This window comes from Taudactylus pleione, unplaced genomic scaffold (genome assembly GCF_031769625.1).
Source record: "Taudactylus pleione unplaced genomic scaffold, aTauple2 ptg000113l, whole genome shotgun sequence".
Taxonomy (NCBI): Eukaryota; Metazoa; Chordata; class Amphibia; order Anura; family Myobatrachidae; genus Taudactylus; species Taudactylus pleione.
Window position 1 is genome coordinate 15824422 of NW_028284515.1, and position 133079 is coordinate 15957500.

General features: G+C 44.2%; 2 protein-coding genes across 4 annotated transcripts in view; one reads left to right on the forward strand and one right to left on the reverse strand.

Moving 5' to 3' along the window:
- Window positions 1-16060: 16060 nt before the first annotated feature.
- RBM25 (RNA binding motif protein 25) lies at window positions 16061-60456 on the reverse strand. Of its 2 annotated transcripts, none has more exons than XM_088471273.1 (18): window positions 60271-60456; window positions 51487-51601; window positions 51065-51114; window positions 49743-49910; window positions 48991-49048; window positions 48309-48469; window positions 41608-41796; window positions 39909-39995; window positions 36164-36423; window positions 32630-32816; window positions 32273-32362; window positions 32114-32187; window positions 30811-30961; window positions 28604-28931; window positions 28082-28356; window positions 20196-20294; window positions 19777-19824; window positions 16061-17796 (listed from the first exon to the last, which is right to left on the reverse strand). In XM_088471273.1, the coding sequence occupies exons 2-18, from the start codon at window positions 51584-51586 to the stop codon at window positions 17704-17706; spliced, it is 2418 nt and encodes an 805-aa protein (XP_088327399.1). In that variant the 5' UTR covers window positions 51587-51601; window positions 60271-60456; the 3' UTR covers window positions 16061-17703. The 2 variants fall into 2 exon arrangements, with proteins under 2 accessions (XP_088327399.1, XP_088327398.1); XM_088471272.1 differs by having other exon boundaries at window positions 48982-49048.
- A 42795-nt stretch (window positions 60457-103251) lies between these two features.
- ZFYVE1 (zinc finger FYVE-type containing 1) overlaps window positions 103252-133079 on the forward strand; it is a 41394-nt gene continuing 11566 nt past the window's right edge. Inside the window, exons 1-5 of one of the 2 annotated variants that reach the window (XM_088471275.1) lie at window positions 103252-103521; window positions 104103-105538; window positions 116437-116941; window positions 125974-126188; window positions 132168-132274. In XM_088471275.1, coding sequence (XP_088327401.1) covers window positions 105047-105538; window positions 116437-116941; window positions 125974-126188; window positions 132168-132274 — 1319 coding nt within the window. In that variant the 5' untranslated portion in view covers window positions 103252-103521; window positions 104103-105046. Of the gene's footprint in view, window positions 105539-116436; window positions 116942-125973; window positions 126189-132167; window positions 132275-133079 lie in introns of both variants that reach the window. The other variant, XM_088471276.1, reaches the window with a different exon arrangement.

Genomic DNA, 133079 nt, shown 5'->3' on the forward strand with positions numbered 1-133079 from the left:
TAATGCAGTGGTTCCCAAACTGTGCGCCGCGGTACCCTGGGGTGCCTCAGGACACTTGCAGGGGTGCCTCAAGTTGGTGGTCCAATACCAAATCAAATTATTTATGGTCAATGTAATGTAAATATGTGCACAATCAGAAGAATAAACCTGTCCACAGTTTGGTGACGAACAATACCTTTTACAGCATGATGGAGCACCTTGTCATAAGGCAAAAGTGATAACTAAGTGGCTCGGGGAACAAAACATTGGCATTTTGAGTCCATGGCCAGGAAACTCCCCAAACCTTAATCCCATTGAGAACTTGTGGTCAATCCTCAAGAGGCGGGCAGACAGACAAGACATGACAAATTCTGACAAACTCCAAGCATTGATTAGGCAAGAATGGGCAGCCATCAGTCAGTATGTGGCCCAGAAGTTGATTGAGAGCATGCCAGGGCGAATTGCAGGGGTCTTCAAAAAGAAGGGTCAACACTGCAAATATTGACTCTGCATTAACTTAATGTAGTTTGACACTATCTGAAATATTTCTAATATGTTTATGAATGTTTTATCCTATTAAGGTTATTTTTTTTTATCGATTTTAGTCCTGTTAAGATATACCCATCAGGATGTTTTGTTTGTTTAAAGATGTCGAAGTATATTCTGGAATTATAAAGTCTCTCACTTCCTGTTTGCATTCCAGTGGTGGAACGCAGAAGTGGATCTAATCTTAATGTTTACTCCAATGTGCACGTTATATCTTTACGCACAGACACTAGATACGCGCATGTGATTAATGATCAGATCCGTCATCTCCGCTGGAAGGCGATGCGTTCCAGCAGTGGAATGCATCGCAGTAATCTAGACTGCTCTTGGGATTTCCACAAGGTACGCTGTGAGATTTACTGTTATAGGATGTAGCAATTGGACTTTTTATGTATGTGCATGTGTCTATTTATATTTTAATACCGTTTATGGAATTTTACATGTGTTAATTGATTGGACTCCACCCCTCCCAATGGGTGTAGAGGTGAGGGTATTTAAGCTGGATCCGAGACTCACTAATGTTATGCGTTGATAAAGACCTGCGGGTAGAAACATGTCGGCATGAGGACTATGTGCTTTTATGGATTCACCCCCTAGACTGCACTGTCCATTCTAGGGACTGATTATTTGACTCTGACACCTCCGAAGTTGTCATATAGAGTCATTTGTTTACATCTGTGACTGTCCCTGATTTAGTATGGCGTTGTACAGGATGTTGATTGTTTTCCTTTTTATTTCTGAATAAATTCCCTGTCACTTAAGGATTTTGTGGAAATTTGTGTCTCAAATCAGCTTAGATACAATTATATATAGAACATCTGATGTCACATGTGAGTATAGTATGCTCACACACAAAAAAAATCGCTTTAAGATTGTATATGTTCCAGTAAGCACCTATTTGTATCCACTTCTTTGAATATGGTGATAGTGCCATAAAAGATATCTTTACATGCAACCTACTTGCTTTCCATGTGAGTAGGGTGCGTCGAGTTACTTCCTGCATCTCAATTTATTGTTAAACATTTTTTGTGTGTAAAAGGACCGACACATTGTCCTTTTTTCCATTTATCTATATGGTTCTGAACAACCGATGAGGGAGGGGAAAAAAAAAAAAAAAGGACTTGTTTTACAGATCTGTACACCCCATCTTCAATGTTTACCAACATTGTTATATTTCTTTATTAATGTATGGTTTGATATAATTGTGTTTCATTTAGTCATTTTAGCACCTATATCTGAGGACTTCCATTTTTCTGTTTATGTTTTATTTAGTGTATGGTGACAATTGAAGTTTTTGTAGACTTGGGCAGCTCAGGTTGCGCTTTGGTGTGGATCCATTTACTCTTTCAACATCAATGTTGCAGCTGGGGCTTCTCTTTGCCCCATCTTTGTCTCCTCCTGGGTGAATAAAGCGTGGAAAAATGGGCAGATTTGCGGTTTTGGTTTCAGGTCTCTAGCCCACATTCTGACTTGATTCTTCTGGTTGAGCATATCCAGGAATATGCCTCTTATCTGGGCGAGGCAGATATGGATGCAGGTTTGGTCTGTTCCAGGGACTCTAAGGAGTTGCAGCTCACTGAGCTCTTTCGCTGCGGTCCTGGCAGGCCTGCACAGAATATCAGGAAGCCTTGCCCCCTTCCAATGATGTCCTACTTGGACCAAATTGGACAAATAATCACCCTGTCCATTGGGGAATGGGGCTAAGTTCTTTTGTCCCTTCCTCAGCTCCCCAAGGCAATGAGTCAGTCAGTGCCCTCCTTTCAGCCTTGCGGTTTTACAGGGTCAGTCATCGGGCAAGTGCAGCAGGTCTAGGGGCTGCCAAACCTGGTATGGCCACCGACCGAATGCCCGATCTTCAGCGAAGCCTTCTGCATGATGATTTACATACACTTATAGGAAATCCTATGGTGTGAGCCAGTCTGCTTTATCAGGACGCTTGCTTTCGAACATCTGTTGATGTCTGTCTGTGAGATATCTTCTTAGTAGATTGCAGGATAGACCTGTTGAGCCTTCCTCCTTAAAGGCTCTCCTCCAAAGGTGTTCCTGTGTCTCATCAAGAGAGTCTGGCTGTGCGGAATTTTCTCTTTTTAAATGTTGTGATTCCATTTCAAGCAAATGAAAAGCAGGACTTCTATTCAAATCTGTTTGTTGTTCCCAAGCTGGATGGTTCCGTGAGACACATTCTTAATCTGAAGTCACTGAATATTAATTTATGCTTTTGGAAGTCACTCCTAAGCTCTTGGCCTGGAAAAGGGGGAGTGTCCATGAAAATCTCTTCTGCTGTTTGCGATATGGTATGCTCATTACCAATTCAGGGACCTATCCCTTTGACATCTCAACCATCCCTCTGGTCTTCATAAAGGTGATGGCACATCTCCACTCGCTAGGTGTTACTATTGTCCTCAAGGCCCCTTCCTCAAAGATACTTCAGTCCCTTGTTCGTCTGACACATATGTTGAGCTCTCACGGTTTGATTTTCAATTTTTAAAAAGTAGAGCCTTGTCCCATTGCAGAGGGTTATTTTCATGGGTATGTGGGTCACCTCCTCCCTGAAAAGGGTCTTTCTGCCCTGTTAATATTGTGGTCATCCAGGCCTTGGGTTCGGATGGTCCTGCAGAAAAGGGCGATTTCAATCGATCTCTGCATGCTTCTGTTGGAGAAACCTGTGTCCTTTGCGGTGGTTCAGTTCAGACAGTTCCAGTCCCGGGACCTTCAGTTGGATTTGTTGTCCAAGTGGCATGGGTTACAGCTCCACCTGTCCCAGGTCTTCGTCTCTCCCCTCTGTTCCTCCTCTGCTTGCTGGTTTCCAGACACAAATATCACCCCATCATTTGGGACTGGATTCAGGGGACTATGGACAACAGTCTCCAGGGCTGGGGGGCAGTTGCTTCAGTTCAAGTGTTTTTTCGTTCCCGTCCATAAATGTGCTGGAACCCCAGGCTATTTTCGAAGCTTTGAAGGAGATTTAGCTTCATCTGTAGGGATATCTGATGAATGTCCATTCGGACAATGCTATGGCTGTGGAATGTCTCAATCATCAGTGGGACACAAAGTGGTGTTTGGCAATTCTAGAGATTCGTGACATCAGTTGGTGGGCACAGCATCACGTCAGTGATATTGGCAGTGTTCATTCCCTGGGTCAAAAATTGGGAGGCCGACTACCTATAAAACCATAAAGAGGTCTAGCCCGGCATGCGGTACCTCCATTCAAAAGATTTTTGGGTCCTAGTGGACTGATGGGTTTTGCCGGATGTTGATCTGATGACGCCTCCTAAGAACCACAAGATTCTAATTTATTGCTCCAGGTTGTGGGATCCTGCAGTCTTCACGGTCAATGCAATGTCTATTCTGTGGGTTCTAAAACGCAGCAACCAGGAACAAGCGACAAGTCATTCTGGTTGATCCAGACTGGCCTCAGCAGTCTTGGTACTCAGACCTTCAAGGTCTGCTAGTGGCGTCATTCAGATCTTTACAAGGCCCCTTTGTCAAACCCACATTACTTTGGATGCATTTAACATTGCTGTTGAGATCGCCATCTTGAGGGCCAAGGGGAGTCTGGAAGCGATTATCCCAAAGATGCCGAAGGCACTGGAAGCCAGTTTCAGCTCAGCATTATCACCTGACTTTGCGGTCTTGTGTCGTTTGGGGAGAGAAGAGATTCCATTCTTCCTCCTTTTGGCTTTCCTGTATCCTGTTGTTACTTCAGGAGGGCTTGGATGCAGAGTTGCATTTGGGATCCCTGAAGGTGCAGGTGTTGACCTTGTCTCTATTTTTACAGCATCGCCTTGTCTTGCTCCCTGAAATTCAGAAGTTCATGCAGGGAGTCTCTCATGTACAACCTTTGTTTCCTTCCTTCCACGGCTCCTTGGGACTTTAATTTGGTCCTCTCTTTCTTGCAGTCGGATCTCTTTGAGCCTCTGGCTTCAGTTGATCTTAAGTGGAAGAATGTCTTCGTGCCTCAGCTAAGAGGGTTTCAGAGGTCAGTGCTGCCTTGTCATATTCCTTTTCTAGTATTTCACGACAACAGGACAGTGCATTGTACAAAGAATTCCTCCTTATCGAAGGTGGTTTCTCAGTTCCACATCAATAAACAGATTGTGGTCCAGTTTATTCTATGGATGTGGTCCATGCCATTCTGACATGTTTGTGGCACCTCTGAAACTCAACAGATGGACTTCTTTATCCTCTATGATTCTTGCAAGAGGGGTTGGCTGACTTCAAAGCGTACAGTTTCTTTGTGCGGTTAGTCAACAGACATTGCTAGAGGCCAGCCACTTAATTTCAGGATTATTCATCATTCTACTCGATCGGTGGATACCTTTTTCGGCTGTGCACCATGGCGCCTCTGCGGACCAACTGTGGCGTGTGTACATATGGTCTTTTATATTTTTGCCAAATTCTATTGTTTTGATACCTTTCCATCTAAGGGATGCAAACTTTGGAAGCAAGGTGTTCCTGTCCCTGCTTTGGCACATCCTCAGAGTCCCAGTGGAAGTAGGAGAAAACAGGATTTTTGTACTTACCAGTAAAATCCCTTTCTCTGATTCCATGGGGGACACTGGGCACCCTCTCAGCACTGTTTTGTTGTGTATTCTAGTTCACCTGTTGGGAGTTACCTGATATGACCTTATATTGCTCCTTTTGTGATGCCTTTGTTGACTTGTTGGTTAGGAGTTCCTTTTTTTCTGTCTTCTCTTAGTTAAAGTTAACAAAACCCGAGTCAGGTGGGGTATAGAGGGGGAAGAGCCCAGTCAAAATTAAGTATTAAAGTGCCAGGCTCCACTCACCACCATCTATACCTAGAGTCACAGAGTACCCCTGGGAATCAGAGAAAGGGATTTTACTGGAATGTACAAAAAAAATCCTTTTTATTTCTCTGACAAATAGATATTTGATAAGTCATTAAGTCCAGTGCTGGCATACCCTATGAAACCCTTCATGACAAAGTTAAATTAGACTCAGGGTCTTTGCCACAATTTAGGACCCCAAGATGTGGCCTCTTCTGGGTTTTACTAGTGGTTGAAAGGTTAAGTATACTCTACTTCAAAGTAATCCTTGCACTGACTTAAAAACCCCTGGGTCCATGAGGTTTGTTTACAGTCAGTAGAACTGCGGTTCTAGTTCTTGAACTATTGGGGGAACTACTGTTACCATTATGTGGTCTACAAATGGAGCAGAAGAGGAATTTCATTAGTCGGGTCCCTTCTTGCAATTAACTTTCAGGTTAGCTCTACTAAAGCTTGCATTAGGGTACCAGCCCTTGCTGGCTCCATAATGCTGGAGGTACTGACAGGCAAGAACAGAAGGCAGGCCTCCAACACCCACAAAGTGCAATTTTTGGTCAATTCAGGCACACTGAAATATAACCATATACAATACCATTCAAAAGTTTGGGGTCACTTAGAAATGTCCTTATTTTTGAAAGAAAAGCACTGTTTTTTTTCAAAGAAGATAACCTTAAATTAATCAGAAATACACTCTATACATTGTTAGTGTGGCAAATGACTAGACTAGCTGCAAACATCTGGTTTTTAAAGGAATATCTACTTAGGTGAACAGAGGCCCATTTCCAGCAACCATCACTCCAGTGTTCTAATGGTACATTGTGTTTGCTAAGCACGTTAGAAGACTAATGGATGATTTGAAAACCCTTGTGCAATTATGTTAGCACAGCTGAAAACGGGTTTGCTCATTAGAGAAGCTATAAAACTGGCCTTCCTTTGAGCTAGTTGAGTATCTGGAGCATCACATTTGTGGGTTCAATTATACTCTCCAAATGGCCAGAAAAAGAGAACTTCTGTGAAACTCGACAGTCTATTCTTGTTCTTAGAAATGAAGGCTATTCCATGCGAGAAATTGCCAAGAAACTGAACACTTCCTACAACGGTGTGTACTACTCCCTTCAGAGAACAGCACAGGCAGGCTCTAACCAGAGTAGAAAGAAGTGGAAGGCCCTGGTACACAACTGTGCAAGAAAAGTACATTAGAGTCTCTAGTTTGAGAAAGACGCCTCACAAGTCCTCAACTGGCAGCTACGCTACATTAAATGGCACCCGCAAAACGCCAGTATCAATGTCTACAGTGAAGAGGTGACTCCGGGATGCTAGCCTTCTAGGCAGAGTGGCAAAGAAAAAGCCATATCTGAGACTGGCCAATAAAAGGAAAAGATTAATATGGGCAAAAGAACACAGACATTGGACAGAGGAAGACTGGAAAAAAAAGTGTTATGGACAGACGAATCGAAATTTGAGGTGTTCGGATCACACAGAACATTTATGAGACACAGAACAAGTGAAAAGATGCTGGAGGAGTGCCTGATGCCATCTGTCAAGCATGGTGGAGGTAATGTGATGGTCTGGGGCTGCTTTGGTGCTGGTAAAGTGAGTGATTTGTACAAGGTAAAAGGGATTTTGAATAAGGAAGACTATAACTCATTTTGCAACGCCATGCCATACTCTATGGACAGTGCTTGATTGGAGCCAATTTCCACCTCCAAATTATGCAAGAACTAGCTAGGGAAGAACCAGGCAGCTGGTATTCTGTCTGTAATGGAGTGGGCCAGTGCAGTCACCAGATCTCAACCCCATTGAGCTGTGGGAGCAGCTTGACCGTATGGTACGCAAGAAGTGCCCGTCAAGCCAATACAAGTTGTGGGAGGTGCTTCAGGAAGCATGGTGTGAAATTTCTTCAGATTACCTCAACAAATTAACAGCTAGAATGCCAAAGGTCTGCAATGCTGTAATTTCTGCAAAAGGAGCATTCTTTGATGAAAGCAAAGTTTGAAGGACAAATTATTTGAAATAAAAATCATTATTTCTTACCTTGCCAATGTCTTCACTATATATGTTCTATTCATTTTGCAACTCAACGGTAATATATATCCCAGTTTCCTTTCCCTTGATAGACTGTGCAGGGAAATGATAGATTTTGGGTTTATTTATTTATTTTTTTTAACTTAAACTGATGACAACTGCTGATTCAACCAGTGACCTGCAGACACCCTAAGGCTTTGTATTGGCTTCAACTCAGACACAGCAGAGAAGAAAATGTAGACAAAATTCTATCCCCAATAGTTTGTGCCAAAAAAACCCAAACTATTTGGGCTATAGAGAATGAGGAAAACGGATGAATCCAGTGTTTGGAGATGGCAAACAATTTAGCTATCCCGTTAGGATGTAGCTGCAGGGTCTTAAGATGACTACCAGTGTCTGAGGAGTACTTTTTTTGGCTGGCATTCCTCATAGGGAGTCACGCCAGGAGGGATCAGGGATTTTTTCTTTTTTTCACTTCCACCTAGGGCCAGCTAAGATGGGATAACCATCAGCATTCGTTAGGGTCCCTGAAGCTCCCTTCTAGCTTTGTGGGGATAAGCTAATGATTGAGCTCCCCACTGCCCTCATTGCTAAATCCTCAGGAATCTGCTAAATAATGTAATAAAAGCACTGCTCTTCCATTGTAAGATTGGATGTACCATTTTGTTTGCTAGGTTTTTCAATCCTCTGTACCTACAATAATTGTATAAGATGTTTATTACAGTAGAACACATGTAGGAAACATTCCCATTGGAGACTAAAGGGAATACAAAAAAAAAGGAGATATGGTAAATTACCTTTGTTATCTCTTTCTTCAAAGGCCATAGGGTCCACAGGATACCTTGGGGATATAAGATGATGGGAGTCATCCGGGCACCACACAGTTAATTTCTTTTCTTCCCAGGATGCACCGGGTCTCTCTCCTATATCCCGCCCCCCCAGCTAAGGCACCCGAGTTATGTAATAAGCCATAGGCCGGAGGAGGAGAAAGAAGTCTGGAACACACGAGAATCATAATCTCACAAAAAAGGAGACTGAAAACCGGTGACCAGAGCAAAGCCCATCTGAAGCAGAGGTGCGACAGGGTGGGTGTCCTGTGGACCCTATGGACTTCATAGAAAGGTAGAAAAGAAGACAGATGGTAAGAACTTTTATCTATCCGGGTCCATAGGGTTCCACAACATACCTTGGGGACGTCCCTAAGCAGGCCCTTTAAGGGTGGGGGACACTCCTGTGCAGAAAGGATAATCTGCCGCCCAAAGAAAGCATCCTGAGAGGTAAAGGTATCAAAAGCATAATAGCTCACAAAAGGTATGGACAGAAGACCATGTGGCCATCTTGCAAAGCTGAACAGGCAAGGCGAGCTGCCCACGAAGGAACCACATCTCGAGTAGAATGAGCAGTAACAGAGGGCGGTACTGGAAGGCCCTCATTAGTGTAAGCCTCAGAGATAGTCATGCAAATCCACCTAGCCAAAGTTTGTTTATTGACTGGCCATCCCTTCTTGTGGAAGCCATAAAAGTACAAACAAGGAGTCTGACTTTCGAAGGGAACTGGTACAGTCCACACAAATCCTGAGAGCACGTACCACATCCAATGAGGCCTCACCTGCCAAGAGGTCTGGAGAATTAAAGGCCGGTACAATAATTTCCTCATTAATGTGCAAACTAGAAACCACCTTAGGAAGAAACCCAGGGCGAGTCCGAAGCAACGCCCTGTCCGGGAGAAAAAACAGAAATGAGGAACGACAAGAGAGCCCCCAAGTCTGACACTCTTCTGGCAGAAGCAATAGCCAGAAGAAAAACAGTCTTAGCAGTAAGCCACTTGAGATCCACTGAGCCCAGTGGCTCAAATGGAGGACCCTGCAAGGCCCTAAGTACAATAGCCAAATCCCAAGGCGCCACAGGAGGGACAAAGGGAGGCTGAATGCGAAGGACCCCCTGTAGGAAAGTGCGGATATCAGGAAGAGGAGCAATCCTACGCTGGAACCACACCGAGAGCAGAGACATGCACCTTCAGTGAAGCAAGACGGAGACCAAGATCTAAACCCGCCTGCAGGAAAGCCAAATTCTAGATATCCGAAACACTTGGGGATCATAACCTCTGGTATGACACCAAAGTAAGTATGCCACACTTTGTGGTAAATCCGGGCAGAGGCTGGCCTCCACGCTCTGAGCATGGTGTTAACCACAGAGCTGGAAAAACCCCTAGACCTTAGTAGGGATGTTGCAAGAGCCACGCCGTCAAAGACAGACGACCCAGGTCCGGGTAAAGGCAAGGATCCAGAGACAACAGGTCCGGACATTGAGGCAACAGCAATGGAGTGTTGATGGAGATACTCCGAAGATCTGAGTACCAATGCCGTCTGGGCCAAGCTGGAGCCACCAGCAGGACAGTGCCTCCTTCTTGCTTGAACTTCCGAAGCTCTCAAGGAAGTAGGGAGCTTGGAGGAAACAGATACACAAACTGGAAGGTCCACTTGACTGACTGAGCGTCTACCAGAAGAGCCCCTGCATCTCTTGTTCTGTACCCATACACTGGCACCTTGTGGTTGTTTTGGGAGGCCATCAGATCCACTTCCGGAAGGCCCCACTTGTCCACGAGGAGTTGAAACAGGTCCTGGTGAAGAGACCATTCCCCCGGATGCACGTCGTAACGGCTGAGGAAGTCCGCTTCCCAGTTGAGCACTCTTGGTATGAACACCGCCAATATAGCTGGGAGATTGCCTTGCGCCCATGTCAGAATGTGTGACACCTATGTCATTGCCGCCTGACTTCCGAGTTCCTCCCTGATGATTTATGTAAGCCACCGTCGTGGCGTTGTCTGACTGAACCTGCACGGGCTTTCCGTGAAGTAGTTGTCTGGCCTGTTGCAAGGCCCTGAAGACCATCCGAAGTTCCAATATGTTGATTGGTAGGGCAGACTTCTCTGCTGTCCACCAACTCTGAAACGAGTGTGGACCGGTCACTGCGTCCCAACAACAGAGACTGGCGTCAGTCATCGAGAATCCAGTCCAGAATATAAAAGGGGCGTCCCCTTGGTGAGGTGACCTGTCTGTAACCACCAATTCAGAGACAGACGCACCTCCAGAGAGAGCACCATTGTTTGTGTCCTTATCTGATGAGGAGATCCATCCCACCTGGCTAGGATCAATTTCTGCAGAGGCCGGGAATGAAACTGGGCATATTCCACCATGTCAAAGGTCGACACCATGGACCCCAGTAATCTCATTGCTGAGTGAATGGACACTCGGCGCCAATGAAGGCATCTGCGTACTCGCGTCTACAAAGTGGAGCTCTTCTCTCTGGTTAAAAAGATCCTTTGCTGGTGAGAATCCAACAGAGCTCCCAGGTGAAGCATCCTCTGGGAAGGAATCAAGGAGGACTTCCAAATTATCAACCATCCGTGAGTCTGCAGCAACGATATAGTCACCTGTAGATCCTGTTGAAATACCTCTGGCAACCCTGCTAGTAGCAACAGGTCGTCCAGGTAAGGTAACAGATGAACCCCTTGCAACCGCAGATGGGCTGCCATCACCACCATAAGTTTTGTAAATACCAGAGGGGCAGTAGAAAGGTTGAACGGCAAAGCCTGTAACTGGAAATGCTGGTGTTACACAGCAAACCAGAGAAAATGTTGGTGAGATGAAGCAATTGGAATATGCAGGTATGCATCCTGGATATCCAGTGACACCATAAAATCCCCAGGTTCCATAGCGAGTATAATGGAGGGTAGGGTTTCCATCCTGAACCGAGGTACCCTGAGGAATTTGTTCAGAGACTTGAGATGGAGGATAGGTCTGAAATATCCATTCGGTTTCTGAACTAGAAATAGACTGGAATAGTAACCCCTCCCCACTTTGGGTTAATGGGACCGGTACAATGACCCCGCTTCAAGCAAGGATTGTATTGCCGTCTGAATTTGTAAGGCCTTGTCCTTGTTTGACTGAAGGCCTGTGTAGAAACACTGATGGGGAGGTCTTCAGCAGAAGGAGAGGGCGCACCCGTGAGACTCCTTCCCTTACCCAGTGTGGTGGTCTGGTACCAGAACTGGGCGAACTGAAGAAGTCGGCTTCCCACCCTGGGGTCCCCCAAGGGGAGGCCCGTCCAGTCAGGCTGAGGATTTGTCATCAGACTTAGCACCCGGATATCTAGCACTGCAAACCTGTTTCTTGGGCTTGGGGGATTTCTTGTTGGTGGACTATCTAGGAAAGGACTGAGCTTTAGGCCTCCCCTATGGCCGATAGGACTGAAAGGACGAGGATCTGGCCCCCAAGGGGGCAGGAGCAGAAGGCAGACAAGCAGATTTAACTGCTGTCAACGTGTCCACAATCTTGCCCGTCTGGTCCAAACAGGACTTGACCATTATAAAGGTAAACCCTCCAAACCTTTCTTGGAATCCGCATCAGCTCTCCAAGAGCGCAACCACAGAGAGCGCCGAGCAGAAATGGCTGCAGCCGAAACCCTTGAGGTGTTGAGACAGACATCCAAAGCTGCTTCATTTATGTATGTAGCCGAATCTCAGAGATTACCCACCAGAATCACTTGTTTCTTGGTAGCATCCGAGGCAAACAACTCCTCCAAAGAGTCCGCCCAGCGTTCCATAGTTCTGGCCACTCAGCAGATAGCCATGGCTGGTCTAGTAGCTGCCCCTGACAGGGAATATATGGACTTCAAACAAATCTCCACCTTCCTGTCCGTAGTATGTTTCAGAGAAGACATGGATGGCATAGGCAGGGTCGCACTCTTGACTAAGCATGTAACATGAGTGTCCACCTGTGGGGTTGTTCCCATTTGGAGAAATAATCCTCAGCAAAGGGATAGGCATAAGATAGGTGCCTTTTGGGGCTGGAACAGTTTACCAGGAGATTTCCACACCTCCTCCACGTTCCATTAGTTGGTCTGACACGGGAAAAATGGCCGCCGAAGCCTTTACCTCCTTGAAGTAAGCATAGTTGCCTTTGGACACTGGAGGCTCCTCGTCTTCTATAACCATGGCCAAACGGACCACCCGTATCAGGCCTGGAACATAGATTTTTTACCTACATTGTGAGGAGGGCTCAGAGTCCAACAGTTCATCCAGAATTTCTCCATCATCTGTCATCATCATAATGAGTAGATTGAGAAGACAACAGTCTCTTAGCCGGTCTATGTGAGGATTCTCCTTGTAAAATCTCCATCAAATTTTTCACCGTAGAAGAATTTACCCACATCGGCTCAAAACTCCCCTGAGCCGGCTGCTGCGGAAGGCTCTGTGTCACCATTAACTGCCCAGGGAAACCTTGCTGGGGAGACCGCGTGACCGCCCGCTGTGCGAACTCTATCTATGGAAACACGGGGAGCTGCCAAACGGTCTACAATTGAAGTCAGAACCTGCGCACAGAAAGCCCAAGGAGGTTCTTGAGCTGCACCAGAAGTAATAGAGGTTCCAGACAGGATATAGTATGCCCCACATAAGCTCTCCTGGACCAACTTCTCCCTGCCCTATTCCTGCCTTACATTTTATGTATGAAAGTAGGACAGGGGCAGGATTTTGCACATCCTAAATATCAGACATTGTAGAAATAGAGGGGATAGAGCACACTGTATGTGACCCACCACACAGTAAAAGTAACGGTTGTGCTGTCAGGGTGGAATATTGCTCGTGTACTTGAAGGGGCTATGAACTAGAAAGGAACAGGGAAAGTAAAATGGCTGACAGAAGAAAGTAAAGATACAGGAAGACAGTGCTAGTATACAGTCACATACAACGCAGAATTACTCTAGCACAGATGGCACTACCAATCAACTACACAGACTGTGGTAGGGAACAGTATTACATACGCTGGCCCTTGGGGGGGGGGAGAGGTATGCAGGGGGACCCAGACTCCGCATTTCCCTGCGACAAAGCCCAGAGAAAATGGCTGCCAGAGACCTTGGAGGGGGTGGGACCGGAAGAGGAAAGCTGCAACAACCAGCCAGACCGCAGTGGAAGGTGCACTGTGCAGCGGGGAGGAGCTTCCTAACAGGGAAACCAGCTTCCCCTGGCTAGTGTTTAACCTCCGTGACGCTGGAGCTCCTACAGTGCCCTGCACCTGCCAGCTTGTGTCTCCGGTGGGCCTGTGGAAGCGCAGGTCTCAGTGCCTGGCTCCACCGCTGTCATCCCCAGGGAGCCCCCCCCAGCCATGAGCGAATAGGACTGTGTTCGGCAGATCATCGCCGCGGTAACGCGCCGCTTGCCTTGCTCCCCGTTGCGCCTGGCCACAGTCCAGGGAACCTCCGGGGTCCTTGCTAGGTCCCGAGACCCCCAGATCTGTACCGGCGTCTCAGCGCCGGCAGGGTGACGGAGCGTCAGCACTGGCACCCTGCTGGACTGCCCGCGCTATCCACTCTGCAAGAATCTTCAAAAAAAAAACACAAACTTCAGGGGCTGAAACAGACCCCCGTGTATTCAGTGACCCGACTCCGGCCGGGCACCCAACGAAACTGAGGTGCCTTGGCCGGGGTATAGGAGGGACCCGATGCATCCTGGGAAGAAACAAATTAACTGCGTGGTGCCTGGATGACTCCCAACATCACCTATACCCCCAAGGTATCCTGTGGATCCCTATGGACCCCGATGTAGAAACCCCTGATTCCCTTCTCCAAATAGCAGTGAAAGCCCACAACTTTGTATGCGGCTCTCTGATCCCTAAAGGGACAGGGAACCTTTCACCTGCGATACCTTTGCCTCTGGTACACAGTCTGGGGCCTTTGGTGCCTGATGGCTGCTATGGACTTGTGACTCCAGGCATCTGTGACTGTAATGGCCAAGTCCTCCAAGAGGTGCCCCACGGAGGAGACAGGATCTGTGCCTAGAAAGTTATTGCACCCGTCTAAATGACACAATATCTATTCCTTATATACTGTATAGGTCACACAGATTTAATCTACTAATATCTTAACTTTGCTCTACTTATTAGTTTAACAATCTGAGGTGAATGGGATCATCTCTAAACCCTTTTATATTTCTAATAGGACAAGGCAGGGATGTCCCCTTATTTTTGTCCTTTCCATGGAATCCCTGGCTATGGCAATTCGGGGAAACCCTGATATCTTAGGCTTCATGATTGGAGAGTCATAACACAAATTAGCACTACTTGCTGATTTATTAGCCATAGTTTTGAACTCTAGTCTCCTTTCCAAACTTAACCAGGAAATACCACAGGTGTCCTCTCCAGTTTTAAGATTAATTTTTCAAAGTCCACTGCACGACTGCACCCGCTCATATAATATCCAATCTTTGACAATCCTTCCCCCTACTCCTGGCACCCTTCATAATATTAAATATATCTGCATTATTATCCCTAGGTGAACAGAGGATTTTCTAAAATGGACCTTTCTTCCTATCCTTCAGATGGTTAAGCAGGACTTTCAGAAGTGGAAGGCATTGAATGTGTCCTGGTTGGGATGGATCATATTAAAATTAATACCCTACAGAGTACTGTATCTACAATAATCCGAAGCATATTCCCTTAAGTTTCTTTAAGGATCTAAATGACACCCTTCGGGAGTTTGTGTGTGGCAGCGGTCAGAGACCGAATGGACTTCAGTTACCAGACTTTCTCCAATATTATGGACTCATATGACCTGTATTACAACCTGGTCTAACCTGTCCTCTACCAATGGGTTCAATTTGAGGGTGCGTCCCTTCATGTCCCTGCAGAAATTCTGCCGCGGGACCCTGGTCCTCCCACACACCACTCATCCTAGTCGGCCACACCTTGGCTTGCTGGAGGAAACAGACTATTGCCTTCTAGTTTTTCATTAATCTCCCCCCTCAACTCGCTGATGTACAACCCCCAGTTTCCCTCTGTCCCTTTGAAAGAGTTATTTTTTGGAATGAGGGTCCTTTGCTGGTTTGTCAGCTGGTGGTTCAAAGTTCAGTGCATCCCTTTGCTGTCTTTATAGGCATGTCTAAACTGGCCTAGCACAGTGTTTTGGTCTTATGCCCAAATTAGACAAATCAATTCAATACCCAGGTACTCTCTTTTACGACACTCTTTGACCCAATTTTACTTGGGATGCTCCTCGAACTCCTGTACGCCACTTAGGGGTATATTTACTAAAGTGAGAGTTTTTAAGAAGTGGAGATTTTGCTCATAGCAACCAGATTCTAGCTATTTTCTAGAAGGTGGTAGTTAAATGTTAAGTAGAGTCTGATTGGTTGCTATGGGCAACATCTCCATTTCTAAAAACCTCACCCTTTAGTAAATATACCCCTAGGTGTCCCAGGTCTACCAGTTACTCGATCTGGCACTACATCCCCATATGCCAGACTTTGCCATCAATGGGAAATACTGTTCAAATTTACACGTTACCTTTCAGAATAGGTCTTATTGAGAACTACTATAAAATTCCTCTCCAGGTGGCACTGCAGCCCCAATGTGCTAAATGCTATATACCTTCCTGTTTCTGATCTCTGTTGGCGCTGTAGATCCTGGTTCTCTAGGTGGCTGGGATCATCGCCTTTTGGCAGCAAGTTTTTCCATTTCCAGAACTCTCTGTGGTTCAGATATTCACACGAATCACAATTAAATGGAAATTGGACACGGATTCTGCATTTTATAATAGGTTTCGTATTAAGACAATTTTATATAAATTTATAGAATTTTCACGCGAAAAGTACAAAAAAAAAAAAAAAAAGTACTTTTGTTGACTTTCAAAACACTACTGAATTTGAAACCTTTTAACAGTAAGCCCACGTATCAAATATATACACTTTAATGTTTGAAATATGTACACAGTGAGCCTTCAATGGCTTAACACAGTTTTTAAATGCAAGGTATCTGGCAATCATAGATCACAGCTTCCACATTTCAGACAAACCAATGTTTTAAATACATAAACTGATATTGCAGCAGTTTTTACAAAAAACAGCAGGTCAATTGTTTATCAGTCCCAATAGAAAATAAATATTGGTCAGCTGTACATGAACCCTACATATAAATATACCAAGGTTAGCCAATCATTCCCATTCATGTGAATCGGAATTATTGCGTTTAACCCTAGCACATGCCGATAAAAAGTAATGCAGGTGATCACCTGCAAAATTAACATTCTCCAACAAACTATATACTGTCCCTCATGGAAATCACTGGTCTTTACATCCAATAATTGGTGGGTTATTTTAGAGCCAAGATTGCTATTGTAGGCTGCATTAAATAGCCAATTTTGAACCAGTTCTTTTTCAGACTACCCACCCGTTTATGGAGTCATCTACATCAGTCTCCTTTCAATGGCAGGTTATATGTAAATAAAAGATGTGCTTATTGATTCAGCAATTATTGCCGAAATACACACATGACCATCTAACATAGGGATGTAGGAGATGAAGTACTATCATTACATGTTTTACTTTAACGTATAAAAAAAAAAAAAAGAAAAAAAATATTTTGGGACGTAAGAATTTGTTCACTGCAGACAATTTGTTTGGTTGGTTGTTTTAAACAAATACACATTAAAAAAAAATTGGGAGTAAAAATTTAGCACAGGGAAATATTAACGCAAGACAATATGTTGCAGCCCCTTGCCACTGTTTTTAACAGGTTTACAACCAAAAGAGGAGTCAACCACTAGTTTTACAATTGGGAAATATGGCTTAGTAAACACAAATAGACGAGAAGAATACTTCACACAAGATGGAATTTGTGCATTGAGATGTATAACCGCCTCACTATTACAAAACGGGAGCTAAAGAAAGCAAGACAATATGTTAACAAAGACCAATAAGGAACAAACATTCTTAAAGCCTCAGTGTTGGCAGGTTGTAACCAGCATCTTTCCCATGCTATACAGAAAACGTTTGCTCAATTAATCCACAGTCCGACTTTCAGATCCCGGTCTGCAGTGCACAGCTGATATACAGTATGAAGCAGTGAAGCAAAGTTAATGTTATTGAGAGAAACACTGGATTTGTTTGTTAAAACTACAATCACAAGTGAATTAGAGTTTGTTGATTTACAACAGGCATGGGTGCAAACAGTTTGCCAAAATTTTATCTTTTAATTATGTACAAGAGCACAGAATTGCAAAACACTTATCACATAGTCCATTGCACAGTAGCTGCAGTGTTTAAACCGTACCAGTTTTTACTCTGTGCACAGACCCAGTGATCATGGAGGTCTTTAGTAAGGGATTTATCTGAAAAAGGTACTTCAGGGGGAGAAGGGAACTTTTTACATAAAAATACAGATCTTACATTTGTCTGATGACTTTGGAATTATGAACGACTTTGCTGGAATCTGGGACTGCAACATATTGTTTATCAATGTTTTAGTGGCCCTATGGACAGCAAAGTTTTAATGGTGTCAAACGGATTTTTTGCAATGAAGGCAGTGTCCTAAATTTTATTTCACAAGACCGATTTTCTTTGCTTCAGTTTCATATATTAGCAACCTCCACATTTTCACTATGAATACTTCTGCTTCTTCATCAAGTACCTGCAGGAAAGAGAAGATGTGTTTCAGTGGATGTAGAGTTGTAAAAGGTTTATTACCGTGAAACATTGGCCTGTAGTAATTATTTTCCATACAAATCTGGACCATGTGGTTCCAGAATTAGGTCTCATGTCTAGGGGAGTGTTGGGTTACCTAATGCTTCCCAACCATATCTTGCCCTGAAGATGACACTGCCGGATGGGGTTCTCTGCAAGACATTCGTAGGCTCTGACTATACTCTTACAACAATGGATGCATATTTAAGCATCACCTGATGTCTCTTCAATGGACCAATTAAACACACGGTAACTGAATCCTTAAAAATTCCATACAATATAGTGTTAAGAGATACTGCACATTTATAGAAATAATGCTGCTCAACAAGCTACTAGATGACCCATTCCCTTTCTAGCTAACATGTGAAGGAAACATTGCACAATGTTGATTTTGTTTACAGCTGCTTTCATTGCTGTAAGGTAGGGGTGGGCAATAAGCTGGCCCCCAGCTGTTGTAGAACCACACATCCCAGCATGCCCTGCCACAGTTTTGCTATTTAGCCATGCTAAAACTGTTGCAAGGCATGCTGGGATGTGCATTTCAACAGCTGGATGGCTGCTTATTGTCCACCCCTGCTATAATAGGACAGAGGAAATGATTTCTGTTCCACACCTAGGAGGAAGTAAAGTGGCAAAACAATTCCTCTAGCCTGTACCTCCAGCCTGAAGGTTGCCTCTACCCCTCAGGCGTGGTCAAAGAAAACCAGGGAGGTACAAGAACTGGAGCTCCTGGGTCATGAAGGAACATCAGTAAACCACATCAAGACAGTGGAGGTACTGATTACTTAATGTTTCAAGGATGGGGCAGAAGGATGACCACCTTTTATTAGTTGATGTAGACTGCAGAAGACAATACCACAAAAGCATTTACTGGATTGTTGTCAGCCTCCCTATCAACAGGTGGTTCATCCACCATCTAGGTGAAACTGCAGATGGGACCGAAAAGGATCTGAAGAGACCAGCACCATACGCCCACTAGTAAGCTTGCGCACATAGGGACTTTCATCCAAGGTGTAGACCATGGCATCTACTACTTTCAAGCAGCATCTGATGGTGGTAATGTAGTGTCAGGAGAAGAAAGAAAAGCACTGGTAAGAGCATCTTGTGCTGTGGAAGGAAAACACTTTCACTACCTTGCAAAGGAGACACAGGAATAACAGGGCATCTAATGGAAACAGAGATCGCGTGGGCCTCTTCACAAGCCAACCATAGCTTTCCAAGCTCTTTACTGTGGACCTGTTCATCTCCTGAACTAGGACTATAATTTATTGTTCAGGTACAATAAAACAATGAGCTGACAAAACTAAAACAGGAGCTCACAACATTAGCAAATACTCTGAGCACTGTATAATGCAAAACAAAAGAATCGCTGATGGTCCCCCTGGACGGAGCCTTAATATCCAACGATGCTGAGAGTTTCCCTTTCTTTATGGCCTGAATCAAGTGAAAAGAGACACTCCCGCTCACATCACTCATGTGGAAGGAATTTGGGAGCTTTAGGTTCTGATTCAGAGCCGTGCAATAATAATGTTCACAGTTTAACTTTCTTTTGCAGAGAAAAAAAAATCTAAAAAAAATCCACTAAAAAAAAAAAACAGTTTGGCGCATGCGTTATACAATGTCCACACAAAGGAACTATTGCGATTGAGACGGACGGCATCAGAAAATGGTGTGGAAAAGTGATGGGTGTTCCTGGGCGGTGGCTAGAAGAGCCCTAAAACAGTCAAAGCATGAAAACATGGTACTTTTGTTTTCTAAAAACAGAACAAGTAGGCTAGTCCTTAATCTTCAGAAGTCATGTGCAGGCACTAGAGAAAAATCTGGGGAAGAGCAGGTGAGCAGAGTTTTACAGGGTTTAGCATCAGTGATTTTTTCCTTGAAAATGTAAAACTCCTATAATATTGATTGAAATAAATCTTGAACTCACCATAGCAACATCATCCAGTATGCTTTGAGGTGAACTGTGAGCCATTACCTAGTGTACAAGGAGAGAATAACATGTTCAGAACACAAAAAATTTAACAAATTGGCTGCTGATGCTAAATATATGTACCGGTTATATTTAATCAGGACCATTTTCACGAACTGTTAATAACTCACTTACTATGGCATTGCTTACTGTACAGCAGTTTTAAAAAATAAATTATATAGTGTGTGTGTGTGTGTGTGTGTATATATATATATATATATATATATATATATATATATATATATAAAAAATAGTACTTTGTGTGCCTAATCTGCTCTACAGGGCTAAAGCATAAGGATACAAAAGTGTATGGATTGCTATTTCTCTTAATAAGTCTGATATTTACATACAAATGCTCACAATTTTAATATACTTACCTTCGAACACACAAAATCAACTAATGTGGCTTCTTCTTCACCAATATATTCTATAATCTTCTTATTGATCCATGGTCTAATTCTTCTCTCCATTAATGTCTGAAGGGGGGAGAGACAAAAAGGAGATGATTAGCAAACACCAGTATTCTATATAGAAATTACTTCTGCCCTTCACATATGTGCATTAACTGCCCAAAACACAGTTTAAAAGAAACACCTTTTACATTCCATTGTGGCACTGAAAGGATCACCTACATAGTACTACCTCGCCCCATAACTTACCCTCTTGCTCACACTGTTCTCTCACCCTGATGGGACGCCATGCTGCCTTCCTTCACTCAGCTTGTGCCAGTGTTCTTTATATTCATGTTTATAGTCAGTGTGTGTTTATTTATTCTCATTCTAAAGGTGCAAACACACGTAACGATTTTGTAACCAACGATTATCTGTCAGATTTTCTCTTGAAAAGTGAACGATTTTTTGATGTGTAATGAACAATTTTTACAACTATGAACGAAAAATGTTCCTTCCCTTAATGAAAATTGTTATGTTGGTTAGTCTGAAATGAACTACAAATTACAAACGGGAGCGCGCATGAACGATTTTCTTTCTGTGTTATAACTCAGGAAATGAACGATTTTTTGAACGATTGAACGATGACGTAGTTATAGTTAGTTTAAAAAATTGTTATATGTGTATGCACCTTTAGTCATTCTTTATTTTTTTCTCTACACATTACGACTATGGGGCGAATTCAATTAGCCGCGAAAAGATTGACTATTTCGCCTCATTCGCCTGTTTTGACGCGATGTTTTTCGCCATGCGTGTACCCCGCTTATCCCTGTATTTAATGCCAAAACAGGCGAAAACGCAGATAGGCAAATTTATTTAATAACAAAACTAGCTAAAACGACAGCATATTTTGAGAAATTAGTCTGTACCCCAAAAAGAGCCTCACTGACCCTGGAAAACAATATTGAAGAGTATTACTAGCCCTAATAAAAGTATTTAGTGATCTCAAAATGAGTCAAATGGCTATTATACAGTCAGGTGCATAAATATTGGGACATTGACAGAATTTTCATATTTTGGCCTCTATTCACCACCACAATGGCTTTGAAATGAAACAAACAAGATGTGCTTTAACTGCAGACTTTCAGATTTAATTTGAGGGTAATTACATACAAATCAGGTGAATGGTGTAGGAATTACAATGGTTTCTATATGTGCCTCCCACTTTTTAAGGGGCCAAAAGTAATAGAACTATCAACTCAAAAGCTATTTCATGGCTAGGTGTGAGCTATTCCGTCGTTATTTCATTATCAATTAAGCAGGTAAAAGGTCTGGAGTTGATCCTAGGTGTGACATTTGCATTTGTAATCAGTTGCTGTCGACTCTCAATATGAAATCCAAAGAGCTGTCACTATCAGTGAAGCAAGCCATCATTAGGCTGAAAAATCAAAACAAAGCCATCAGAGAGATAGCAAAAACATTAGGTGTGGCCAAATCAACTGTTTGGAACATTCTTAAAAAGAAAGAACGCACCGGAGAGCACAGCAACACCAATAGACCCAGAAGACCATGGAAAACAACTGTGGATGACAGAAGAATTCTTTCCCTGGTGAAGAAAAACCCCTTCACAACAGTTGGCCAAATCAAGAACACTCTGCAGGAGGTAGGTGTGTATGTGTCAAAGTCAACAATCAAGAGAAGAGTGAATATAGAGGGTTCACCACAAGATGTAAACCATTGGTGAGCCTCAAAAACAGGAAGACCAGATTACAGTTTGCCAAACAATATCTATAAAAGCCATTACAGTTCTGGAACAACATCCTATGGACAGATGAGATAAAGATCAACTTGTACCAGAGTAATGGGAAGAGAAGAGTATGGAGAAGGAAAGGAACTGCTCATGATCCAAACATACCACCTCATCAGTGAAGCATGGTGGTGGTAGTGTCATGGCGTGGGCATGTATGGCTGCCAATGGAACTGGTTCCCTTGTATTTATTGATGATGTGACGGCTGACAAAAGCAGCAGAATGAATTCTGAAGTGTTTCGGGCAATATTATATGCTCATATTCAGTCAAATGCTTCAGAACTCATTGGACGGCGCTTCACAATGCAGATGGACAATGACCCGAAGCATACTGTAAAAGCAACCACAGAGTTTATTTAAGGCTAAAGGGTGGAATGTTATGCAATGGCCAAGTCAATCCCCTGACCTGAATCCGATTGAGCATGCATTTCACTTGATAAAGACAAAACTGAAGGGAAAATGCCCCAAGAACAAGCAGGAACTGAAGACATTTGCAGTAGAGGCCTGGCAGAGCATCACCAGGGATGAAACCCAGCGTCTGGTGATGTCTATGCGTTCCAGACTTCAGGCTGTAATTGCCTGCAAAGGATTTGCAACAAAGTATTAAAAAGTGAAAGTTAGATTAAGGATTGTTTAGTTTGTCCCATTACTTTTGGCCCCTTAAAAAGTGGGAGGCAAATATAGAAACCGTTGTAATTCCTACACCGTTCACCTGATTTGGATGTAATTACCCTGAAATTAAATCTGAAAGTCTGCAGTTAAAGCACATCTTGTTTGTTTAATTTCCAAGCCATTGTGGTGGTGAATAGAGGCCAAAATATGAAAATTCTGCCAATGTCCCAATATTTAAGCACCTGACTATCATGTTTCCACACTTATGAAAAACATGCATATAATGCAATGTTTTTTGAGAAAAATAAGTACCGCAGTTAAAATTGGGGTACATGTAAATGGGTGCTAGTATATTTTGGTGTCTCTAAAGTGAAGATTTAAAAAACACATCTGCTGCAGCTTTCTGCAATCTTAAAAACACCTGTCTCTACCTTATAGGCCCCCAAAATACCTAGCCCCCTCCTTTTTACCCATTTTCCCATACTTTTAAAATTTTTGCCCCAAAAATTATATATTTTTGGGCGTGAAGATACATTTTTTTTTTTGCCTAATTAGTCCAAAGGGTTCTGAGCCAAGTCCCCACATTTGTACCCCAAAGTATGGATTTTGCACTCCTTTTCTCCTGCCTTTTGCTAGAGACACTATTTCGTCTGTTTTTGCCTATGGGAAAACTCCCGGAAATTGAATACGGAGATACTTTGAAAACAGGCGAAAAGCGCAAATCGGTGAAAACTTTTTACAGATCGTAGCTCATTGCCTCTATTTGGAGGATTTTTGGTACTTAGCTTTAAATCCATGTCCCTGAAGCCATCTAGAGGACATCAATACCTTGGGGTGTAGAGAGCGCTGTCCTGGAGTTGGCACTTTTGAAAACTAAACTTGTTTGCTGCTGACTTCTTGCATAGGAATAGTAACTAGCAAAGTATGCACTAGCCAACTGTAGAATGGCATAATCCACAATTACAAAAGGGGTAAAAGTAATCCCCTAAGAGGGACCTTAGGCGGTACCAGAATCAATACAAAACATGGACTGCCGTGGACTCCCTCTATTCGACAAACCAAACTGGCACAGGCTAAGGAAATGACTTGTGGAGTGGTGACCCTTGCCCAGAGTACGGCCTGTGTGACCGAACTAGAGAGCTTGTGGTCGCAATTTTGGAAACCGGCACCAACTAGTATTGACATATTGAGGACCCTCTTTCACTAGAATTCAACTAGTGAGGACGTACTACTCTATGGAGCCAGTCCACACTGGAGAGAAAGCTACGGAGCAGTAGCCAGTCCCTGGCTTCGGCTTCCATAGAAACAGACTCTAGCACTGCAGTTATTGCATGCTGCAAAGAAGCATAGTAAATGTAAAAAATCACTCAGATTCCTTAGGCACTGGTAGAGAGGGGAAAAGTTTCAGTCTTTGATTAGTTAACCCTCGGTGCTCAGCTAGAGTACCAGCTCTAACCCCATGGTAGCAGATGTCCACTAGGTTGTTAGGTGGAAAAAAAAAAAAAGGTTGCAATGTTCAGCAATATGTCAGAAACTAGGTGGCACTGTTCCACTGGCTTCTGTGATAACTGAACTGCAGATGTGCAGAGAAGGGTTTTCTGTAAAAGATAACTGAGGACTGTGTTTAAAGGGGTAATCCACTTTTGAACCACATGTCTATTTGCTGTCCCCTTAAGCAGCAATAAAGTTGGAACCCCTTCCCTAAGACCACTACGGTTATCTGAATATATTAAGGACCATTTATGACATGACAGCCGCTGCTGTCCAATCATCAGTTTAGGAAGTAAACACTGAATCTGCCATGGTAAACGTGATCCTGTTGTAAAAACAGCAATTACTTTCTTACCATAAACAAAATAGTCTAGCTTCTTGCTTTTGAAGATTGTGGTTGTCTTCTGCATGGAAGTAACCACTTACACCGGCTCCCACTGGACTGCTAAATGAAATACAGAATCGAATGGGTGTTGAAGCGAGTTGGGGTTGGACAAACCCCAGCAGGGTGAGATACCTAGGGGATTATTTAATTAGGTACGAGAATAGCAAAAATCCAATCAGTTTAGTCATTACTCACCTTCCGCGGCGCTGCCTGAGCCTCCTTTGGTTCTTCTCTCCAGCGTCGCAGAATGCTTCCGGCCAAGCGCGACAGGTATGTACTACCCCTTCACCACCCTCCCCCTGCTACCCTGCGCTTGCCTCCCCGCACACACTACACATACCTACTCTAGCCAGCTTAATTCTTCTGTAGGGAAGCACATGAGCTGGTCGAAGGATGCAGCATCCATCCTCAGATAGCAGCAGACGTCCGGAGCAGGCAAGTGTTTTCTGTTTTCACACACAGTGTGGTTTTCAAAGTTGAAAACCGTGCTTGCTTTGTTTATTGGATACTGCGGGCATTGGGAGCGCACATACCCGCGGTAATCCAAAATTGGTGTCAAGGTCCGGGTGATTTTTTGCGGCCACTTGGATATGCCACCTAAAGTTCTGGGTCACCAAAAACCATGTTTGTAAATAGTGTAAATTCTCTTCATCAGTCACACCTCAAGCAAAAGGTATATAATTCTTGTTTAAGAGCCTGATCTGCGGCTTTGAACAGTATCAAGCTTCATCCTATAATGCTAATCATGTGATCAACATGGTCTGTTAAAGAATGGTTGCAGATAAATCCACTTCAGTAGATGTACCCCAACGTCATTCGTTACTATTCACGTGAACAGAGTGGGAATAGTAACCTGTGGCAAGCAAAGCGAGCCCACAAGGGTACAAACTTCTAATATTGGTGGGCAGACACTACAGTTAAGACAAAATAACAGCGCTGTCAGGGCATGCAAAATGCAGTTCCATTCCCTGACCGCACTCTTATTTCTTCTTCAGGGTCCATAGGGCTCCACAGGGACAAAATAAGGTGTAGTTGGTGGATAGGAGGACCGGACACCAAACAGTTAAGCGTTTGCTATCCTAGGATGCTTCGGTCCTTCCCCCCTATGCCCCGCCCACAGTCTGAGGCAATCAGTTTGTCTTGGTGTCCGGTAGGAACTGGATCATCGTCAGAACAGTGGGTTTATAAATAGTTTTATTCTATCTTAATTTCTTTCAACTTCAAGACAGAGCAAGCAGCACTAGACAGTTTTTTGGGACGTCTGTGCTGCTGCTCCATGACCCCTCTGCAGTGCCGCACCTCCAGCACTCGGCTTAGTACTTTTTGGCGGGGCACCGGGGGGCCTTGCTAGCGGGCTCCTCGGGCAGACCCCAGACTGCAGCTGGAACACAGGGGGACAGGTAAGGCGGGTTCCTGCTCGCGGGAAGCAGAGTCTAGCGCAGTCATACCTCCGGTCTCTGGAGACAGACCGGATGTGCTGGCTAATGTGGACACCGGTCCGTCCGGGACTCCACTAGCCCACCAGGGCTAACGTTACTGGCGCAAAAGCCCAGGGAACCGGTGGTTAATGTCAGCTTAGGGGAGGTCAGCTCTCTTTATCTGCGGCTACCTCCCCCAGCTCAGAGCACCATTCCACTGCGGTCTTGCCGTCTCTAAGCTGTTCCTCCTTCTCCCTACGCCCCCTCAGATCTCCGGCGGAAAATTTTCTAAACAGCAACATTTCCAAAATCAGGCTACTCCAATACTTGGAGGACCTCTGGAGAGCGTGCTAATAGCAAGAGGTCATCCATCTTCAGGTAACCATTGCCTTTCTACAGAGGCACGGCTGGTTGGTCAACTGGAAAGTCTTCGCTGACCCCTTTACAAAGGATGGTACATGGATTCTCAGGCTCAGGGAATTTTCCTGACAGCAGATAAGTGCGCAGGTTATTCCACAGTCACAGAGTGTCAATTCACTCAGCAATGCAGAACTTGGGGTCCATGGTATCCACCTTGAACATGGTGGAGTTCACTCAGTTCCACTGCAGGCCCCTACAACACCTAATCCTTTCCAGGTGGAACGGTCTCTGCCCCATCTGATCAGATCCTAGACAATGGGCCTCTCTCCGGCAGTTCGCCTGTCCCTCTCCTGGTGATTACAGACATCCAACTTAAACAAAGATCGCCCCTTTTGGATCCTGGAATGGGTACTCCTCACCTCGGACGCAAGCCTCCGCGGGTGTGGCGCAGTGACCGGCCAGCACTTCTTCCAAGGTAGCTGACACCAGCCGAGGCGATCTTACCAATCAAAGTCCTAGAACTCTGAGCCATCTACAGAGCCCTCTCTCTGGCTCAGAATATTCTTCAGGGCAGGCCAGTGCAAGTACAGTTCGACAACGCCACGGCGGTGGCCTACCTCAATCACCAGGGAGGCACTCGAAGTCAATCAGCAATGACAGAAGTGTCACGCATTCTCACATCGGCCAAATGCCACCTCCCAGCCATCTCCGCAGTGTTCATACCGGGTATTCTCAATTGGGAAGCGGATTTCCTCAGCCGTCACGACGTGCACGCCGGGGAGTGGTCGCTGCACCCAGAAGTCTTTCAGCTCCTGGTGGACAAATGGGGTCTACCGGACGTGGACCTCATGGCCTCACGACACAACCACAAGCTTCCAATGTACGGATCCAGGACAAGGGTATGCAGTCGGGAAGCCGGTGGAAGTAATCCCGATAGCCGGCTTCCCGACTGCTTTATCCCGGCGGAGGTTAAAAAACAGGCGTCTAAATCTAGACGCCTGTCATTTTACCAACGCCGGGAGACCGGCATCCCGATTGAAGTGATGCCAGGCGCCGCTGCGGACAGCCGCGGGGGGAGGGTTAGGTACCCCCCCGGGGAGGTTTGGGTTAGGCTAGGGGAAGGGAGGGTTAGGCACCCCTGGGGGGAGGTTAGGATTAGGCACCCCCCCCCCTCCCGAGGGACTTGGGTTTAGGCACCCCTAAGGAGGGTTAGGGTTAGGGGGGGGGGGGGGGGGGGGAGGGAGGTTAGGTTAGTTAATACTTACCTTGGGACGATCAGGATTTTCAGCCATATCGGCCAGCCACTGTCGGGATTAATTCATACAGATTCCAGGACAAGGGACTCCAAAGCAGGTCAGCAATGGCAGAAGTGTCACACATTCAACTATAGTATCTGGCCACCAATAGTTTGTACCCTCGTTCCTCACTCACTCCACGTCACATCCAGTACATTCACTGAAGAAGATCTATACACAACCGTTAAAGGAGTCGTCCCTTTTTGATTACCCAATAGCATATTCGCCACCTTTTAGTGTCCTCAGCCTCATTTTGTTTGCAAAACATAGATCAGGACAAAGAATTTAGTTTAAAAGACAATGAAATATGAGCAAAAACTATGAATGATCTTTTGTTTGAGCACAATTAATTATAAGTGACGTGTTAGGGTGGTGAATGGGTAACAATTTCTATAAGACATCAATACTTCTGTCGCTCAAAATTTGTGTCCTCAAGTTTTTGTACACAGGTTTGGTGATAAAGATTTCTAGTTCAAGCAACCAAAAAGCAGTAAAGCACACTCACAGTGTCTACAATGGACCAGTCCAAAGGATAAGCAAAGAGCTCCGGTTTAGCTGTGGGTATTTTCTCAATAAGACTCTTGATATGTTTGCGTTTCTCTTCTGTGTTCACATTATTTTTGGCTGCAGCTTTGTCATCATCACCATAATCCAGTGGCACCAGCTTTCTTTTTCGAGGCACCTCATCGCTATCTTCATCCTCAAATTTATTAAAAACACTATCTACTGGAAGCTTCTTCCTCTTCGCAGCATTTGTTTGGCTTGGACTACTGGAGGCTCCTAAGTACAAGAATTATAAAGAGGATTGTAAACATTAGTGTAAATATGCGCAACTCCCCTACACACAAACCACAATATAGAGCCCTTTGTTTTATTACATTCACATGTGTTTGATCTGCTAGTTGAAAACGTTGCATTATTCATTAACTAGACAATTGAAACTACGTAATGCACTGAACAGAAAAAAGGTTTTAAAAAATTGCAACAGCTAATCCAACGAAAAAAAACAAAAACACCCCAGACTAACCTAATTTTAGACTAAGACCTATTTTTGGCCGGAACTCCTCCTGTGGTTGTTGTTCTGGTGAATTCTCATGCGGAATGATAATACCACACGGGGACTCATCTCCAGGAGAATTAGGGGTGGCATGGCCACTACCAGACGAGACAGATGGGGCAGAGCTAATAGGCCGCATGGTAGGCTTAAGGCAGGGCTTTGGTTCAGGCTCCTCTTCCTCCTCCATTGGCATTTCAATTTTCTCCTCTTTCATGGGTTTCTCCTCCTCCTCTTCCTCCGATTCAGGCTGTGGTTTAATCTGTGGGGGCTGTCGACGCCTCTCTGCCTCTTGTTCGATCTGTATTTAGACACAATACACCCGAAAATAAATGGTTTTCCGATTGCACACTACATACGATACAAAACTGTGACCATGTGAAATATTATATGAAGTTTAAGTTTCAATGACTAAAGCTCTGCACAGAAAACTCAGATAAAAGGTTATCAAACAGCATAAAGAGAACTCTTTATCGTCACCCTACCTAATATTGATGGCATAGTCTGCCATTCTAATTTACTACATAATCCTTTGAAGAGTCCGTGTCAACCCTATCTTTGAGCGGATCTCTTATACACACTGCTCGGAACATATATTTTATTTGTATATAACTAGATATACACCACATGCATACTTATACACAGACAATAATTTCATAGTCCTACACATATAAACCCAGACATTTCCATGTTCTCCAGAACCTTGCTGCTTCCAACATTGGTTAGATTTTACCTAATATTGCTGTATCGCCTGGCTGTGATTCTATCAGCAGGAGAGCGGCAAACATGTCCCTCCTGGACCCAAAATGTCCCTCATGGGCCTCTCCCCAACAGGTTTGTCATGACTTCTCTCAGGTGTTTTTGGGTTAACTAAATCTGCTCTTAAAGGTTCTTGGAACTTCAAAATTAAAACGTAATTCTTTTACGCTATTGAAAATATTTCTAATACCCAAAAAGACCAAATCAATGACTTATGAATCCAATATTAAAATTAGAGGTCACTAAGAAACAAACTGATCTTGCCTAGGATCTAGGAGGCATCGATCTCCAATTTACTTTTCCTTCATTGCAAATTGTTTATTGTGGTTTGCGACGTGTCAATTATCTTGCACATCTTTACATTAGTTTATAGCAAAAGCTACAACATTTTGTGCTGCCAATTGTATACTAATTATTTAAAGACTAATGTGTGTAAAATAGTCAATAATAAGCGTTGTCCAATTTCTACATATACAATGCATATGGATACCTTCATGAATGAGTAACAATTTATCACAAAATCTATTATATAAAGAGATATTAACGTTATGGTTGAGGATTTAATGTTTCCCCAGCAATACCCAATTTAAGTTTCTTTGTGTAATAATTAAGAACACAGGTTCAGCAGCTGTTGGATCACAACCGTGCGGGCGAGGTCCTGGGTGTGTGGCATCCTTCCATAATATTTTAGAAAGCAAACTGGAAAGAATTGCAACATGGGGCACCAGTGAGAAGCCCATCACAGATCTGGGACATGCCCAACCAATACGAAAGCAGACAGGGAACATCTACACATTACATATCCCAAGGACAGAGGAAGAAACCATTATACAAATCCGTTCTTTGTGCACAGTAAGTGGCCTAAAACAGACCAGAGGCTATGGTGTGACCTTTATCTGGATAATCGATATAATAAGCACATGGGTAGATTAGCGCTGTTGCTATCCCTAACATGAACACCAAAATACAGGTTTGTCAAATAGGACAATGTATGGTAACACACAGCTGGCATCACTGATGAACCACCACAACTACCAAGTAGCCCGCCAGCTTGTCCAGCCTGAATCCAAACACATGACAATGTTGAAAAATGCCTGGTAAAAAAACCCTGTCAGTCAGTCATGATTTCTCAAGCTAATCAGACACACAGAACAGGAAAGTATCTAGGCCCTCATTGACCAACCATGCAATATGAGCTACTGAAAACAAAACTTCTTGATTTTTTCGTGAAAACTTTGAAAGCCTGTCCCAAATATGTATGTAATCACTTGCTTAGAATATCAGTGTCTCCATAGGCGCCAAGTTTCTTAGTTTTTCTAGTATGATACAATTTCAGTATGTAAAATGCATCAAGCAATAAGGGACAAACACTGAAGTATAAGCTACTCAGTACAAGACATTGTGAGAGTTTCAATACAGACCCTCTGAAGCTCAGCATCTGGGTCTGGATGACCTTCTGCCAGCAACCGCTGTCTGATTTCCTCCAACTCTTCTTTCTCTCGCTTCCGGTCCCGTTCATCTGTTTCCATCTCTTTTTCACGGTCCCTTAGCCTTTTCTGAAGTGCACTGCCTCTGCAGTAAGAAATATTGGATATTTGTGAACATATTGCATTAAACCAGGTTCTCACCACTATTTATTGGCAGTGACCTTGTATATTCAGGTCACCTCCAACCATGTGTGCTGTTGTAATGGTTTTAATCTAGGACTGGCACTGGCGGGTAAATATGAGTAAATGAAAGGTCTGCGGCATTGCATCAATGTGTTAATTACCACCAGTAGCTGCTACTTGAAACACAGGGGTAAGCATGAGAAGGCAACGGCAGTATTCAGGCAGCAGCAGCCAAATTCCATAGGTGAGGAATGTAGAAGAACTGTGTTCCGACACTTTATTTCAGAGACGGCAGGATTCCTATGAATCCTACTGGTGTATTGCCTACTCTTTGCCAACTCAGCAGAGCTGAGCTCTAAAGTTCTGACTAGGGCAGCACAAGGCCTTGAGGACTGGTTTCCATCCCCCCATATTTGGCTTGTGAGGGGAACTAGGTCACAGGGAACCATTGCCTGGAAGATCGTTGGGTGGGAGATTAGAAGATCCGATCTACCAAGTCAAGACTTTGAGGAGGCAGGGTAGAAGCCAGCCATCTTCCCAACTAGCAGTGCATGGATGGGGTTGGGTTTACACTAGTTAAAGGGAAGGGGGCTGGCTTGCCCCATGCCAATGTGTGTAAAAACGTGTTTAGGTGGGTTTTATTTCTAACAGCTCTTAAGTGATAATGAAAGTCAATAAATATACTTTTCATGGATCAGTAAAAGGCATAAACAGGCTACATTCCTCTGACATGCAGATACCGTAACACCCAACTCACCTGACTGTCCTCTGTTTAACTGTGTACAGTCTAAACTGCTAGACCAAATTACACAAGCAGGAGCAACAAAGTACAGCTAGTAGCAAAGAGTTGTTGCAGCAGGTGTACACAACACCCAGAAACAAGTGGTTCCAGGTGCTGGCAGCAATTCTCTTATAACTGGAGGCAACAGTGGCTGTCGAGCAGTTGACACAGGTGGTGAGAAGATTAGAGTTCAGCAAAGGCAGGTTACTGGCAGTTTGAGGAGTTTCAAAACCAATCTAGCAATCAACCCACTGACCTACGAGCAGACTAAACACGTCCTGTCAAAGTTGGCTATGCTCAACAAGTACTTCATGCAACAGATTTAAAAACTACCTGTAATACTTTGGGTCATCTCTGTCATCATCATAATCTTCCAAAAATTCTTTCAATCTTTTAGCTTCTTTTGACTGTTAAGAGCAATAATGAGGTTAGTTTATTTTGTTATGTAAATAAAAATAAGACACTGCATCATGCTTCATGAGAAAAAAATACCATATCCCTGCGTTTTTCTTCCTCCCGCTCGGCTTCCTTTTCATAATCCCTGGCTTTTTTCCTCTCTCTGATCTCCCAGTTCTTAAGGCGCTAGAAACAAGAACAAAGGCGTTACATTTGGTGGTGATAACGGGATAGGTGTCACAGGCTAAGACCTGCTTGCAGCCTATGGAGGTGCGAGTACTACCAGCCTACAGGAATGTCCTGATACAGGAGAGCAAATGAATCGACCTCGTACAGGGAAGGCATGTCGGAAAGCCCCAAAAGTTAATATGACTACTACTTCCTGTATGTGGATGTTTATTTCATGTGAATGGTCACATAAGTGTCCAAGGCACTCTATTCACACACATTTACCTCTTGATATGCAGCTTCCTTTTCACGCAGTTTTCTTTCAAGCTTTCGTCGCTCATAAGCTTCCTCTTCATCTTCCTCTCTATCTCTCTTCTTATCTTTCTCACGGTCTCTTTCTCTGTCTCGTTCACGCTCTCTCTCACGTTCTCGCTCACGTTCCCGCTCTCTATCTCTGTCTCTGCTTTTTTCCCTGCAAGGAAATTGGTTCTTACAATTATCTGGACAATCAGCAGAATTTCCACATAGAGCGGTGACAAATTGAGCCTACTCTAATGATAGAGTTAGTGACAACCTTCACTCTGAACAGGAAGAATGAATACACTTCTCCAATTTGACACTTCTGTGACAATGATACTGACCTTAGGCTCTGTAGTTGCTATTAAATGGCTAAAACTCCTAAGTCCTGGCATCTGCTACTGGAACAATCCAGGCCAAATCATCACAAAAAAAAAGTAACTTTTGAGCCAGTCTCAGATTTGCAAGAAATTTGGTAGGATGATAGACGACATAAAGCAACTTTCATATGTAAAATTTCAGGGCCTCAGTGATACACAGTGTTCATGCAACAGGAGTGCAAACATGACAAAAAATTTCAAATTTAAGCTTGCAAGGTCAACTAAAACCAATCATAACTTTGCTTCTAATTGTGGTAGAACTTTCATGATGGTCTTGTTTTGAAGCTAAGGGTCCATAGTTTTCATAAAAAATAGTTTAATATTTAAATATTGACTTTTACATTTCAAGGTCACATGATGTGAACTTTGACCATGAACATCTAAAAAAAAAAGTGTATGTTTAATTTTTTTGTACATGAAGTATGTTATACCAAAGAGAGATTGTATTTAAGTGTATAAGTTTCATTTTCGGATGTCTTTGAGAACAAAAAATATGAAGTACTGCAGTTGAACCCTTCTTGCACTAACCATGCAACTGGCATGACTTGTCTTGTCTCTCTCTCTGTATTCTAGGGATGGCCATCGGTGGTTTTCCATTGATGGTCACCATCGATGGCACCATCAGTGATAACCATTGATGGTACAATAATAATCTACCACTGTTGGTTGTTTTGCAAGCCGCCGGCTAAGCAAAAAACAAGGGACGGGGCTTAGACAGCCAGGGGGCGGAGCTAAGTTGTGTCATGAGCAGAAAAAAACTCATCAGGTTCTATTTCGCCATCGATGGAGGAAAATAATTGGCTCTCTGCCATTGATGGCAAAATAATCGACCATCGGTAGTAAACAATCAATGTTTGGAAATTATTGATGGCCATCCCTACTGTGTTCTTCTCAGTCTGGCTGCAGCTTCTACATTGAGATCTAGTGATAGAAGGGACTAAGGGCCTGATTCAGAGCCGGACGCTCTGACCAGAGCGCTCGCTCTGAATCAGGGCCCTCCTCCATGAAAATGGAGCGGCCTCCTGTCCGCTCGCATAGCTGTGGGTGACCACCCACAGTATATGCGAGCGGCCAAAAAGATGGTCGCGATGGTCTTGACCATCGCACTTGCGACGTAGACCCTGCGGTAGGGTCTCCCTGCCACAAGCCCTAGAGTGATTTTGGCTCTATCAGAGCCAAAATCACTCCCACTGACATCACTAGTGATGTCAGTGGGGCCGGCTTCAGACGGTAGGCGTTCCCATGGGAACGCCTCAGTCTGGCCGCCACGCCCCCGGCACGCCCACCAAAGGGGGCCTGCTGTCAATCAACATCGACAGCACGCCCCCTTTGGTGCGAGACCCGGAGCGATGGAAAGCCTGTCGCTCCCCGGGTCTCGCGCATGCGCACGACGGAGCTCACTCCGTCGTGCGCATGCGCAGTGGGGAACATCGACCCACTTGCGAGCGTACTGCCGCTCGCGAGTGGGTCTGAATGACCCCCTAAGACAGTTTACCTAATACAGAGATATATGGTAACCTGATGGTTTACCTGATTCAGAGATGTATGCTAACCTGATGGTTAGCGCACATCTCCAATGGTGGGAGTACTGCGCATCTGCAGCTCTCGGTCTGCGAGTTCGCTTGCAGAGCCTCCCAGCCGCAGCTTGATTGACAGGCTGAGGCATTGTGGGGGCATTCCTGGGCAGTGTTCCCGAAGATGTGGGCGTGTCGCCCTCGGTCTCTGGGAGGGACGAGGCCAGGGTCTGCGTTGGTGGATGCAGACTTCCTGGCCTCACAAGCTACCAGGACCCGGTCAGGCTGCGGTAAAATTCAGCAGCCACAGCCTGGCCGAATTTTTACAGGTTTCCTTTTGCAATAGGTTTCTTTTTTCATTCTTTTCCGCTCCCACACTGCTTAAACTTTCATTTAATGACTGCAAAGCTGATTCAGTCCTGTATGTTGCCACTTCTGTGTCACTTTCCTCATCAACTGATTTGCTTGGTCCTTCCTCAGCAGTTAAAGAATCCCTTTTAATTTTTCCTAAAGTTATCACAAATCATTTGATCACTATTGACATGTGGCTGTATTTTAATCATCCATGGTCGCACCTTCCTCAATTGTTTTCTACTGCTATGTCCTTTAATATCAAATGGGTTGCAGCACTAAGTCCTAATGTACTTCTCCATTTGTCACGCTCTTGATAAAACTACAAATGGATGGGAGCCTCCAGAAAATCGTGTGGCGTTCCCGGCCCGCGGAAAGCAGGCAAGGAATTGCTGGTAATCTCTGCACTGTGTAGCGGTGGCGGGACTAAAAATATGTGATCGCGTGCTCATGCCACTCACTCCGATCCGAATGCCGGGTAATATTCCTAGCCACAGACCCTATGCGCCGCCACGCCCCCCAACTATGCCATCCTGGCTGCCCCCTCCCAGAGGCAAGCATGTCTTGTATCACTAGTTCTCAATGCAGAAGCTACAGACAGAGGTGCAAACCATCGATTGTTCACCATCACCGATGGTGCCACAGATGGTGTCTATCGATGGAAACCCACCAATGGCCATCCCTATAACAGACACTACAAGACAAGTCTGAAATTGCCAGTTGCATGGTTAGTGCAAGAAGGGTTCAACTGCAGTACTTCATATTTTTTTTTTAACTCCTGTTCCCAATGGCATCCCAAAATGAAAGTTATACCAAAGAGAGATTGTATTTAAGTGTATAAGGTCAAAGTTCACATGTGACCTTGAAATGTAAAAGTCAATATTTAAATATGAAACTATTGTTAATGAAAACTATGGCCCCTTAGCGTCAAAACAAGACCAACATGCAAGTTCTACCACAATTAGAAGCAAAGTTATGATTCATTTTAGTTGACCTTGCAAGCAAACATTTGATATTTTGTCATGTTTGCATTCCTGTTGCATGAGCACTGTGTATCACTGATGGCTAAAATTTTACATATGAAAGTTTCTTTATGTCGTCTATTATCCCACCAAATTTCATGAAAATCTGAGACGGTCGGGTTGGACGCTATTGTTATTTGGCATGGAATGACCCTACTATTTATTAGACAGCAAACACTTGCTGCAATCCAAATACATATTTGAATATTGGAGATAATCAGAGGTAGGCTTGACCCATTAGTAAATAAGTTATACCTTGATCGACTCCGGTCTTTACTATGGTCTCTTGCACGCTCTCGATCCTTATCACGATCTCGCTCTCTATCACGATCCCTGTCTCGGTCCTTGTTCCTTTCACGGTCACGCATCTCCCTCTCTTTCTCCTTCTCACGCTCTTTGTCTCGTTCACGCTCCCGTTCTCTTCTCTCTCGCTCCCGTTCCCTCTCTCTTTCCCTCCTTTCCTTCTCAATTTCTTGCCTCTCTTTTTCCTTTTTGCCCTTCTCTTCTTCCAGTTTCTACAAAAACAGATAAAAAGTATTAAAACAAAATGTATACAATGAAGTACTCAAAACAAAAAAAAGATTAAAAAAAAAAGAATCAAAATGCATCAAAAAGAAAAAAGGCACAAGACTAGATTCCGTGCAAGAAGTAAATAGCTACAAGGACCAGCAATCTCCAACCATGATTTCTAAGGGACTCAAGGCTCAAGTATAAAGCAGCACTTCATATCTGTGTGAAAAACTAAAATAACCAAAACTAAAAGCTATAGCTGTACAGCCACAACCACAAAAGTAGTTTGTATATACATTAAAATTGTTAAAAATAAGCAATCAAGTTGTTTCAGAATTTAATCTCACATGACACAAACGAGCAAAGCATCATGGGAGACATAACCAAGATGGGTGTTGGCCATCCTTATAATACGTTAAAAATTATATATCTATCTATAAGAATCTTTATATGAATATCTATCTACATATCCAACTATATCTCTATATATAAAACTATAAAAAATTAAAATTGGACATTTGAAGAAACCAAATGCTCCAGTAGTTTAGGTTTTAACATTCACTTCCCCATAAACTAGTATAAAAACAGGGGTTTAATCCAAAGACACGCTATAAGTGCTCTTAACACAATAGCACACGGAGATATGTGGAACGCTATAAACTATTGTCTCCTGCTTCCATTCCGGAGAACTGACCAATGTCAGAACCCTGGGGGCTCACAAATGGCTCACGTTGTTGTTTGGAATGCTTTTCCTAGAGCTTAGCGGATTTTAAAACTGGTGACATAACATGATTACAGAAATAGCAATCAAAAGGAACTAAAAAGTAAATATGAAATGCTGCTTTTGAGCGTAAAAAAAAAAAAAAAAAAAAAGAAAATGGCATGTGTACTAGCAGACAAATTTACTCAGTACACAGCATGGGGCCAAGTTCTACTGGGAAAAATTGGTGGACACATTAAATGCAATGGCAACATTTACCTACAGCAAGACTAGAAAGGTCAAACTTACAAACGTTGGTTTAGCTCTTCACAGAATGACGCTAAACTTAGATACTGTCAGGAAGATTGGAAATCTCTTGCAACATGGAATCTACAGGGGAGTATCCATTCGTTCCATAGCAATGGCCAAGAAACATACCAATTTTAAATGTGGGGGGAAAAAGTGTGTCTATGCACAGAGTACCTTGAACACATTAGAAATAAGACATCCACAGATCATATATTCATCCTTGTTAGCAATTGTTTTGAATTAACTTACAGATGATGAGCTAGGACATGGCTCTCCAACACGGGATTAACTTTGCCTACAAGCTATGATTCTGGGAGGAAGAGCAAGTACATTTTCAAAGACAGACAAGACCATTCTAGGTGCACAAATGACTAAAGCAGCATAGTTTACACTTTGTCATTTACCAATAAAAAAAACTTTACATATCCCCTAAATGTCATGATTAAAAACTATCACTGAAATGAAGATTCACTGTCAACTACAGCAACATAATCACTTTCTTTTACAGCAAAACGCAATAAAGCAAAACTTTTAAAGACATCTTACCTTCACACACAGCGGACTTTGGATCCAAGGGAGGAGAGGTGTTACAAGTAAGAAAGGATAGAGGTGGGAAGGCATTCAGAGCAAATGCATAGGGCCACAACACAAAAGGGACTGACGTAGTGTGTCTTAGTGATTAGCAAAGGCTACAAAACAGGCACGAAATGCAGAGGAGAGGAAGAAAGAGGATGTTTAAAAACAAAGGGCCTCACACAAAAGGAAACATACATTCGTGTTAAATAATCTATTGAAAAAATTATCCTTTTGGGTACTTTATCTATAAAAACTTACCTCTTTCAGACATTAGAAATGAAATGTTTATCTGCACCATAATAAATACTTACATTATTCCCCATAGATGATCCAAGTTTGATGCGTTGATCCAAAACTTAGAATAAAAAGGATTTTAAGAATCCAAGGGAATAGGGACAAGTTTGTAGTATAGATAAAATCTAGCTCTTTCCTCTGCCAAGCAGGGAGCTCTATCGACCCAGCATAATGGAGTCATTACTTGATTTTCAATGGTACACGCTAAATATATATCTGCACTTTGTAACAGGTATATTTGGGGGGAAAAAAAAAAAAAAACTATGGAAAAAGAAAACATGGAACAGATAGAAAAAGATAGAGAGTTAAGAAAAAAAAAAATCATCGTACCTTATGGTCTTCAGATTCATCAGTGCTGTAAATGGACACCCCCTACATTACTGATACTCTGTCAGCCGTAAGGAGGCTGCAGTGTTACTTTACAAGTCCCTAGCAAAAACATGCAAAGGTTCACTGTGCTCTGCTGTCCTGCTCTGCATATATCACAGCAGAGCCTCTACCCTAAGACTACCAGCACCCCAGCTACAACTGAAATGCCGTTAACAGAAAAAGGTCTACGGGACAGCTGGGTTGTCAAGCATATATATATATATATATTGGACTTGAATACATTTCACCAATCAGTGTAGTGCAATACGAGACCCATTTACATATAACTTATGCTTTGGCTAACAGGAAACACAATAAAGCATAACTTCAAAATACATTTATCCATTTAATTTACAAAGTAGGTTATCACAGTAACGGATAACAGAGCCAAGCCTGCAAAGTCCGTCACCGTCCAAAGCAGGTACATTAATGGTAGTGCAGGAAAAAGAGCGGATTGTTGGCTATGGATCAAAACGACATACATTGGCAGCAGTCTTAAAATTAAGGAATAAGAAGTGCAAGGTCACCAGCCCTTGCAAGAGTCATGTTCAGGCACTTCAGGGTTCAGTAATACAATATTAATTCACAATAATGTTCAACAGCCAAGCCAGTTGCTGCCTTGCACATTTTTCAGAGGGGGTATCCGAAAAATATAGTAAAAAAACAGGAGCTCATACTTACATTCTTATTCCATGTAACTTTCCAAGCTGTGAGATTCATCTTGCATTAGTCACCATATGATCTCTATCATAATGGTGGGGGTCAATGAATAGATTAGCTTTAAAGGGAATTTACAATTCTTCCATGCATCTTAACTGTGGCACATGTGGAAACCCACATCTATTTTATGTCACTAAGTGTGTAGAAAGCCTTTTACTTAATTAGCTCTTGCAAACAGTGAGGTGTGAAGGTGGTAAGAATGTGACTATGTATGGTTGTGATCTGGTTTTACACAAAGTCCTTCAATGCTGTGTAACTGGAAGATAGCCATGTAGGATCGCTTAGGTCATTGTTTTTTTTAATGGCAAAGAACAATAAGTTGCTAATTTAATTGACAACTAAAATGTATTACATTGGTTCATACCGAACACTGATAATGAATCGTATACCGTTGTATCTCAATGCTTGCAATCATCTTCTCTGATATATGGGGATGATGCTTGTTTTACAACTAAGTGGCTTTTGAATCTGCAAAAAGTACCAATTTCTTTTCAGCAGGAAAGGAAACAAAATGAAGATTACCTTGTGTGTATCTCTGAATTTACTGATCTCGCGGGATATTAGGTCTCTCTTATCTTCCTCCATTTCTATTGCATTTATATCCTCCTGCTGTAAAAAAAAATGATAATATGAACATGTATTTTTCTGTTATCAACAGTGCAAGGCTAAAAGGAAGAAACGGAACTCAAGGGGAAAAAACCCCAGATATCTATCACAAATTAAAAATATATATACATATATATATATACACAAGAGTGGAAGATCTTTATACGTTTCGTCATGACGGATAAGGAAGTCGTGTGAGATTATGTCAGAGATATGTGATTGAATTTTGTGTTACTCTTGGAAAAAGCAAAAATGTTTCCATACACTGGACTGTTAGGATTCCAGATCATAATAACAAATACACGATCCGTCTCACATCACAACTGATGTCAGGAAATCTAGTATCCTCTCCGACATTCGAATGGTGTTCTCGCACGATTCAACTCGTCGCCGCATCTGCTCTTCTGCAAGATTTCTGGGTACTCCCCTGGCACACACGCAATGCATTCTCAGTTTCTTTGTCACAATATGCTGAACCCGTTTGAATGAGATGACAAGTGAAGTCGAAAGTTTGTGCAAAGTTCACCTGTCATTTTGCAACATCTCCGCAGCTTTGGCAATGTTGACATCTGTAACTGCGGTGGATGGTCTCCCAGAACGCGTATAGTCAGTCACTCGCGTATTACTCTCTTTGAAATGCTTCCACCTCCGAAATACTGCAGTACGGCCAATTGTTTCTCCACAGTGTGCTTGCCGTAACATTTCCCGAGTTACAATTCCTCTTTTTCTAAGTTTAACACAATTCAATCTAACATCTCTGATGTGATCTCAGACACGTCTTCCTTGTCCGCCATGACGAAACATACGAAGATCTTTCACTCGCTGTGACCAAACAAAGACGACTACGGCAGTCCAACAACAGGTTCACACACATCGATGTTTGAGCTTCACAATAACCAGCATAGCGTTGCCATGTCAGAAAAACCGAGGCAGTCTCATTACTTTTCGATCAGCCCTTGTATATTTGTATGCATGCGTGTGTGTGTGTGTGTGTGTGTGTCTATATATATATATATATACATACACACACATATATATATATATATATATATAAAAACTATGCACTTATTTTCTAACAGGCTAAAAAAAGAAATTCATAGATGCAAATATAAAAAAAAATAAAAGAACTGAGCACCTATTGGTGGATGGGTATTGAATTGAGGAGCTATAGCATCAACAAGTTTGTAGCTTTACATTTAGGGGCAGACTTCTTGGCGCGTTTACCACCCTAGTGTCTAATACAGCAGAGTCTATACCCGAAGTTTACCAGCGGCCAACACCCCCCAAACAGCACCTATTTTGCTCAGCAGTACCCAATTCTCCTTATTCATAGATCTTCCCAGTGGACAGAGTAGTTTGGGCAAATTAGTCACTTCAATAACATGTCAATGTGCTGAACGATTAATATGCCTACAGACCTACTTTAACCATAGCATTCATACTTTCAAGGTGCATGACTAAAATATTAGGCAATGAAAGGAAACCAAAACATGCATCAGAAAGTTTAATTTTAGAAATGGACATTTTTTTTTCAGCACGCAATCATAAATAGCTGTCAGTCAGGTCAGAGTTAGAAAAGGCACCTTTGCACACAAAGTAAAGGACCTCTACTTACCGACAATTCTTCCTTCTTATCTTTTCTTTTCTTTTTGGGATGCGAGTCAGAATCCAGAGATGGAGCATTGAGCTCACCAGAATACTCTTTTATTAGGACATCAATAGCACTTCTAATGATTCCATCCCTTCTCTTGGTCTCCTCATCAAGGTCATCTTCATCATCTGCTGTTGATTCAGGTTGGGTAGTCTAGAACACAAAAGCAGGCTTGTTTCTTCATTCTGCTTTATATGCACTATTATCTTAAGACCGTTTGGCCTCTCTCATTTATAGAGCAAAATTAGCCATAGATTCAAATATGTTCCACCAGGTTATAAAAAAAAAAAAAAAAATTGGGATTACCGTAAAATCCTTTTCTCAAATTCCTTGGGGTGCACTGGACACCCTCCCATTGCAGTAATTAGGCCATCATTAATGACCACTTTGCCTATGTAGTTTGAAGATTCATAGGTGTGGTTACATTCACTGAAGGCAAAAACCCAGCAAACTACAGAAAATTTGTAATTTCAGATCTGGACGACTCAACAGCAGAGAAGAGTTACAGGTTACCACATGCTGTATTTGCTTTTAAAAAGAAAGTTATATGGAGCCTTGGGGGCTTCAGACAGGATGTCAGCGGTCAGAAGACAGGCAGAGCATCCCGATGTGCAAAAACCCGACAGGGCCCGTTAAGTACACTAACCCTCCCCCTCTACCCCCCTAACCCTCCCCCGGTGGTGCCTGACCCTAAACTTCCCTGGTGGTGACCAACTCTAAACCTAACCCTCCCGAGGTGGCGCCTAACCCTAACCTCCCCCAGATGGTCCTTAACCCCCTCTCCCCGTAGCCTAACCCTCCCTGATCGGTGCCTAACCCGCATACTTACCTTCAGGATGCCGGCGGCTGGGATGCAGACGTTGGTATCTTGATCTCTTCGAGATAGCGGCATCTGCATTCTGAAGGGTGTCGGTATATTGACGTCCGGTATACCGTCCGCTGGCATCCTGGCTGCATCCCCTTCAGACTCTTGAATGTGGAGGACCTGCTTACCTGTTCAGCCCAAAGCTACAACACCTTGAACATTAACAGAATCCTCATCTATCAGAGAAGATAGCCGGTAGAATCCTCCCAAATGTCATCCTCACCCTGAGAAATTAGATCTGATTTTAGTATTCCAGGCAACTGCCATTTTTTACACAAAGGTGCAGAAGCTGGATTTAGCATCTTCTCCAAAAGGAGGAAGAAAAATTATCCAGACCAAACCAATTCCTAGACCCCATATGGACCAAACATCTACCTCAAGAGGTGGAGCTTGCCTACTCAGGTAGCTCAACAGAGGAGCAGAATCCATAGGATCCTCACAATGTTCATAATAGCTGCCAACTGTTTAGGACGCTACATCATAGCCTCATATAGGGTACTTCCCCAAGCTGGCGTTTCCACTGTAAGAGAGGCTGTCACTTGTGAGCGAGGCCTTCAGTCCCCCGTCTCAAATGAAGTGCAGAGAGCATCCTGGTCTAACCGTGCATACATTTTCGGCATTGTTGCACTCTTCTGCGTGTTGCCCCCGCGGAACTCTCCCATTAACTGTTCCCTAAACATAGAAGAATTTTAATAGGTGTTTAAGAAGCTCAAACATGTCTGCTCCAGCACCTGACGAGAAAACAGCCAACTGTGTTCGAAAAAAACTGGCGGGCTTGACAAACAAGGGAAGCATGCCTGAGGGGAATACAGAGATAGCCACACCTCATGATGGGTTAAAACTTATGCTGGCCATACACTAGCGCGATATCGGTACGATTGCCCGATTTTAGACGCGTCGTACGATGAACTGTGTCGAAATCGTGTTGCATTTAGGTAGGATACGATCCGATGTACGCTCCTAAAATGTATCGTATGATCAGATGTGCAGCCCATATTATCGTAATCATATGCAGATCGTGTGTTAAAAAAAACACACGATGTTGCGGAGAATCTGAATCATTGAGATCGGAGGGAAAATGGAATTCAGAGGGAAGTTTCAAGGATCCACCAGGGAACCTACCAGGAGAGCTTCTGGATCCCTGGTGCAGGAGCAGTATCTCGGCAGCTGATGATTGTGACTAGACGCTATAATGTCTATTGCGGCAGACGCCAACGGCAGACTAGTAGTTGGAATACATCTGGATGCAGTGCCTACTCGCCTGCATGAACATAATGATGGCTTAGTAAGTCCGCTTCCCAATTCTGAACTCCCGGGTTGAAGACAGCGGACAGTGCTGGAAGGTGATGCTCCGCCCATCTAAGAATTCGACTGACTTCTTGCATAGCTCCTTGACTGGAGTGCCGCCCTGGTGGTTTATATAAACCACCGCGGTCGCATTGTCCGACTGTACCTTTAACGAACTTCCGTGAAGAAGGTGCTGTGCCTGACACAGAGCTCTGTAAACGGCACGAAGTTCCAGGATGTTGATGGAAAGCTGGCTCTCCTGACGCATCCAATGACTTGCATCGGTGGTGAGTAGGACCCAGTCCTGCATCCAAAATGGGAGGCCCTTGTCCAGATGTGGGGAAGAAAGAGTACGTGCCTTGAGGTTCAGGCGAGACTTGATCCATCGTTATACTAACTCTTTGAAGAGGCCTGTAGTTGAACTGACCATACTCCACCATGTCTAACGTTGAGACCAATGAGCCCAGAATCTGCATGCACAAGTGTATATGGACACCCGATGCTGGCTGAGAAAGGCGCGTATTCTGTAAGGTCAAGATCTTGTCCAGAGGGAGGAAGACTCTGAGCTCTGGATTCCAATAAGGTGTAGCATCTCTTGGAACGAAGCTAGCGTGGATTTCCACCAACTGGTTTCCATCAGTGTAGATCACATCCAAAAGACAGTGGAGCTCACTGTCAGTTGGATGTGGTCCATGAGAACTGTCGGACACTAAGCCAGAAGAAACAAGTCGTCCAGGTAAGGTAATATTCTGACGGCGGCGAAATGTGCTGCGATTACCGCCATGACCTTAGTGAACACACAAAGGGTCGTGGACAGACCAAAGGGTAATGCCTGAAACTGATAATGGCTGGTTTGTACTGCAAACCTGAGGAAGTGTTGATAATTGGCTTGTATAGGGATATGCAAATAAGCATCCTGGATATCCAACGATGCCATAAAGTCCCTGGTTCCACGGCTAAAATGATGGACCAAAGGAACTCCATGCGGAAGTTGGGAATCCGTAGTAATTTGTACAGGTGTTTTAAATTGAGGATAGGTCGAAAAGAGCTATCCGGCTTCTGTACCAGAAACAGACTGGCGTAAAAGCTCAACCCTCTCTGGGACGGGGAACAGGACCCCTGAGGACATGAGTGAGTGAATAGACTCAGAGAGCTTTAGCCTGTTCTGGCTGTGTGGGAATGGCGGTCGAAAACAACTGAGAAGGAGGACGCTGCCATAACGTGAGCGCGTAGACCTGAGACACGACGTCTCGTACCCAAACGCCCGTCGCCTGCATCCACACTCCCGAAAAGCCGCCTCCCACTCCAAGGTCCCCTGGGAGGAGGCATTCCCCATCATGCGGCAGGCTTTTCAGCCAAACGTCTAGTGGACCAGGGTTGCTTAACTCTGGGTCTGGAGCTTTTTCAGACCGAACCCTTGCTCCTGGGAAATGGCTAACCTCTGGTTTTGCCCTGCAGATGAAAGTTACAAGAAGCTGTAGTTCTAGGTCTGGGAGTGGCAACTGACTGTAAGAAAGCGGACTTAGACGGTCCTAAGAGAGATAAGAAGCTGCCTCTTTAACATGCGCAACCAAGGACACAAGGTCACCTCTGTGGGTGCCTGATGTAAGTCCATCCTCCAAAGCGTCTCCCCAGCAGTCGACTGCTTTAGCCACTCAAGCCAATGCAAGGGGCTGGACGAGCCAGAGCACCCGCATTGACATAAATTGACTTTAAGAAGTTTTCTAGCTTCCTATCTGTAGGATCTTTAAGCAATGCAGTATTAGGAAGGATTACCTAATTAGATGAGTAATATGGGCATCCACAGGGGGAGGAGATTCCCACTTAGCCCTAGCCACTGCTGGGAGAGGGTAAAAGGTAGCAATGTGCTTGGAAATTTGAAAGCGCCTACTAGGGTGTGTCCACTCCTCTGCTAGGTCTTCCAGTTGAGCTGAAGACGTAAATTCTGTTATCAGTTTCTTCTGCCTTTTAAGTAGAGGTGCTTTGGATATGGGAGGTTGCTTTATGTCCTCCACTAGGACACTAGGAGAATGGACTTTACTGCTCTGATAAGAGCCTCTACTTCTACTAGGAACATAGCCGCCTCTGAGACATAGCCGCCTCTGAGACAGAAAACGTATCAACGTCGGAGGTAACGGAAGCACTGGCCTCCCTGCATGTGGGAGCCCTATAGGACGCCTTACACTGCCCACTCAATGTAAAAAGTAAAATAAAAATAAATCAACATGAGGGGGACCACCTAAAGCAGCCCCCCTATAAACTGGTGCCCAACTCCTGCAGGCACCAAACTCAAATTGTGGTCCAGTGGCTGGGGGCGGGGTATAGAGGAGAGGAGCCTGGACTTGTGGATAATTTTAATTAACTATTTGGTGCCCAGACTCTCCTCTCCAGGCTATTCCCAGTGTCATTTCTGTGCCCCCTAGTGGAGGAAAAAAGTGTTTTGAGACCCAGGTTTCACCTTGTAGAATAATAATCTATATAATAAGCGAGAAAGCAAGTCAGTCTGTCTGTCCTTTATTTTCGGCCAGTTTTGGACCTAGCTCTACCAAATTTGGGGTGGTGGTATAGTTTGACAAGGATTAGGTCTTTGCCTAGGCTTGGCCCTAACTTCGTCACGGCCACACACAGTCATACAATTTCTAAATATTGTGACACTTAAATTACAGAGGTTCCGGAGGTGGCTCCAGTGGAAATTAGCAGCCTGCCAAAAACCTGTGTGAAAGCTACAAAATTATCTTTTTAACCTCACAGTATGAGCAAGTGTCAAACTTTATGCAAGTTCATATTAAATCCAGAGTTCGACCTTTTTATAGTTACCATATATAGTAGTCAGCCCTCTGTGCTTGCATGCAATGGCGTAACTAGAACTTTGTGGGCCACATTGCAAGATCTTGAAAAACACATACATTTGCCCCCTAACAAATCCCATTCATGTTATGCCACACAGAGCCCATTCAGGTTATGCTACACATCAATAGCCCTTATACACATTATGCCACATAGAGGTAGTGCCCCATATTAACATTATTCCACACAATAGTAGTGCCCCTTACACATTATGCCACACAGTAATGCCCCTTTGCACATTATGCACCTGTGTGCCATCAGCAACCAGCAGATGTGGATTTGGTGCTGCGCTTCTAGCCAATTACAGCAGGCGCAGCAGCAGACATGGACAGTTAGCGCAATATTCGAGCCAATCGAAGCTTGCGGACAGGCAGCCAATCAGGAGCCATCACTACTGATTGGCTGCCGGTCCGCTAGCTCCGATTGCCTCGTGGCCGGCCGCAATTCCCTCCATGTCTGGCTGCCGATGCACCAGCTGGTGGACCGGTACCAAATCAACACCGCTGACACCCGGGCCCCCGTCAGCAGCCCCGATTGGACCGGCCCACCTTGTGTGCGTGAGTGGGTGCAGGGGGAGTGGCGGGTATCCAGGCATAATAATATAATAATAATACCTACACCAGAACAATTAAATTAAGCTCCGACAATACAAGCAAATTGGATGCAGTGTAATGGGTATCTACCCCTCTCAAAAACATAAATGTGTACTAAAAGTTTTAAACATTTAAAAACACATAAAAATACCGTTACTATCAGCCTCTTAGATATATAAATAGGGAGGAAGCCAAACTATATTTAGTCACAGCGCCTTTTGTCCTCCTGAAGCCTGTGTCCACTACGCCACAGCTGCAGCTGGCTGCTCTCTCAAGTGCTGATATGTGTGTGAGGAGAAAACTTTCGGCAGGATTTCTCAGCCTAAGAAAGCGCACTGAGGCGGTGGCTGAGTCAAGGATTAACCCCTCCACTCCTGCGCACAAGCGGGGAACCTGCCGTTAGTAGCAATCTCCCTAGAGTACCCCATCGCTTGAATATGGGCAGTCATGGCTAGCCGACATAAACCCTGCCCTCCTCCCTGGTGTAATGGAGAAGGGTAACCGCGGCTTGCATAATGATGCTTCCCACCTTCCTTTATCCTGGCACGCGGGCAAACTCACCCCCTGGTGGTTTTCTGAGGCTGCCTAGGAATACGGATACAAGCATGAGACCACTGTGATCGGTCTTCTCCTCCCGTCCGAGTCACCTCCCACGACAAACAGCAGGTAGTGTGGTACAGTGTTCTCAGCCTGTCCCATTGGAAAAATAAAGAAATTCTGACAGGCGCTAAGAGCCTGAAGAAATACACCCAGCTCAGGGATATAGAAGGGGGAGGGGCCACCATTCAAACACGTTAGGTTGAAGTGCCAAGCTCCTCAGACCCACTCCTATGCACGGTGTTCCAGTGTCCCCCAAACCAGAGAAGGAAGACAAATTTGACCAGGTCCACGTCAATTATACTTACACCGTTTAACCTTTAGTAAGCACTACTGATCTTTTAACAATACATTTCCAGAGACCTCAAAAGATAACATATCATGCCTTTGCATTATTGTCTATTGCAGCGGTTATTAAATAAAATAAATAAAAACATCGAAATTCAGTTTGGAACAATGACAGACTGAATACCCACTCCATTCGAGGCACGTCTGTTCGCCTTCCACTCATCCAGCTGGGCTTTAGTCTTCGCATCAACTTTGACTAGCAGCTTCTTTTCCGCAATTGGCAGATCATGGAGTAACCGTAGTGCTCGCAGGGTAGATTCCGGCTCTTTATATTCACAAAATCCAAAAGCTGAACAAGAGGAAAACAGAGCAATAACTCTCAATTCTAATAACACAGAGTTGTGTAATAAAGTTCAGAGTTTAAAGAACCAGCGTATCTTAAGAAAGATGGCTGCTATATTTAAATTGGCAATTAGTTATAAGGCTGGTCTGACCTTATAAGTAATTGCCACTTTAAATTAAGCCAACACATCGAAAGCGCACTGGTACCTTAAACACAAAACCTATTACATAACCTCCCAAGGAGAACTAGAATAGGAATAATGAATTATAGCCACAACCGCTAAGTGTAAAGGAAGCAATACGATTCATTAACCAGAAACAGTGCCCATCCCAAACACGGACTGCCATGTCCGCTGCCACATGCTTGTAATGTATACAAGTTTACATGCAACCAAACCTCCCAAACATAGAAATTTAGATAAACCGGCATTTAACAAATACTGTTAGTTTTACAGATTGTGCAAAAACTACAACTACTGAAATCAGTGAGAAAGAATAATAAATGAAAGGTTTACATACCACACTTACCTTGAAGCTTCCCAGATGCCCCCTGTACTCGTTTCCAGCTTAAGACCAAGCCACACTTCTATAAAACAAGAGGTGGTGAAGAAAAAAAAAAATAACCCACCATGGGCTTTATCACCTTTAATAAATGGAGCCTTACTATGTGGTATGTATGTATACATATAGTCATTAGAAATTCAACCGTATAGCATTGCCCTGCACTGCGCCTATTGTCAGATGAATGCAGTTTAAATTATCAAAATCAGTTGTTCTCCCCAGGATCAATTTCACGGGCACTCCAACCGGGTTCTTTTTACATGCCGCCTGGCACTATCCTAGTGCTCCGGTCTGCTGAGCCACGCTGACCATGCCATTGAAACCTGCAAACACAAATCAGAGAGCTCCCAGAGAGCGGGCTCTCGGCAGAGCGTAACCAGCATTGCAGTCATGTGACAGATATAGCACTCAGCCAATAGTGCCCCATGGCAAGCCTCAGTGCCCTGAAAGAGCAGCCACAGTGCCATGAAAGCTTGCTGTAATTTCCTATAGATAACATTGGAGGTTGGGGGAGCATTGAATAAACAATTTCAGAAGTGTCTCATGCTCACAAAGTACCAAAATGCCTCAAAAACAAGGTAGTTACGTAAGCAACAGTGGAAATATAATAACATTTTATTACCTATTTCAATTTATGATCTAATATAAAGAAAAAGATCTAATCACAAATACCTATACGTCATACATTTAACATTTTGAAAATATTAAAACATACTTACCGCCAACAACTGCCTAATAAGCATGTCTGAGGCTTTTTCAGAAATATTTCCTACAAAAACCGTGGTTGTTGGGCCACTGTTCTCATCATTTTCTTTATTTTTAAGACCCATTAAGTCTTTTCGAGGTCCCATGTGTTTTCCAACCATAGGTACTGTTGGTAATAAAACCTGGAATATGAAAAAAATCTCTGAATGACGCCCTATGTTTCTATTGGTCAAGTATAACAGTAGGAAAATTAACAATTTACACAAGATATTTCCTGCTGTCAAAAGGTAACTACATCTTCCCTGTAATACTTGTGTATGGGAGGAGTATACCTAGACTCAAACTTGCTCACGACGGGGTTGGGACGCATCGTAACGTGGTTTCGCACTATGCATGCTCCGGAGCTGACTGTACACAACTTAGTGTGCAACAGACAGGAGTATGGGCTAAACTGGAAAACTGTTACATTAAGGTAGATGCGATTCTGTTTGTAAAACATGCTCAGATGGAAAAGAAAACTATTACAGAAAGGTGGCCATATCTTTTAAACATTTGGAGCTAAAGATAATGGGCAAAATTTACAAAGCGGCGGTTTGACGGCAGTTTCTATTCTATTCTAAACCCCGGCGGTTTGGTGGCAGTTTCTATTCTATTCCAAGCCCCGGGGGTTTGGTGGTGGTTTCTATTCAATTCTAAACCCCGGGGGTTTGGTTTTGCAGATTGTGGTTTGGCGGCGGTTTTGCTATCTGCAGATGCTGCTCCCTACCTCTGGAATTATCTCTACTAAACTTCAAAAGGGCCCTCAAAACTTACATCTGCATCAAAGCCATCCAGCTCTCATCCAAATCCGCTGCTCCTTGCTCCATCCTCACGGTCTTCCTTATCCGTGTCACACCTGTCTGCCCCTCCCCTTTAGATTGTACGCTCTCATAAGCAGGGCTCTCCTCCCTCATGTGCTTCTCCTTTCCCTTACTTACACTATCTTATACTCCCTACAATGGCACATAACCTTTGGTTACTGCCTCCTGCTGATTATTTCAGTGTTATGATAGCGGATCCAACAATGTTTATGAACCATGTCCTTGTCCTGCATTGTTTTGTGCTTTAAGTCACTGTCGTTTTGCTCACTGGTAAGGCACTGCGGAACACTCGTGGTTCCATAAAAATTAAATCTAATAATAACAATAATAAAAATAGGTGTAATATATACACACACAAGCGTTAGACAAAATTAAGCAGAGACATTTTGCATATTAAATTAAATAGTTGAAACAACTGTAGCCCAAAATTTTAAGACCAAATACTGAATAAACTGCTGTGTGAAAATTGCACTTACAGTTGGCCCGGGAGCCATTAAACTCATTGGTACAGGAATCATTGGAGTCCCTAGAAAAAGTAAATGCATAAAATTATAAATTTTTCTACATTTTTGGAACTTCATATACACTTAAAAATATTTCCTTAACGCCACAAAAACCAACTATTACTGCTATGTATATAAGCTGCAGTTTATAGTTTGATAAAAGTGTACTGTATTGAATACAAATAGGTTGGGTATGTGTCTAGTTACCAAGTACCATCTATTTGTACAAGTTATTTGTTTAGATGATGCACCAAAAATATTACTGTTGGATAATGTGAAGAAATACATAACTGTATACTTTTGGTAAGTGTGTGGCTTTGTTATAAATACTTTCCAATCCTTGCATATAATACCACCCTAGAGAAAGCAGACTTCGCAAGACGGAATCCACTTACCAGGAGGCGGGGGGAAACCTGGAAACTGTGGAGGTGGAATGCCAGGAGGAAGAGTTGGGATCCCCATGGGGGGCCGGTTCAGATGTGGTGGGTAAGACATATTCACAGTAGCAACCTGGTAAGCAGTGCAGAATAAAGAATGAGAAAAAACGGATAGTGTGTCAATAAGTAATAACAATCGTGCTGTTAAGTCATAGTATTGTTTCTTTAAACATCCAAATCAGACTATACTACATGCATCCATTCATCAGGCTTCAGTCCCACTAACCCACTTTTATGGGGTGCATTATAGAAATGCAACAGGATATTTAAGTGTGTTTCACTATTTTCTTTTAAGAATCGTATCAGGGCATATATTTGGGTTATTAAAGCTATTGGGAGTTTTTTTATTACCTGTACCTTTTCTCTGTGTATGTGTGGGGGTCAGGATTATTTTAAAGTGTATCTTTTCAAATCAGTGGTAAAGCCACAATTTAGGAGGGTACCATATATGACAAGTATACGAGCACCTCCAAATGACAACAAATAACACCCGCAAATCTTGTTTAACTGAACTGACAATGTATAGTTCTCATTACTGTAGCATTTATTTTTATTATGTACAGGGAAATTCTCCAATTATTTTGGCCCATTCTTTATTACAGAACCGCTTAAATTAATTTGTCGCCAAATTATTGGAATGAATAACCACTAAAACAGAAGTTGCCTTGCATAAAAGAGCTAATAACATTCACATTTATCAAAATGCAAGTTTCAAGAGCTTAGCTAAATTGAAGAAATCAAAAAGTTCATGTAAATCCCACACAACCCGTTTTATCCAGTAAGGGACTCTTGTCCGTGAAAGTCAGCATTAACACTGATTGGTTGAATGATGTAGATACTAAATGAGGTTGGGGAGGTCAAAAGGTGGGTACACACTATACCAGGGGTTCCAAACAACGCCATTACAGTCCAGGTTATAAGAATATCCATAGTCGAATCCAGATGGTTATGTCAAATTGACTGACTTATTTCTTAGCAGGGCGCTATGCCCTGCCCAATTTCAAAACGGCAAAATGAGCCCAGCCCTTATGGCGGTGCCCAGCTTAAACAGTCTGGCGGGTGCAGTACACACTCGCGGGCCAAAATGTCTCACGTGTGAGAAAAGTTGCCATGCATCGGTCCCCGCCAGTGAATAGATGCAGTGCGCATGTGCACGACATCTGTTCACAGTGAGTGGAGAGCTTGGGGGCAACCCAGCAGGTCCATAACGCTACCGGACAAATCATTCCCCAAATTTATTTTTAGACCAGAATGCTTAGATATCAAATATGTTTTACACCGTGACAATGCTTTACCCATTGACATTAGTAGGGGAACAAAAGCAAGTGAAGTTAAAGACAAGTCCAGTAACCTAAACTGGCCACCATAAACCAATGAGTCTACACAATATGGTTTGACAATACAGTCTGTTGTTGATGACACAAACCTGAGCAGTTTGGTTCTATGCATATCTGAACATCTGGCCTCTGGTATGATGCATTGCCTGTTGCCTACCGCTAAATAATTAATATTTCAACTAAGTATGGTAAGAACCAGACAGGTAAAAATTCATAACTTTAGAATATCATTTCATCTTTAATTTGTACTTGCAGTCTACACATGTACAACCAGGTTAAGAACTACAGAATTAAGACAAAAACAAAGACGCGTTAGTCTCCTGTAGCACAAAGATATTGTTTTTAATAAACTCTATGTGTACCAGCAGGAAAAACAAACACATGGGAGTTTATTTAATGAGGCGCAATTTTACAAAATTGCCGAATACATTTTTCCAATACAACATGCTGGTTTTTGCCTTTATACACAAGAAAAGGAATTGCAGATGCACTATGCGGTCATTATTCAAATTTAAATGTATATTGTAATTATATATCATATCAGAGGTAGTTATAGCATACCGTTGGCCATGATACGGGCCTGCCCACCAACGTCAAGGTCACCTTGTCGAGCAGGTCCATAACACTCTGGGGTTCTGGATGTAAACCCCCGAGTGTTGGGGACCTGTTCGACGAGGTGACCTTGACGTTGGTGGGCAGGCCCATATCATTGGCCAACGATATGCTAACTACCAATATCCATTTAAATTTGTATATTACTTTAACATCTCAGCATGATAGCACCTTTCATTATTATGGTGTGCATTCTAGAGCCCCTCCCCATACTGGTTTTTGCCTTTAAACACTTTCCTGCCGTGATAGCATCAGATGTACCCACCCAAGCAAATGGAAACTGTGGCTCCCCTTCTCTCCCCTGGCCAGTCACTGAAAATCTGCATATTTGTTAACAAAATTATGCTGAACAGAGTTTAAATAGCTATTGTTTACAAAATTTGATTTAAAAAAAAAATCAATCTACAGTTTTGGGGACATTTTTGAAAAACATAGCCAGTAAAATGGTTAAAAAAGGTTGCACCTCAACCCCCATTAGATTTTTTTTTCTTTTCTCTCATAGTACTATTGTTTTGCACTGAGCATGCAATTGCATCGCAGGTGGAGTGCGCATGCCGCTGCAATCGAAACTGTGATCGCAGTGGCTGCTCAGAGAGGGAGTCAGGAAGTCCTGTTTGTGGGTGAAAACTGGGGGGGATGGGTGTCGGTCAAACGCAGGCCTGCCAGTGCGTTTCAACGGCGTTGCAGGGGCGTGCATAGATTAGCCACTGCAATACCAAACGCAGCCTGAGGCCTCATGGCGTGCACTGAAGTTAGCAATTCCTGAGAGGTCTGACCTGCCTTACCTGTGCGTATGGGTCCGAGGTTACCGATTATTTCGCTATGTTGCCAAAGTATACGGATGTAAGGGGAAGTGGGCGTCCTTATGTTAGGCTGCGATCGCAATGCGAATGCAATTATTTGCATATCACCGCTATTAGCAACTGCTTTGCATGAGTATTAGCAGAATAGCGATCCTTGCTGAATCAGGCCCATAGCTCTCTGCCTTCTTAGCACAATGTAAGAGTTTCTCAGGACCAGCAAAATATATAGTTAATACTGGCCAGGACAAAACTAGGTAGTTAATGCACCCAAAACAATTGATGCTAGAAGATTAGTAGTCAATTCTATTGACATCAAAGGATACACATCTTCTCCATCCTCTGTAAGGATCACACTGAGCTCATAATTATGTGGATACCAGATATATAGGGGTATTCAATATGGAGCGAAAACGCCGTTTCTGCGAGGTTTTCGCTCGGATGATGTCATTTTCGCCGGCTTTACTTTTACACCGTATTCAATTTGAAAACTTTTCGCCGGTGCGAAAAGTATATTGGATTCGACCCTGCGAAACAGTATCACCAAGGAATGGGTGGCAAAAAAAAGTGCAGAATTGGGATTTTGGGGTGCAACGTTTCGGAAACCACCCAGCAACCTTCAGATAGTTCCCCAAAGGTAAACTCTGTCAAAAAAAATGTAAAAAATACCTCAGAGGACCCCAAAAACAGCACTTTCATTTTGGGGGCGGAAACATTTTTTTGGGGGTACAAAGTTAAAAACTAGCGAACTACAATCTAGGGGGGTCCCCAAGTATGCCCCAGGTGTTTTTTTCATTGCAGGTGTTTGCGGCAGGTGGATTTTTCCCGTTTTTTAAAACTTCACTTTATCAACTTTTAAATATGCTCACCCCCATTTTCAAGTACCCCAAATTTGCTGGGACTACTTATTTTCAGCAAAAAACCCTTCTAAATACTATTCTTCACCACCTTCCCAAATCCACAAAATAGCAGTTATGGAGCTTGTTTAAAGACCCCAAAAACCTTCAGCAGGGCTAATCGGGGGTATCCAGAGTGATCCCCCATGTCATAGCATCTTTTTGGGGGTGTTAGGGTGATTTTCCCAAAAATCAGTGAAGTTTTAGCGGATTTCATATTCGCAGGGTGTCGTTTTCGCCGATCTCATATTGAATACAGGTATAATCGGGGGCACACACGATACTTTTTCGCCGGCAAAAGCTCCGATGTGCGGCGAAAACTTCGACACGGATAGACGGCAAAGTTTTCGTTTCATATTGAATACCCCTAATAGATTCATACAAACAAAATATAGAAAAAAATGGGTTCTCAACAGAAGTATAGAAAAAGTCCAAATGCCAGAGTGATTTTGTATAGTCCAAAGGAAATAGGAAATGCAATAAACAAATGTTTATTTAGCAATAGCAACGTTTTGGATTTTGTAAGAGTCTTTCTCAAGGCGTGATCCAAAATGTTGCTACTGCATGAATAAATGTATGTTTTTGCATTGTCTTTTCTTAGACCTCCCCATATGGACTTCAGTAAACACGCCCTTTAAATGCTCATCAGAACAATCCACATGCCCCTTAAATGCCCATCAGATCTTCCCACATGCCATTTAAATGACCAATCTTCCACATGCCCACATACAAATCAGAATCCCCATGTCCCTTATAAAGCTCATCAGAACCCCTCACATGCATATTATATGGTATCAAAAGTTCTGCCCTTAAGCATTTAGTTACTCCAGAGTCAGCACTGGATCCTGTACAGCACAGGGGTAAAATTACTAAGATGGGAGTTCTATTAAGTGATGTTGCCCATAGCAACCAATCAGATTCTAGGTATTATCTTCTAGAAGGTGCTAGATAAATGAGAAGTAGAATCTGATTGGTTGCTATGGGCAACATCACTTCTTAAATAGAACTCCCATCTTAACAAATTTACCCCTAAGGGCGGTTGAGCACACTTTCCAGAGTTTGCTCCTTTACGCCAGTGGTTCTCGAACTCTGTCCTCAGGACCTTACACAGTTCATGTTTTCCAGGTCATCTAGCAGGTGCACAGGCGTGTTCATTACTCGACACATTTAAAAAAAAAAAAAAAAATCACCGGTGGAGCTAATTATTTCACTTGTTATTCTGTAAGGAGACCTGGAAAACATGTACTGTTTGGGGTCCTGAGGACTGAGTCTGAGAACCTGTGCTCTACGCTAATTCAATGACCAGTGCTGAGAGCCTGTGTTAGAAGCATCAGATTGGCAGGTGAGTAAAGAGCCACTCATTGGCCAGAGCACATCATGAGGGACCCAACATATATATATATATATATATATATATATATATATATATATATATATATATTTCCTATGGTTTAAAGATGCATTATAATGTTTAAGTGCAAAAACAGGCCCCTGTCTCCTTATTAGTCACCGCTTCTGAAATACGATTTGATCAGATAATACCAAATAACATGTTCATAAAGACATGAGAATTGTTCCATGTTATATGTTGTAGAAGTCGGTGAATAATACTTGCTTATTTTTCATTAAATGTTAAAAGTATGTTACAAATTAGTCTATTTCACTATTCAATACATGTGAAGTATTTTCTGTATCACAGAATTTTCTTTTCACAATACTGCCAACATGGCTAGAACAGACATCAACTTATCACTTATTTCAATTGTTATCTTACAGATGTATCACTTTAAAGTAATTCAGTTGGGGGAATTCATATCACCCATTATGCGAGTGAAAACTTGAGATGCCGGAAAGTTCAATGTGCCATTCCCGAACGGCACATCGTGGCCATCGCTTATAATTGAATCTTTTCCAATGACTTTTTAGTTTCAGGTTTTCAGTCTAATCACATTTCAGTTTGAAATTTTTTTTTTTTTTTTAAATTAGATGTTTCAAAACAAGTATGAAAGGACTTTAGCAAATGTCTATTCTTGTAGTATTATTCTATGTCACTATACAATCTGATTTAATGGCAACTTCCGATTATCGGGCTACTGTTGACCTACGAATAAAAACTTGGTTGATGTATTTCAATTTCTGCCTGAAAACGACAGATTCAATTAGCTGCAAAAACCTTACGCCAGAGTTTTGCACAATTTGCGTGTCTTGGTGTGATATTTTTGAGTCTTGTCTATTCACGCTCCCGTTTTTCGCACTATCCTATTACAAAAGATGCGAATGGTGCATGGTGAAACCAGCGAAAAGTACAGCACATTTTGGGGAAATCAACTTGTACTCCATAAAAAACCTGACATTTTTTGGAGAAAATTGCTGCAGTTAAATTTGGGGTACATTAAAATGGGTGCAAGTATATTTTTGTGTCTTAAAAGTGCACTTTTAAAAATTTTTTAAAATACATCTGGTGCAGTCACCTGCAATGTTTAAAACACCTGTCACATCCATACCTCACCCAGTACTTTAAAACCCATTTTCAAACACACTTTACATTTTGACAGCAAAAATAATATCTCATTATTAGGGAGAATTAATTTAAATAAAAATTATTTGTTGCCTATTTAGTTATTAGGGGGGTGTTCAAAGGGTTCTGAGCCAAATCCCCACAATTTTCTGCCAAAAACAAGGATTTTGAACAACTTTTCACCTGCTCTGAGATGGTGAAAACATTTGGCTGTTTTTTTGTCTATAGTTTTCACACATGCGAAATATTCAGCAATAGGATTGCACGATACGCAGTTTTTTGCGAAAAGTTTGCACCTGCGAACACTTAACAAAACGCGGCTTTTCATAGCTAATTGAATCAGGCTCTTAATGCGGTTGAAATATGAAACTACCACCTATAATCGCAAAATCAAAAAAAAATATTTTCACCTACAATTACCGATCTTCAGGTGCCAGGACAGAACTTCTTAAGAAACCCTGTCTTGTCAAAGAGTGGGAAGCAAAGTGATAGCTACCGCTACAGGTTGAGTGGTCTATTTACTAAGCTGTGTTAGGAGATAAAGTAAACGGTGATAAGGTACCAGCCAATCATCTCCTAAATGCCATGTTACCAGGCTGTTTTTGAAAAATGACAGTTAGGAGCTGATTGTATGGTACCTTATCACTTTATCACCTAACACAGCTTAGTAAATAGACCCCTGAGTCTCCAATATCCAAATACAGAATTTCTGTTGCATGAAATAGTGAAACATTTGCTTTTTGATGGTTCAATGTACACACTTTATTTAAAAGCACAATATTATTAAAAATATTGTATACAATTAACTTCAGGCTTTATGTAGAAGGAGTATATGAAACAAATGAATTTCATGTATGTAAACAAACTTTGTTTGAGCCACAAAATTATTGAAAATATTTTTTAAAATGACCCGCAGGCTGGGTGTATATCATACATAAGTGCATTCTGAGTTTAGATTTGGGTCCCATTCCCAAGATATATCATTATGGTATGCATATATTCTAGAATTACGGAATCTTCCGATATCCAAAAAAGGTTGCTGCTATTTCCTAGGTGGAGAAAGGACCTCTGTGACGTATCCACCACGTGACCGCTGTAGGAGGCTGGACCGCTCCTGCGTTACCATCCACTAGGGCATAGAGGGGGAATAAATAATTGTGGCGAGCGCAGCGAGCCACCGTGCCCGAAGCGTGGCGAGCGCAGCGAGCCCGCGAGGGGACACTTTTGGTCCCCCGTTAGCATCCCCGCGCCTCCCCCTTTCAGGCCGGGTCACGTGGGTGTGACGTCACAGGTCCATCTGCGCTGTATAGTCTAGTCCTAACCATCCAAAATACCCCTGGTCCCAAGAATTTTGAATATAGGATAATGGGAGACAACTTGTATCACTTTGCTTTTGAGTTTGGAAACGGCGAGCCACATGCGCATCTGTAGGGCTACACATAGGTCAGTTCAGGCCAATGGGGTGGGATCTTAAGGATCCTTTTCCGAAATGTGCTACTCTAGCACGTTAGTTATTATGGCGCTATAGTCCTCCGATTATGGAGTTAGGTACTAGGGACAAATTACAAGTCACCTTAGAAAGCTACAGGGGGCTGCTTTAGCAATTGAAAATGGGGGATCACAGCAGATATCACCTGCTACATACATCCTGGGGATACTGAGTAGTGAGGGTATACATCCTGGGGATACTGAGTAGTGAGGGTATACATCCTGGGGATACTGAGTAGTGAGGGTATACATCCTGGGGATACTGAGTAGTGAGGGTATACATCCTGGGGATACTGAGTAGTGAGGGTATACATCCTGGGGATATTGAGTAGTGAGGGTATACATCCTGGGGATACTGAGTAGTGAGGGTATACATCCTGGGGATACTGAGTAGTGAGGGTATACATCCTGGGGATACTGAGTAGTGAGGGTATACATCCTGGGGATACTGAGTAGTGAGGGTATACATCCTGGGGTACTGAGTAGTGAGGGTATACATCCTGGGGATACTGAGTAGTGAGGGTATACATCCTGGGGATACTGAGTAGTGAGGGTATACATCCTGGGGATACTGAGTAGTGAGGGTATACATCCTGGGGATACTGAGTAGTGAGGGTATACATCCTGGGGATACTGAGTAGTGAGGGTATACATCCTGGGGATAGCCCACACATTTGTCTAGATAAAAAATGCCCCTTACAGTGGTAGAAGTGATAATATAGAGAAACAAAGGTCACACAGAGCCCTAGGGATGGGAACACTGCTAATACAGGGATCTGGCCATAGGGCCACTGTCTCACACCCAAGCACTTAGACATCCATGCAGATGGACGATGTGGACACCGGGGATAAAGCAGCCACATTGGGGGGGGGATTGGGGGATTCCCGCCCGGACTGACGGAGCTGCTCCCGGGCCGAGGTGGACGGCTTTGCTCGTTACAGACCCATTGTACACCGTGATGACGGAACAGGAACGTACAGCTGCCGCCATGTTATCCCGTACAGGGAGGGATGGGCTGCCCCGGTCACCCCGGCTAAGGCGCCTTGAGGTACAGCCCGTGTGCGGGAGTCCCGGCGTGCGCCCTACTCACCCACTCCTGCCAGGCAGCGGCCACTTCCTCACTCCTCTGATTGCCGGGGGAAATCAGCGCAGAACTGGGGGCTCTCTCCTGTCAGGACACGGTCAGTATCTCCGCACGCGATGCAGCTGGAGTCAGGACTCTGCTAGGCCTCACTCACGCCGCAGCGCCGCTCGCCAGTCCCAGCATGCAGCGCGGTACCAGGGGGCGGTGAGTATGTGGCATGTGCGCGCTCCCTCAGTCGGAGCTCATGGCGCCATCTTGTTAGAGGGAACTGAGGGCAGCGGATGACAAGTTGGTTTGGGGGGTAGAGGAGCTCTGGGACCGTTTGACAGGGAGACTCCCTGTAATAGCATCAATCTCCCTGACTCCGTTAAAGGTCTAGCAATCTCCCTGATATTGCACCTTACCCATATTATTTAGCTGTTATATACTTGGGGAAAAAAAAAAAATCTATCTATCTATAGGGCTGGACTGATCATCAGGCACTTCTGGCAAATGCCAGAAGGGCCGACACCCCCCAGCTCTGGATTCACTATGAGCTCAGAGAGACGGAAGGGGTGGCGGCAGCAGGGCCGGCTCTTGGGGCGTTCGACCTGTGCGGTCGAACAGGGGCGACACTCCAGAGAGGGCGCACCCCTCCCAACTGTCCCGCTGTTCCACCCGTGGGCCGAAGTGTCCCGCGGGTGGTCTGGTGGGGAGGTTGGGCACCCCCGCAGCGGTGCCGGACCCAGGAGTAGCTGAATGGATGCTGCGCACATGCGCGCGCCATGCATTCAGTGCCGGGAGAGGGCTGGAGGAAGCCCAGCTAGTGACTGAGTGCTGGGCTCGCCCCAGCCTGAAGTTACACGGGAGGCATGCCATGTGGGCACACTCCCAAATAATATCACTTATAGGGCGTGGCCTATAGGCCACAGTCACTTTTGGCCGCGGGCTATAGGGCGCATTTTACCCATTCGGCACAGCGCGCGGCTGGCCCTGGGCAGCAGTGATGGTCCGGTGCGCTGTGCCCGGCCGGGAAGAGACGGGGGCGTGCCGCGAGGCCAGCTTTCATTACTCACAGCACGCCCCCTTGAAACAACCACGCCCCCTTTGCGAGCGCACACTAAGGCGCACGCACAGGGTGGACTGCCAGGGCTGATCTACAGCCCCAGTCCGTCCCTATATATATATATATATACACACACAACGAATAATGGCAGCACTCCACGACTGGTGTTCAAAGAACCATAAGCATTTTAATTCAGAAATCCAACGTTTCGGGCATCAGCCCTTCGTCTGGGATACCAGGCGAAGGGCTGATGCCCGAAACGTTGGATTTCTGAATTAAAATGCTTATGGTTCTTTGAACACCAGTCGTGGAGTGCCGCCATTATTCGTTGTGTATATCGGACCTGGTGGTCCATGGAGGGCAACCACGCGATTTCACGCATTTTACTCAGCGAGTGCCGGAATTGAGTTACTTTATATATATATATATATATATATATATATAAACACGCAAGAATGGCGGCACTCTGCAAGCTTTATGAAGAAATTAAAAGTCCTTTTAAATTCTTCATAAAGCCAGGAAGGCACCACAGCATTACTAATTATATTCTGGAGTAGCGGGCATCACAGCTTACTTTTATATATAGTAACACAAAGAAAAAAAAACAACCGCACAAGGTATAGATTATATCTCGTTATCTATATGGCCCCTAATGCCTTCTTATTGGAAATAAATATATATATATATGTGTGGCTAGGGGGTGCTACCACTTCACAAAAAATTCAAATATAGAAAATGGAAAGACAAAGAATTGTATATTGTGGTGCACAAAAAGTCAATCTAAATAAAATATAGCTTGTATTATTTATATATTAAAATATCATCTAAGAAAGACTGCAAAATAATAATAAAAAATAAATTATGTGAAATAAAGAAATAGTGATTTAAAAAAATGCTGTGTGCAGGGATGCCGCTGTCTGTCTCAATAATTATATTTTGTATCCAAGATAATAAAGCACTTTTCTAATAGGGATGACGTATGTTACAGAGGACATAGTAAATATCCTCTGTAACTTACGTCATCACTATTAATATAATATATAAAACTATGATGTAATGTCCTGGACCAAAACGTATTTTCCATAATATGAGTTTTATGTTAAATTCCCTTCTGAGTGCCTTCTTTTCTATTTCTAAATACTATATATATATGTATATATAATATATATAAGCATAAATAAATATATTTTTTTATATAGGTCCACCCCCAGTACCTCCACTCACAGTTCCTAAACCTATTTTTCCAGTATATATTATATATATATACAGTCAGGTGCATAAATATTGGGACATTGACAGAATTTTCATATTTTGGCCTCTATTCACCACCACAATGGCTTTGAAATGAAACAAACAAGATGTGCTTTAACTGCAGACTTTCACATTTAATTTGAGGGTAATTACATCCAAATCAGGTGAACGGTGTAGGAATTACAACGGTTTCTATATGTGCCTCCCACTTTTTAAGGGGCCAAAAGTAATGGGACAAACTAAACAATCCTAAACTAAATCTAACTTTCACTTTTTAATACTTTGTTGCAAATCCTTTGCTGGCAATTACAGCCTGAAGTCTGAAACGCTTAGACATCACCAGACGCTGGGTTTCATCCCTGGTGATGCTCTGCCAGGCCTCTACTGCAAATGTCATCAGTTCCTGCTTGTTCTTGGAGCATTTTCCCTTCAGTTTTGTCTTCATTAAGTGAAGTGCATGCTCAATCGGATTCAGGTCAGAGGATTGACTTGGCCATTGCATAACATTCCACTTTGTAGCCTTAAAAAACTCTTTGGTTGCTTTTGCAGTATGCTTCGGGTCATTGTCCATCTGCACTGTGAAGCGCCGTCCAATGAGTTCTGAAGCATTTGACTGAATATGAGCATATAATATTGCCCAAAACACTTTAGAATTCATTCTGCTGCTTTTGTCAGCAGTCACATCATCAATAAATACAAGGGAACCAGTTCCATTGGCAGCCATACATGCCCACGCCATGACACTACCACCACCATGCTTCACTGATGAGGTGGTATGTTTTGGATCATGAGCAGTTCCTTTCCTTCTCCATACTCTTCTCTTCCCATCACTCTGGTACAAGTTGATCTTTGTCTCATCTGTCCATAGGATGTTGTTCCAGAACAGTAATGGCTTTTTTTAGATGTTGTTTGGCAAAGTCTAATCTGGTCTTCTTGTTTTTGAGGCTCACCAATGGTTTACATCTTGTGGTGAACCCTCTGTATTCACTCTGGTGAAGTCTTCTCTTGATTGTTGACTTTGACACATATACACCTACCTCCTGGAGAGTGTTCTTGATTTGGCCAACTCTTTTTGGCCTATGTGTTCTTAAAAACCCCATGAGAAGTCTGTTTTGTAAACAGACCAGAGTATTGGCTTTTGGATAAGCTGGTTTGGGTCCTGGGGGTGTGGATGTGAAGAGAGGGAGGGCTCCATCCACAGGCCACTCCAGGTTTTGGGCCTTTCAGCCTGGTAGCAGGCTCATTAAGGCTTACACCTGGAACTGGCTGATTTAAGCCGTGTTCAGTTGTAGCTGAGTGTCTCATACCTGGGAGAGCAGGCCGCAGGTTAGCTTGTTCTGAGACACTGTTGGCTATAAACCAGAAGGTACTGTGGATGGGGATTTTGTTTAGTGTTCTGTTAGATAGGGAACTTGCTGTCTAGTTAGTGCCCAGCCAGGCTAGGGTTTATTTTATGTTTTGTTTATTTGATTGTTGAAATTGCACAATAAAAACTGGCACCATCCAGCTTGCACGAAGATCCACGACTGGAGTGCTGTTTCCTGGCTGCTGTGTGAAAGGTGGTGTCCATCTACCCCAGGAGAGGGACCCGCTACTCGACTGTGTCACATTTGGTGGAGAATGCGGGCAATCACACACAGAAATTGCAGCAAGAAAAAAAATTTCCTTTAAAATTTAAAGGGACAGACACGAAGTTGTGGAATCTATGAGGGTGGCATCAGCAGATGCTCAGAGAGGCCAGGTTCTGCTTTCAGCCTACCCCTAAAGACAATATGGAGGACGTTGTAAAGGCCTTGCTCCAAGCTGCGGCAGCTCAGCAGGAAACAAACAAAATTCAGCAAGAAGCTACCAGGGCTCAGTAGGAAGCTACCAGAGCTCAGCAGGAATCCACCCAGGTGCAACTATTGGCCTTGGAGGCAGCCCAGAGGCAACAACAAGTCACCATCGAGGAAGCCCGCCAGGCTATAGCGGAAAACAGCCAGGCCATAAAAGAGGTGGTACAACAGCTGGAGATGCTTCCCCTGCTCTTCTAACTAACACTCAAACCATACGGGCCTGTAACTTTCTGCAAAAGAACCGCAGAAAGAGAGAAGTGGCCTAAAGAGCAGTGGGCAAGTGTTATGGCACCCTTCCTGTCTGGAGAACCACAAAAGGCCTACTATGATTTATGCCTGGATGATGCCGAGGACTATGCAAAGTTAAAATGGGAGATCCTAACCCGCTTGGGAGTCACCTCATTTGTTTCGGGCCCAATGAGTCCACCGCTGGGAGTTCCAAATAGAAAAGCCACCAAGCTCACAGATACATGACCTCGTCCATCTAACCACAAAATGGCTTCAGCCCAAGACGTTGACAGAACCACAGATTGTGGAAAGAGTCGTGATGGACCGGTATCTGCGATCGCTACCTGCGTCTCTGCGCAAGTGGGTGAGCTGTCCAGACCCTAAGTCCGCAGACCAGCTAGTCGAACTGGTGGAGAGGTACATGGCGGCTGAAGAGCTGATGAGTGTACCCCACCGAGCCCCGATGGCGCATCGACGAACTCCCAATGGCACTGGTAAGACTGTTCCAGTGGAGAAGGGTGCTGGGTGATGGAATGTACCTAAGACTGAGGGTGAGGAACCTGGAGACAGGCCAGCCAGGCCAGGAAGGTTCCGTCCCCGTAAAAGACTAATTATAACTTGATTCAGTGTTTCCGATGGCCATATTGCAGCTAATTGTCCACTTACCTCTGAACCTATGCAATGTGATACTGTTCATGTATACCGCAGGGCGTCTTTCTTTGAACAGCCAGCCTGCTCTGCCGACCGGCAGGCTGAGACTGATAAGCACATTTGTGTACTTACTGTAGAAGGCAAACGTGTAGAGGCTCTGTTAGATTCTGGTAGCCTGGTGACAATTGTGAAAGTGGAGCTGGTGAGCCCCTTGAAGCGTAAGGGGAAAATTGTTGGTGTGACCTGCATACATGCATACATGGGGACACTCGCTATTACAGTATGTTACTGCAGAAGTGAATATCGAGACATCATGTGGTTCCGCGATAGTCTCTGTGGGTTTGGTACATGGCTTAATGTATGATGCAATATTGGGGAGAGACTTTGCTCACTTCTGGAAGTTGTGGGAAAGCCGATTTTGCGCAGAGGTAAATCGCCCTGACTCGTTTGAGAGGGTTACTGGCGTAGTAGCAGAGTCAGAGATGTTCCCTTTTTTTTGTATGATTGGCGAACTAGAGAATGCGGAGCGCGATGGTGGCTCGCCAAGTGATGTGCCTCCCACTGGGGTGGGTAGTGTTGTTGAGCCAGTTGATCGTCTGCCTGATTTAGAGGTCAGAAGAGAGGTCTTTGCCTTGGAGCAGTTAAATGACTCTACTCTGGTAAAAGCCAGGGAGAATGTCAAGGTGATCAATGGTAGACCCATAGACCCCCGATAGTCATTTGTCATATCCTCACATGGCAGTATGTCAGAATTTGTTGTATCAGGTGACTAAGGAGGGGGAAGATATTGTGGAACAATTAATAGTACCCAAAGCATACAGAAGAACAGTGTTAGATCTGGCCCATGGTCATATAATGGCAGGCCACCCAGGGATAGAGAAAACCACTGAGTGAATTGTGCAGAGGTTTTTTTGGCCCGGGGACCATAAAGAGGTATCTGACTATTGTGCATCCTGCCCTGAATGTCAGTATCATGCTCCAAGGCCACATTTCAAAAGTCCTCTGGTTCTGTTACCCATTATTGAGGTTCCGTTTGAAAGAATAGCTATGGATTTGGTTGGTCCATTAATGAAATCTGCCCAGGTTCCATCAATATATTCTGGTGATAATGGATTATGGTACCAGGTACCCTGAAGCGATACCATTATGCAATACGTCAACCAAGACCATTGCTAGAGAATTAGTCCATGTCTTTAGCAGGTTGGGTATACCTAAGGAGATCCTGACTGACCAAGGTACCCCATTTATATAAAAAAATCATGAAGGAGTTATGCCGCCTGTTTAAAATTGACCAGTTAAGAACCTCTGTGTACCATCCCCAGACCGATGGGTTAGTGGAGAGATTTAATAAAACTTTAAAACACATGCTAAGGAAAGTAGTGGACAAAGATGGTAGAGATTGGGATTACTTGTTACCTTTATTAGCTGTTGGCCATAAGAGAGGTTCTCCAATCCTCCACAGGGTTTTCCCCTTTTGACTTATTGTACAGAAGACATCCAAGGGGATTACTTGATATTGCCAAAGAGACATGGGAGGGGCAGTCCAGACCGTATAAAACAGTTATTGAGCATGTTTCTCAAATGCAAGAAAGAATTGCTGCTGTGGTGCCGATAGTAAAAGAGCACTTGGAACAGGCCCAACAGGCACAGCAGAGGTTATACAACTGCAATGCTCACTTACACAACTTTGCTCCTGGGGACAGAGTGTTGGTGTTGGTTCCCACAGTAGACAGTAAACTTTTGGCTAAATGGCAAGGACCCTTTGAAATCTTAGAAAAAGTGGGGCAGGTCAATTATAAAGTTTACCAGCCGGGGAAAAGAAAGCCAGAACAGATATACCATGTAAATCTTATAAAACACTGGATAGAGCAGCATGGTCATCCGTCCGAGCCCCTCCAGTAAACCCTGGGACCATGGTACCCGAAGTGACAGTGGCAAAAACCCTGTCAGCCACTCAACAGCAGGAAGTTAAGAAATTTCTGATCAGAAATAGGGTGCTGTTTTCTGACCTACCAGGGAAAACCACGGTCATTAAACATGACACAATCACTGACCCATGGGTTAAGGTTAACCTAAAGCCCTATAGGTTACCAGAAGCCCAAAGAGAGTCAGTGTCTAAGGAAATTAAAAAAAATGTAGAGTTGGGCGTAATTGAAGAATCGCATAGTGAGTGTTCAAGTCCCATTGTGCTCATTCCAAAACCCGACGGGAGTGTGCGATTCTGCAATGACTTCCGGAAATTGAACAGTGTGTTAAAGTTCTATGCCTAGGGTGGATGAACTAATTGAAAGGCTGGGGACAGCCAGATATTTAACTACTCTTGACTTAACCAAAGAGTATTGGCAAGTGCCATTAACTGAGAACACCAAAGAAAAGACAGCTTTTTCTGCACCAGAGGGGATGTTTCAGTAAAAGATGTTGCCCTTTGGGCTACATGGGGTACCTGCTACCTTTCAAAGAATGATGAATAGGATTCTAAGGCCCCATAGACAGTATGCTGCTGCTTATCTGGATGATGTGGTCATTCATAGTCCTGATTGGCAGTCTCACTTGCCCAGAGTATGAGCAGTGTTGGACTCCATCTATAAGGCAGGTTTGACAGCCAACCCAAAAAAGGGTTGTCTGGGGATGGAAGAAGTAAAGTATCTTGGGTACACCATTGGCAGAGGTTTGATAAAGCCACAGCTCAATAAGATCGAGGCAATACAAAACTGGCCACGACCCCTGAATAAGAAGCAGGTGAGAGCCTTCTTAGGGATCACTGGGTATTATAGGAGGTTTATACCCAATTTTGCCACCTTTGCAGTCCCACTGACCTTACCAAAGGCAAACAGAAAGTCATAGTGGAATGGGGTCCTGAAGCAGACAAGGCTTTCCAGGAGTTAAAAATAGCATTATGTACCCAACCAGTTCTGATGACCCCTGATTTTGACAGAGAGTTTGTTGTACAAACCAATGTGTCAGATGTAGGCATCGGAGCAGTCCTGTCCCAAAGCAAAGAGGGTGAAGAACACCCGATTTTCTTCTTAAGCCGGAAATGAAATGTACATGAAAGAAACTATGCTATGGTCGAGAAAGAAGCATTGGCCATAAAGTGGGTGTTAGAGACTCTCAGGTACTACTTGGTGGGAAGGAAGTTCAGATTGATCACTGACCATGCCCCTTTGAAGTGGATAACAGAAAGCAAGGACAGTAATGCGAGAATAATGAGATGGTTCTTGGCATTACAAACCTTTAAATTTACGGTAGAACACAGGCCAGGAAGCCAGCTGGCCAATGCAGATGCTTTGTCACGTGTCCATTGTTTGGGGGCTGCAGCTGTTCCGCCCCACAGGGCGAAACAAAGGGGGGGGATATGTGATAGAAGCATTGGTGAAGTGGTCAATGGCAGGTACATTTGTCCTAGGTTTTTGGCCTATGTGTTCTAAAAAAACCCAGGAGAAGTCTGTTTTGTAAACAGACCAGAGTATCGGCTTTTGGAAAAGCCGTTTTGGGTCATGGCGGTGTGTATGTGAGGAGAGGGAGGGCTCCATCCACAGGCCACTCCAGGTTTTGGGCCTTTCAGCCTGGTAGCAAGCTCATTAAGGCTTACACTTGGAACTGGCTGATTTAAGCTGTGTTCAGTTGTAGCTGAGTGTCTCATACCTGGGAGAGCAGGCCACAAGTTAGCTCGCTCTGAGACACTGTTACCTGTAAACCAGAAGGTACTGTGGACGGGAATTTTGTTTAGTGTTCTGTTAGATAGGGAACTTGCTGTCTAGTTAGTGCCCAACCGGGCTAGGGTTTATTTTATGTTTTGTTTATTTGATTTTTGAAATTGCACATTAAAAACTGGCACCGTCCAGCTTGCATGAAAATCCACGACTGGAGTGCTGTTTCCTGGCTGCTGTGTGAAAGGTGGTGTCCATCTACCCCAGGAGAGGCGCCCGCTACCCCGACTGTGACCCAATATATATATATATATATATATATATATATCTATATATATATAATATTTTTGTCTTCAAATGGAATCATCAGTGAATTGGTTAAGGCACATTGATGTAGCAATGTGTTTTCATCAACATGTAGATGTTACTAACTGCTTTAGGGCTCATTTACATTTGGATGTAAGTCAACTTTATGGTACGCCTATCAGATGTAGCAGTACATGTCCATTTTACCGCCTCCCTCATAGGCGTTGCTTTTACAATATTCCTGAAATACTTTTTCAAAAGTAGGCAAGTATGGTGTATATAGGTGCAGACTGTGTGCACACGGGACCCTGGACACACACAATACTTGCCTAATCCCCCGAAACATTCACTAGACTACTAACTCTCAGGGGGCCTCGCCCGGACGCCTTTGAGCGAATCTCCCAGAGCCCCTTGCGGCCACCCATTTCCCAATTGAAGTAGGCAGTCCAAACAGCTTGATGAACTGAACCACGTCATCATGGCCCCTCTTCTGCTTTACAACACTGGTAATCAGGTAATTGTATAGTGTGGAATGGGGCCACACGATTGTACCATCACATTTTCTATACCAAAATGGCAGGACTTTGCCGGTAATCAGTATTGAAAACCATGGCCAAAAAGTAAGTGGAAGTAGAACTGTATTTTAAAACATTGGGGTCAATTCAATTAGCTTACCCTCCAACACAACCCGTTCCACAAAATGCTCTACTCCTGGACTTCCCACCTACTTTATGACTGCAGTCACCTGTGTTGAACTAGGTAATTAATGAGTAAGGTGTTTCAACACAGGTGGCTGCAATTAGAAATTAGGTAGTAAGTCCAGGAGCAGAGCATTTTGTACCTGGTGGAACGGGTCATGTCTGAATGAGGAGTGATGTATGAAGGATGCCAGCACAGTGCCGTTGTAACGGCATTTGAACATCAACAACTGCACCCTACATTACCTATACATCGACCCCACACTGTGCATTTTAGTTCGCAGCCCAATAGGGGTGCGCATTAACAGACCCTCCAACATGACCCCTTCCATCAGGTACAAAATGCTCTGCTGACTTCCCTCCATTGTCATTCTTCCCTGCCATCTGATACATGATCTTATTAGAAATGAGGAAGTTAAGTTCAGAGAACCGTAGCTAAGTGGATATTTCACGCCAGTGAAGTGATTGTTAGCCATTGCGCATGCGCCTGAGCTGCAATGCACACGCGCAATGATTAATTAGTGATCACGCACAGATAGAGGAATCCATCATAAAGTGAGTTACAGTAAGTCAGCATTTGGGGAAGGTAATGGGGGGGAGGGAGGAAGTCAAATGCAGGCGTGTTGGGAACATTTAAATGCTGTTTAAAGGCGTGCATAAATTAGCCATTGTGCTCTCCTTTGCAGCTAGAGAGCTCTCAGCGTGTCAGGGAAGTGTTTGAGGCAGGTCGGACTTGACTCTGAAGATGCGTGGCTGCCTGATCTGCATCAATGTAACCGATGTTTACACTGTTGCACATTGTCAAATGGATATGAGAAGGCAGCAGTATGCGTCCCTATTCTCGGGGAGGCTTTGGAGACATTATTATATTTCTGCTATTGCGATCCGTGGGAGCTAGCAGCTGCGATAGCATTTGCATGTGGATCTGAATCAGGCTCAATGCTGGGCCGGATTTACCGCCATGCAACCTAGGCGACCACCTAGGGCCCGGCGGGTCCCCCGAAATCCGGCCCTGATCATCTGGCAGACTCAGCGGCGGACATATCGCCGGTGCCGGTGCATTGCACCGCTGCCCGCCGTTCCCATGGCAAAGAAGGGGCCCACACAGCAGCATTGACAGCAGTTTCTAACAGCACTGCATCGGCCTCAACAAAGAAGGAGAAGGTGTCCGGCCCGCCTCCTCTCCACCCCTATTGTCTCATCTCCCCTGACCTCATCCTCTGAGACTGTCACTAGGGGTCTGACGTCACAATGTATTGACCGGCCCCGGCGTAGAGGAGAGCTACAGCTAGGAGTTAGATAAGAGGTCAGGCAGGTCCAAATCCCCTCCGTCACTCTCCAGGCTCCTGCTGCTGTATTGCAGAGAACTGCGTGAAAGGAGATCTGTACACAATTACAAATATCTCTCTCTCGCTCTCTCTCTTTCTCTATCCCAATCTCCCACTGCCCTTCACCCTCTGCCTCTCTTTGACACCCTGTCCCTTTCATTCACTCTCCCTGTCACCCACTGCTTCTCAATATCACCCTCTGCTTGTCACCCTTTCCCTGTCACTCTCTGTTACCCTCTCCCCATCCCCCTCTCCCCATCACCTTCTGCCTCTCCCGGTCACCCACTGCCTTCCCCATCACCCTCTGCCTCCACCTGTCACCCACCACCATGGGGTATATTACGGGAAAAAAAATTAAAAATAAATATATATATATATATATATAAGTCTTCATTTATATGGCGCCACAAGGTTTCCGCAGAGCCTAACAAAGTGCATGAATTGTTTGAGGGAGACTGGGCCCCAAACCTGTGCCTTGCCTAGGGCCCCATGATGCCTAAATCCAGCACTGCCTCAATGTTCAGATAAAAACACATATTATATACTGATTGATATCCATTATATGATGTTTATAAGCTTTTTTTTATTTGCTTATATGGCGATTTCTTTTCTTTGTACTGTGCATGTACACAAATAATTCTTATACTTCCACATGTATGTAGATTGGGCTGGGTATGAAATCCCGGCTGTCGGGATGCCGCTGAATAGAATACCAAAAGCGGCATCCCGTCAGCCAGAATCCAGACACCCATAGGAAGTAATGGTAAGTATTTTTCTAACCCCTACCCTAACCCACCCTCCCCTGTGCCTAACCCTAACCTCCCCCGCTAGTACCTAAACTTAACACCCCCTCCCCGGTGCCTAAACCTAACCTCCCCCCCTAGTGCCTAAAGCCAACCTCTCCCTTCCCACACCCTAATCCTGACACTCCCTACCCGGTGCCTAACCCTAACCTCGCTACCCAATCTTTACCTCCCCCTAACACCCTGATACTTACCTTCGGGATGTTGGCACCGGGATCCCGACCTGTCGGGATTTTGGCGTCGTTATCCCGCACACCAGGATGCTGACTAAATCCCTGTAGATTCAGTCACATTTTGTGCCTATAACTCTTTTGGTTTAGAGAAGTGGGAGGGGGTGTGCAAATGAATCTGAAAAACAGTAATATTTATAAGGACATACACAGTCAATTAACAATGAGATTATACCTCCTAAAATTCAGAAGGTGGGGAGTGGGATTCCTTCCTAAAAGGGAAAGTGGCTTTGCGGTATGGAGGCATGTCTGCGCATCACAACCGTTTTTTCATGACACTGGGGTCATACCCAGCACTTCCAAAGTTGCAGGGCAGCCCCCAGTCCTTCTCTGTGGTGTTTAGTTCCTGCCCGCAGTCCATTTACCGATTCAGTAGATTGGAGGGTGCCCTCCCGACCCCCACCCCCCTTCCACAGTGGGACACTGCAGACTGCAGGTAGGATGGCTGGACAGTGCCTGAACAGTGGGACTGTCCTGCCAAATTTGGGACTTTTGTGAGGAGTGATGGGATGGTGTCATGAGTAATTGATATCTTAAGATGTGTTGTATAATTGTCCATTTATAAGTTTTGGATATTTTGCAGGAACTGTTTGTTGGACGACATCATTAATTTTGTTTAACAGCAGCACTCGGTACAACAAAGCACTTATCCCAAGTGACAAACAATTAGGGTACCCTGCAGATGGTTCGTCATTATCAGACTTAGGTGCAGTTTTAATGTAGATGTGATAAATATATTTCACCCAAATTCGTAATGTGAAAATTTATATTTTTTTAACTCGAAATTACTAAAATGTGTTTGCCAGGAGATGGGATCTGGCGAAGAGCTGGGATCTGGCGAAGAGCTGGAAGCAGTGTGATAGCGTAACGCTATCATACTGCTTCCTGGCGTGGGTCGATGGCAGCCAATGGCCGAAAATGTGTCACTGGGAGCGACAGAGAGGGAAATATTGCGAGTTAGTAGCCCATAGGTTACTATAGGGTAACACCATCTGGAGATGGCGTTATCCTATTGGTGCCAAGCTCCAGAATGCTTCATATTTTGGAACTTGGTAAATCCGGCAGCATAGCAGTCCCCAAAGAAATCTATGGGGGTGCATTTGCGGACAAAAATGGAGGGACTGCAGCAGATAATCGAGGTATCTGCTGCGGTACCTCGATAGTACATCTGGGAGATACTTAATATTTGTGGGTACTCCCCCAAAACAGCTATTTTCAGGGAATATCCTGCAAATATTTAATGATAAATAAGCCCCTTCAAGTGGATACAATTGTGTATACAAAATACTTTTGTTAAGATTGGAAAACATTAATAACACGACAATTTTATTTTAAAATTAATTCACTCACTAGATAGTGCAAACCTGAAAAAAAAATGAATGAAACAAATACATTAAGTGTACTCCTCAAAATAAAACAACCAGTGCACCTACAACCTACCCTTTTTCTCTCCTCTTCCGATATCCCATGTAATCTGAAGATGTGTTGGACAAAAAGTGGAGCCAAGGCCTTACCTGAAGGAAGTTTGGATAGTGGAATAAAATTAGCCATTTTATTAAAAATCAATTACCATTCCAATACAATTCTAGCCTTTAGATAATGGTAATCAGTAATAAGGTTGATTAAGATGTACACTGAAGTGCCAAAAGTCATGGGATAGATCTAGCATCATGACTCCTTCTAGCCCTGCGAACTGTAGCAACTGTAAGTGAATGGAAGACCTCTGGAGAGATTGTGACCCATGCCATTTGGATAGCTTCCCACAGCTCCCTGATATTTGTAGGTACAGTTTTTGATTTGGCTCACGTTGGGCGAAACTCTTCAGAATGCTCCTCAAACCAATTCTGGACAACTTGGGACTGATTACTCATCTTTGTGGGGGTACAAGAAGTCCATGAAGGGCTGCAAATGGTCATCAAGCAAAGCAACATAACGGTTACGAGTCAATGACATGTTCAGGTAATGAATTGATATAAAAAAGAAGTCTTTGTGATATTGAATGCCCTGGCAGTTTATTACATGTATCTCCTGTACAGCATGTCTCACTGATTTAGGCACACACTATCATGATACTAGGAGGGTTGGTGGTATTAAGGTCAGGACCCCTTGGGCTAGCTGAGCGTACTGGTGTATTGGATAAGCTGGATGGCCTAATGACGCTGTTCTTCATACGGAATGCATTCTATTCTAAGACTGCAGATCTTATCAGGACCAATAGAGGGTGAGGAGTTGAGCTGCTGCAGTAAAGAGGATACTGTGGCCGAATTGCAGGTAGCAGGAGCAGGGTAGTTGAGCAGGAAAGGTTAGCCAAGGTGTTGGCACTGGAGCAGAATGCAGATTTTCAGGATATACTGAGAGTCAGTGTGCAGGTACAGTCCCACGGGATTACCTGAATGCTGGAACATAAGGGCAGGTTAAGGGTTTTGGGATTGCCCGAATGTGGAACACAAGGGTAAGTGCAGGATTGCGGTATTGTCCATATGCTGGAACACAAAGTCAGGTGCAGAGTTGCGGGATTGCTCGTATGCTGGAACACAAGGGCAGGTGCAGAGTCTCTGGATTAGCCGTGTGCTGGAACTCGAGGGCAAGTCCAGGTTTTTAGGATGTCCCATGTGGGAACACTGGAACAGGTTTTCAGGATGTTCAATGTAGAAACACTGGAGCAGGTTTTCAAAATGTCCAATGGAGAAACACAGGAATACAGGAACTGGTATGCAGAACAAGAACTTGCAGCCACGGTACTAGCCTCTAGAAGAGTTGTACTGGCAATCCTTTGTCTGCACTTCCTGATTTAAATAGGGTGCCATAGCTGGTGATTGGTTCACTGATTGGCTGGACGTCTGGGTGATACCAAACCAATAATTGCTAATTATTTCAAACCTGATTTAATTTGGGTAACATGTTCTGAAACTTCCTATGGATCACAGACCTCTAGTATAAAGCCTCTTACTAACTGTGTCTCAGTGTCTATGCAACATTACTTTCAGGTCTTTTCTTGGACACCTGCCAGATCCCTGCTGTGCCTGTGGGTTGCTTTGGACTTTACTATATCTCTGCTCATGTTTCAGCTAAACTTCTGATGCCAGTTACTAGCCGCACTACAGAGCTCAGCATAGCCATTGCCTAAGTATTGCTTTCTGCTCCATTGCTATGGTCTCACCTTTTGATGCATTATTTACTTTGCCTATTTGCCTCTCACTCCTGTGGACATCGTATCCATCTTCGTTACAGTTGTCAACTGCACCATTACAGTTTTCATCACCGCTTCGCGGGGCTCAACCCCGTTCCGGATTCTAGTTGCACCACAGGGCTCAACCCTGTTCCGGAAACCACACCGCTTCACAGGGCTCAACCCTACTTCAACTTTCATTGCATCACGGGGCTCAACCCCATTCTGGAATCTCAACGCTTCACATTGCTCAACCCTGCTTCAATCTCATCGCATCACAGGGCTCAACCCTGCTCTGATCTCACCGCATCACAGGGCTCAACCCTGCCCCGATCTCACCGCATCACAGGGCTCAACCCTGCTCCGATCTCACCGCATCACAGGGCTCTACCCTGCTCCATCCTCACCGCTTCACAGGGCTCAACCCTGCTCCGACCTCATCGCATCACATGGCTCAACCCTGCTTCAACCTCACAGCATCACAGGGCTCAACCCTACTCCGACCTCACAGCATCACAGGGCTCAGCCCTGCTCCATCTTTCACCGCATCACAGGGCTCACTCTGCTCCGGATCTCCATCACTACAGGGTTCCACCCAGGTGAAGCTCCTCTATACCATTCTGAGGTGTTAGCCTCATACTGGACTCGGGGTCCCCTGCTATATTACTTTTCTGTGTTAAGGACTATATGGGGGGGTTTTCTCCTATACTCATTATTGCTTATGTGAACCTCAGTGTTGTTGAGACTTTATGTGAGACGTTGCTATTATATTTCTCCTGTGAATAAATTCTATTTACTTTTACTCCGTGCTATCGAGATTTCATGTAAAGGTCATTCCTAAAGCCACCCCAGTTTATTGTGCCTAGTAGGTCTGCCTCCTCCCAGGAGTCTCAAGTGTCGGCAGCCGTGACATAACATCATGGAAAGCCGACTGGCCAGTTCCTCTTTCACGTTGTGAGGCATTTACATGGAGAAGGAGAAAGTTTTAGGAAAGCTATAAAGTGATTGTGGTGAGGATTTTTGAAAGATGTCTTGTTTCTTTTTCTGTAAAATGTCAATTCAAGGTGTTTTTTACTAATAGTCTTCCTAATAAACCTCCATAGCCCAATTAGATGATATTCATGTCAAGTCAGTCTTGCCTGTCAAAATCATTTAATGTATCTGCTGTATCAGCAATAATGCCCGTCTGAACCTAGTAATTTTTTCATTTACTAAATCTAAAGTGTGATTTATTTGCGGTTTTGTGGAGGTTTGGCCTTATTAAAGCAGTGGGTTGCAAAACCAAACCCAACGCCTAGTAAATTTAGCCCATTGGGGTCAATTTTGGCAGTGAAGTAGGTGAAAACGTAGAGGGCTGTAATGAAGGAGCTGTGGGGAGGTGGATGGGCAGGGGAGGGAGTTGAAGTTGGTAAAGGTGTGCTGTAGGTTGGATGACTGGGTTTACATAGTAGACTCTTGGCCTGATGCAGGGTTGAACGCAAGTTGGGCGCAATTGCTTCCGCATTGTATGTACAGAACTAAATGTGTTTTTTCAGCTGTTTGCAGAGTTGTGTGCTTATCTGTAGGCAGTGCGCCCCATCCGTAAGCTTGGTTTGATACCAGTCGTCTTTATCAGTGTGCACTTACACCAGCGTAAATCCTAGTGCAAAAGATCCGTCTGACAACAGGCGTAGTAACGAGTACACACAACACATCCAGACTGAACTTAGCCTACCTGTGGTTTAAAATATGGGATGTACTAATTTGTTCGATGATAACAAAGTCCACCACAATGTCAACAGTTTTGATGTTGACATTGTGAAAAGAAATGTTGACAGGCAACATGTCAGAATGTCGACATTAGTGTTTGGCTGCGGGACAGGAGGGTTATAGATAGGCACTAAAGGGAGATTAGGATACGGGGGGTTACGGTTAGTCACTAGAGGAAGGGAAAGGGTGGGAGGTGGATGGGCAGGGGAGGAAGTTGAAGTTGGTAAAGGTGTGCTGTAGGTTGGATGACTGGGTTTACATAGTAGACTCTTGGCCTGATGCAGGGTTGAACGCAAGTTGGGCGCAATTGCTTCCGCATTGTATGTACAGAACTAAATGTGTTTTTTCAGCTGTTTGCAGAGTTGTGTGCTTATCTGTAGGCAGTGCGCCCCATCCGTAAGCTTGGTTTGATACCAGTCGTCTTTATCAGTGTGCACTTACACCAGCGTAAATCCTAGTGCAAAAGATCCGTCTGACAACAGGCGTAGTAACGAGTACACACAACACATCCAGACTGAACTTAGCCTACCTGTGGTTTAAAATATGGGATGTACTAATTTGTTCGATGATAACAAAGTCCACCACAATGTCAACAGTTTTGATGTTGACATTGTGAAAAGAAATGTTGACAGGCAACATGTCAGAATGTCGACATTAGTGTTTGGCTGCGGGACAGGAGGGTTATAGATAGGCACTAAAGGGAGATTAGGATACGGGGGGTTACGGTTAGTCACTAGAGGAAGGGAAAGGGGAAAAGATTAGGGATAGGGGTACTGTACTTAGCGGAACACTGGTGCATCAGATGACTCCGACCAAAACTACTCATTCCGTGACCATTGGTCATCCGGGGACGATATATCGACATTCTATTATGTTGACATTTCATGGTTGTCTACATGATTAATGTTGACATAATGAATGTCAACATTATGACCTAGTTGACATAGTCGTGTCGTCTATATGACTGCCAACATATCATACCTAACCCATAAAATACAGTACACACTGATGATGACATTCGTCAGCCGCTTCTGATTGGCTGAATGCATCTTAATATCTCCCAGTGATACTATTATAATCACATCATTATTTATTTGATATTTGCAATATGTAGCATGAAAGCAGAATACCATTTAATTTTGTATTTTATTGAATTTAATTTTAACTTTTTACTAGCTGTTTCTCTTTTTCTCGTTCTCTCTTTCCCTTTCTCTATATCTCTCTTTCTCTCTCTCTCTTTGAAATAAATGATTTAATGCACCAAAAGAAACAGAGAGATGATTATACAAGAACATTAAGAGGGGTATTCAATATGAAACGTTAACTTCACTGCCGAAGTTAACGTTTCATATCGGAGTTTTTACCTGCGTTAAAGTATCGGGCGCACTACCGCTAATCCCCGTATTCAATATAAAATTAACGAAGACGGGAACCTCCGAAGTTGGATTTGCGTAAAGTTACAAATTTTTCTTTAAAAAAATTGTAAGACCCCACTAAAGTTGTAAAAACATGTGGGATCACTATGGGTACCCCCGTTTTAGCCTTTAAATGAAAGTCGGGGATTTAAATAGCCGCAGCAGGTGTTTTTTCCCGACATTGAAGAAGTGTTGCAGAAGAGCACTTAGGTTATTTTTTTTGTTTTTTTAAGTGGTCCCATCAATTTTGGTGTACATGAAAATGGGTACTAGCATATAGTCCCTAAAGTAAGTTTTTAAAAATTCTGCAATTGTGCAACTGCCGCTATAAATCTATTCTAGAATACACCTGCCGCATACTTGCAGAATAGCCCTGAACCTATTTCCCTATTGTTAATCATTTTTTTGCCATTTTTTTTTTCACCCCAATTTTTACATTAATTTTTTGGGGTGTCTCTATTTTTTTTTAAACGTTTTTTGACACAGTTCTTTTTTAAATGTCATTCCCAGGGGTGCAGGCTATTTTTTTAAAGCCTGCACCCCTAAACCCCAATTCTGCACTGTTTTTCGACACCTATTCAATGGTGAAAAGTTATCCCTGTTTTTTATCACAGACTTTTCAAAACTGCGATAAGTCTCTGAAATTGAATACGGTGTAAAAGTAAAACCTACGATAATAACGTCATACCTCCGATATTAACGCAAAAATGGACTTATCGCACCATATTGAATACCCGTTAAAGCGTAAACAGCTCACATTCCAATAAACAATGTGAATGGCAAACAAAGTCACTAGTGCATTTTTCCTATAAAAATTGAGGGGAGGGGGACAGTCAGGAAGGGAAGAAGAGAGGGGAGAGGGAAGAAGAGTAGGTATAGGAAAGGGGTGAGATTTCCACATAAAGAGAAATTGGTAGGCAGGAGTGCTGGATGTCAATGAAAGAATTGTTACCGAGAGGTACCAGTAAGGGCAAACAAATTCAAGATCAAGGGGGGCTTGATTATGCCATGAGGCTAAGGGAGACCTCTTAGCATAAGGAGGCGGAGAACCTTCTCAGGATGCTCGTGATGTACTCCATGTGATATACATATCAGATCCTGTTACAGACTGAGGTAATAGTGGGGGGCAGTGGGTGCTTCCAGGATGCAGTAATTTGGAAAGTCACAGCTCTCATGATATGATATAGCAATTTGAAGAAAACATTAGAAAAGAAACATTTTAAAAACTTTTTTGGATAAATCTGACTCTACTGATCTACCAGATGAGAACCTGGAGAGTGCTATCATTAAATTATAGCAAGTACTAATCAGAGAAGGAAATGTCTGGTGGGAATTAATTGCATTAAAAATTGTATTATTGCTAAAATAACGAAAAATGAAAAATAATTTATTGCATAAGAAGAAAAACAAATATAATAGGGATGTTCAGGAGTATCAAGAGGTTAAACAACATCTAATCACCAAAAAACTTTTTTAAACACACTGAAATTGTTCCCCCAAGGAATAGTGTTGTATTTAAAGATTACAAAGAACACAAAGGTCCCCTACAGGAAACTAGTAAGGAATCCACTGGCAAGGCCCTCAGAAATGGATTTGTACCCAAAACATAAAACATTTAAGAATTATGAGTATGATAAGTCAAGAAAATTCAGAATCAGTGGTTTTTACAACCCCCAAAAATAAACAGTATCGAGATAGGTCTATAAGAAAGGGAGTTATTTAGCGAATCAAGGAGTTATAAGAAATCAACATTCCACATCTGAAATACATAATTCCTCTATTAGGACCGAATTCAATTAGCCGCGATAAAAAATGTAACATGCATATCGCCCGGTAACTTCACTTAACGCGTGTATGCGCACTCCCGTTTAACACTCAATTCAATTAGAAAATTCTTTTTCTGGTTTTAATTATTGAAATACGTTAACTGTGGGTGAAAATGGGGAAATCAGCCTGTACTCCCCAAAATATGCAAACTAATATTGGATAACGTTCTAGAAGTCTGTAAGTGACCAGAAGCAAAGTATTTAGGGTTTTTAAAATGTGTCAAGTGGTTGTTATATTAATTTTTCAAAAACAGTGAAAAAATAATAGAAAGCAAGTGTTTTTCTGCAAAGTAAATGCTCTAGATAAGTTTAGGGTGCACAAAAAGTCTGTAAGTAGATATTTGTGTAATTTGAAGCCACTTTTAAACATGTTAAAAAAACACCTGTAACTCCCACCTGCAAGCTTAAAAACGTATGTCCCATTATATCTGTCCAACATCTTATACCTGTCCAACATCTTGTAATCCATTATTCTGCGTTTTGCAGAATTTCACTCCAAAAATGTCATTTCATTATTGGCCAAATTAAACTAATTAAAAACTTCTTAGTGCCTTATTATTTATTAAGGGAGGTGTACCAGTGGTTCTCCTCATTTGTACCTTAAAATAGAGATTTTTAAGAGATCCAGAAGGTGATAGTTTTTTAGACCAGTAGTAAATTCTATTTTTTTTTAAAAAATCAGAAGGGGAAAACAGGGAGGAGCTACAAAGAATAAGAGGAAAAAATACAGACAGAATAAAATAAGAATGATAATAATCCAGTTGGGAAAACAGCTCTGTTGGAGTTTTCTGAGCAGAATGAGAAAGAAATAAAAAGATCCTATTAAACATACCACATATTTAATTTAAGTAGCAACAGAACATGAAGAAAAGGTCCTAAAAAAAATCTGTGTCAGGCCTAATGCCGCTTATCCACTTCGCGATTAAAATGAGTGATTGAATCATAACGACATCATTCAATCGCTCATTAATTATTCACAAATTGGGTATTAAAATGTCAAAAATGACCATCGATGCGCGCTCCCGCTGGTCATTTTCTACATCAATCATCGCCTGAACATGCCGGTCAATCTGCCGATAACGACAGATTGGGCATGCTCGGGGATGAGGGAGGGTGCCTGCACTGAACTACATATCGTTCAGTGTAGGCACTGCAGGGGATTGGGAACGACGGTACGATTGCAATGTCGTAATCATACTGTCGTTCCATTATCTGCTAGTGAAGACGCACCATAGAGTTTCTATACAGATGTGTCCACATACATCTAGCCTCCTTGCGTGTTAAACAGCTCTTCCAGTTGCGCCATGCTGTGGCATGACTCGGTAGAGCTGAGCGTCTTTTCCTGCGACTTTGTACTCAAATGTGTCTTATTCGCTAATAGTTAGCACAAGCCACTTCTGCTGATTAAAATGATATGCAGCATGCCTCTATTCTGTGAGCTACTGTGGGTGTAACTGCATGTGAAACGCTACATTACAGTGTCACTCATACTTGCCTATCCTCCCGTTTCGGCTGAGAGCCTCCCAAAAATCGGGTGCGGCTCCCGGCCCCCCAGAGAAGTAGGCCCCCCCTATGATAACAAGAGAAACCAGTGATGTGATTCACGCTGAATTGCATCATCGACCCCGTCCCCTGCTTTACAATGCCAGTAATATTGGCATTGTGTAGCAGGGAGGGGCCAAAATTATTTGGCCTGGCCCCTTATACTGGCCATGCCCCCTGCTATGCCAATATGGCTGCTCCCTCCCGGAAAGGGCAGCCAGAATGTCAGCAACCCTGGCATCAGCGTTTGTAAAAATGGGCCTGATTCAGCAAGGAACGCAAGTGTGCACACGCACGCCCTTGGCAGCTGCGTGTATATGCTAATCAATGCATACGCATGACAACCGCAGCATAAGATGCAGATGCCCAGCACCACACAATGCCGCCCATTTCCCTTTACTCAAAGCCTGAGTAGTCCGCAAGACAGTGGTAACATCGAGAACATTCGGAACCATACGCACAATAGAGGTTGACCTAATGTTGTGCAGGATTTTGCCCACTTCCTGCATGCATTGAGTTGTCTGGCTGTGTATGCCGCCACACTGCCATAATTGTGTATGCCCCTATAACGGCATTCCAATGCACAGGAACATACTGCGTTTGCCCGACTACCCCCTGTCACCACCCACAAATGGAACTTCCTGTTAATCAATATTGGAAGGGTCTGCGTACACACTGCATGTAGTCTGCGTACCCTTACCTGCTCTCACTGGCTAGCTCACGCACGCACAGTGCAAGAAATTTGGCTGAGTGCATTCTCTCACTTGCGTTCCTTGCTGAATCAGGCCCACTGTAACATATGCTATGCGAATAAGACGCATTTGAAGGTAAAAAGTTGCACAAACAGACACACGGCGCTACTAAGTCACATGGAGCTCCTGCGTTATGTGTGATGCGACTTGTAGCGCACGGAGAATAGATGTGGACAAATCTGTAGGTGCGGCACATGTACTATATGATGTGTAAATACTGTAAAAGAAGAGTAAAATTAACTATTACATCTAACATACAATAATAAAGAAGATAAGATAAGATACAGCAGTTTATAAAGACAAATTGTCGAAACGCGTTGTTGGAAAGGAGTGATACACATCCCTTTGCCGGACACGGACTGAGCTACATCTGGAAGGACTGTGATTAATGTGGGAAGACCGGGATTTCCAGGATTATTTTATTGCTGGAGATCCTCCCCATGTGTGGCCATTGTTAATTTCCTCCTTAGTTGGTTTTGTATATAAATAAAAAGTATCTTCCTGGAAGATATCTACTTCAGTCATATTATTTCCAAGGTGATATACATTAAGGAACACTGTCAAGGAGAAAGATATCTGCATTAAAACCACATATAGTCCTAGAACGGGTGAATGGATTTGGCATCTGTCTCACATATTGAGTATATCACATTATAATTTGTTTTTTTACATGTAACCATCTTTTCAAAGAGTTATGTAAGTTGGAATTTTATTACTATATATGTTGTTGGAGGCATTTTTGCATGCCCATCACTGATACTGAGATTTGGTTCCTTGTATGTTGGAGTATTGCATGAAGCTACACTGTGTATGGTACACGGGGATAATTCATGATCCCATGAATATCTAATATTAATCCAACATTCTCCTTTTCTTTTTTCCCATTTTTTTCATTTATGAGTGCAACTGTATTGAATTTCTATATTATTTTTTTTCTTTTTTAAACACATTTTTATTATTGTTTCTGAAGCATACCCAAATAGACAATACAATAATAAAGACAACAAATAACAGTAACAGGAGTACAAAAGTACAGATTATAGCCACAATCCAGATTCAAGTTTTAGCAAACATGAGTTAACTGGTAAGACAATATAAATGAGGCTACACAATAAAATAAATAAAGATCAAAAAACTATGTAAAATGCAAGAGAGTGCCACGAGAACCTTAAAGAAATCCCTCTAAGGGATAGGGGGGTCATTATCTATTAGTCTCATTAAATACCACAAGATAGAAGAAAAACATTGGGTAAGCAATAGTCACTTTTGTGTAGGAAGTACTAATAAAAATAAGATTGAGCGCTATGATAAAATAATAAAAACATAACGATCACATAATTTGATATTTAAAGTCTATTTAGACTAATTTGAGGAATGATGTAAGGCAGCAAAGTCCTGCTGGTAATCCGCAACTATCAATAGTCCGTGATGTCAGCCCCTTATCTAACTGTCCCCATACTATCTGGTGTTGGATCTCTTACATCCAATTTGTCGAAATATGTTGACTTCTTCTTACAGCCATTAGTATCACAACAAAAGAGTTATTTAAAGGATACTATGCATATTCTTCAAATCCTTGAGAGAACAGAATGGAAAGTCATATACACTCTGTACAAGTGACATTAAGTCACTATATACAGTTATAAACCATCAAAAGGGATGTGATGCAACTCGCCATTACCTTTCTTCAATGACTACAGTTTCAAATAGCCAAATAAATTTTATTATGGATTCTATAGATTTCATCTTGAGAAAAAATTATTTTTGGTACGAGGGAGACTTCTTTCTGCAAATTAAAGGAACGGCCATGGGAACATCTTGTGCCCCCTGCTATGCTAATTTATTCGTGGCATGGTGGGAAGATAACTTTATTTGGAAAGATAATCCATTTCTATCAAATATTATTGTATGGCAAAGATACATAGATGACCTTTTTTTCATATGGAACAGTACAGATGAGGAATTACTACACTTTCTGGCATATATGAATGACAACAAACTAAATCTGGAATTTATTTCAAATCAAAGTAAAGAAATGGTGACTATTTTTAGATCTGGAAATCTTTATAAAAGATAACCAGATACATACACAGAATCATATAAAAGATGTAAGCAGGAACAATATCTTGCCAGCTCATAGTAATCACCATAAGAAATGGATAAAGAATATTCCAGGAGGTCAGCTCAGACGGATTAAAAGAAATTGTACTGAGGAAACAACTTTTCGTAGTCAAGCGAAAGAGATGAAATCCAATTTTATGAAGGGCTATAAAGAAGAGTTATTCTAAAATGAAATCGATCAGGTTTCTCAATTAGAAAGAAAAGAACTTATTCAAAACAAAACAAAAGGAGAAGAAGATCCTAGGGCAGTTGCATTTATCACACAATTTAATGGAAACTATAAAAAAATAGAAGAGATTTTGGAAAAATATTGGAATGTATTATTACTGGATGAAGAAGTTAAAAAAGTTTTACCGGTAAAACCGTGTATAATTTATAAAAAGGCAAAAAATCTAAAACAACAATTGACGAAAAGTTTCCTTCCAATAAAAAGTGTTGATGAAAATGTGAGTAAAGCATCAAAAGGGTTTCATTTTTGTAAAAAATGCATGGGCTGTAGAAATCAAATAGCGAATACTTCTAAAATTCTCTTCAAGAAAAACTGGAAAAAGTTATAAAATAAGAGTTTATATCCTGTGAGACCGAAGGGGTAATATATTTGTTAGAATGCCCATGCGGAATTCAATACATGGGGCAAACAAAAAGAAAAGTAAAAATAAGAGTAGCGGAACACATATACAACATAAAAAGAGGTCTTACTACGCATAGTCTCTCAGCCCATTTTGTGAGTCATCATAATAAGAACCCAAAAGGTCTGAAATTCCTGGGAATTCAAAAAATCAATCCAAATTGGAGAGAAGACTTGGTGAATTTACTCAAAAGAAATGAAACAAAATGGATTTTTTTATTACAAACATTAGAACCACATGGTCTCAATATAGAAATTGAATTAAAGGCTTTTTTATAATAATTTTATATAGTTTTTATTACATATATTTTATAGGTACATACATACATTTAACAGGTATAACAATCACTAAAAAACAATATGGAGTATATGGGAACATGTGCTTGACGCCAAAATGCCCATCCACTTCCGGTATAGAATATCCGTTTTTTTAATCTGTTTTCAATAAAGTTTAACTATAAAGAGAATTGAACAATCCCATCCTTGAGAAAGGACCAACAGGTCTGAAACGCGTAGGTGATTGAAAGAGGACAGCAGCAATACCCTACCGCCAAGTCCGAGTGAGCCACCCGGCGTCTGATGTCACTACCCAGCGCTGCGAGAGCCGGGCTGAGAAGAGGAATCCCCCGGAGTAAGCGGTAATCCAGCGGCTTACTCCGGCGATTGAAGGTCCCATCTAGCGCCGCAGCCGCCACGCGCTGTTGGAGCCTCACGGGAAAGGAGAAGTCCCTGGAGGGAGAAGGAATCCATCACTGGTTGTAAGGTACGGACAGTTAGATAAGGGGCTGGCATCACGGACTATTGATAGTTGCGGATTACCAGCAGGACTTTGCTGCCTTACATCATTCCTCAAATTAGTCTAAATAGACTATAAACATCAAATTATGTGATTGTTATGTCTTTATTATTTTATCATAGCGCTCAATCTTAATTTTATTAGTGATTCTTTTATTTCTAATTGAGCTGCTGACATTACAAGCGCAAAGCACATCCCCCAATTCTTTTGTGTAGGAAGTGTAGATACAGAGCTCTCCCAAACTTCAAAAAAATAAGCAACTCTGGACTCCTTGACCAAAGAGACTTCCAGCCAATCCATCCTGAATAAATAGAACAAATTTTCCTTAAAGAGGGAAACGGGGTACCTGTAGTATGGAATTTTTTTGCAGCAGTGCTCAGGGCTCATAAGAGTTTGCAACAACCCCCTGATATTCTTTGACCTCGTGGTGGTATTCCCATTAAAGCCCAGGCTGAATTAAAAGGCAGGAAATTAACTAAGTGATCCAAAGCAAATCTTCGGAGCCAAAACCAAAAGGCTCTAACCATAGGGCACGACCACAATGATATAAATCAGCATTATCATCCTGACAGCAAAGACATTTATGAGAGGGAGAGGTGCCCTTTAATAAATCACGATGTGGACAAATATATGTTCTATGATATACATTTAAAAACAATGGTAAGAGCTAGCAGGAATAATACAAGAGTCAAATACGTTTTTAAGCAGTACGTCCACTGTTAGATCTGGGAAGCATTGCAGCCATTGGGGTAGGCCTGTCTATAGTGTGTTATAGTCTAAGACGCCATGTAGGAAAATATAGTGATGAGAGATCGCCTTAGTTGTTGGTGTTGGAAATGACAATACTGTATCTAAAGAATTATCCCACTCTTGATCAGATAATTGCCGAATAGTCTGGGCCACATAACGCTGAGCTTGACAGTAAGCAAATGGATAAGGAGCCATAATTTGTACTTTTCAACTGCTTGATGAAATGTGATGGGCCTCCTAAGTGTCTTGTCAACTAAACAACTGATGGAGCCTATGCTCTGTGTCGACCACATAAAGAAAGGATTAGCGGCACAGCCATTTTGGAATTCTGGATTCCATACCAATGAGACAAAAAGGGACTTGTGTGTGTTTAAACTAACTTTATGGCGCAATATGTGCCATAATTTGCGGGTATTGCAAAGAAGGAGATTCTCTTAGTTCTGGAGGTATTTCCTCATGACCCTGTAAGTGAAGGAAAGAGACTAAGTTATAGTCAGACAAAAAAATCCCCTTTAAAATAGGATCAGTATAGATACAGGAGCCTTGCAACCAATCTCACAAATGCCGTAAAAGTGTGGCCTGATTATAATATGTGAGGTTAAGAAAATTAATCCCACCATTAGTTTTAGATTGTTGCAGTCGAATCAGAGCTATTCTGTGGCTTTTATGATTCCAGTTAAATTTAACAAAGACTGAATAAAATGTCTTGGTGTCTTCCAAAGTCAGCAGTAGGGGGAGAGACAAACATATATATCAATATTGGGATCATAATAATTTTTAATAGACTAGCCCTGCCCATATAGGAGAACCAGAGTCGACACCACCTATCCAGATCTTTAAGCAAAATCTCCTATATTAATTTTTAATTTGGTGTGTTTTGCGCATTCAGGGAGAGGGAGGAGTATGTACTTCAGGCCCTGAGGGATTTGTAGATTAAGAAACTGGTAAATTAGTTCCTTCCAAAAGGGTTGAAGCTTGGGGCAGCTCCACCAGATGTGCAGAAAAAAACCTTGCTAACTGCAATTCCTCAAACAGGTGTGTGAGACACCTGGATGTAACAACCCTGTAACAATTGCAAGGGTATTCACAGCATTCTCCCACTGGGAGTGACAGGGTGTGATTGAACCCTATTCTTCACCTTCTGGATCTTCAGAGTGGGCCTCTTCATAACGTTTATTTATTTTACCACACAGCAGAGAGGCAGCGTTTCCACCCATGCACAGTAAATGACACAGGAAGGAAGGGGTCAACAATATTTTTATTCCAGTTAGTATGAAATTGAGACGTCACCCTTAAATTTGTCACTTTGGCCAAAAGGTCAAAGATAGCAATTAACTCTTCCAAGATACACAGTTATAGTACCATATAACAAGATAAAACACATACAACTTAACATCTACCAAGTGACATTTATCGGTGTACATGAATATCAGTTAACCAGTTTACCATATACAGTACTCGCTAATTATTAAAGCCTATACTTTATCATTTCAGATAACAAATCTATATAACTATGTGGTTTAAATCTAGCCCAGGAATTTAACTATTAATGTGACAGCTGAGGTTGGTGCACGTAATGGATTGAAGAATAGCATACTCCAAGGGGTACTGATGCCAGTCACATGGAAATGGTACAGCAATTGGGGTGAGTGGTTAATGGTTAATAAAAGGGAGTACTCAATATCCTTGGTGAAGTCTCAATAAAACAGTAAAAGGGATTTTGTATCCTAATGGTTTCATGAAGGGATGATGGCTCTATGCTTGGCTCACTATATACAACTTCAATCGATGAGGCGAGGAATCTGTAACTGTATGGTATTTTACTCTCTTAACCTCTCTCATGGATCTTTTGAGTACCGTGTGGTTTTTTTCAGTAACCGCTGGGTATTAATTTAATTAGTATTTGCACTGGCTCAGTGTAATTTTTCATAAAGAAATAGGTTTTAAACTGCTGCAAGATTTCCCTGTCATTAAAGAACAGTACAACAATTGCTGATAAAGCTGGGGAGGGGATCCTGAATATGTCTGAAGGAATTCCTGTGTAGAAGCTCTGCAGGCGTAAGGTGATTCTCAGTCATGTTACTGACCTTCTCTCCTGCTGTTCCAGTTCAGCACTAGACAGTATTTCAGTGATCTGGGCAGTCCTAACTCAGCATCACCTTGTCTCTTGAATGGGTGTTCCCACACTCCAGGGTCAGGCAAAAAATGGGCATGGTCAATAGTAGCTTCCCCCCGACAGACATGCACTGTGTCAAATGTAATACGCTGTCAAATGTAATACCTCGCACAGCGGGGTATTACATACTTCCCCGCTGAAAATATGCGTGTCCTCAAGCAAATTGTAATATTTTGAGGGGAGTTGTTTATATAGAAGTCTCTCTGATATTTATTAACAAAGGAATATTATTTACATTTAGTATTTACGTGCACAGGAAATACTGTAACATTAATTCACAGGTTATTGCCTGTATGGTACAGATAAAACACCTTTGGGGCTTCTCTCTGACCTTCTTAGAGTTAGTTCTAATTTGCTAACTTCATTTTGTGCCTGATGCAACAGGCCCACACATAAACATTAAAAGATCCATAGGGTTATTAAGGGGAATTATGGAGGGCTTCTCCAACCTCTACCATGGGTGAGTCGGGTGCCCTCTCTGTATCTTCTTTATGTTCAACGGTATGCAGAATTGGTTGTTTGCAAGGGACCTTATCATCATCACTATCATCCACTTTGGTTTGTTTATAAGGTACTGACTCTTGAAGGGTAAGTAATTTGTCTGCCTCCTGCAGGAGCGGACACATTACTCCATGCTTAATCTCTGGGTTAACTACCATTTCCTTGACTGCAACTGGTTCTACATCTAGGTTAACACCATGTTTTCTACTGTAGCCTGCTCGATATCTGGTCCAACTGCATTGTCTAGCACCTTTACTTGATTACGTTTGACAGGACTGAAAATGCTGGGAAACTATGGTTGGTGTCTAGGTGACTTCCTCCATTGGTATGAGGTATTGTAGTGTCTCCTGTATTCCCACTGTTGGTAATATCCTCTATGGGTTGGATAACACCAATGTTGATGGCAATTAGCTGCATATCTGCTGCCTTGTACTTGAATGCCTCCAGGACCAGTCATATTAGAGGCTTTGACACCCTTCTTTCCATTTAACACATCAAATTAAACAGCCTCTCCACCTACCAGGCTTCTAAAATATTTTCTGGAATTGTTCTTCTGAATAGCACTGTAATGGACAAACACATCTTGCTTGGTATCAGTTCGGTTTATGAAGCCATAACCGAATTGCACACTGAACCACACAACTTTACCCAAAACTTTTTTTTTGCGTTGGCTGGCATAACATCGTCTGCAGGTGGTGTGCCAACAACTTTTATTTGGTTTTGTAATATTAGGCCTTGACTCACATCTGTCTTGTCTTTTTTCCAAGAGTGGACCTATTCTGTTATTCCTGGGGGCTGATCCTTGGCCTCAAGACTTCTATGTTTGAAAGAATCTGGTTGCCAACAAAAACGCTCCATGTGACCACTTTTATGGCATTGTCTACAAATAGCTCTCGCCTGAACATCAAACTGGTTGGTGGATTGTCTTCTGGTATTCTGAGGGGAGTTCCAGACAGTTCTCAACTGGTGCCTTCTTTCAGGATGCCATTCGTCCCTTTCTTGTTGTAGAGTTTGTCCTCTTTTTAGACTTTTGCAACTCCTGGCACAACTCTGTTACACCTTGAGTCAACTCAGAAAGATGGTCTTTCAAAGCCTTGATGGAATCAGCCATTGAAGTCAAATGAGCATGCTGCACAACAGCTTCCTTGGGTAGGAGTACATCTTGTTCTCCTCTGGGCACAGTATCAAAAGGGTATCTCACATCTGGATAATCCAACAGTTGGGAGGAGGAAACTCTTTGACTCCTATTTGCTCCCAGGAAACTGATAGGAGTCTCTTTGAATTCTAGGGGGTAAATTGACTAAGCTGAGAGTTTGGGCATTTTTGCCCACTCTAAAATTTACAAATGTCAAACTCAGGAGAGAGATCTCCTTTACTACGGGAAAATACTGGAGTTAGCAAACTCTCTTCAATTCACCATCGGCAAAACTCGAGAACCTTTTCACTAGTGAAGATAGGATTCTGGAATTTATCAGAGAGTTTCTAAACTCTCATGAGATGAGAAAACTCTCCTGTAAAAACATGTGAAATAAATACATCTGTTTGTGATCTGCGAGTTAGGCAAAAACATACACAGATTACTGTGATCAATGTGTTTCTCCCTGTAAATGGGAAATAGGTTAAAAGTTTTAAAAAAATGACATAGGGTCCCCCACAAAAGCTTAACCAGCCCGACTTGCCAGCCAGTCCTGGTTCTTAACATTACAGGGAAAAAAATGTGTAGGGTCCCACTGTAATTTAACAACCAGCACCAGGGACAGAGCTGTTTTTAAATATAGGGAGAAAAAAATTGACGTGAGGTTACCCCTATATTTAAAACCAGCTCCAGACCCTTTCCAGCGGGGGACTGATGCCACAGCCAGGGGTGCCCTTTCACCGAGACCCCCAGCCGCAGCATCAGCCCTGACCGCTAGTCAGCCCAGGGATCCCTGGGGAGCTGGGGACCCCCACAATAAAGGGGTCCCCCTCTCTACGGCACCCCTGGCCTAGGCTGATAGCCTGGGGCTATCCCCGACACCCTAGGGCGGTGGGTGCCGGGTTGATAGTGTTAGTGTGTAGTGTAAAATAAATGGTTAAATAGTCTTAAGTTGTGGAACTACACGTACCAGCAAGCCTCCCCCGCATGCTGGTATTTGGAGAACCACAAATACCAGCATGCGGGGCATTACGGGTCTGCTGGTACTTGTAGTTCCACAACCAAAACAATCCAAAAAAAACACGACATACACCATGAAAGTAAAATGTTATTATAACATACATGCACACTCACTATCTCACAGTCACCTAGTATCTGAAGTAATCCATAGGGTTACCTATAAAAAAATCCATACTCACCTCACCTATGCGTAGTTCACGTCCTATTCTCCAAGTAGGCACCTCGTTTCATGGCACCTGTGGAACCTCCAGAAGAGCCCATGCAGGTTGGGAAATCTTGTCTTCCGGTCACGGAGAGAGAAAGGAGGTTTAAAAACAGACTTTGCTTATACTGTGGTGAACCAGGTCATCTTCTCTGCGGCTGTCCAAAATGTCCGGGCAACAGGAAAACCTAATTGATCGAGGGGTGGTCAGATTAGGTACAGTTCTGCATAGATGTGACCCTGGTCCTGGGGAGGTCCTCTGAAGTCGTTAGGGCCTTTCTGGACTCAGGTGCTGATGGCAACTTCATTACGGCTAAGAAAGTTCAAGAGCTAGGAATTCCGATTATGCTACTTCAAACTCCTCTCAGAGTCATTAGATGGGAATAGACTTCCTACAGCGACCATCCACTCTTGGATGTCTGAGATTAAGATGCAAGTAGGGGCCCTCCATCTGCAATCGATAGCATTCTATATACTTTCATCAGCCGAGAGTCCAGTTATCCTCAGTCTTCCGTGGCTCCGCAAGCATTCTCCTGTGCTAGATTGGGAGGAACAAATTCTGTCATAGGGCTCTCGATGCCATGGTTCCTGTTTGTCATCCGTCAAACCTCCTCAGCGAGCCATTCGGAGTTCAGTCGTTTCTCCAGAAGTACAGCTTCCAGCTTCATACCGGTCCTTCCAAGACGTCTTTAGTAAGACAGCAGCCGAGACTCTTCCTGCTCATAGGGACTGGGATTGTGCTATTGACTTATTACCTGGGAAAGAGCCGCCTCATGGGAGAATCTTCCTTCTTTCACTTCCTGAGTCCCAATCAGTGTGTGAGTATATTCAGGAGAATCTGGAGCGCGGGTTCATCAGGGAATCCAAATCACCCGCGGGTGCCGGTCTATTCTTTGTCAAGAAGCAGGATGGAGGTCTGAGACCATGCATAGATTAACGGGGCTTGAATGCTATTACCATCAAAGACCGGTTTCCATTACCTCTGATATCTGAACTTTTTGACCGAATTAAGGAAGCCAAGATTTTTTTCCAAACTGGATCTTCGCGGGGCCTATAATTTAATCAGGATTCGAGCTGGAGATGAGTGGAAGACAGCCTTCAATACTCGTGATGGTCACTTCGAGTACCTAGTCATGCCTTTTGGGTTAAGCAACGCTCCAGCTGTCTTTCAAAAATATATGAATCACATCTTCAGGGATTTGCTCTACAAATACGTTGTGGTATATCTAGATGACATCCTGATATTCTCAGAGGACGTAACAAGTCATCGCCTGCATGTATGTGAAGAACTGACACGACTCCGGGCCAACCAGTTGTTTTGCAAGCTTGAAAAATGTTCCTTTGAGCAAAAGGAGCTAATGTTTTTGGGATACATTATTTCTGGTTCCTGCCTTCAGATGGATCTGGCAAAACTAGCTGCCATTACTAACTGGCCTCGTCCTGTCGGGTTAAAGGCAATACAACGTTTCCTGGGATTCTGCAATTTTTATCGCCAGTTCATCAAAGACTACTCGACCATAGCAGCTCCAATCACTGCGCTTACCAAAAAAGGACAAGATACCCGGAGATGGTCTTCTGTAGCTGAAGAGGCCTTTGTCCTTTTAAAGCAGTGCTTTATGTCAGCTCCTATTCTAAGACAACCTGACTGCGATCTGCTTTTCTGCTTGGAGGCAGACGCTTCCACGGTTGGAGTTGGGGCTACTGTCACAGAAGGATGAGTGGGGCAAGTGGTACTCTTGTGGGTTCTTTTCCCGTAAGTTTTCTGCTCCAGAGAAGAATTATGCAGTTGGAGATAAGGAGTTGTTAGCTATTAAGCTGAATTTTCAATCCTGGATGCTTTGCCGCAGTTTCTAAAGTCAAGGTCCCACCAGGGAAAACATTGTTAACACTCGAACTCCGGTCTAAGTTACTCCAATGGGCTCATTCTTCATGTTTTTCAGGTCATACAGGAGTGGGGAAACTTTTAAATTGATCCTTAGGAGTTATTGGTGGCCGACTGTATGTCATGATGTCAAAGACTTTGTGGCAGCTTGTACCATCTGTGCTCAGTATAAAGTGCCCTCTCAACTCCCTTCAGGGTCTTTATGTCCACTTTCAGTACCTGTCCCATATATCCATGGACTTTATAACAGATCTTCCCTCCTGCCAGGGGTTCAATACTATCTGTGTAGTGGTGGATAGGTTCTCCAAGGTCGCCCACTTCGTTTATTAAAAGGGTTACCGTCGGCTCCAAAGTTGGCTGAAACATTTATTAAGGAGATCTTCAAGCTACATGGGTTTCCCAAAGACATTGTATCAGACCGTGGGGTACAATTTACTTCTAGGTTCTGGAGAGCGTTATGTAAATGCTTTCATATCAACTTTAGTTTCTCACCCTCAGATCAATGGTCAAACGGAGCGCGTAAATCAAGATTTAGAGAAATTCATTCGGATATATGTCTCAGCTAATCAAGGCGATTGAGTTTCCTTGTTGCTGTTATGTTCTGGGTTGTTTGTGGACCCGGGGTGGTAACAGGAGCGATCACAGAAGCAGATTTGAAAATAAAACTAGGATTTTTAATAAGTGCTTGAGTAGACATATAATGTGGCAGTAAATAAAAGTCCAGGAATATATAAATGTGCACAAGAGTTCTGTGGTGGGAGTAAAAGGGTTAATGTCCAAGTAGAAACAATTAGAGCTGTCCAGGTGTGCAGATAGTGAAACTGAAAATAATCAAGCCAGGTATGCAGGTGGTGAACTGAAGCGCAGGATGTCAGCAGGCTCAGGCACTCAGGTATGGGCAAGGGTGATGGAGGAAGCGGGGTAGTCCAGTGGGAGCTAGGAGCTGACAGGCAGACAGTGAATTCACAGGAACAGGATAAGCACAGAGAACTCCCTCTCAGCTAGGCTGAGATACACGTTGCACTGGCAAAGAAGGAAGGCACTGACCCTTCCTAAATACCTCATGCCGTGCTGTTACTGGCCGGAGGGAACATGTGACTCACCAGGATTGGCCAGCCGCATCACATGGCCAGAAGGCAAAATGGCAGCGCCCATGCCCAACGGAATGGAGATGCCGCCAGGCCTTACCAGCGCAGAGTGACAACAGGCCCGCACAACAATGCGCGCAGCCAAAGCCCCCCGCCAGACACCAGCTCCGCCACCAGACAGCCCGCGCCACAATGACCTCACAGGTAACACTCGCCTAGCGCCATGCTGAAATACCCTGGCCGTGACAGTACCCCCCCCTTTTGGGGTGGCCTCAGGACACTCACCAGGCTTCTCCGGATGGGCAGAATGGAATCTCCTGATGAGCATGGACATCACGAGCATCGGTCCAGCAACGTTCCTCTGGACCGTAACCTTTCCAATCCAGCAAATACTGTAGATGACCTCTGCGTAGACGAGACTCCAAGATCTGGGCGACCTCAAACTCAACTCCTCTCTCCATCTGGACTCGAGGAGAATCAGGTAGAGCATTATGGAACTTATTCAGGACGAGGGGCTTTAATAAGGAAATATGGAAGGAATTAGGGATCTTTAGGTATGGGAGTAACTGTAGACGATAGGCCACTGGATTAATGACTTCTGTTATGGAGAAGGGACCAATGAAGCGTGGCGCAAATTTCATAGAAGGAACCCTCAGACGAAGATTCCGGGTGGACAACCAGACCTGGCTTCCAACTTGCATGCGTGGAACTATACGGTGGAGCCGTTGCTTTGCGGATGGTAGGCCGTGGAAAAGTTTAACTTCACTTGAAGAACAGAACACAAAGCCCTCCAGAATTTTGCAGTAAACTGCACACCACGGTTAGAGACAATTTCAGCAGGAAGGCCATGTAGATGAAATATGTGTTGGACAAACAACTGTGCCAGGTCAGGGGCAGAAGGTAACTTCTTCAACGGTATATAGTGGACCATCTTAGAGAATCGGTCTATTACAACCCAGATAGTGTTGAAGCCTTGAGAGACTGGCAGGTCTGTGACGAAATCCATGGACGTGATGGAGTAGGTAATGGAAGCAATTCCCCAGCTGGAGCTTGTCGTGATGATTTATGCTGGGCACAGGAGGAGCAGGAAGAGATGAACTCCATTATATCTGCCTTCATAGAAGGCCACCAATAGTGTCTTTTCAGGAACTCCAAGGTCTTCCGAGTGCCTGAGTGCCCTGCGAAGCGTGAGGAATGTGCCCAAGTGAGAAGCTGCTTCCTTAATTCCGGGGCCACAAATGATTTTCCCGTAGGAGGCTGAACTTGTAATGCGGCGAAAACTCTTGATTCCAAGACAGGGGTATTGCTTTGATTTTCAGATTGATCATCACAGAGGAGAGATCTCGATAGGGCATCAGCCTTCTGATTAAGTGCTCCAGACCGGAAGGTCAGGGTGAACTGAAACCTGGCAAAGAATATTGCCCAGCGGGCCAAACGAGGACTCACACATTGGAGGTTTTTGAGAAATAGGAGATTTCTATGGTCCGTAAATACAGTAAATGGAAACTTAGCGCCTTCTAGCAAATATCTCCATTCCTTTAACGCCAAATTTACAGCTAGTAGTTCTTGCTCACCTATGGCGTAGTTCCTTTCGGCAGGTGAGAATTTTTTAGAAAAGAACCCACACGGATGGACTCGGTTGTCCTCATAACGTTGAGACAAGACTGCTCCCACAGCTTCAGATGATGCGTCTACTTCCAACAAAAAAGGCCTGTCCAAATCTGGTTGTCGAAGAACTGGTGCTGAGATAAAGGCCTGTTTTAGAAGATGAAAGGCAGACTCTGCCTCAGGTGATCATTGGGCAGGATTAGCACCTTTGTGGGTCATGGCTGTAATGGGAGCCAGCAGTGTAGAAAATCCCTTAATGAAGCGTCTATAATAATTGGCGAAGCCCAACAATCTCTGGATGGTCTTCAGTGTCTGAGGTCGGGTCCAATCCAGAATTGCTTGTACCTTCTTGGGGTCCATTTCTAAACCGGAGCCAGATATTACATAGCCGAGAAAAGGTACACTGGGCACTCCAAAGACGCACTTCTCCAGTTTGCAGTAAAGGTGGTTTTCTCTCAAACGGGTCAGAACTTCTTTAACATGTTCTTGATGTTTAGCCACAGAGGGTGAAAAAATCAGTATGTCATCCAGATAGACAACAACCAAAAAATATAACAGATCCCGGAAAATCTCATTAACGAAACTTTGAAAGACAGCAGGGGCATTACACAATCCAAAAGGCATTACTAAATATTCGAAATGTCCATCTCTGGTATTAAAAGCGGTCTTCCATTCATCGCCAGCTCAGATACGAATAAGGTTGTAAGCCCCTCTCAGATCTAATTTAGAAAAAATGACAGAGCCCTTGACCCTATCAAACAACTCAGTAATCAGGGGAAGAGGGTATCGATTCTTTACAGTAATGTCATTAAGGCCTCGATTATCGATACATGGTCTTAGACCACCGTCCTTCTTGCCAACGAAGAAAAACCCAGCTCCGGCAGGTGAAGTAGAGGGGCGAATGAACCCCTTTGCCAGGTTGTCCCGGATGTACTCGGTCATGGCTTGAGTCTCAGGCAAGGACAGCAGATAGGTACGACCATGAGGTGGTATCTTATCAGGTATCAATTCAATTGGACAGTCCCATTCCCTATGAGGGGGTAAGATATTTGCTTGTTGCTCAGAGAACACGTCGGCGAACATCTGATATTCCTTGGGAATGGCAGAAGAAACTAATGGAACTTTCTCACAGGTCGAATTTTTGGAAGACAGGATTTCTGACAGTCCATACCCCATGACAGAATCTGCATAGAACTCCAATCAATCCTGGGATTATGTTGACGTAACCAGGGTAGACCAAGAACAATTTCTTGAGAGGCCTCTGATATCACCAGGAAATTTAAGGACTCAGAATGAAGTGCCCTAATTCGGACCAATACTGGTTGAGTCTCTTTGGTGACTATCCCGTTAGTTAGAGGGCGTCCGTCTATAGAGGTCAGAGAGATGGCATGGTTGAGAGACAAACAAGGAATCTGAAATTTATCTATGATACTAGACGTTATGAAATTTCCGGCTGCTCACGAGTCAAGTACAGCAGTAGCAAAGACAGGTTTGGGTTTAAGATCCAAAGCTAGGGTAATCGTGAAATCTTTAATTTTTGGAGATGGGCTCATAACTCCTAACTTGATGTCTCCAGGGTCAGTTAGGATTTGGCATTTCCCGGTTTACGGGGGCAGATCAGCAGGTGACCGGACTCTCCGCAGTACAGAGGTTCTTTTGCATTCTTCTCTGACGTTCTTCTTTGGAGAGGTTTGTATGATTCACCTGCATAGGCTCCTCTTCAGTAGGAGAAGGAGTGGGATGGGTAGAAATGGAGGGGGTAAATGACCTTTGCCGGTCAGTACTGTGTTTTTCAGCCTGACGTTCCCTGAAGCGTAGGTCAACTTTGATACACAACGAAATCATGTCGTTCAGATTAGTAGGAAGCTCTCGAGTGACTAGATCATCCTTTAGTCGGTCTGACAACCCATGCCAGAAGGCCGAGGTGAGAGCTTCCTCATTCCATTTGAGCTCTGATGCTAAAATTTGAAATTGCACGGCATATTGACTGACAGGACAGACCCCTTGTCTCAGTGTCATGATGTTTGATGATGCTGATACAGTACGCCCAGGTTCATCGAAAATCCTCCTGAAGGATGACACAAAGCCTGCGTAATTATCCAGCAGCGGATCTGAGCGCTCCCAGAGTGGGGAAGCCCATTCCAAGGCCTGGCCGGATAACAGAGAGACTATATAAGCCACTTTAGTTCTTGCAGTTAGAAAGTTGTCAGGCTGCAGGGTAAAATGTATGTCACACTGATTTAGGAATCCTCGGCAGAGTTTAGGGTTGCCGTCAAATTTACTTGGTAAAGGAAGATGTAAGCGGGGAGATGATCTGCCTCCTGTATTCCCAGACGCTAAAGCGAATGTAGATGCTGGTACTCCAGGGGTAGAAAAGGAAGTTTGCAAACTATCCTGTCGCTTGGACATCTCTTGCAGAAATTGAGCCATCTGATGCTGCATGTTTTCCAGATTCTCTAAACGACCAGAAATGCACCGGAACAAATCCACTCCTGATCCGTGGCCGGCTCCATGTGGCCAGTGCAAACTGTTATGTTCTGGGTTGTTGTGGGGTGGTAACAGGAGCGATCACAGAAGCAGATTTGAAAATAAAACTAGGATTTTTAATAAGTGCTTGAGTAGACATATAATGTGGCAGTAAATAAAAGTCCAGGAATATATAAATGTGCTCAAGAGTTCTGTGGTGGGAGTAAAAGGGTTAATGTCCAAGTAGAAACAATTAGAGCTGTCCAGGTGTGCAGGTAGTGAAACTTAAAATACTCAAGCCAGGTATGCATCACATGGCCAGAAGGCAAGATGGCGGCGCCCATGCCCAACGGAATGGAGACGCCGCCAGGCCTTACCAGCGCAGAGTGACAACAGGCCCGCACAACAACGTGCGCAGCCAAAGCCCCCCGCCAGACACCAGCTCCGCCACCAGACAGCCCGCGCCACAATGACCTCACAGGTAACACTCGCCTAGCGCCATGCTGAAATACCCTGGCCGTGACAGTTGCCATGGGCTGAATTTGCTCACAATAACTTGTACCATGAGTCATCAGGGTATTCTCCAGTCTTCATTCAGTATGGGCTACATCCCCTGATACCAGAAGTACCTGCGCTTCAGTCAGGATATCTCTCCCAGCTGTAGGGGGCACAGCGAGTCGGTTCTTCAGGAATTGGAAGGTGAAAAGGAATTTGTGTAAAGCCTCTTCCAGGTATTAACGGGTGGCAGACAAGAGGAGAAGAGGGAGTCCTGTACTGAACCCTGGTGATAAGGTCTGATTATCCACTAAGCACTTACGATTAAAGGTTCCCACCATGAAGTTTGTTCCCAGGTTCATTGGTCCTTTCCAGATCCTTCAAGTCATCAATCCAGTGGCGGTTCGTTTAAAACTTCCTGGTACTCTCAGGGTTCCCAACGTATTCAATACCTCTCTTCTGAAACCATTGGTGCTTAATCGATATTCGAGACAGTGCAACCCTCCCACTGCAATTCCAGTGGATCACCAAAAGGAGTATGAAGTCAAACAAATTTTAGATTCCAGAATGTCCCGAGGTGCAGTTGGAAGGGATATGGGCCGGAAGAACGCTGTTGGATTAAGGCTTCAGATATTCCTGCACCTCAACTATTTCGAAAGTTCCCTAACAAGCCATTTGTGGGGTGTTTGGTGCCCACCCCTAGAGGGGGGGTAATGTCAGAGTGTGCCGGACACCGGTTATCACTTACCGGGTCCAGCAGCACTGGTTCCCTGTCGGCCAGCAGGCGGGGAGATCCCGGCGCCCGCTGCTGATTACGTCCTCCCGGGCTGCCTGTCTCGTGCTTCAACGAGCGGCAAGCAGGGAGATCCGGCGCCTGCTGCTGCGGGCTTCCCTTTTCAAGTTGTGCAGACAGCCACGGCTCCCCTAGGGGCAAGCGTGCCCATACTGCAAGTAGATTAAAGAGGCAGTTACGGTTAGGAAGTCACTGATTGCGTCTGGCTTGAACCCTGAACTATATAAGGAAGTTCCTGGGAGTACCTCAGTGCCAGAGTATAGGCTCCATTACCATACTCCAGCGTTCCTGTGTATATCCTGACTATTGGTTCTGACCTTCGCTTGTTCGTGACTCTGATTCTGCCTGACCTGAATCCGTGTTTGATATCTGGTTCTAACCTTGGCTATTCCCTGTGACCCATTTACGTCTGCTCCCTGGTACCGTCTCATCTGTTTTGTTCTGACCCGGCTAGTTGACTACGCTAAGTCTTCTGCATTCCTACCAAGTCTCCCAGCACCTGTATAGAGAAACCTAATCTGAGGGCTGCGACGTGTGTGTTGGACACAGCCAAGTCCATACCTTCTTGCGAGGGTCCCTAGTGAATACCGCCGGCACATTAGACTCCGCACCTCAGGAATAGGTCTAGCCAATTCCCTGAATATGGGTTGCATCCACATTCCGTCCGAGAGTTCATGACAGTAGTGCAATTCACCGTGTCAAATGTAATACCGTCAAATGTAATACCGTCAAATGTAATACCTCGCACAGCGGGGTATTACATGGGTAGATATCAAGAAGCTGGGTGGGAACAAAGTACTAATGAAAAAGCAGTTTATCAGCATTTTCTTTAATGGAGACGTTAATAGATGATTAGAAGAATTTTCGAAGATGTCAGCCCTTTCCTATTTGTCGAGCTGCTCTCCCAACTCAGATTCCCATCGGATTTGGAATGGGTCTCTCTAACCACCAGAGACGAGTAGAGATTAGACCTTTGGGGAGTGACTACGCAGACAGAGTTGCTCAAATTCAGAGAGGTCTACAGCCAAGGCTTGACTCCATGGAGAGAAAGAAGTGTCTTATCCGCAGATACTGGTGGAACTGCTCTCTAGTTAAACCAGGAATTTTCATGAGGTCGCTGTATGGAGTAAATTTTCCCACAGATGGGATGGAGTTTAGAAGGAGAAACACAGGCTTAGACCAGACCAATGACATGAGGGGAAAGATCAGTGGGAAAGCGCGGTTAACCTACAGTTGAATAATTGGGGATGGTTGTTGGAAGAAGTACGCTCTTGCGCTGCCTCCCTCCTGCAATGTACAGGTAGGACAAAAACGTCAGTCGCTAGGATCCGGCAGGGCTCAGCTAAGAGAGGTCCCGGAAGAGGCAGCCAGATTGTCGGTAGCCCTGCAATAAGTGGTGATAAGAAATTATAATTAACGCGCTAGGATTCTATTGCTGATTAAAACCAGGTAAAATGGAGAGGAAGTCAGCCAGTCACAGAATCTCTGTAATTCATATGTGTCCCGAATTAAACGGATGAGCTGGCAACCCTAGCGCCATGCGTGGGATCGCCATCCTGCGCATACACGAAAGATTAAGAAAGCCATCCGGCATTTAGGCAGTGGCGGAACTCCCGGAGACAATGTAGTCATTTGCCGCCGGGCGCCAACCCTGAAGGGGTCATCTGGCTCCATTGTCACTAGGCCGTTCCGGGTACTGCTGAGGAGCGCCGCTGATCGGCGCTCCACCTCCATGACCTGCTGCTGCCCGAGTGCTTTATGGTCGAAGACGTCACGTAGCATGTGACCGCCACGACCCGCCTGAGCACCCGATGTGTTCGCTGGGGGGGGGGTTCTGAGAAAACAGAAACCCCCCTGCCCACCGATCAGTAACAAACACATCGCCGGCAGCGATGTGTTTGTTTTAGCAGCCAATGACAGTCAGATAGACTCTCATTAGCTGCTTTATCCACTGAGGGAGCCGGGCGGAGCTCACTTATGAGCTCCGATTCCGGCTCCCGCAGTGATGATGGGAGAGACGTCATGACGTTTCTCTCATAGTGCCAAGCGGGAGGACAGAGGGGTGGATGTGGCGGGCGCAGGAACGGGGATTCAGGTAAGTAATCTGTGTGTGTTATATCTGTAAGGGGCACTGCATAGGGGGGGACCCACTACTGGGAGCACTGCATAGGGGAGGACCCACTACTGGGGGCACTACATAACGGGACACAGCATAGGGGGTGACCCACTACTGGGGGCACTGCATAGGGGGGGCCAACTACTGGGGGCATTACATAACTGGGCACTGCATAGGAAGGTCCACTACTGAGAGCACTGCATAGGGGGACCACTACTGGGGGCACTGCTGGAGCTACTACATAGGGGTACCACTACTGAGGGCACTGTATAAAGGGCACTACTGGGGGCACTGCATAGGGGGGCCATTACTGGAGGCACTGCATAGGGGGACCTCTATTTAACATTTATTTTGCCTCCGGGCACCTGGGATGAAGTTACGCCACTGCATGTATGGACTGCCTGTATCGAAGACCGGACTGCCGGACCCAGAAGTTGTCCATTATGTGAATAGCAGAGTGCGCTTTCCATGGGAAGTCACTGTCACCGCTAGGTAGGCACTGCAGGTGGCGGATTCTACTCGGGGATAAAATTGGTCAGACTCGGCCGGGACCAATTCCCGATGACTGGTAAGGTAAATAATATGCCTCACAGTCACAGACTGTAACTATTGGTCATGGTCAGCGGAAACTATAACCCCATCATGCTGCACTCGCCCCCGCTGCATTATGGGACGGGAAGTCCTGGGTGCCGGATGGGCCGGCGCTAGCAGCCCGCGGCTAAACTACAACTCCCGGCATACTCCAGGCCCGCCCTCCCGTGACGTCACCGCCGTGTCACCCTGTACGGTAAATAAGCCGAAGTTCAGAGCGATCAGCTGATTCACGGTGTCAGGAGTCAGCGGGGACCTGACCCGGGAACAACGGACTGAATATCCCCGCTACACAGCGCTCTCCGTGGTTCCTTCTGCGCCCGGGAAACGCCTTATGCTCAACCTGTGATAGCGGGAGAGCCCTGGCCGAGGAGCTGCGGTGTGATCCCTGAGTCACTGCCGGCTTGTGTGGTAAACAATAGGTGTCTGTAGCGTATTGCTGACCCAAACGAGTCTGCCATGATATCCGTGCAGAGCGTCCAACCTTAATAAACCTGCCCCGGCCTTCTGCATCAGATCCTCTGCTGTCTTCCTGCGCCAACCCATAAGATCCCTGTGTGTTTGTCTGGATCCGTGATCCCTGTGTGTTTGGATCAGTGATCCCACAAGATCCCTGTGTTTAGATCAGTGATCCCCTTAGATCTGTATGTGTTTGGATCAGTGATCCCTGTGTGTGTGTATTTGGATCAGTGATCCCATTAGATCCCTGTGTGTTTGGATCAGTTATCCCTGTGTGTGTGTTGATCAGTGATCCCATTAGATCTGCCTGTGTGTGTGTTGATCAGTGATCCCGTAAGATATGTCTGTGTGTTTGGATCAGTGATTCCTGTGGGTGGGTGTTTTTTGCATTAGTGATCCCAAAATAAGATCGCTGTGTGTGTTTGTTTGTGTCAGTGACCCCATAAAACCCCCTGGGTATTTGGATCCTTCTCTATAGAATATCCTAGATGATTTAGATCGATAACCTCAAAATATCTCTTGTATTTGTGCAGTGTTCTCTAAAGATCGTTTGATTACTGAAGAGACGCATCTGAAGACTTCCTTGTTTTATTTATAGCTGTAATGTCAAAGTACTACTATAATTGGAGCAACGTTTCCAGAAAGGCGCTGCAATAGTAAATGACTTATTTAAAATCTATGATCCTGTCTTGAAAAAGATCTCTTGGCAGATGTCACCTGCGCTACCTGCTGCTGCATCCTGTTTCTTTTCAATATTGTAGCATCCTGGCTATTCTAATGATATTCCTACTTCGGCTGTAGAGAACCTAGTCATCCCTGTAAAATACTCCATTATTCTCCTGCAGCACTTTAACTAATTATTTATATTGGCGAGAACAGGTCTGGAAGGCAGACATTACATGCATACATACAGTAGATGATTATTTATCTTTCTGTTCACACTAGAATAACAAGCGATGACACATCGGCTGTCATAACAGCAGGAAATAGCATCTCAGGAAGCAATACTTCTGTTTACATTTTCTTAGCAGGAATCCACTCACTTCTTACCGTGCCAGCTCCTTCATTTTATGATTTTTATTGGTAAATTTGTATCATTCTATTGATCAAGCCTAATCTATAACTTTACTGTTAATTTCCCCATCTCTCAACAATTTTGTACAATTCAATGGTGGTTTCACAGGCAGACGTTTAATATTTTAAAGGCATATTATAATGAGGTCTATTTCAGATTGCAAGGAATACCCCAATAAGTGTAATAGGTGTTCTCTAACTCCTGAGTAAGTCTTTTTAATTAGCAAGCTGTGTAACAAACGTCTGACAGTATATATAGTGCTATAACTCTATTTTTTTGTTTTAAAGTAGTTGAAGACATTAAATATTTTTTTTTATTTTACAAAATTATTTAGGTCTTAAGTAAATATAACCTCTGTCCTTAAATAGCGATCTACAAGGAATTTCTGCTGTACTTAAAAAAATGAGCAGCCAGGGGCCAGTTGTTGATAAAGCTATGGTTGCTGGTTTAATGTGCCAAGAGAATTTTGCGTGTTCTGGCAGTGATGAAGCCGTGTTTGAATGTGATGAGTGTAATACAATACAGTGTCAGCAATGTGAGGAAGTTCTACACAAACAAGAGAGACTTGAGAACCATGAGCGGACTCGGATTCTACCTGGCTATGTCCCTTATTGCTCCTCCTGCAAAGGGACAAGTACCATGCACAGTAATACCAATGGAACTAGACAGCGGGCAGCTGTAAGGTGTCTTACATGTAAAATGGACTTTTGTGCTGAATGTCAAAAGCGTAATCACTCTGGAGGGAGCAAGAGAAAACATCCATTGTCTTTTTACCAAATCGCCAAGAGCCCAGAGCCACAGGATGAAGCAAAGGTGGACGAGGAGACCCAGCGAAAGAAGATGACTGAGAAAGTGGTCAGCTTTCTTCTGGTGGATAAAATGGAAGAGATTCAGGTATGTCTAGATAAGTTTGGTTCACATGGGTACTTATTAAGGGCCTGATTAGAAGGTGCATGCTATGTCAATACCGCACGCAAGCGGCCGATGTTTTCAGCCTGTGCAATCGTCCAAGTCGCGCTGCACATGCGGCCCGATGGTTACTGCCAGTGGCGGCTCCAGAGGTGGGACTGCAGAGCAGTCCAAAATTCAAATAGGGGAGTCGCTCCAACTGTCAGCGTGTCCCAGGCGGTGATGTTTGGAAGGGCAGTTGGTGTGGCTCCCCTATTTGAATTTTGGACTGCACTGAAGCCCCACCTCTGGAGCCGCCACTGGTTGCCTTCGAAAGCCGAAGAACGAATTTGGACTCTGAGAGAGGCAATTTCTGTTGGCATTCCTGGTTGGTATCAGGGGTAGCCAGTTGTGGGCATGTTGCAGTTAGGGACTGCATTTTTTTTTTTTTTTTAGTTTTTGTTCTAAAACGGTTTCCTCCACCATGAGTAGACCACATGGGAAGCCATTGAAAATCCGGGGAGGATAGATACATAGAGGGAAAATAGGTGATATCTCTTCCCTTTTTTACATTTTTTTAATTCATATATTAAAGTTTTTCACAGATATGACCCATACATTTTATATACCAATAGCCTTTGGAGAGTCCCTTTAAACCTAATAGAGGCTTAGGGGAGAGTTTTTTTTTTTTTTTTTAGAAGTGGAGATGTTGCCCATAGCAACCAATCAGATTCTAGATATTATCTTCTAGAAGGTGCTAATTAAATGTTAAGTAGAAGCTGATTGGTTGCTATGGGCAACATCTCTATTTATAAAAACTCTCACTTTAGTAAATTTACCCCTTACACTGTTGTCATGCATCATGTATGAGGCAGGTGGGGGAGGTCATACTTTCATGCTCCCTTATCTGGGGTAAGCAATTTTAACAGCATACCAGGAATAATAAAATTAATCGGACACAGGCAGGTGGTATGTTAACAGGCAAACTATACTACTATGTAATCCACTGTGTTACCTTTTGTGTGCATGGGCTGAGTAACCAAATCCTCTGACCACGCTCGAGGGCCAAAGGGGAAGGGGGACTACATGACTAAGTACTCAGGCTTATAGCAGACATATTACAAGCCCATTATGAGGCCTTATGGGCTTAGTTTCTGCATTAATTTAGTAACCGCACCAATGTGACAAATTCCGAAAACTGTTTAGCAAACTCCATCTTCAGATGGCTTCTTTCATGATGGTTTGCTGCTTCCTAATGGAAAAAGCTCTGTGCGAAGAGAGATCCACACGCTGCGAAGAAGTTCCACAATGAATAGGTCGATAGTCAATAGTTTGACACCAGATGGTCGACATGCAATATGTCATCAGGTACAAAAGGTCAACATGTTGAAATTGTCAACACAAAAATGGTCGACATGTTTTGTGGCTTTTTTTTCAAGGTTTTGGGCATACTTGCCGACATTCAGCTCCCTCCTGCCTGCATTCTGCGGGGGGCGTGGCTGGGCTATGATGCCGTTTTGGGGGCGGAGCCAGGGCGTGACCACATGTTCGCATCATCGTGGCCCCACCCCCTCTTCACAATGCTGGAAAAAAGGCATTGTGAAGCAGGGGGCGGAGCCACGATGACTCGATTCAGCGCGAATCGCGCCATCGGGGCCCCCTGCTGCGGGGGTTTTTAGTAGTAGTCCGGGGGGGGTAGGCGGCAGTCGGGAGGCTTGCCTGCCTTTACGGGGGGTCGGGAGCGGCACCCGATATTCAGGAGGCTCCCGACCAAATCGGGAAGGTAGGCAAGCCTGTTTTTAGGGTGAGGGTTAGGCACTTGGGGTAAGGTTAGGTTGCTTGAGGGGATGGTTCGGGTTAGGCACTAGAGCAGGAAGGGTGGCCTACAGAGTCCTCGAGATTCCCTTAACAGTTCACATTTTCCAGACTACCGAGCTAGTGCACAGGTGTGGTCATTACTAACTGTCACATTTTAAAACGTGGTGCATTCATTCTTAACCGACACATTCTACAGATACACAGGTGGTCTGGAAAACATGAACTGTAGGGGATCTAGAGGTCTGGTTTGCGCCTCCTCCCCCTGCACTATGGGGATGGTTAGGTTTATGCACTAGGGGAAGGGCTAGGCTGCTGGTGGGGATGGTTAGGAACCAGGGGGAGAGTTTAGCTGGGTACACACTGCCAATACATTGGCCGATCAATTGATCGGCCAATGTATCTGCTGCCCATCTGGCAGTGTGTACCCGCGATACATCGGTGAACGTCGGTGTTCGCCGACACATCGCATTGGCTGTGCTGCACAGCCAATGGACAGATATGTCTGCAGACATATCTGTCCATCGGCAGACCGCCCGTACACAGAGTGGCAGCCGCGAGGAGGGGGACCTGCGGGCATACACAGATGATGGTTGTTCAGTGTGTACGAACAACCATCATCTGCAGGTATATCTGTATAGTGTGTACCCACCATTAGGCACCAGGTGGAGAGTTAGTATTAGGGTTAAATAAATAAAAAAACCAACAAAACAATGTTTCGACCATTTGAACCTGTTGTCTTTTTTTTTTTTTTTTGCACCGTCAACCTTTTGTGCCTGTCGACCTATTGACTGTTAACCTTTTTATTGTGGATCTTTTATACCACACCCGCTGCAAAGGGAAACATCAGCAGCTAATTAGTAGGCATTTCCGCCACCCTCCCCTCTTGGTGCCCCTGGTAGTGCCACCAAATATGTAAAGGATATCCCAAGCCCTTATTACATATCTAGCACGTGTCTGGTAGCCCTGGGAACATTTTACTCAAAACACTAGGACATCTAAACCACCTAGTGATGACATTACATGGTGTCTTAATGAGCGTAACACTCTCGGAGGAAACATTTAAGATCTTCATCCATTATTTGTCAGCTGTAATTCCAGCGCCTGAATTCATGTGGTGAGATATTTAGGGAGGTGAGGACACTGTTGTCTATAAAATCCTTCTAGATAGTATCTGACTGGCTCCCCTTGGTTGCAGAGGTTAGGCTTCTGATCAAACCATTGTTTCTATTAATATTTTTGAACATAGGACCGAAGGTGAAGAGAAGACCAATATTCAATTAAGGTTCAGATCTTCCTGCACTGCCACTTCTTTACCAATCGGAGTACAAGTAATTGAGGATGGGATCTCTCCTTGTATAAACCTGTAGTTTGTCAATAATATAAGTGCTGTTACAAAGTATTTCTACTTCAGGGTCCATAGGGTATCCACAGGATACCTTGGGGTATAGGTGTGACGTCAGTCGCAGGGCACCAAAGAGTTAAGCTTTCAGCCTCCCAGGATGCACTAGGTCCCCCTCCTATACCCCGCCCCCGGGCCAAGGCACCTCAGTTTAGTTTGGTGCCCGGCCGGAGTCGGGTGCACCTGTTGGAGTGGGGGCTAAAAGAGCCCCTGAAGCTTATTCTTCATGCAGCTGTGGCTGCACAACTGGATGTACAGCATGGACAGTCAGTCCTGACGTCCATGCTGTCTTCCCTACACCCCGCCGGTACCAGAACGCCGGTACTGATCCGGGGATGCTGGTGGGCGTCTGGGGTCACAGCTAGCGGTGACCCCAGATGCTCCGGACCATGGCCGGATTCAAGGGGGACAGAGGTAAGCAGCGGGGTCCCGCGGTGGGTCCCCGCTGATCACATGGTCCTAAGTCCCCAGGCAGGGGGCTCCCTGGGGACTGGCTGCAGCGTGGAGCCAGGCGACCAACCTGCGCTTCCACTACCCCCTGGGACAGCGGACCGCAGCAGAGCGGTAGCGCTGCGGCGTCCCAGGGGTTAAATGCATGCCAGGGGAGCGCGCCTTCCCTGTCTCACAGCCGGCGCCTCCCCCGCTGCACACAGCCCTCTCTGCATGCTGCCGACTGGTCCTGTGTCAGCGCTCCTCCCCCAGGCCAGCCTCCTCTCTGCTCCTCGGCGGCCATCTTCTCCAGAACGCATGGTGAACGCTGCTGGAAGCGCTGGACGGAAGCATCGTGGTCTGGGTCCCCCCGCATACCTCTCCTCCGCTGTGGCTCAGGTCTGTGTATGCAGCGCTGTGTCCTACCAGGCCCTGTGTCTGTGTAGTTGAGTGATCAGCGCTGTTAGTGCAGGAATTGTTATTTCTCTGCATTGTATGTGACTGTGCTAGCGCTGCTGCCTGTAATCTTTTCTTCATCTAAACTGTCAGCTTTATTACTGTCCCTGTTCTTTCTGCTAAAGCCCTTGCGGTGCGGTGCTGCAGGGTGGTCTCTCGCCTATTTAATACTTAATTGGTGAGAGAGGTCACATACGTGGTGCCATCATGTCTGAAAGTGATTTTCCCCTCCGGCTACAGTGTACCACGTGCAAAGTACCGTTAGCGGAGGGGGAGGGTAGCGCGGAGGGCCTTTGCCGGCAGTGTTTGTCCATGGCGCGGCCTATTACGGTTACAGCACCGGTACAGGAGCCGCCCTGGGCTTGTTTCGCTCAGGCGTTAACAGCTTTAGTGGGCCAGTTAGCTCCGCAGCCCGCGTTTACTCCGATGGGTTTGTCCCAGCAGTCTGTGGTGTCGTCACCCATGCAGGGGTTCCCACGACAATTGGTGGTACCCCACAGTCTCCCTATTTCCCCGCTCCCGGGTTCTCAGGAGCCAGCGTGGGTTAACTCCCTGACGAGTTCTGTACAGCACTTGTCGGATGTGTTGCAAGGGGAGTCTGTGATGCGGTCTCATAAAAGGCCGGTGGCGTCTCTGTCCGCTCCTTATGAGGATGACGAAGGGACGTCTGATGATGGGGAGATTCTAGATCCTTACGATCAGGAACCTCTCCATACTAAGGACGCTGATGCTAAGTCCAAAGTATTTATTCCTGGACTTATTCGGGCGGTCCGCACAGCCTTGGTGATTGAGGACGAAGTTCCCCCAGCGGCTAAATCTAAGTATGCCTTTTTCAAAGATGTGAAGGGCGATGCCACAGTCTTTCCTCTTTCGGGTCAGTTGGTGGACCATTTAGAGGAGGCGTGGAAACAACCTGGCAAAAGATACCAGCCGCAGAGACGCCTGGCGGTGGCTTATCCGTTCGCGGATAATTATTTAGCGAAGTGGGAATCCCCTCCACAGGTGGATTCTCACGTGACCCGTCTTGTCCGTAGTGCCACATTGCCGATGCCATCCATGTCCTCCCTTAAGGATGCTACGGACCGCAAGGTAGAAATCTGCCTGAAGTCCGCTTATTCCCTTGCAGGGGGGGCAGCACGGCCGGCTATGGCCATTTGCTGGGTTGCCAGAGCGATGGAGCGCTGGGCGGATTCATTAGAGGCTTCTTTTGAATCCGACTGTCCGGCCGATCAGGCGGAGTTGATTGGCAATCTCCGTGATTCGGCCACCTACATCAACGAGGCGGCTCTAGACATTAGTACTCTGGTGTCTAGAATTTCTTCAGCAGCGGTAGCTGCTCGTCGCACCTTGTGGCTGCGATCCTGGAAGGCGGACGCAGATTCCAAGAAAGGTCTGGAAGCGTTACCGTTTACCGGAGAAGTTCTCTTCGGTCCGGATCTGGATAAGATTGTGGCCACGCTGGCGGCAGCCAAATCTGCCTGTCTCCCGTCGGCCGCTGCTCCTTCTGGTTCGGGACCATCGTCCTTTCGGTCATCTAGGGCCCAGGGCAGGCCCAAACCACAGTCGTTTCCTCGACAGGCTGGCCCTAAGAAATCGGTCAAGCCCCGGAAGCAGGCATGGAGTACCAGACGTCCGGCCCCCAAGCCAGATGACAAGCCTGCGGCCTGACGGTCCGGGCCTCCCTTTGGGGGATCCCAGGGTGGGAGGCCGCCTGCTACAGTTCGCCCAGTGTTGGTCGACCACTACGACAGACACTTGGGTTCTGGAGGTGGTTTCTCACGGATACGCCCTCTCCTTCCGGCACAGACCCCCGGCTCGCTTCTTCACCACGGGTCTCCCATCAGACCGGAACAAGGCTATGGAGCTGCGGAAGGTATTGCACACTATGCTCCAGGCTGGAGTTATAGTGGCGGTTCCATTCTCCCAGAGGGGCCAGGGTTTCTATTCAAATCTATTTTTGGTACAGAAACCCAATGGGTCATATCGTCCGATTCTCAACCTCAAAGCACTCAACAAGTCTTTGCGGGTCCCGAAGTTTCGGATGGAGACCCTACGGTCCATCATTCTGGCGCTGGAACCTGGGGACTACTTGGTGTCATTGGACATACAGGACGCTTACCTGCATGTCCCTATTCTTTGGCGCCATCAACAGTTCCTCAGGTTCGCAATCAGCAGCGACCACTTCCAGTTTCGGGCGTTACCTTTTGGCCTGGCAACAGCACCACGTGTTTTCACCAAGGTGATGGCGGTCATGGCGGCTTCTCTGCGGCTGCAGGGAGTCCGCATGTTGCCGTATTTGGACGACCTGTTATTGGTGGCAGGATCTCCAGAGCTCCTGTTACGCCACTTGGACCTGACCATTGCACTGCTGCAACGGCACGGCTGGCTAATCAACTGGCAGAAGTCCACTCTAATCCCGTCTCGGAGGATTCTGCATCTTGGAGCCTTATTGGACTCGGGACAGCAAAGGATCTTCGTGACGGAGGACAAGATCTCTGCTTTACAGTCAAGGGTGCGCAGTTGTCTGCACAGCCGCCGGGTGTCCTTACACTCGGCGATGAGATTACTGGGCTCCATGGTGTCGGTGTTCGACATGGTGGAATACGCCCAGTTTCACTCCAGACCTCTGCAGCACCTGATCCTGTCCAAGTGGAACGGGCTGACTCAGTCTCTGAAGTCCCAGACGATTGTGCTCACCCAGGAGGTTCGCCTGTCCCTTACGTGGTGGTTACAGACGACCCACCTCAACAAGGGACGTCCGTTCTGGGTTCCAAATTGGGTCCTGTTGACAACGGACGCCAGTCTTCGGGGCTGGGGAGCAGTTTCGGGTCCACACTTGTTCCAGGGCAGGTGGACGCCGACAGAAGCGGAGCTTCCAATAAATATCTTGGAACTCCGTGCGGTCTTCAATGCTCTCCAGCAGGCACAGCGGTTTCTCCAGGGTCGCCCGGTGCAGGTCCAGTCGGACAACGCTACCACCGTGGCCTACATAAACAGGCAAGGAGGAACTCGCAGTCGGGCGGCTCTCGTAGAGGTCTCTCGGATCCTGGTTTGGGCGGAGCGCAATCTTCCGGCCATATCAGCGGTCTTCATCCCGGGAGTGCTCAATTGGGAGGCGGACTTTCTAAGTCGCCAGGACGTTCATCCGGGGGAATGGTCCCTGCACCCGGACGTTTTTCAACTACTGGTGGACAGGTGGGGTCTTCCAGAAATCGACCTCATGGCGTCCCGGCACAACAACAAGTTGCCGGTGTACGGGTCTCGCACAAGAGACGAAGGGGCGTCTCTGGTGGATGCTCTGTCCGTCCGGTGGACGTTCCGGTTCGCATACCTGTTCCCTCCGGTCTCCCTTCTTCCACGGGTAATCCGGAAATTCAAACAGGAAGGAGGGACGCTCCTGTTGATAGCTCCCGCGTGGCCCAGACGGCACTGGTTCTCAGACCTTCAGGGTCTGTCCGTGGACATTCCTCTGCGGTTGCCGCTACGACCGGACCTTCTGTCTCAGGGTCCTTGCCTTCACCCGGACCTGACTCGGCTGTCTTTGACGGCGTGGCTGTTGAGACGGCCATGCTGAGGTCCCGGGGGTTTTCCAGCTCTGTGGTGCGTACCATGTTGCGAGCTCGGAAACCGTCTTCCGCGAGGATATACCATCGCGTGTGGCATACGTTCTTCCAGTGGTGTCGACCGAGAGGTTATGCACCGCGGGAGTTTCGTCTGTCTCGGATTCTCGCCTTCCTGCAAGCGGGACTAGATCATGGGCTTCGCCTTGCTTCTTTGAAGGTACAGGTTTCGGCCCTATCTGTCTGGTTTCACCGTAGGATTGCTACAATCCCGGATGTGCGCACCTTTATGCAGGGTGTTCTCCGCATTCAGCCGCCCTTTGTTCCACCTGTGGCGCCTTGGGATTTGGCTGTGGTCCTGAGGGCTCTCCAAGGACCGCCGTTTGAACCACTGGGCTCAGTGGATCTTAAATGGCTAACAGCTAAGACTGTTTTCCTTCTGGCCATTGCTTCGGCCAGACGTGTTTCTGAGTTAGGGGCTCTTTCTTGTAGACCCCCTTTCTTGGTTTTTTATGGGAACAGGGCAGTGCTCCGCACTCGGCCCGAGTTTCTTCCCAAAGTTGTTTCCCAGTTTCATATTAACGAGGAAATAGTTGTTCCGGCCTTTAACTCACCGGGTCTTTCCGTGGGTGAGGCCTCTTTGGATGTTGTGCGGGCCTTAAGGACTTATGTTGACCGCACTTCTTCGTTTAGGAAGTCGGACGCTTTGTTTGTCCTCTTTGGCTTCCGTAAAAAGGGTTGGCCTGCTTCAAAGCAAACTTTGGCAGCCTGGATCCGTATGGCTATTTCTGAAGCTTATCTTCATGAAGGCCTACTGGTCCCTCCTTCTCTGAAGGCTCATTCCACTAGGTCTGTGGGTCCTTCGTGGGCAGCTCGACGTGGTGCCTCGGCAGTTCAGATCTGCAAGGCTGCTACGTGGTCTTCTGTCCATACCTTCGTGAGGTATTACAGGTTTGACACCTTCGCCTCTCAGGATGCTTCCTTCGGGCGGCGGATTCTCCTTTCTGCACAGGAGCGTCCCCACCCTTAAAGGATACTGCTTTGGGACATCCCCAAGGTATCCTGTGGATACCCTATGGACCCTGAAGTAGAAAATATGAGATATGGTAAGAACTTACCCTTGTTATCTCTATTTCTACGAAGTCCATAGGGTTCCACAGGACTCCCGCCCTGTCGCACCTGTGCTGCAGATGGGCTTTGCTCTGGTCACCGGTTTTCCGTCTCCCTCTGGTGAGAATGTGATTCTTGTATGTGTCCAGATCTTTGTTCTCTCTCTTCCTTCTCCTCCTCCGGCCTATGGCTTGGTAACTAACTGAGGTGCCTTGGCCCGGGGGCGGGGTATAGGAGGGGGACCTAGTGCATCCTGGGAGGCTGAAAGCTTAACTCTTTGGTGCCCTGCGACTGACGTCACACCTATACCCCAAGGTATCCTGTGGAACCCTATGGACTTCGTAGAAATAGAGATAACAAGGGTAAGTTCTTACCATATCTCATATTTTTTCTTTCTAGAGTGGGTAAACAATCTAGTATTTTAATTAATAACTAATTTACTTGTTTGGAAGCCACTTTCAAGTTCAGTGTATTAAGCGCATTAGGATGGTTTGAGTTTACAGCAGTGGTTCTCAAACTCTGTACCCACATGGTTCACGCTTTCCAGGTCACCCAGCAGGTGTAGTCATTACTCACTGACCCTTTTGAAGAGATCCTCAGGTGGCACTAATTATTTCACTTGTGATTCTGTGAGGAGACCTGGAAAACATGTACCGTTTGGGGTCCTGAGAACAGAGGGCCTGATTCAGAGCCGAACGCTCTGACCAGAGCTCTCGCTCTGAATCAGGGCCCTCCTCCATGAAAATGGAGCGTCCTCCCGTACGCTCGCATAGCTGTGGGTGACCACCCACTGCTTATGCGAGCGTCCATGATGATGGTCGCGATGGTCAAGACCATCAGGCTTGCGACGGAGACCCTTCGGTAGGGTCTCGCTGCCGCAAGCCCTGGAGTGATTTTGGCTCTATCAGAGCCAAAATCACTCCCACTGACATCACTAATGATGTCAGTGGGGCCGGCTTCAGACGGTAGGCGTTCCCATGGGAACGCCTCCGTCTGGCAGGCACGCCCCCGGCACGCTCACCAAAGGGGGCGTGCTGTCGATCAACATCGACAGCACGCCCCCTTTGGTGCGAGACCCGGAGCGACAGCTTGGCTGTTGCAGTCCGGGTCTCGCGCATGCGCACGACAGAGCTCCCTCCGTCGTGCGCATGCGCAGTGGGGCAACATCGACCCGTTTGCGAGCGTCCTTTGCTCGCGAACGGGTATGAATGACCTCCAGAGTTTGAGGACCTGTGGCTTCAGGAAAAAAAAGCCCAGAGGTTATTTTAATTTAAAGGTATCTCTGGATTAAACTGCAAATATCTGTGCATTGAGGAATTTTCCTGATCTCAGAGCTGTGTGTCAAAAGATGCTCTATGGAATTCCTGACTCCTTGTTAGAAAAAATAAATATATATATATTTTTTTGTCTTATTTTTCCCCCATATATACAAGTAATACCTCTTTTCCACCTAAATTCTGGGTCTGACCCGGAGTTGGAACAGAGTTCCTATGCGGATCAGACCCGGAATTTAGCCGGCGCCGACTCGGGATATTCCTGAGTCGGCGAAGCTCACCCCGGAGTTGGGTCTGCATAGACCCGGCGAGAAAGTGGACGCTTGGAGATGACGTCATCTCCAAGCGCCACTGAAGCCGGACCAAACGGCCGGCTAGCGGCGCACTCCAGGTCATCGTGACCCGGAGTGCGCTGTTCTCACAGCAGAGTTTCACGGGCTACGTCCTTGTTAAACCCTGCTATTTACCTGGGTTGGATTGCCGGGTCACTCGAGTTGGCGATCCAAACCTCTCCCCTTTCACACCAGGGAGCTGCCCGGGTTAACCCTTCAATAACCTGGGTTTTAGCTTCGGTGTAAAAGGGGTATAAGTAGTTTATGTAAAATACACTATCCTACCTTCCAACATGACCCCTTCCACTAGGTACACAAATGACTTCCCACCTAATTTATAATTGTAGTCACCTGTGCTGAACTAGGTAATTGATGAGAAGGGTGTTTCAACACAGGTGGCTGCAATCATAAATTTAAGAAGGAAGTCCAGGAGCGGAGCCTCTTGTACCTGGTGGAAGGGGTCATGTTGGAGGGTCTGCACTATGGTAGAAATCCCTATTTCACAAGCTGTTTTCTGAATTTTAAGGTGGAGGATGAAGATGATTTCTTGAAGAAACTGGATTGCAATCCGGATGATTTACTGAAAGTTGTCTCAATTTTCGGAAACACAGGCGATGGTAAATCGCACACTCTTAACCACACTTTCTTCTATGGACGTGAAGTTTTTAAAACCTCTCCTGCTCAGGAGTCTTGCACAGTTGGTGTCTGGGCAGCGTTTGATCCCGTCCATAAAGTTGTAGTCATTGACACGGAAGGACTGCTCGGAGCCACTGTCAACCTGAGTCAAAGAACAAGATTGTTGCTGAAAGTCTTGGCCATTTCAGATCTTGTTATATATAGAACTCATGCTGATCGTTTGCACAATGACCTATTTAAGTTTCTTGGTGATGCCTCTGAAGCCTACTTGAAACATTTTACTAAGGAGCTGAAAGCCACTACTGCACGCTGTGGGTTAGATGTGCCTCTTTCTACGTTGGGGCCTGGAGTCATCATCTTTCACGAGACTGTACACACCAAGCTGCTGGGATCAGGTGAGTCCTTAGGTATTGCCCATAATATTCCATTAGTGATGGAATGCTACTCTACTTTACGCACACACATTTCTCCAGGGCCAGTTTCCATGTATAAAGGAGGTGGTGGCACTTTGTTGTATAGGTCGAGAAAACAGTGAAATTGGACCTATTTTAGAGTACGATGAAGCAGGTAAAACATTTATTTATTCAACTGAAGTCAGTGACTTGACAATCTCAGATGTTGAAGCACACGATGAATGGTGGTAATAAGGATAACCATATCATAATAGGAAAATAAAGGGGATGTATCTTGAATATTCCATGGCATAAACAGGAAGCTGGTAATAAGCTTGGCCCTCTCCCAAACACCGCACCCATTCCACCTCCAGATGCACCCACATATCATTACTCTCTACCAGTGGCGGATGTTACCCAGCAGGAGCTGGAGCTCCTGCTGGGTAACCGCAGGAGCTGCCTACCGGAGTTCCCTGCCAATCGCATGATGGACAAGCAGTCCCAGGGGGAGTTGTTTTCAGGACTGCGATAGCAGAGACCGGCTCCCGTTGAAAACCACTCCTGTGCTATCACTGCAGCCGTTATAGGGGCTGCAACCTATACAGTCCCCAGAAGCCAGCCGGCTTATTCATTTGTGCCTATCCTGCACATGTGTACAATGTACAAACTTGCTGGCTTCTAGGGAGTATATCGGCTTACAGACCCCCCCTTTCCCCAGCCAGCAAAGGCAGGAGCCGCAGCTGCTGTCTATGCTTGTGTTCTCATTTTTTATACTGTGTCCAGCTGCCATGCAGTCCTCTCCCTCCTCCTGTTTTCATACAGGAAGATCTTCCTGGTCACTGCAGGGCCCCTCCTTTTACCTAATGTCCTGCTTTGCGCTATTTTCCTACAGATGTGCACATGCGCAGTAGACAGTCTGCACATGCCTATGACATATGGCCCCCCTTCTTTCTTAAACCAGCACTGAAAGAAACACTTTCAAAATGATACTACTGGTTGTGTGCTTTACAGATTTGTTCACTGTGGCTGGCCGTCTATATGTAATGGGGTCTGTACAAAGCTGTGTATCTGTCTATTTATCTATCTTCTAGCACCCTGCATCTGTTATAACCTGTGCAGTTCCTCTTCTCTGCCTGGGGTGTCGCTCTCTGGTCTGGTGCTTCTAGCACACAAACTGCCTAAGCTCAACAGTTTGTTGCATCAGCTGAGTGTGCTAGAAGTGCCAGAGCAGAGAGCGACACCCCAGAGATAGAATATATTTATATTACATACATTTTATAAATTAGTATTGTTTTTTTTTTTTTTTTTTTTAATTCATTTGATCAAACAATCAATTTTCCAATGTGATCTTTCTTAATGGCTTCGAGCAGTTGGGGCAAATAATTGCAGCTTCCTAAAAAAAAGAAAAAATAGCAGCAAATAAAAACTAAATAAACAACACGATTCTCAGGTTCCTACAATTCGGCAATGATGGAGCCAGAATAAAATGTGAAGGAGGGTTTGTTTGTTTATGTTCTATATTTTTTTACCTTTTACCCCAAAATATATTTAGATATGCCGAAGTTACCCCCTTGATATGAAAGGAAGGAAATCCTATAGTAGTGCCCCCATATAATGCGCCTGTAGTAGTGCCCCCATATAATGCCCCTGTAGTGCCGCTTGTACAAAAAAAAAAAAAAAAACACTTGCCTTAATCCCTGCTCCTGCATCCGCCGCTGTCCTGTCCGCCCGGCTGCTCCTCGGAACTATGGGAGAGATGTCATGACGCCTCTCCCATAGTGCGCATGGGGAGAGCCGGAAGCTGGAGTTCGGAAGAGAACTCCAGCCTCCGGCTAACGTGGCGCTGCAGGGAAGAAGCCGGGCGCCCGCTGGTAATAACATCTCAGCGGGCGTCCGGCTTAGAGCCTGCCTGCGGCACAGCCGGGCATGCATATGAATCATTCTATATTATAGAATGATTCATATGCATGCCCGGCTGTCCGTCCATTACCCCCAGGAATTTCATTTTTACCCCATGTGGGGTAATTTACCCCTGTACCCTGACCACTGCCCTATATCATCCACGTGTCACATTCATTTCTGCATCCCTGATCAGAGAAGCTTGAAAACCCCTCACCATCTATTTCTCCACTGCTGATTTACCTTCACCAGGGGAATTATAATGGCAAAGACTGGAACCAAATATCAGCTAATGGTGAGCCAGCCATCTGTATTTCTTAATGGGGTGAATGGGGAACTACAGAGATCCATGTATTACTCTGGCAAGCCACTTTTGTTTCCTATCTTTCTTGTCCATCTTGAGATGGCGACATACAGGCTTATCGTGGTGGCCAAATGGGATGAGCCTATTCTAGCTCAATTGCAGCCTGTTTGTGCTCAGGTGACCACTACATTACCCCCCTCCCCCCACCTTTGCTTCCAATAGAATCTGTGGATTGCAGCAACCCTTTATAGAAGTAACTCTAGTAATGAGTAATAAGCATAGGTGCACTAACAATAATCCCCCTCTGCTATGTAAATAGATGGATATAAAGAGGTGTGTGTGTATTAGGGGTGTGCACCGGCCACTTTTCGTGTTTTGGTTTTGGATCTGGATCTTTCTTCGTGTTTTGGATCTGGATTGGTTTTGCCAAAACCACCCTTCCGTGTTTTGGGTTCTGGGTTTTGTGTTTTGGATCTGTATTTTTTTGAAAAAAAGCATAAAAACAGCTAAAATCACAGAATTTGTAGGTTTTTCTGCTCCTATGCTATTATTAACCTCAATAACCTTAATTTCCACTCATTTCCAGTCTATTCTGAATACCTCAAACCTCACAATAGTGTTTTTATGTCCAAAAGGTTGCACCGAGGTAGCTGGATGACTATGCTAAGCGACACGAGTGGGCGGCACAAACACGTGACCCATCTAGGCGTGAAACTGCAGTGGCAGACAGGATGGCATTGAAAAACTAGGCCCCAAACTGTACATAATGCAAAGAAAAAAAAGAGGTGCAAGATGGAATTGTCCTTGGGCCCTCCCACCCACCCTTATGTTGTATAAACAGGACATGCACACTTTAACAAACCAATCATTTCAGCGCCAGGGTCTGCCACACAACTGTGGCTGAAATGATTGGTTCGTTTGGGCCCCCACAAAACAAGCTGGCAATTTATCTGTCCCTGCACAAACTGGCTCTACGGAGGCAAGATGTCATCCTCATCCTCCTCATCCACCGATTCCTCACCCTCTTCAGTGTGTACATCCTCATCCTCACAGAGTATTAATTCGTCCCTGCTGGAACCACAGGTCCCTCTGTACGTTCTGGAGGCTGGTCTCCCTGGAAGAGTTGATAATTCATTTTATGAACATCATCTTCTCCACATTTTGTGGAAGCAACCTCCTACGCCTTTCGCTGACAAGGTTCCCGGCTGCACTAAACACTCTTTCGGAGTACACACTGGAGGGGGGGCAACTCAGGTAAAATAGAGCCAGTTTGTACAGGGACCTCCAAATTGCTTCTTTTTCCTGCCAGTACAGGTACGGACTGTCTGACATGCCTACTTGGATGCTGTCACCGATGTAATCTTTTAACAGACAGACGCACGCTTGTCGCTGCTGCTTTGAGGATTCAAGTGCGGCTACAGCCCACACAATTCACAAAGACAGAAAAAAATAAAGAATATTTTTATTGTTTGTGGAGCACACTTTGAGGGTTACACCACCCTTTAACAGACAGACGCACGCTTGTCGCTGCTGCTTTGAGGATGCAAGTGCGGCTACATCGCACACAAGTCACAAACACATTAAAAAAATTGTTTTTTATTTTTTGGAGCACTTTGAGAGTTACACCACCCTTTAACAGACAGACGCACGCTTGTCGCTGCTGCTTTAAGGATGCAGGTGCGGCTACAGCCCACACATTTCACAAAGACCGAAAAAAAAAGAACAATATTTTAATTGTTTGTGTAGCACACTTTGAGGGTGTCACCACCCTTTAACAGACAGACGCACGCTTGTCGCTGCTGCTTTAAGGATGCAGGTGCGGCTACAGCCCACACAATTCACATAGACAGAAAAAAGAAGAAGAATATTTTTATTGTTTGTGTAGCACACTTTGAGGGTGTCACCACCCTTTAACAGACAGACGCACGCTTGTCGCTGCTGCTTTAAGGATGCAGGTGCGGCTACAGCCCACACAATTCACATAGACAGAAAAAAAAAGAACAATATTTTAATTGTTTGTGTAGCACACTTTGAGGGTGTCACCACACTTTAACAGACAGACGCACGCTTGTCGCTGCTGCTTTGAGGATGCAAGTGCGGCTACATCGCACACAAGTCACAAACACATTAAAAAAATAGTTTTTTATTTTTTGGAGCACTTTGAGAGTTGCACCACCCTTTAACAGACAGACGCACGCTTGTCGCTGCTGCTTTAAGGATGCAGGTGCGGCTACAGCCCACACAATTCACAAAGACAGAAAAAAGAACAATATTTTAATTGTTTGTGTAGCACACTTTGAGGGTGTCACCACCCTTTAACAGACAGACGCACGCTTGTCGCTGCTGCTTTGAGGATGCAGGTGGAATCTAGACGGGATTTGGAACCGAGGACACACTACCTCCATCAATTGTCTAAATCCCACTGCACTAACGTCGGATACCGGACGCACGTCTAACACCAACATAGCAGTCAAGGCCTCAGTTATACGTTTTGCTTCAGGATGACTGCTGTCGTACTTCATCCTCATCGCTAGGGACTGTTGGAGGGTCAATTGTTTAGTAAAAGTAGTGATGTTCCTACTTCCTCTCTGGGATGATGAACAACTCCCAGCAGCAGCAACAGCACTAGGAGGAAGTGGTTCTTGATCTTTCCCTATTTTATTTTTATCGGAGAAAGTTTGGTCCTCCATTTATGTTATATTGATATATATACGTGCGGCTAAAGCGCACACAAACACAGAAAATATTTTTTTATTTTTGCTGGAGAGTAGTGCACTTTGTGGGTTACACCACCCTTTAAGAAATGAGCCAGCCAGCTCTTTACTTATGGGACACAGGCGCACGCTTGGCGCTGCTCCTTTGTTGATGCACGTGCAGCCACAGTGCACACAAGTCACAAACACAGAAAATATATATTTTTTTGGTTTGGAGTGTACTTTGGGGGTTACAGAACCCTTTAACGGTCAAGCCTGCCGGCCCTTTACTTATGACACAGGCGCACGCTTGGCACTACTTTGTTGATGCACGTGCGGCTACTGCGCACACAATTCACAAACACAGAAAATATATTATTTTTTTAGCACTTGGGGGGAGCACCCCTGATGGACAGAGCACCCCCTGGACAACACTACAGCACCCCTTTAGGACTGGGACACTGCACAGGACTTTGGAGTGGACACAGCCCCTATGGAGAACTGACTGCACAACACAGTCCAGCCAGCCCCTATGGACTTTGAAGTAGTGGACACAGCCCCTATTAACAACAGCAGCACAGCACAACACAGCCAGCCCCTATGGACTTTGAAGTAGTGGACAACAGCAGCACTACACTACACTACACAGCCCTAACTCCCACCCTCCCTCTTCACTGTCCACAGCCGAGTGAGAAAATGGCGCCGACGCGGGTACCTTATATAGGATCCAAAACCCGCGAGACTCGGAAGGCGGGATGATGACGTTTTGCCTCGATTTCAGATCCGAGTCAGGCGGGAAAAGCCGAGCCTGATTCGGATCGGACTCGGATCGGGGGGGTTCGGATTTCAGAAATCCGAACCCGCTCACCCCTAGTGTGTATATATATATATATATATATATATATATATATATATATATATATATATATATATATATATATATATATATAATGTGTGTGTGTGTGTATGTGTGTATATATATATATATATATATATATATATATATATATATATATATATATATATATGTGTGTGTGTATAGTATCAAATTCAATACTGTCTCATTAACAGTCTTACAATTGTTGATTTCATAGCCATAAGTGAAATGATAAAACAATCAAACCTTCTATATAAATACAAGAACATTCAATTGAAACCATTACTAAAGTGTTCAGACACAGGTTAGTCACTAGTGGAGTCTCCTAACCCCAATCCCCCCCCCCCTTCCCCCCCCCCCAAAGTCAGAGACCTTGATATAGAAAATTCATATAAATAAAATGTAAATAAAAGCTAGGTTCTCTACTTCTAGCAGGAAATGTGTAGGGGTGTCAGCTCATAATATACCCCTACACATCTCCTGCTATAAATAGGAAATATGTTTTTTTATTTTCAATAAATCCTATATATTTTAGATTTAAAAAATACATTATATATATATATATATATATATATATATATAAATAAATAATCTATCTCTCTCTCTTCCACCTCTTTACATAGCAGTGGGGGATTATTAGTGCGCCTACGCTTATTGCTCATTACCAGAACTCCCATTAGACGACCCGGAAGAGTCGCCATTGCCAGGCAGAAAGACCATTCCTTTTCCCGCACCTGGTCTCACATTCCTTATTTATTTTACCTTTCCCCTCCTCCCCTCCCCATTTTCCCTAACATTACTCACCTCCCACAACTACAGGGAACACTGTTATTCATAGATCTATATTCCTATAGAAGTATATCTGTATTATATGGTCATTGGAGAACATTTTATATAATAAGGCAGCCAATTTAAGTAGGCATATATCCATAATCAAACTAAGCAATCAAGCTAATTGGACAAGTTCTGCATGACTGGATACATACCTGTAAAGGGACGCAAGCTTAATGATGCATCTGATGTACAGGACATGGACCTGACTTTCCTGAATACCACATTCCAATGTGTCTGTCACTCTGATACCTCTGCAATGCTGAAATGATGAATCTCCCAGTGTCACGTGTGCAGTAGCCTTCAAACAAGTGACAGACTTATGGCCCATACAATGGGACAATCAGACATCGTTGTCTGATCGTCCTCCATGTGCTGGATGTTCCATATCGATCATCCAGCAACATGCACCAACCCCTAAACAATGCGGGATCGTTGATCGCGGGTCCCTATAGCAAACAGGCTAACCTGGTCGATGTTGACTATCCGTGCCCGCGCATCGACCTTTGTTTGGTCATTTGAGGGGTTAAAAAAAAGAATGATCTAAATGATATCGTTTATATCGTTCCTTTAATCTAACCGTGTGTATGCACCTGTTCACTGGTCCCCCCTACAGTTTGTTTGAAGAAATTACAATCGTCAATTTCATAATGGTTGTTTTTGACTCCATGTTTTCATTACCAATTCATTAAAAACATTGATGGGGCTACAGGCGGACCTCTCAAACCTGACAGTAGGCCTCCAAACTTCAGCAGCACCAAGCTCCTTCCTGCTTAATTGTCAAATTTGCTTGTTATCGCTTGTAACACTTGAAAATGCCTGCTGACACGTTATTATGGATAGAGATCTTTCTTTGATTCAAATGTATTGTTTTAAAGTTATTTCTGAGATTAAGGGCAATGTCTGGTCCGTTGGAAGATTAGAGGGCTGCCTTGTGGGATCAGGTTGCTTATCATTGCCTAAAAACCTTATGCTAGCACATTCTGTACAGTTTGCACAGGGTTTCTTATGTCAGTTATTCAGCATAATCTCATACTGCTAAATTATCCTTTACTGTGCCAGATATTATATACTACAAACATACAATATACACTATTCACATAAGGTTTATAATATTATTATTTTTTTTTTTTTAACTTGTGTAAAACAGTGTTGCCCTTTTCTGAATTAAGAAACCTATTCCTCTGCATCTATTAATGGTCCATAATCTTCAATAGACTTCTGCCGCTAGTGGTTAAATGAAGAGTTTCTTTGTTTAGAAGATGTTGCATTGTTATTGGTCTAAAGGCGCGCATCCACTAGACGAGAAAAATGAACTATTACGATATCGTTATCGTTCAATCGCTCATTAATCGTGCAGAAAAATGTCAGCAACGACCAGCGATGCGCGTTCCCACTGGTCGTTGTCGGCATCGTTCATCGCCCGAACATGATGGTCAACCTGATGATATCACCAAGGAGGGTGCCTGCACTGAATGACATATTATTCAGTGTGAGCACTGCACCGTATAAAGAACGATAACAATATCGTTATTGTTCAGTCCTTCATTGTCGGCAAGTGGATACGCGTCCTAACAGTGATTCTAATACATTAATATATTAGTGATGGTTTTGGTGGCCCAGTCACACAGATGAGTTTACGAGGTCCTCTGAGGAAATGTATTTCTAACCGTTTTGGATCAGAAAATATATGTAGTTACTACCACCACAAGGGTTTAAGAAACGTAAGATAGTGTCGGTCCGCTGAGGGTTAAAACTCTGGTGAAATAGTATTGGAGTGGTGTGGTGGTTTTTTTAATTTTTTTTAAAGAAACTGTTGGGGCTGTGGCCCTGATCCAGCACGGAACACAGATACTAATACGCACTCAATCGGCCGATTGTTGTATTCTGCGTATGCAGTGCACGAGCCGGCCAGGATTGCGATCGCAGTGACTACACAGACCCAACACAGTGATTGACAGGGAGCACAGTGTATGGGTGGCGATGGGGGGTGGGTTGCTCAGGGAAACATAAGTGTGCCAGTGCGTTTGAATGCCATTGCAGGGGCGTGTATAAATTAGCCACTGCATTGCCATACGCAGCCTTAGGACTCCTAGCGTGCGATGAAATTAGCAATTTCTGAGTAAGGTCAGAGCTTGTGCCAGTGTGTGTGAGGCTGCGATGGTCCTCGATTGTACCAATGATTTCGCAGTCTTGCTAAACATTACGGATATGTGTCTGGTAAAGTGGGCGTCCCTGTGTAGTGCAGTGGCGGCATAGCGATCACAATGGATTAGCATACTATCGCAGTTGAACTGCCTGCGTAATCGCTATTGGATTCGCAGTTGCGCTCTGTAGTGAATCGGGCCCTGTGTTCTCTATCTGCTGGTGCTGTGTGGCATGTTATTCAAATGCTGTTTATTTATGATTATTTTAATTATCCCTCTTGTAGAAAAGGCCTCCGAAATACCGGAGAAGGTGATTCAGGACCGATTCCGTAGACTTGGCCGTTTCCCAGAAGCCTTCAGCTCTATCCATTACAAGGGGACTCGCACCTATAACCCACCCACTGATTTCTCAGGCCTTAGACGTGCGGTAGAACAGCAGCTGGAGAACAACACCACACGCTCATCTCGTCACCCTGGAGTCATCTACAAGGCTCTGAAGGTAACGTGACAACAGAGTTACGGTATGTTATGGATTACTGTCGTTTCCTGAAGAGTTGGTGGCAGATGCCTTGTAACTTGCTTGCTGTCAGGTTTAGGCCATGTGTTGGCATTCAGCTGTTCACTCTAACTGGCAGAATACCCTAGTCTATATCAAACATTTCTGCAACACTGTGGCTTAGTGGTTCTTGCTGAGGTCATGAGTTAAATTTCCTATCTGTGTGGAGTTTGTATGTCCTCCCTATATTTGTGTAGATTTTCTTGTGCACTTCAAAATCCATTCTGGTAGGTTAATTGTATTCTTACCCAATTAATGTGTGTGTGTGTGTGTGTGTGTGTGTGTGTGCGCGCTGGTGTGTTAGTGCATTTAGAATAAGCTGCAATAGGACAGCGACCGAAATGAATAACAAATATTCTCTGTAGAGCGCTGCGTAATTTGGTGGTCATGTAAAGATTTATAATGATCCTAATTTAGCATGTTAATGTTCCATGTCAACAATAGGCTATGTATTCACTATTTACTAGTCTGAGGTGAAGGGCCCCCACGCTTATGTGATGTCATGTGTGCAACATATACCAGAACCCGAAAACTATATTAAACATGAACTGTAGTGCACAATAAATAGTCCTTATGTCAGAAAACAGAAACAGATTTGTTCTTTCCACAAGCAAAGTAATCTGATATATTGCAGATCTATTCTGATAGGTCAGCATTGTCCTGTACCAGATGCTGGTGTTAGTTTTAGTGTAACTTTTCTTTTTTTTTTTTTTTTTTTTATCTACCTCTTTAACTTGACATTGTTACTTTTTATTGTGATTTTTAAATTACCATTTTTAATTGAAATTAAAACTGTGCATTTTAAGGGCGGCCATACACTAAAATATTTTTTGTACGATTTTGATCGATGGTAACGAGCGATCGTACACATCGTATGTTGTTTTGGTGTGCAGTCGTATAACTGGGTCGCCTCTCATACTGGAAAACCGTACGAGGGCGACCTATCTGACCACGATGTGACACACATCGTATCACTTTTGGCAGATGATCCGATGTCTGATTTACGAGGTGTATAAAAATCCCTAGCCGGCGTTGTGAAACAAAGCATCGGATGGTATGAAAATTCGTACACCTTGTGAACACATCGTATGTAAAATTTCAAGGGAAATCGTATAAGATATATTGTACGTCTTTTTATCGTACCGTGTATGGCCTGCTTAACTCTAGGGACAGAAGAACACTACACATGGCGCTATAGCTCTTCCTGCTACGCCCCTTATCACGGCACAGCAGGAAGCAATAACGCCGAGATGTATTAACATCCTGACTGCCGGAGTGGGGGAGAGAGAGAGAACTCCCCTGTCTGGTGATCCTTGTCAGTCCCAGAGCGCATTAGCCTATTGCTGATGAACTGCATCTTACCACACTGCAAATGTGGACCCTCACGGACGCACTCGATGCACGCAACACACACTGGCTGTTATCATGCTAATATGGGAAAAAATTATCAGCCACAAAAGTGCACTTATTGTTTTTTAATTACATCTGAATGAAATTGTTAGATGTTTGCAGATACCTTAGAGAAAAGGTATTTTCTGTACGTTATCTGCTTTCATACATGCTGAAGTTCAGTGTAATGATTAAATAGTGCTGGTTACAGCACGTGACACTTACCACCTCTACTTACTTCTCCCTCATGGAGCATTTTGTGGAAGGTTTACTTCAGCTTCTAAAGAGGAAAAGTAGGTGATACCCAGAGCAACCAATCAGGACTTTGCTATCATTTTCTAGAATTCCCTAGATAAATGAGACTGAATCTGATTGGTTGCTACAGTGAATACCACAACTTTTCGTTTTTAGAAGCTTTAATAAATCTACCCCTTATATCAACTAGTAATATTGTTCTGGCAGATAAAGGCGGCATGACTGCTATATTTGGTTTCAATTACTGTTTAGAATGTGGAATGTAAGTTATTATTTTATACAGCATTCCAAGAAAATGGGCTATTGGAACCTGTGTGTTTTTACATGTATATTCCCAGCCATTAACTATAAAGAAGGTTCTTGTAGTTGACTTGGTAACTGGAGTTGAAGATCTTTTGTCATCACAGCCTTTCTGTGTCCTGATGCTTCTGCTTGAATTAACTTTGGGACATGCAAAGGAGTCTTCCTCCCAAAGTATCCCCAACAGGCATGGGGCAAGATAGGACAATGTGCCAGTCTGCATCCCTAATGACACGTGTTGTGATGGAAAGCTAGACTGAATTTTCCAGGCCCTGCACATTCCTGAAGGAGTAGATTTATGCTGGATGGTCATGTGTAATGCATTTAGAAATGTTGTATGTAGGCTGTCGTTAGTGATGCACATATCCAATACGTTGCAGGTTATGCTGATACTTATGCAGTATATACTGGATCTCTTTGTTGGAATTTAAGTGAGCTTTGCTTATCTAGCTGTCAGCCTTATCTGAGAATATATCCTGGCATGTTAGGCTGGGTACAGGCTGTGATGTAACCATTAAAGGCTAACGCCACCTTGTACAGTACAATGTATATCTTACACCATAAGGAACAAGCTTTTCTTAGACCAATTCTCTGCATGATTGTATGTTATGGCTCTTCAATGTTTAACAGTGGTGTCAAACCATTATGGCTGCAGGGGAATACGGTATATGGACCACCACCCCTGTAAGTCGCCAGTACCAATAACTTCTCACACTGGGTGTTTCAGTCTCCAGTGATAATGTGGAAAATGAGTGGTCAAAAAGTTCTGTAGAATGTTCCTCAGCAGTTCATAGTATATACTGAATATACATCACTTATTCTGTGTGTACCGTGGATGTTATTTTGCTGTGGTGGAACCCTTGTTTCATATACAGAAAGCATTCTAAAACATAATATCCAGAATTAAACTCCTAATATCATAATATATCATGATGTAATCTATAGCTGCTATATTAATTTGTTTTTAGTCATGGATTATTATGATGTACTTGTGTCTAATCCCAACAGTAACACCCTGAAGCTTTTCTAGAATGCCATCTGTATAGCAATTATCAGTAACTAATGTACATCCCATTGCTGCTCATCAGGTTCTTGTGAAAGCTGCACACATAAGGGAGCAGCCAAATTGTACAGATCTAACGTAAGGTTCTTGGCCAGATTCCACCTAGCGGACACCTATCTATAGCTTGTCATCGTTCCCTTCTGTTTCATGTTCATCTATGTATTTTATGATCCCCTTCAATGTACAGCACTATGAAATATGTTGGTGCTTTATTAGTAAAGGACAATAATACAGGTTGAGTCTCCCATAGCCAAATATTCCGAAATATTTAATATTTTTAGCATGACTGAGATGGTGAAACCTTTACTTTTTGATGGTTTAATGTACACAAATTTTGTTTAAGGCACCAAATTATTAAAAATATAGTATAAAATAACCTTCAGGTAGTGTGTATATAAAACATAAATACATTATGTGTTTAGATTTGGGTCCCATTCCCAAGATATTTCATTATATTATGCAAATATTCCAAAATACAGAATATACAGATGTCCCAAGCATTTTGGATATGGGAGACTCAACCTGTAATAGTAGCAGTCCCGTGATTTCAATAGTTTCTCAGGTAAATTTTTGACTAACTTGGCCGGCACCATTTACAGGTGTGGCACCCTGAGGCAGTCGCTGGTTCTCAGAATCTAACAGGTGGTTCCCAGTGCAATGTACTGCATGTTTGACAATCATAGCACACCAGAACCAGGTGGTTCCAGCCCACAAGTTGTTCACCTCTGCACTTGTGACATGTACCTGAGTGGCTGTTCTTGTGTGGTGTTGAACACCGGTTACATGCAACTCCAAAATGGTAATCGATTGATTGCTATGGACAACTTTTTTTTTAATATAGAATTATGCACACTGGATGGGCCATAATAAAAGCTGCATTCGTAGCAGCTGCTGTGCTCAATAGATTAGTTTTGAGGCCCCCTAGACTACGCCCACCTTCCAGTGAACACCGTGCAGGCCAACTACCAAGTTACTACAATTCCAACCCATCACCTTGTACTGTACTGCACATTCGCATATATCACATCTCCCTTTACACAAAAAGACTAATATTTTGACGTAATAAAGCTATGGTGTTTATTGCAAACCAGTGGTTTGGGCCTATGTCATGTTAGCTGATATCATCACACAGCAAGCGTATGATTGGTCCTATCCTGTAAGTGGCAAAGTGTGGCTGTATGTAATAGTCACATGAGCTTAATGTATCATCTTGTCACATGATGCGCCACACTACGCTCTGCTCTCCGTGTGACTTTTTTTATTGTAACACATGTTAAGTTATCTTATTTTACATAGTAAGTGTCGTGTGTCATGGGGTTGGGTATAAAATCCCGGCTGCTGAATAGCCTGGTCATATTCCGACGCCGCAAGGCCAAACAAGCAAGATGCCGACAGGTGAGGTAAGTAGCCTAATACCCCCCCCCCCCCCTCCCTCAGCGGTGCTGAACCCTAACCTCTCCCCGGTGGTCCCTAACTCTCCGTGGCCTAACCCTCCCCGGGGGGTGCCTAATCCTAATCTCCCCCTAGGGTCCCTAAAACTATTTTTAGAAAGAAATATAGTGCCGTATCCAATTTCAAACCCTTTGGCTGAATGTGTCACTATTCGCCGCTATCGCGTATGCAATCCTATTATAAAAGAGACGATATGGCAGACATAAGGTAATAGTTTAGAACTGGATTATTGGGCAAAATCAAAGGGTTTGGTGTTTTTAAATTGTGTGAAATGGCTGTTATATGCATTTTTCTTTTAAGAGTGGGAAAATGATAGAAACCATGTCTGTTTGGGGCAAAATAAATGCAGTCAAATTAGGGTTACATAAAAATGGGTGAAAGTATATCTTGGTGTCATTTTAGGTTATTTTTAAAATAAGTTAAAAAATACACCTGCTGCAGCCGCCTGCAATTCCAAAAACAACCTGTCTCATCCATACAGTCCCCAAATTACCTACCACACTACTTAAAATCCATTTTACAACACTTTTTACATTTTGAACCCTAAAGTGACATGTAATTATTAGGGGGTATTAAGTTATTTAATAAAAATTTTTATATATATATATTTTTTTGCCTAATTAGTCATTAGGGGGGAATGTCAAGCAGACTGTTCTGAACAAAGTCCCCGCATTTTTTTAGCCCAAAATATGGGTTTTACACTTTTTTTTTTTTTTTTTTCTCTTCACTTGTTCTGAGATGATTAAAATGAATCTCCAGTTTTAGTTTCGCAAAATTCGCATGTGCTAAATCCCGTGGCTAATAGGATAGCAAAATAAGCATTTTTGGTGAAATGTTCGCACAAGTGTAAACTTTTTTTGCCAAACCGTGACTTTTCGCAGCTAATTGGATAAGGCCCATAATGTGTTGAATATCTTGCTTTTAGGTCTGCATATCAATTGTTTGTTTCATAGTCTCTCATGATTTTTTTTTTTTTTTGTATTTAACTTTTTGGTTAATATTTGTACAATTTTATTTTCACTGTTAGGGTTTTCTTTGTGAAAGGCCATTAAGTTGATTTGAGCAATCACCATTTTTATATTGGGTCTTTATTGTCAAAAAGTATAATTTTATGATCGTAAAATATATACTGGTCAGACCCTGTCCAAAGGGAAAGTACAGACCAAATTCCCTACCAGCCATGCCCATAAATTACATATGTGCGTTCTTGGACTATTAGTAGACACCTCAATGACTACAGAAAACATACACAAACATTGAGAGAACCTTTTAAACTCCACACAGATAGGGGCCGGTTTGGACTCAAACCCTTGACCCCACCTCCTTCAGCTAACCACTGTGCTGCAATGTTGTAGTATGTGCATAAAGCTGGAATACACCAGTAAGTGGCTCCTATATGACTGCAAGCCATAAATTATATTTGGAAGTTCCACATTATATAACTCTCCTATGTTTCCTTCCAGGCTCTGAGTGATCGCTTTAGTGGTGAGATACCGGATGACCAAATGACGCACAGCTGTTTCTTCCCCGACGAGTATTTCACCTGCTCCGCACTGTGTCTCAGCTGTGGGTAGGTGTCCCCTTATGCTGGATAATCAGAGAGAGTGTGGTGAGGTTTTGCGTATTCAGAATATTGATTCCTTCTTGGAGAGCAGATGCTAACTATAACCATATTCTGTTTAAACTATAATATATATATTATTATATATATAAGTATATATATATATATATATACTTCTTAGTAGGAAATCCACATTCAGTTACTAGGGGTATTGTGACTTGTTGACCTACCTGGAAAGTGCTGTGTGAGGTTATGGTAAGTTTTCTCCTTCATCTATTTTATCTCCTCCAAAGGAAGAAATACTGCACGATAGTTAAAGTATTTCCTATTGCCCGATGCTAAATTTATACACCGAATACGTACTGTGGGCTGATTTAGAGATGGATGGAATTGCAGAGCGGCATACAAGCGGCTGTGCAATTCTGCCCATCTAAAATGCTAATGCAGAAGAAGGTGCCTGTACAAGACTCCTCCTTGATGCATCTGCGATCCCAGCACGGTCACGATGGTTGCTCCTCTGGCCAGGCTGCGGTAGCTGAAGCTTACTGCAGCATGACCGGGTCCTGGCAGCTGCGAGTCAAAGAAAACTCTGTCCACCGATGTAGACCCTGATTTCCTCCCTCCCGGAAAATGGGGTGACACGCCTTCGTTGTTTTACGGAGCAGGGGCTAGCCATGCCCACGCCCTCCAAACGCTGCAGCATGTCAATCATGCTTGGGCGAGATTCCAGCACCCGTTCTGCACATGCGCAGACCACTCACCATCGGACATATGCGCTCACCATCGGGTTACCGTACATTACTGAATCCGGCCC

What these genes read in the sequence shown, in the direction of transcription:
- RBM25 (XM_088471272.1), bottom strand. Translation starts at nt 51,586, where the DNA reads ATGTCTTACCCACCACATCTGAACCGGCCCCCCATGGGGATCCCAACT. An exon ending in AGGTCTTAGTCTAAAATTAG is followed by an intron (nt 28,357 to 28,603) that starts GTTAGTCTGGGG and finishes TCTTGTACTTAG; the next exon opens with GAGCCTCCAGTAGTCCAAGC. An exon ending in TTGATTTTGTGTGTTCGAAG is followed by an intron (nt 19,825 to 20,195) that starts GTAAGTATATTA and finishes CTTGTACACTAG; the next exon opens with GTAATGGCTCACAGTTCACC.